We start from the raw sequence: 144,179 nt of genomic DNA, 5'->3' as shown, positions 1-144,179 counted from the left end.
CTACTTTAAATATAAAAGGCACAGATAGATTAAAAGTAAATGGATGGAGAAGAAATTGGAACCCTGGTGCCTTGCTGGTGGGAAGGCAAAATAATGCAGCTGTTACGGAAATCAGTTTGGCAGATCCTCAAAAATTTAAGCATACAATTACCATATGATCCAGCAATTCCACTTCAAGGTTTATACCCAAAAGAATTGAAAGCAGGGACTCAAACAGATACTTGTACACCAATGTTCATAGCAGCGTTATTCACAATAGCCAAAAGGTAGAAACAACCCAGATGTCCATCAACAGATAAACGGATAAACAAAATGTGGTTTTGAAATATTATTCAGTGTTAAAAATGGAATAAAATTCTGATACATGTTACAACATGGATGAAACTTGAAAATGTTATGCTAAGTGAAAAAAGTCAGAGACAAAAGGACAAATATTGTACAATTCCACTTACATAAGGTACTTAGAATTGGTAAATTCATAGAGACAGAAAGTGGAATAGAGGCTACCAGTTGGGGAGGGAGGAATAGAAGTTATTGTTAAATGGGTACAGAGCTTCTGTTTCCAAGTTTGGGAAATGAATAGTCATGATAGTTGCACAACATTGTGAATGTACTTAATGTCACTAAATTGTACACATAAAAAGGGTTAAAGTGGTAAATTTTATGTTATGTATATTTTACCACAATAAAAAAATATTTTTTAAGAAACAGGTTAGAGAAAGACATATCATGCTACCACTAATCAAAAGAAAACTGGGGTAGCTATATTACTTTCAAAGAAAGCAGACTTGAGAGCAAGGAAAATTATCAGGGATAAAGAGGAGCATTATGTAATGATAAAGAGGTCAATTCTCCAAGAAGACATAACAGTTCTTAATGTGTATGTGCCTAAAACAGAGCATCAAAATACATGAGGCAAAACCCGATAGAAGGGCAAAGAGAAATAGAAGAATCCACTGTTATAGTTGGAGACTTCAACATCCCTCTACCAGAAATGGTCAGATGCAGCAGGCAGAAAATCAGTGAGGACGTAGTTAAACTGAACAGCCCCACCAATCAACAGGATCTAATTAACATTTATAGACTACCTCATCCAACAACAGCAGAACATACATTCTTCTCAAGCTCGCACAGAATATTGACCAAGATAGACCATATTCTGGGTCAAGGAAAGACATCATACAAAGTATGCTCTCAGATCACAATGGAATTAACCTAGAAATCAACAAGATAGCTGGAAAATCCCCAAATAATTGGAGATTAAACAATACATTCCTAAATAATATGAGTCAAAGAAGAAGTCAAAAGAAAAATTTAAAAATGTCTTGAAGAAAATGAAAATACAATCTATCAAAATTTGTAGGGTGCAGTGAAAGAAGTGCTTAGAGGCAAATTTTTAGCGTTGAATGCATATATTTAAAAGAAAGATTTAAAATCAATGATCTAAGTTTCCACCTTAGAAAACTAGAAAAAGAAGAGCAAATTAAATTCAAAGTAAGCAGAGGAAAAGAAATAATAAAAATCAGAGCAGAAATCAATGAAATTAGAAACAGAAAAACAATAGGTAAAATCAATGAAATCAAAAGCTGGTTCTTCGAAGAGATCAATAAAATTGATAAACCCCTACTCAGGCTAACCAAGAAAAACAGAGAAAAGACACAAATTACTAGTATAAGAAACGAAAGAGAGAACATCACTACAGATCCCATGGACATTAAAAAAGGTAATAAAGGAATATTATGGATAACTCTATACCCACAAATTTGATAACTTAGAAAAAATGGACTAATTGCTTTAAAGACACAATCTACCAAAACTTACACAAGAAGAAATAGACAATCTGAATAGGCCTATATCTATTACAGAAATTGAATTAATAATTAATAACTTTCCAAAACAGAAAGCACCAGGCCCAGAGAGTTTCACTGGTGAATTTTACCAAACTGTTAAGGAGTAAATCATACCAATTATCTACCATCTGTTCTAGAAAACAGGAGCAGAGGGAACAGTTTCTAACTCATTCTATGAGCATTCTCCTAATACCAAAACCAGACAAGGACATTACAAGAAAAGAAAACTATAGACCAATATCTCTCATGAGCATAGATGCAAAAATCCTCGATGAAATATTTGCAAATTGAATCCAACAATGTACAAAAAGAATTATACACCACAACCAACTGGAATTGATTCCAGGTATGCAAGTTTGGTTCAACATTTGAAAATCAATTAATATATTCCATCTCATCAACAGGCTAAAGATATATATATATATCTTTATATATAATATGTTTCATATATATATCTTAAAATCTTTATATGTAATATATATATTATAATATTATATATATTTTTTAATAAAGGGCTGTCACCACAGAGGGAAAAAACCAAATAATTCAGTAGAGGTGAGAAAGGCATCACAGAGACAGTGACATGAACTGGGTCTTGAAAGATGAGTAGAATTTCTCCAGGGAAGGGCATTTAGGTAGAAGAGGCAGCTGACCAAAGATACCAGGGCAGAAAAGTAACCAGTCAGGTGTGGCCAGTGTGTGATGTGGACAAGCTCTGGAATCCTTTGTTCCCCATATCTGTCTATTCTACCCACCTGCAAAGCCCAGATTCCTCCAAGAAGCATTCCTTAGCAACCTTTCCTACACACCCCACATCCTGCCAGGGTCAAGCACAAAGTCTAAGGAATCTTGATAAACCTAACAATGCCTAGCACAACACCTCCCTCACAGAAGGGCCTTAACATATCTGGCTCCATTTATGGAATGGTAAATATCATTGGTCTTTATTCGTCAAACAGCTGGAAATTTTACTCACCTCCTCCTGCCCTGGTAGCTAGTTAATGGTTAGTTTCTAATCGCTGCCTCATGCTGTGTGATGGGAGGTTCCGTGTGACTCAGGGCTTTATTGACATTCCAGGAGGTCACAGGAGAGACGCTCCCCCAAAACGTGACCCCAGGCACGCAGGCCATGAGCTCGGCAAGAGGAGAGAATACCCTCTCCCCTCTAAGAAGTGTCCAGATAGCAACCAAGTTTCCAAAAAAGAAAAGAAAAAAGGGAAACACGACACTTGCTGCTTATCCAAATGATTTATAGTCTGATGCAAAGGGAAAAATAAAATCTGTTCAGCCCACTTTTATAAGAGCAGATGCCATTTTCCAAGGATGATATAAACCATTGAACAGCTGCACAGAAAAGAACATTTCAATCCTTCCAACTGTCTAAAAATATGCATATGTGTGTTAGATATTTAACCATTAGTGTTCGTAAGGTAACATCATAATGTTAAGCAAGAATTGTCATTTAAAAAAGAAGGAACTTAAGATATTTAAAACGTTCGCATATACATAAACACGAAATTTAAATATGCATAAATATCGACTATACAACGATATGTCTTCATATGAAGGATAAAAGCATTTCAGAATACAAGCGATAAAAAGTTATTAGCTATTACATCATTATGATCTTATGTAGATCCCGGATTTACTTACAAATAGTAGTAATAACAACTGAAATTTATTGAGCAATTACTGTGTAACAGAGACTGGGCTAAGAGCTTCATGCGTTTCCTCATTTAATCCTCACAACATCCTGACAATAGCTGTCTTGTTATTATCCCATTCTGCGGATGAAGAATAGAGGTCTGCATTAGATCAGCCATGAGGTGATAAAGTCAGGCATCGAGTTCTAGTTGCCTGAGTCTAAATCTTTGATTTTAACTACCCCACCATACTGTATCCATGAAATGGCTGCTATACATTTATCCATTCACTAAACAAGCATTTATTAATCAACAGTGTACAAACTCTATGCCAAGTACTAGTGCATAAAAATGTCTATGAAATGCAGTCTGCCCTCAGCAAACCTTTGGTCGAGTAGATGGTATCATTTGTTAGCTCTAAAATGACTATGTAGATAGCAGCTTTATTTATAATAGCCCCAAAACAGGAAACAACTCAATGTCCTTCAGTGGATGAATGGTTAAATAAACTGTGGCACATCCATATCATGGAATACCATTCATCAATAAAAAAGAAAGAATTATTAGTACATGCAACACCTTGGATGGATCTCAAAGGAACTATGCCTAGTGAAAAATGTCAACCAAAAGGTTACATACTGTATGATTCCATGTATGTAACATTCATGAAATAACAAAATTATAGAGATGGAGAACGGGTAGTGGTTGCCAGGGGTTAGGGATGAGATGGGGAAGGAGGATGCGGCTGTGAAGGGGTAGCATGAGGAAGCCTTGTGATGATGGAACTGTTCTGTGTCTTGATTTTGGTGGTAGGTATAAGAATCTACACATGTGGTAATGTTGCATAGAACTATTCACACACACACATACACACACACACATGCACACAAATGCATATAAATCAGGAAATCTGGATAAGCTCTGTGAACTCATGTCAATGCCCTGGTGGAGATATTGTACTATAGTTACGCAAGATGTTACCATTGGGGGAAACTGGGTGAAGAGTACAAGGACTTCTCTGTGTACTTTTTTTTTTGCAATTTACTTGAATTTATAATTATCTCAAAAATTAAAAAAAAAAATTGTAACTATTATGCAACTAGTCTCTTTTTTGGGAGACTATTTAACCCCACTAGCAGCTGCAATATCTCTGCTTTGCCCTGAGGCCATTGCCCTGAAAAAGCAAAGATTTCGTTGGTCCTTGGCAAAACTCAGATGGAGGTTATCATAGCTGATGGTTAATCAAGTCAGCAGTTAACATGCAACTATCCTGACAGCAGCCAAATTATAGTCTCATATACAGAGTTTTTTTTTTTTTCTAAAGCACGGTCCTTTTATTAAATAGATCTACAAACACACATGTTGCACTTTTATACATTTTCTAAATTATGATCTAAAATATATTTATGACCCATACATACAAATAAATAAGAACCCCATGTCATGCTTCTTTTTTGAAGAATTTTTCCATTTGTTATCTTATCTATAAAATCTGCCACCCATGAACCTGATTCAAAGGCCAAAAATCCCACAAAATACAGGTAGCATTTGGCTGATGGCCCACTCTAAGTGACCATGACCTTCTCTAGGGTCAGCAGAAGCTTTGGTCCTGTTTTTACCCAAATCCTCTAATTCCCTGTCCTCTAATCCTCTAATTCTCTCTTTATGCACCCTATTTTGTCAAATACAAGACATCAGGAATTGTAAGACACACCCTGATTTCAAAGTTATTCAAGCGTGAAAAAGGTGTGTCTTAGAATGGATGGAATACTGTAATATTCCATCCAAATACCTCCAAATTGAGATAATGTAACCTTTGCATCTATTTGAAGAACAGGATCCTCCCATACGCTATAAAGAGAATGTTTCCATTTGTGGTGAAATAATCCCTCCATTCAAAACACAAGACCCAAACAAAGGTTTCCTTTTCGTGAGATAAGAACCTGTGTGGGAAAGGGGTATGAGTGGTTACATGCGTTAACTAGATAAGCTCACGTGAAACTTCCAGGAGAGACTAGAGTCCAGAGACAGCGTGTGTGCGTGGAGACCAGCTGACTGGAGGGCCATGACTCATGGACAGCTGGCTCCACCACAAGGGTGGGAATGGAGTTCCTGGGATAGATAATCAACTGCTTCCTGCCTGTGAGGGACCCCGGGAAGGGTTCAGCTGAGTCACACAGCAGTGACCTGGGTGGCTTTGTCAGAGGAACTGACTCGCGCCTCCTTCTCAATACACGTCCTTTGCTGAGTCACAGACCAGCCCTACAGAGAAATCTTCAGGAGCAGCAGCAATGCTCTGGTGCCTTCAACTTAGAAGGGAGCAATTTCCAGAAACCAAATAGGCCCGCCACCATGACTACAGAGAGGACCTGAGAAGAGGATGGTGTGGCCATGACCAGCAGCTCCTGGCACCAAGTCCCCAAGGCCCAAGCTAGAGGATTAGTAGGACCCAAACAAGGAGCCAGAGACATCAGCCTCAGAGTGGAACCAATTCAGAGTCACCCAATCACAGATCTCAAAAGGCCCCTAGACATCATCCAGTTCAGGAGTGGATAGACTTCAGGAAGGTACACTTGTATGAAAAAAAAAATCCTTGGGCCGGCCCAGTGGCTTAGCGGCTAAGTGCGCGTGCTCCACTACTGGCGGCCCCGGTTCGGATCCCGGGCGCGCACCGACGCACCGCTTCTCCGGCCATGCTGAGGCCGCATCCCACATACAGCAACTAGAAGGATGTGCAACTATGACATACAACCATCTACTGGGGCTTTGGGAGGAAAAAAAAAGGAGGAGGATTGACAATAGATGTTAGCTAAGAGCCGGTCTTCCTCAGCAAAAAAAAGAGGAGGATTAGCACAGATGTTAGCTCAGGTCTGATCTTCCTCACAAAAACAAAAACAAAAACAAAAGAAAAACAAATCCTTGCCTCCGATAACCAACAACAGATATTTAGCATTTTAACTATGAATGTAGGCAACACACCACATCAGCAGCATCTGTGTCTGCCACCAATAAAAAATCATAATATGTTTGTGTCACATTATGGTTGATACAGATATCTTGAAATATCATTCACCCTTCATCTCTCCTTGGAACTGACAGTTGTTTTAGACTTGCCACTACATCCTGCTATGTAACCCATTATTAAAGTAATGCATATGTTACTTTATCAGAAATGTTTACATTTGGTTATTTTGATAACTGTATTTCAAGAAATGTTTTTTCATTTGTAATCTGATGTATTTATTTTTTACATTTAAGCATTATTCTGAGAAGGAGTCCAGGGTCAACCCTAGACTGCCAAGGAGGTCCATGGCACAAAAAGTCTTAAGGACATTGTATTAGTTTGCTAGGGTCACCATGACAAAAGACCACAGATTGGGTGGCTTAAACAACAGAAACTTATAGTTCTGGAGGTTGGAAGTCTGAGATCAAGGTGTCGGGAGGGTTGGTTCCTTCTGAGGCCTCTCTCCTTGGCATGCAGATGGCCACCTTTTCCTTATGTCTTTTCATGTCGTCTTCCCTCTATGTATGTCTCTGTGTACAAATGTCTCCTTTTTATAAGGACACCAGTCATATTGGATTAGAGCCCACATGAATGATCTCATTTTAACTTCATTACCTCTGCAAAGACCCCATCTCCAAATAAGGTCACATTCTGAGGTACTGAGGCTTAGGACTGCAATATATCTTTTTTGGAGGGGACGCGATGCAACCCGTAACAGACACTCGCTCTAGCAATTTCCACGTTTTCCTCATGAGGAATCTCAGGCCCAGAGCAGCGGAGTGATTCACAGGATTACTAATAGAACACAGCTTCTCCTGACACCTAGTTCAGGATTTAAAGTGCTTTATAAACTATAAGGGCCACACAGTTGTAGAGTAAATGGCAGCTGGAACCTGTTGGAGAGCAGGGAGCAATCCTCTCTGTATACAGATGCTCTCAGAATCCTGAGAGGCCCAATCAGAATGCAAAGCTTTTCTACCCTCTAGGCAGCCAGCTCTTTGGCTCTCAGAAGAGCAGCAGGGAAGACTTCTGGTATAATTCCTTTACTTTCGGTTGGCAGCTGCTTCCAGTCTCGTCTTTAATTTTTATAACAGTTATGATCATCCGCATCACGCATGTAAGGTGGCAGGCGATGGGGCACAGGGTGTCCACTTGTGACCTCCAAGAAAAGGGCTGCAGCCTTGATGGCACTTCCTATGACAAAGACATTTGAACACTTTAGGAAAATGGGAAATGTTTTCTTGCCATTTCTTTTCTCTCTGAGAATCTCTCTGATAAATCTTGACTTCAGGCCTATTATCCAAATCTGAAATCCTGTCCCCTCCCCTGACCTTGTTCTCAAGAGAGCTGAAGTGAATCTTTCCACACAGCTGCTAGCACGTACAAATCGAGGACGTAGAAGAAGTCTGATGGAAACAAGTCTATGCACAGAGTTTCTGGGGTCCTGATAGACCTAATTCAATATGTTGGTCAGCGCCCATAAATCTGATGTGTCAGTCAGGGTTAGTTAAGAAACCCAGCACCTCCATGTCCTAATGGGGCAATCAGAATGATCACCTCCTCTAGACAGCTTGAGGTCAAAGGAGGGAACAGGGGAAACTATGACCTGCAAATCCTAAACTGACATCAGGGACATTTATCATCTCTGAACAGCCGCCCCCACTGGCCATTCACAAAGGCAAACCAGCCTGGTTATAGCCCCCATGTCACATGAATTTGCACTTCTTCACAACATACAAAATACATACACAATGGTAATCAAGCACGTAATTACTGCTTCCCATCTGTCCTCCCCGCTAGGTCATAAGCAATAAGAGGGCAGGGGCCATTGCGTATCTTGCCCACCACCATATTCCCAGTGCTAAGCACAGATTGCCACACGGGGCAGACACTGGTCAATATTTCCTCAGCAGATCAATGAATGCCTCTCCCACCTCCACACCCACCTCTCCGATAGCCTATTGTCCTTTTGCAACACTTCCTCCCCTTCGAGGTTACCCTCGTTCATTTAAATTTAGCTTTAAAAAGATAAAAGCATGCCCAGAGTGTGGGGGCAGAAAGCACACTGCAACCTGCATTGCAGACCCCACCCACCCACCAGAGGAGGCCCTGTGGCTGTTTCGGGTAACAGCAACCCAACAGCCTTCACAGAACATTCACTTGCTACCAAGGGTTGCATGTACACTGCCTCATTTATTCTGCACAATGACCTTATTTTAGACACTCATAGATTAAGGGGTTGAAAGTCTTGTGCAAGGTCAGACAGCTAGCGGGTATTTGTGGCATAATAAGAAACATATTATGGTCTTTGTCTCCATTCCTGGCACTGAGCTCCTAAAACCCTTGGAATTTCCTGAGTGATAGGAGTGTCTTGTTGTTGATCACCTCTGAGTTTATGCTAATGAACCTAGGCCCCTAGACAGCCCCAGGAGGGGGCTGGTCACCAGAAAGACCAAGTGATTAGAGGGTTGGAACTTTCAGCCCCACTCACCAACCTCCGGAAAGGGAAGTAAGGGCTGCAGATTAAGGTCGATAAAACTCTGGAACAGTGAGATTTGATGAGCTTCTGGGTTGGTGAACACGTGGAGGTGCTGGGAGGGTGGCTCACCCAGAGAGGGCAAGGAAGGTCCACGCCCCTTCCCACAGACCTTGCCCTGTGCATCTCCTCCATCTAGGTGTTCTTGAGTTGTACCCTTTATACTAAAAGGGTAATAGCCGGTAAACTGTTTTCTTTGAGTTTTGTGAGCCATTTTAGCAAATTATCGAACCTGAGGAGGCAGACTCCCCCAACTTTTTAGCCAGTGGGCTAGAAGTACAAGTAACAACCTGGACTTGCACGTGGCCTCTGAAGTGGGGTCAGTCTTGTGCGACTGTGCCCTTAACCTGGGGGTCTGCACTAACCCCAGGTAGATTGTATCAGAATCGAATTGAATCATGGGACACTCAGCTGATATCAGAGAATGGGCTGATGTGGGGAAAAAACCCACACATTTGGTGTCGGAAGTGTGCTGTGGGTAGAAACAGATCAGCAATGAACCAGGGTTGGAGCTCCGAGATGGCTGATTCAAACACAGAGCTTAATCAGCTTGTTGAGCAAATGGCCTGGAAGTGGCTTCATTGCTTTCAGAGAATTTCTGGCTTCCCAGCCCTCCTCTGAGCACCATTACCATGCTGTTCACCCTGCCATTCTATAGCCACGTCTGAAGTTTGACTTCTTGTCTCTTGGCTCCCATGCAGGCTGCCTTCAGAGTCCATCAGTGGCTAAAGAGCTTCTCAGGCTGTCACATATGCACCAGGAAATAAACTAAAAGGCAAAACTTTTGTCCAGTTCTCAGTCCTACCTTATCTGAGGTTTTAGAGACAATGCTGACACTTAGAGAACACTAGCACCAGAGGCAACAACAATCAGAACTAGTCTATCTGTTCAGTCAGCTGATTAGCAAGTGGCAGGAGAGGTCTCCTCATTTCCCGAAAATACCACTTATCCTTTCTTCCCTTGGTAGATCCACACAGCAATGCCTGCAGTTAAAAACAAAAACAAAAAAAGAAAAAATGCGAACAAATAGAGAAGAGAGATTTGTCATCCACACAGCCTGGCTTGGATATTTCAGCAATTGCATTGCCACTGGTGTTTCCAGAATCAGTTGAAATTCTAAACACATTTTCTCTTGGCACTTGAGACCAGGTTCCAGACGGTGGAACTGGTTGAATACTAATTACTTGTAGCCAAGGACATTTGAGGACCATCTTTCACTTTTTTCACAATTTAAATCATCTGTTACTAGTTCTTGCCCCAACCCACTTTTCAGAAAACAAGTTAATAAACTGGCAAAATCTATAGTTAGGATGAGATTAACGTGATTTCTTGCCTTCCTTCATTTCTCTGACAAATCTTTATTGGGTGCTTACCATCCCCAGGCAGCGGGCTAGAGGCTGGGGAGAGAGTGGTGGGAAAATGGCACAGGTTCTACCCCCGGGGCTTACATCTAGTGAGAGAGGAGGTAGGAAGCAAATAATTACACCAATAAGTGGAAAACTACAACTCTGGGAATCCTGCAGGAGAGGGGCACACGGTCCAATGAGTGCCTTTCACAGGATTCGAGCCAGTCGTGAGGTTGGGAAGACTCTCTGAGGACAGGACACTAGATGCATCAGGAGCTAACTGGGCAGGAGGCAAGGGGGTCACTGACTAACTAGAGGCAACAGCGAGTACAAAAGCCTTACAAGAGAAGGGAGCATGGCAAGTTCAAGGGAGCTATGGAAAGTCAGAAAGTCTGTATGATTGGAGGAGTGGGGTCTAAGATGAGGCTGGTGAGGCAGGCAAGGACCAGGCCACCCAGTACATAGTGAGCTGTGCTTGCGGGATTTGTCATTCAGCCCGAGAACAATTGGAAACCATTGAAGGGCTTTATTCCTTGGGACGACACAAAATTACCTCAAAAACATTCCTCCAGTTTCACGGTAATATAATGAGTAGTATCAGCTAGATTGCACTTTTCATATGAAATAAGAAAAAGGAGGAATTATTATTTACATTTGAGATGACAATATTGGCATGTAGAGAAGTAAAGCCTTTTGCCCAGGTCATAGTGTACCAAAGGCCAAAGCACAGGACTCTTGTGTCCCCCATGTCCCCAAGACTTTAAACATTCATTTTCAAAAAAATAAATAAATAAATTGTCAGATATTTACATTGGATGAGCCTCTTTTTTTATGCATTCTGACATGCTGACTTTTAAAAGGTACAAAGGACTCAGCCAGTGGCCAGAAATACAAGCCCCCTAATCTTTACCCCTAGGAATTGTTAAGCCTTACTACCTCCTCTCTCCACACATGAAACCTATTTCTCCTCCCATTTCTCCACACTTAGTCCCTCCCAACTTCTTACCTGCAATGTCTTGCCTATGTCAAAGGCTATGTTCACTTCACTTTCAGCATGACCCTATCACCACAGACACTAGCATCTTGAAAAGAGAAAGAAAATGGTATGTATTACTCCCTAAGACAAAGTCTAAATCATCCTAGACAATTGAGTCTGTAATTCAGCCTTATATTTGTTTAGGGAAAGTCATTTATGCTAAGTTTCAGTATCTTCATCCACAAAATGGAAGTAATAAGACTTCCACTCCCAATAACAGAGAACAGGTAATTCCAACCAAAAATTTTGCTAAGAACAATTAGAACAGCTGGAAAAAGGTAAAAGACATCTACTTGGACATTTCAGGAAGAGAAAAATACAGTGAAGAATTGCCATCGGGGGAAGATGAAGACTGAGGGAGATGAGCCCATGCATGTTCAGAACTACTTTTCTCCTGGAGGTGTTTGATCATTCTAGAAAGCTTGGCCAAGAGGCTGAGCAGTGATTCTGATAGCCTCATCTGGCTAAGGAGGTTGGGGACTGGAGTCCAGGGACAGAAATAGGAGCGGGACATGGTGAATGTCCCTCTCTTTGGATTGGAATCTCACAGGTCTACACAATAAAAGTAAAGGTAACCATACAGAGCTGCCACTCGATTTCCAATAAGCTCAATCACTGAAACCAGATTGAAGGAATCACAGATGTTAGTGCCCTCAGGCACGTGGTAGAAGAAAATGTAAATCTTTTCTGGAGGAAGATGGCATCATATGAATTATTTCTACAAATAATTTTATAAGAATAATGTCCTGCACACAACCAAAAGTAACAAGACACATGAGGAGACAAAACCACATAATTGAAAATCTGCAGAAACAATAAACAGTAGAAATAGACTCAGGGGCTCCAGTTAACAAGCACAAACTGTTAAATGCTTAATATATTCCAGGAGATGAAAGATAAGACTAACAATTTCAGCAGAGAAATTGAAATTATTTCTTTTAGAAAGAACCAATGGAAATTTTATAACTGAAAATACAATAACCAAAATTAAGAATTCTATGGGCAGGTTTAAGAGAATATTAGTAAACTAGAATATAAATGGCAAAAATAAAGCATGGAGCAACATAAAATGGAAAATACAACAGAGCAGGTAACAGAAATAAAGTGTACACTGAGAATGTCTAACATATACGAAATTCTAGACAGAGAGAATGAGGGGAAATGCAATATTTAAGAAATATTGGCTGAGAAATTTCCAAAAATGATGAAGAACATCAAACCTAAAATTCAAGAAACTCTAAGAACTCTAGCAGGATAAACACAGAAAGAAATTCTCCCCTAGGCACGTCATAAAAAAACCACTGAAAATCAAAGACACAGGTAATATCTTGACTACAGCAAGACAAAAAAGGCCTAAAAAGACCTAAAATAAAATGACAGCTGATTTTTCAACAGAAAATAATAGAATGTTATCTTTAAAGTGCTGAGAGAGAGACAGCATTTATAAACAATGTCAGGAATTAAAAAGAAATAGCACTGCAAATTCTACAAAATTCTGTAAACTAAAAATATACTAAGAAGGTATTATGAACAGCTCTATGAAAATTTAGATGAATGATCAAATTACCAGAGAAATAAAACTTACCAAAACTGGCACAATAAAAATAGAAAATATAGTGATATAATTATTATGGTAGTTGAGTCCATAATTTAAAACTTCCCAAAAAGAAAGCTCCTGGTCCAGATGGATTCACTGGGAATTCTACCAAACACTCAGAGGAGAAATAACGCTTCTTTTATACCAACTCCTTCCAAGAAGGAAAAAGAGGCAATCTCCCACTTGGTTTTTTGAGGCCAGCCTAACCATGATCCAAAACCTCTTAAGAACATTACAAGAATGGAAAGTTTCAGACCAATCTTATTCATGAACACAGACACAAAAATCCTAAACATAGTAAAATAAGGGTAAGCCAAATCCAACAATATATAAAGAAGTTAAATACATCCCAGCCAAGTTACGCTCATTCTAGAAATGCCAGGTTTGCTTAACATTCAAAACTCAATGTCAGAATCACATGACATCTCAGAAGATGCAGAAAAGGCCTTTGATAAACTTCAAAATATATTCAGCATTTGAAAAAAACACTCCTAGAAGACTAGGAATCGAAGATAACTCCTTGCTTTTACAAAAAACCATCTCCAAAAAACCCATAATATTATTGGTGGAAAAGTTAAATGCTTTCTTTCTGAGATCGAAAGTGAGAAGAATGTCCACTCTCACCATTTCTATTCAACATTGTACTGGAGGGCCTAACAGCAATAAAACAAGAAAAATGGATAAAGAGTAAGAATTGGAGAGGAAGAAATAAAACTGTCATCACTCTCTGACCACCTAATTGGTTTATGTAAAGAGTCAAAAATAAAAAAAAAAACTACAGATAAACTATTAGAGCTATTATTAGAGCTATTAAGTAAATATAATATGGTCCCAAGATATAAGGAAATTTTTTAAAAAGCAATTGCTATTTCTACATAACATCAATAAATAATTAGAAAATTAAATTTTTAATGATATCTTTAACCTCTTTATGTTTGACCTTGAATGTACTAATGTATTATCTAGTCCAAAAAAAAATGTTTGTGATTAAACAGTCTTTTGTTGTGGAAAAAAAGAAAAAAAAAGATAATTTTTATGATATCATCAAAAAAGTTCCTAGTCTGAGGGATGACAGTAGCCACTTGAATTCAAAGCTTTCCACATAATCTCCAAAAAACAAAAGCCCAAGATTATCAAGGAGAGAAAATACACCACACATCCCTTCAGCATCACCAGGGCATAGAGGAGCTTCAAATTATGCAGAGAAATATGCACCTAATTGCAGCAGATCTATGGCTGGAGCTCTGCTGTGGCTTCAAGAACTTGGGAGTAAAGAGTTGGGAGGAGACTGTTAAGAAAATCTTTGAAAAATAAGAGACCTGTGAACTATTTAGTCACACAGGGGCCTGTGCTCAGAAGGACTCTGCGCTTGGTTTAACTTTCTGTTAAATTGAAAAACACAAACGGCCAAAAACGGTAGAATGGAAAATAAATTGTAGTATATTCATAGAATAAAATACTATGCAGGGAAGAAAATTGGCTACAACTAGTGCAACAATAAGTATGAATCCTAAGAATTTAATGTTGAGTTCAAAAAAAACCAAAGTCACCAAAGAAAACACACAATATGATTTATGCAAAGTTTTTAAAAAAAAACAGGCAGTACCAACTATAGTGTTCAGCGATGCATACTTAGATGGTAGAACTATAAAGAAAAGCAGAAGTCATTATCGTATATATCAGGATGGTAGTTACTTCTAGGAGGTAAAGAAGGGATGGCAATTAAAAGGGGGCATGAAGAGGACTTCTGGGTGCCGGCAATGTTCTGTTTTTTACCTCGTTATGTATGTCTTTGCCTTTTGATACATTATAGAACCATACTTTATTTTTTGTGCACTTTTCTTTATGTATGTTGTATCTCACAATAAAAAAGATTAAAATGTAGATAATAATACACACTTCTTAGGATCATTGTAGGGATTAAATGAAATAGTGTGTGTAGATGGCTTTGCAAAGCATAAGATGTATAATAAGCATTCAGTACATGGTAGTTATTGTTATCTGGATTAGTACTACTGAAAGACGAAAGTAACCAAGAGCACTGGGCTTGGAGAAAACAAACTCTAACAAGAAGCAGTTGGAGGGCCTAAAATGGTTTCTAAAAATACTGAAGACTGTAGGTAGAGGGTGGAGGTGAGTTTTAAGTACAGGCTACAGATACATGCCAGGAGACAAGGAATAGTGCAAGCCACAATGCCTGGCTCATGAGAGTCTCTCAATAATTATTAGAAAGATGGATGGATAGATGGATGGATGGATGGATGGATGGATGGATGGATGGATGGATGGATGGATGGATGGATGGATGATTGAATAGGTGGGTGGATGGATAGATGGATAGGTGGATGGATGGATTGATGGATGAATGGGTGGGTGGATGGATGGGTGGATGGGTGGGTGGACAGATGGACAGGTGGACAGATGGATGGGTGGTTAAATTGAAACAAGAATTAGTCTAATGCAAATCTTGCAGGTCCAAGAGTGTAGAGACTTCCTCCATACATAAGTTCTCTTTGCCCAGAGCTTAACACAGCAAAGTACACAACATTAAGGTTTCAGGCTTTGTGATAACAGGGAAGTTGGTGACCATTCTTGCAGAACTTTTCATGGTCCTTCCTCGCTGTTTCTGGCCAGGGGAAGAGATTATATCAATCTGGATCTATAATATCTGCCATCAAGTGGGTAATTTATTTTACCTACAAATTAAGCATTCTGCCCAGGCTACCAATCTAGGCTGAAGGCAGAGTATGAGAGTAGTTTTTCCACCCAGATAGTCTTCCACAGGGAGCAGAGGCTAAACTAACATCCCATGGACAGGGATTCAAGCATGAAGAGGAGGCACTAGGCAAAAAACAGCTTAAAATGACAACCAGGCATCTGGAATGGAGACCACTGAAGCCACAATTTCCAGTCAGTATTGCGTGTAATTGTAGACTTCAAAGTTTTGTTCATTGCACAGAAACACCACTATATTCACCAAGCAGTCATATGCTCCTTTCACTCAGTGAGGCCTGTCTGGTTCTTAGAACTGCAGACCGAGAAGCCCTTTGACTACAGAGGCATATGCTAGAGTCACATGGCAGAAGCCTTGTACATTGCGTTATTTTTTAATCCTATTATAAAGCATAATATGCTTGCTGATAAACTCTGAATGTCTCCACCTACCCCTCCACCCTTCTTCCCCAAACCCAATCCCTCCTGTGGTAACACAATTAACAGTTGGGTCTGTTTCTTTCCAGACTTTTTCTTTACGTGCATACAGATATATACACACATTTCTGTTTATTTGGAAAAACGATATCAAACTATATATGTATAATATAATAAGCAATAGCCAGCCTTGGTGGTCTAGTGCTTAAGATTCAACACTCTCACCACCACGGCCAGGGTCCATGCCCTGGTTAGAGAATCATACCACTTGTCAGTTGTCATACTGTGGTGGCTGTGTGTTGCTGGGATGCTGAAAGCTCTGCCACTGGTATTTCAAATACCAGCAAGGTCATCCATAGTGGACAGGTTTCAGCGGAGCTTCCAGACTAAGACAGACTAGGAAGAAGGACCTACCCACTAACTTCTGAAAAAATTGGCCACAAAAACCCTATGAATAGCAGTGGAGCATTGTCTGATACAGCATCAGAAGGTGAGAGGATGGCACAAAAAGACTAGACAGGGTTCCACTCTGCTGTGCACATTGTTGCTAGGAGTCGGAATCCACTCAGTGGCACTAACAAATAATCAGCAATATATTTGGTCTTTCTCACTGGTTCGTGGCACAGAGCTAATACCTTTGGAACTTCCTGAGTAATAGGAATATCTTTTTTTATTCATGAGGGAACCTCTTGAACCCTTTGGTCATAGCTGAGTTTATGCTAATGAGGTGATATAAGTGGGGCCCCTAGATAGCCTCAGGATGGGGCTGGTCACCAGGAAGATCAAATGATTAGAAGGTTGGAACTTGCAGCTCCATCCTCTGACCTAGGGGAAGGAAGCAGTAGGACTGGAGATTAAGCTCTATAGAAACTCTCCAACAATGAGATTTGATGAGCTTCTAGGCTGGTGAACACATGGTGGTGCTGGGAGGGTGGCTCACCCAGAAAGGGCATGGAAGCTCTGCACCCCTTCCCACAGACCTTAGACTTTGCCCTATGTGCCTCTTCCATTTGGCTCTTCCTGAGCTGTATCCTTTGTAATAAACCTGTAAACATAAGTAAGATGACTTCCTGAGCCCTGTGAACCATTCTAGCAAATTACTCAACCTGAAGAGGGGATCCTGAGAACCCTGTTTCTAGTCAGTCAGCCAGAGTACAAGTGGCAATCTGGGATCTGCGACCAGCATCTGAATTGGGGGCAGTCTTATGGAACTGAGCCCTTTAACTTGTGGGATCTGATGCTAACTCCAGGTAGTCAATGTCAGAACTATATTGAATCATTGAATCATTCTCCAGCTGGCGTCAAAGAATTGATTGGCATCAGGAAGCACCCCAAGATATGTTACCTGGTAACTTGCTTTTTTTGCTCGGTGCTTATCATAAATAACTTTCAGAGGAAGGACTTCGCAGTCTACTTCATTCTTTTTGATAGTTGCATAGTAAAGCAGACACTCTAACCGGAACCCTCCAATTCCTTCACCATTCCAGTGTGTGTCAATCACCCAGCTGATGTGTGCTTGTCTTTAGCCACCTGCATCTGCAACTCTCTTCTGCGGCTTGCCCTTGGGCTTCTGGAGCCACTTTGCCTGAAAGCACCGAGAACTAGGAGGGTCTGCCCGATTATGGAAGCCCAGCTCCTTGCCTCCAGTTGTACAATTTATACTCCAGAGTTCCTCCAAAGGGATCAGACGAGTGCTAGGACTTTATCTGAAATCACTCTCTGACTTGGTTTCTTTCTCTTCCCCACTCCTGCCCCCCCACTCCGTTCCCAGATTGTCTAGGGACACTTCTGTAATAAATCACACGCAAATGAATCCTCATCGCAGGGTGTGTCTGGGGAAGATGACACAATATTCCATGGTGTAGGATGTGCCATAACCTACCTAACCAGTCTCCCATTAATGGATTTTATATTATTTCTAACTTTTCCTATCCCAGACCATGCTAGACACATATTTACACACTAGTACTACAACAGACTCCTAATCACCCCCTACCTGGCTACTCTTATAAGTTCCTTTGGTGGTCAAGTCAGCTGTCTGGTCTCTTGCTGTCATAGTTTAAAAATAAGAATGTAAACATGACTGCAAGGAACCCACTACCTTTATTAGCAACCATGAAGATAAATGACTCAGCGTGCTTGTTTATTTTTCCTGGAGTTAAGTTAGGATCAAAAAGTTCAGCCCACACAACTTCCTGAACTGCCCTGCTCTCAGATTCCTAAGTAATCAATGGTTATTATCACACTCCCTCCCCAGAGGCTGGGTCCTGAGACGTATTTTCAGATCAATGACTCAGAAGGAGTCCTTTGTCTGAGAAATTATGAGGTCTTATATTTCAGGGTCTAACCTCTTCCCAACTCCTTGGATGGTCCCAAATGAAGAAGATGAAATCTTAACCATGGAGAGACTTCATTTGTGATGCTACTGTGAAATTCTCTGGGAATTTCTGGAAGGAAAGAGCTCCAAGTGGGCTGTATATTTCTTTTTGAAATGAGCAGCTGGGACATATGGAAATCTATTTGGAGCCCTTTTGTTTAGGAAACCTCTAAAAATAAGCTAAACTATCTTACTCTCTAAAGAATCACCAGAGTAGAGACTTCCACACAGTTCTCTTGGCACAGAACCTAACACAGCAATAATTTGATTCCTTCTTTTTTCCCTCCTCGTGGGCGAATTTGATCTATCAATATCTGAAAGCCCCTCTCATCTCTGTCTACAGATGTCCACTCACTGAATTGTTCCAAATGAAGTTACAAAATGACAATCTCTATCACATTAAATATACCTGGTAGTAGACCCACCTCGTTCTTAAAGCTTTCCAGGGCAATTAATGAAGTCAGTCCACTTACAACATACAGCCATCATGTGAAGAAAGAGTTGTGGCAGTTGCAATCTCCAACTTGCAAGACATCTTAGCTGCGAGACGGAATATGAGAAGGCATTGCAGACATAATCGCGTTACCACAACCCTAGGACCAGCTGGTACAGACATAGCTGCCTCTGTTATCATTCACATCCTAGCAAGGATAGACGCTATCTATTTTTTTCATCAAGGATGACAAACTTAAAACAGGTTGACTCACCTGCACCTCTCATGATCTCCTAATGACCTACTTCTTACTATTCTGAAAAAAAAATCTTCAATTCCTGTCCTCTGGTTTGAGGACTACTGGATCAAACCATCCAAGAAGAAGAAAATTTAATCTTCTCGGGGAAAGCATCTCCGTCTTGATGCTGCGAACAAAAGACAAAGCAAGTTCTGAGGGCACAGGCCCTGAGACCTTAGAGGTAGAAGGGAACCCAGAGATCAGACTATGATGGGGCGGCAGACAAAAATAACAATTTTTCAGATTTGAAGTGGCTTCCACTGAAACAGCTCATTAGTGGCAAGTCAGAGATTGCAGCCTGCTTTCCTAGCTCCTGGCCTGGGGCTCTTTCCACTAAAACATATTGTTAATGTTGTTAGAAGCAAAAAGAGCTCAGGAGAGAACAGAAGCAGTGTCAAGGCCTCTCTGACCACTTGCCAACACTTTCTTTTTATTATTACTATTACTATGATTATTACTGTATTATTATTACAGAATGCTTTTGTCACATTTTTTTCACACATAGTGAAGCGAAGGCCCAGAAGGGGAAGTAGCAGATCTACTTTTCCATCAGCTTTAGCATCACACCTACCCAAGCCGCCCCTCTGGGCCTAGAACTTGGAGCATTACCAGCCAGACTGATGTCATTCAGAAAGCAGAACCTTCACCCCATGAAATTCACACAGGCAAACTGGCTCTCGCAAAGCCTGCCCATCGAGCACCATTGTTGGTTGACCTGACAGAGTTCTACATACTAAACAAAACTAAACCAAGAGAAATTACTCTTTATTTCTTTCAAGTTTACACAGTCAGATAATGGAGACACCTGTTGAAATAAGCTTATCCAGAAAAAATATATCTTGCATTTTTGCATTAAAATTGATTGATTTTTTTAAAGGTTGATTAAATTTTCTTTCATTTACATGGGGATTAGAAAGAAATAGAAATAGATGTAAATCCCTACCGTAATTCTATAAATGTGGCCCAAGAGAGCTAACGGCAAAAAATGCTGGGTTGTGTTACAGCAAGGTTAATGGAAAACAGTCATTTTCAATTGGTCTGTACTGACACAAAAACACAGAAGTAAAGACACTAAACCTTATATTTTATGCAACTGACACTGATCTGAGAAAATGCCCAAATGACCACAGAACAAGAAAACCTTCTCTTTGTGGCTCATCTTTGTCTCTGGTTAATGTGGTTCTTTCAACCAGGTGTCGTTAGGAGCCACTTTCAAGAGAACCAGAGACATGAAGAAGCAGGAAAAACAGCAGTCTGGGCTCCAGGATGCTGGGAGCGAGTCTCAACTCTGCGCCTGGATGCCGGTCACCCCTCCAGGTATCCACGTACTGCCCTCCTAGTCAGGCAGATGGACAGGGGAACCGAGGTCCCTTCCAGCAACTCCATTCTTTAACTCCTAAATAGGAAGGAGCACATTGTGGGTTGATTGGCTTGAGTGGAAAATCAGAAGGGGATAAAGAGGGAAAACTAACCATCATGAATTAAAAGACACCCTTCCTTGTGTCAAGTGAAACATGTCACTTTCTAATAAAGGTGGTCTAAAGACTGTGCTCTTTCTTTTGTTTTGGTGGAGCATCACCTGCCCTCCCTTCTCCCCCCGTCCCCAACACCAGGCTGTGGCAACACCTTTTCTTTCTCTTCTCTAGGCCAGCGACCAAGGTAGAAGAATGTTGGAACCAAGGACGGGGGCTCTCCTTCTGAGCTAACAACTCACGTCACAGAACACACCTCACCCACCTGGCTGTTGGATGATGGTATCGTCATCCTCACCTGGAACAAATCCATCTGCATTAGAGAATCACATCCTGCCACCCACGGCCATCGATCTCAACAGAACTTGCTAGCAATCTCATCGGGTAGCCAGTTCACCTCAAAGCAATTGCCCGATTAGTTAAATTTTATGATACCACTTTCGATTTCTAGAAGAGAGGGTAATTTTGTTTTCCTCTTTCAATAGGCAGCCAAGCTTTAAGAGAAGGCACGTAAGAATAAAACTAAAAGTCAAAAGACTTTTTAAAAGGAGCAGTTAAGATTTTCTTATTTTTAATTACATATGTAGCAGATGTTAATGTTCTCATTGTAAAAGATCCAAGTATACACGTTTACAGTATAAAACATGAAGATCCCACTTCATCATCCCCACCCACAACACCTCCAAAACTAACTTACCTCTGTTAGCAGTTTGATATGTATCCTTCTAGCCTTTTTTCTATGCATTGGCACATGATATATATGAATGGCATATATACATATAAGCAGGGACATAAATGGTATCATACTATAAAATAATATGTATTAGAGATATTTTCAAATCTGTACATATATGTTTATCTCCTTATTTTTAATTGTTGCATACTTTTCCCTAATATGACCATATCATAATTTTTTGAACCAATTCCGTACAGATGGCCATTTAAGTTGTTTCAGATGTTTTTATAATCATGTATACAGGATTTTATATATGTACATCACATATATCATTCCTGTAATACATTTCAACCATTTCTAAATTTATCATTATTATAAATAACTTCCTATACAAATCTTTGTCTGCATTGATATCTTAGGACAGATTTCTAGAAGCTGAATCATGAATCAGAAGAGACAAACTTTTTGTGTGTGTGTGGGGAAGATTAGCCCTCAGCTAACATCCGTTGTCAGTCCTCCTCTTTTTGCTGAGGAAGATTGGCCCTGGGCTAACATCCATTTCCACCCTCCTCTACTTTATATGGGACACCTCCACAGCATGGCTTGACAAGCAGTGCATCGGTCCACTCCCGGGATCCGAACCTGCAAACGCCTGGCCTCCAAAGCAGAGCACGCGAGCTTAACCGCTACACCACGGGGCCGGCTCCAGAGACAAACTTTTTAAAACAAAAGTCTTGCATGCTTAATTATCCAGTGACCAATCAGAAAGTATGTACTACTGTAAATCATCAAAAAAAAAAAAATCACAAAGGAAATTTACAAAGAATGTTCTGGTCATCTATTACTAATTATACCCTGAGTTTTGGCATGAGTTTTCTGAACCATCTCATTCACTCTCAGACAAAGTGAAGCTGAATGTAGGAATCCCAAGAGCAGAAAACATATCCCACAAATACAACTTAAGCGAAAGAGTATTATCTCTATCTTAGCCATTCAGCAGGGGCAGTTGCTTGTTGTGGCCAATTACACAGAAGATATAGACTAAAGAGTTCAGGCTTTGGAGTTAGACATGAATTTGAATCTATCCCTACAACTTGAAGCTCACTGTCTCATAATCTCCCTCTTGTTCATCAACTTCTGTTTTAGTCTTACAATGCCCTCCCTTCTGCCCCTATCCTGGCTCTCCTATTAACTCATCCTGACTTTGCCATCAGATTAATCTTCCCATCCATCAATTTGCATCCATCCTTTTGCAGGAACTCCCAATGCCTAAGAGAGAGAGTTACACTTCCCATTGGAATGTAGAAGATTGTAACAGACCATCACACCCACCCACCCCAACAGGAGAAAAAGAAAACTAGGCAAACTAACAAATATATATTTTTTAAAAAGCTATTAGGAACTCTGGATTCAAAGTCTAAAGGAACTAAATTGTAGAGAGAGCAAGGCCCTCTTCCCTGTGAATGGTGATGGCACTTTGTTCCAGAGGCAATGACTGAATTAGGGATGGATGGGTGGATGGATGGGTATGCGATTGACTGAGGGAAAGTGATGTAAAATCCTGTGAAGATTAACTGAGACAAAATCTATAAACCTGGTGGTTTCCTCTCACCCCAACCCCTGCCCTCTGAACATCCAAGGTCTAGTCACATCGATTTAGACTTACACAATTGGAGAGGTGTAAAAGATAGTTAGGTTATTCTAGTTCAATGGTTCTCAACCTTGGCTGCATGTTAGAACCAACTAGGGAACTTCTAAAAATATCCTGGGGGTGGAGGGCAAGAGGAACCCAGACCAATTAAAACAGACAATCTGTGGGGAAGGCCCAGACCTCAGCACTTTTTAAAGTTCACAAGGTGACTCTGGTATGCTGCCAAAATTAAGAAGCACTGGCTTAATTCAACCCGCTCATATCATCCCTTATACTTTAGGTTATATTTTTATGTGTTAAACTATTTTATCTCCTTCCTGCATCTGGAGCTCAGGCTACTTCTAGGTCATGTTTGTATCTTTCACAGTACCCATCATAGTGCTTACATGTAGGAAGTATTCAATAAATGTTCACGAGGTGATTGATTAAATGCACTCCACAAGAGTTATTCTTTAGGAACTCAATATCAGGAACAAAGTGCATTTTCTAAAACTACAAATTTAACACTTCAAATACAGCAGAGAGAACAGCACTTCCAAGCCATAAAAATTCACACCTTACCCTTTTATATTGGCCCGGGGAAATGGAAGTGAATACATTTCCAAAGAAATCACATCAATAAAAATGAAATAGGATGTTAGCTCAGGGCTGATATTCCTCACAAAAAAAAAAAAAAGAAATAAAAATCTTTTTTCCATCCCAAAAGATTTTTTCCACAAGATTTCTTCTCTTTCTGGAAACTCACTGACATTTCTCCAATCAAGATGGATTCAGCAAAACAAAGACATTATCTTCATGGCCACTTGGTAACCGTGGTTACCTGGTTTGATTCCCCCTCTATCCATGACCTTCTGTGTGATCAGGGCAAATTATTTAACCTCTGAGCCTGGGTTTTCTCATATATATTGTTAAAGGACAAACTGAGGCCTATTAAAGTTTTCAAGAGTTTATTTGAGAAAAAACCAATTCAGATCAGGCAGCATCTACTCCAGCAGATAGATAGGTGCTCCAAGGAGCAGTACAAAATGAAAGACTTTTATAAGCAGAAAGGAGGGGGAGCAAGGATGTTACACTAGGAAAAAAAGCGGGTTGGCCAGAAATCAATCCTGAAAGCACAGAAATTTGTAACCTAAAAGACAGAGAATTCAAAATAGCTATTGTAAAAAAGCTCAATGAATTACAAGAAAGTACAGATAGACAATTCTATGAAATCAGGAACTTCTTCGCCAAAGAGATTGAAACTGTAAAGAAAACCCAATCAGATATGTTGGAGATGAAAAACACAATGGAGGATATAAAGAAAAATCTGGAATCTTTAAAGAACAGAGCTGACAATATAGAGGAAAGAATTAGCAATATTGAGGATAAGAATGCAGAAATGCTCCAGATGGAGGATCAGAGAAAACTAAGACTAAAAAGAAATGAAGACATTCTCTGAGAAATATCCAACTCAATTAGGAAGTGAAACATAAGGATTATAGATATTCCAGAGGGAGAAGAGAGGGAAAAAAGGAGCATAGAGCTTGTTCAAAGAAATAATAGCTGATAACTTCCCAAACCTGGGGAAGGAACTGGAAATACAAGTGAATGAAGTCAATAGATCTCCTAAATATATCAACGTAAAAAGACCCTCTCCAAGGCATATAGTAGTAAAGCTGGCAAAATTCAATGACAAAGAAAAAATATTAAGGGCAGCAAGACAAAAAAAAATAGCATACAAAGGAATTCCTATCAGGCTCTAAGCCAATTTGTCGGAAGAAACTTTACAGGCTAGGAGAGAGTGGAATGATATATTCAAAATTCTGAAAGACAAAAACTTTCAGCCAAGAATACTCTATCCAGCAAAAATATCCTTCAGATACAATGGAAAAATAATAACTATCCCAAATAAACAAAAGCTAAGGAAGTTCATTGCCACAAGACCCCCACTACAAGAAATGCTCAAGAAGGCCCTCATGCCAGAAAAAAAAAAAGAGAGAGAGAGAGAAAGGGAATACAAAGCTCTGAGCAAGGAGAAAAATAGGTAGACAAAATCAGAAAAATTCAGCTTTCTATCAGAATATGTTAGCAAACACTTAATTATATCATTTAAGATTAAGGGAAGGAAAACACCAAAAATAAATATAACCTCATCACTTTAAACACAAACTCACAACACAAGATGGAATAAGTTGTGATAATAATAACTTAAAAGGCAAAGAGGAAAGGGATGGAATCAACTTAGTCTAAGGAAATAAGAGGCCATCAGAAAATGGACTACCTCATCCACAAGATTTTTTATACAAACTTCATAGTAACCACTAAACAAATAATCAGAGCACAGACACATACAATAAATAAAGAGAAAACTAAGAAAACCACCATACAGAACTACCAAACTGAACTGGTAGTCCAAAACACATGGGACAAGAAACAAAGGAAATGCAAAAGAACCAGAAAATCAGGGATAAAATAGCAACATTAAGCCCTCGTATGTCAATAATCACTCTAAATGTAAATAGATTGAATTCTCCAATCAAAAGACACAGAGTGGCAGGATGGATTAAAAAACAAGACCCAACAATATGCTGCCTCCAGGAAACACATCTCAGGTCTAAAGACAAACACAGGCTCAGAGTGAAAGGATAGAAGACAATACTCCAAGCTAATGGCAAACAAAAGAAAGCAGGTGTTGCCATACTTATATCAGACAAAGTAGACTTCAGTATAAAACAGGTAATGAGAGGCAAAGAGGGGCAATATATAATGATAAAAGGGACACTCCACCAAGAAGACATATCACTTATAAATATATATGCACCCAACACAGGAGCACCAAAGTACATAAAGCAACTATTAACAAACCTAAAAGGAGATATTAACAACAACGCAATAATAGTAGGGCATCTTAACACCCCACTTACATCAATGGATAGATCATCCAGACAGAAAGTCAACAAGGAAAGACTGGGCTTAAATGAAAAACTAGACGAGATGGACTTAATAGATGTATAGAGAGCACTCCATCCAAACACAGCAGATTACACACTCTTCTCAAGCACATGTGCAACGTTCTCATGGATAGACCATATGTTGGGAAACAAGGCAAGCCTATATAAATTTAAGAAGATTGAAATCACAACAAGCATCTTTTCCGACCATAATTCTATGAAACTAGAAATCAACTAGAAGAAAAAAACTGGGAAAGTGACAAAGATGTGGAGACTAAACAACATGCTAATGAACAACCAATGGATCATTGAAGAAATTAAAGGAGAAATCAAAAAATATCTGGAGACAAATGAAAATAAAAATACACCATGCCAACTCATATGGGATGCAGCAAAAGCGGTCCTGAGAGGGAAATGCATAGCCATACAGGCCCACCTTAACAAACAAGAAAAAGCCCAAATAAGCAACCTTAAACTACACCTAACAGAATTAGAAAAAGAAGAAGAAACAAAGCCCAAAGTCAGCAGAAGGAGGGAAATAATAAAAAGTAGAGCAGAAATAAATGAAATTGAAACCAAAAAAACAGTAGAAAGGATCAATGAAACAAAGAGCTGGTTCTTTGAGAAGATAAACAAAATTGACAGACCCTTAGCAAGACTCAGTAGGAAAAAAAGAGAGAAGTCTCAAATAAATAAAATTAGAAATGAAAGAGGAGAAATTACAATGGATACCACAGAAATACAAAGGATTATAAGAGAATAATATGAAAGACTACATGCCAACTAATTGGACAATCTAGAAGAAATGGATGAATTCTTAGATTCAAACAACCTTACAAAACTGAATCAAGAAAAAATATAGAATCTGAATAGACTAATCACTAGTAAAGAGATTGAAACATTAATCAAAAACCTCCCAAAAAATAAAAGTCCAGGACCAGATGGCTTCTCTGGAGAATTTTACCAAACGTTCAAAGAAGATTTAATACCTATCCTTCTCAAACTATTTCAAAAAATAGAGGAAGATGAAACATTTCCTAACACATTTTATGAGGCCAATATCACCCTGATACCAAAGCCAGACAAGGACAATACAAAGAAGGAAAATTACAGGCCAATATCGCTGATGAATATAGATGCAAAAATCCTCAACAAAATATTGTCAAACAGAATACAGCAATACATTAAAAAGATCATACACCATGATCAAGTGGGATTTATACCAGGGACACAGGGGTGGTTCAACATCTGCAAATCAATCAATGTGATACACGATACACATTTGTGTATCACATTGACAAATGAGGAATAAAAAACAAGGAATAAAAACCTCATAACCATCTCAATAGATGCGGAGAAAGCATTTGACAAGACCCAACATCCATTTATGATAAAAACTCTCGACAAAATGGCTATAGAAGGAAAGTACCTTAACATAATAAAGGCCATATATGACAAACCCACAGCCAACATCATACTCAATGGGGAAAAACTGAAAGCCATTCCTCTGAGAACAGGAACAAGACAAGGGTGCCCACTCTCACCACTCTTATTCAACATAGTACTGGAGGTTTTGGCCACAGCAATTAGGCAAGAAAAAGGAATAAAAGGAATCCAAGTAGGCAATGAAGAAGTGAAACTCTCGCTGTTTGCAGACGAAATGATTTTACATATAGAAAACCCTAAAGAATCCATAGGAAAACTATTAGAAATAATCAACAACTACAGCAAAGTTGCAGGGTACAAAATCAGCTTACAAAAATCCGTTGCATTTCTATACTCTAATAACTAACAGAAAGAGAACTCAAGAAGACAATCCCATTGACAATCGCAACAAAAAGAATAAAATATCTAGGAATAAATTTAACCAAGGAGGTGAAAGACCTATACAATGAAAACTATAAGACATTATTGAAAGAAATCGATGATGACATAAAGAAATGGAAAAATATCCTATGCACATAGATTGGAAGAATAAACATAGTTAAAATGTCCATACTATCTAAAGCAATCTACAGATTCAATGCAATCTCAATCAGAATCCCAATGACATTCTTCACAGAAATAGAACAAAGAATCCTAAAATTCATATGAGGCAACAAAAGACCCCAAATAGCTAAAGCGATCCGGAGAAAAAAGAACAAAGCCGGAGGCAGCATAATCCCTGACTTCAAAACATACAACAAAGCCATAGTAATCAAAACAGCATGGTACTGCAAGATAAATCAACACAGGGACAGAGACAACTGTTTAGTGGTTACCTGGGGCAAAGGGGGTGAGGGGGTGAGCACAAGGAGCAAAGGGATGCATTTATATGGTGACTGACAAACAATAATGTACAACAAAAATTTCACAATAAAGAAAGAAAAAACATCATAGTACTGGTACAGAAACAGACACACAGATCAATGGAACAGAATTGAAAGTCCAGAAACAAAACCACACATCTACAGACAGCTAATCTTCGACAAAGGAGCTAACAACATACAATAGAGAAAGGAAAGTCTCTTCAATAAATGGTGCTGGGAAAACTGGACAGCCACATGCAAAAGAAGGAAAGTAGGCCATTTTCTTTTGCCATACACAAAAATTAACTCCAAATGGATCAAAGACTTGATGGTAAGCCCTGAAACTATAAAACTCCTGGAAGAAAATGTAGGCAGTATACTTTTTGACATTGGTCGTAGAGGGATCTTTTCAAACACCATGTCTACATGGACAAGGGAAACAAAAGAGAAAATAAACAGGTGGGACTTCATCAGACTAAAGAGCTTTGGCAAGGCAAATGCAACCAGGATCAAAATGAAAAGACAACCCATCAGCAAAAATTAGAAAATATTTGCTAATCATATGTCTGACAAGGGGTCAATCTCCATGATATATAAATAACTCACACAACTGAACAACAAAAAAGCAAATAAAAAATGGGCAGAGGATGTGAACAGACATTTTTCCAAGGAAGATATACAGATGGCCAATAGGCACATGAAAAGATGTTCAGCATCACTAATCATCAGGGAAACGCAAATCTAAACTACACTAACATATCAACTTATACCCATGAGAATGGCTATAATCACCAAGACAAAAAATGACAAATGCTGGAGAGGTTGTGGAGAAATGGGAACCCTCATTCACTGCTGGTGGGAATGCAAACTACTGCAGCCTCTATGGAAAACAGTATGGAGATTCCTCAAAAAATTAAAAATAGAAATATCTTATGATCCAGCTATCCCACTACTGAGTATTTATCCAAAGAACCTGAAATCAACAATCCAAAAAGGCTTATGCACCCTTACGTTCATTGCAGCATTATTCACTATAGCCAAGAAGTGGAAGCAACCCAAGTGCCCCTCAACTGATGAGTGGATCAAGAATATGTGGTATATATATATACAATGGAATACTACTCAGCCATAAAAAAGACAAAATCGTCCCATTTGCAACAACATTGGTAGACCTTGAGGGTGTTATGTTAAGCAAAATAAGCCAGACAGAGAAAGACAAACACCACATGTTTTCACTCATATGTGGAAGATAAACTGACACACGGACAAAGAGAACAGATTTGTGGTCACCAAAGGGAAAGGGGGTTGGGGAGTGGGCACAAGGGATGAAGGGGCACATTTATATGGTGACTGACAAACAATAATGTACAACTAAAATTTCACAATGTTATAAACTATTATGACATCAGTAAAAAACAGCGGGTTGGTTACTGCAAGGTCAGTGTCCTTTAGAGGATGGCAGAGGTCTATCAGGTAGGTTACCTAACCAGTGCTGATCAGGCGATTCCTGACCGACTGGTTTAAGTTTCCATTTCTGGGAGACCTGAAATGGTAACTAAGTCTTGGTTTGGTGTCATGGGACTTAGCATAAGTGACTCCATTTGGGACCTGTTGTCTTATTTTTAACAACATAAAATGGAAAAAAAATGTAACTAGCTTATAAAGTTGGGAAGATTCAATGCAACGTTCTAGACTAAACATCTAGCCCACGGTGGGCGTTCAGATATGACTTTTGTGTATTCTTTGGGACCATTTCTTCATATATTTTCTGGTAAGAAAATCAAGTTAAGTTCTTGCCTCTAGTCTGGATTCCCAGAACCCTTCTAACACCATAAGTGACCACTGAAAAGATATGATATTCCCTCTCAACACTAGAAAGGGTTCAACTAAGAGGGTCTGGGAGATTAAACATCCCAACAGTGGAATGGGAACAGAGATCTGGCTTGGCCAGGGAGAAGAAAGACGAGTCTTTCTCTTGATGGAGGGAGAGCTGAACTCTTGAACCAGCTGGACGTGTTTTCCTGTGTTTTCCTTCTCCTGGACCAGCCAGAAGCAGTGGGCGGATGGATGTCACTGCCTATTTCCTCTCGATTGTTTTCACAGACCTACATTTTGAGAGGGCTAATTGTGGGAGTCCTCTTATTTACTCCCCACAAGAATAGAGCTTTGTTCAACAATTAAATCAGGCTGTCTGAGATGCAGAGTCTTTCCATTTTAGATGAAGGTTTTGCCCCCAAAATAAAAGAAACATTGCCTCTTTTTCATTTAGCTGACAACGTTTGCTCCCTCAGAGACTGAACTGGAGTTTTCCACCCAACGGAAATACTGACCTCCCAAAAAGGTACACAAATGTTTAAATACCAGGAAGTAAGACCTCTGCTAGCAAAGCAGAGCATGAAGACAATGATTAGACATCTTGTTTCTACTTCCAGTGAGTAAACACAAGCAAAGATTGCCTTTGGTTTGTCTACACGCTGGCCCCAGCCCTCTCTCTTGCTTTGCTTGGACTTACTGTATTTCAGACTCAGAGAAAGATAACCCCTCCAGCTGCTGGGATAGTTGCTGCTACCTCAGGAGGTTTCTTTGGCCCCCAACTTTGCAAAACTGATATATTTTTCTCTGATGTTCTAGAGCCCCTGAAAACTTCCCATCATTGATTGATGACGCAATCAGTCAGCAGTGATTGCCTGCTCTGAGATTAAAGGACCATATTCTATGGTTTTCATCTGAGTGTAAACTGTGTCAGTCCTTTCTTGGTGCAGGTCATGTGGCAAATTCACCCTTTAAACAGGAGGCTCTAAGGAGCTTGGGTCTGGTGGGGTAGACAGCCAGCACCGAAAAGCCACCCATGAGAACCCTGGGGCTGAAGGGAGGAAGCAGGAGGCTGAGGGATCCCGTGGAGAGTCTTGGAGAAGCGGGAAGAGGAGTCCGCTTTCAGGAGAGGAAGGAAATTGTCTTCTTAGCAGTTAGTAGTACAGCCATGCGTCACTGAACACCGGAGATACGTTCTGAGAAACACGTCGTTAGGTGATTCTGTCGTTGTGCGAACATCATAGCGTGTACTTACACTAACCTAATGGTACAGCCTACTACACACCTAAGCTCTATGCTACTGACTTAGGAGACCACCGTCGTATATGTGATCCATCATTGACCCAAAGTGTTGTTATGCTGCACATGACTGTAGTTGGCTGCATCCGGCAGCTTAGAGCTCTTCCCTTAATGCCACATGGAGCTTCTGACACATCCTGTGGCACTGTTTTCTCTCTCACTCCTTCCAGGAAAGGAACTCCCACTGAAAAAAGAGCTCGATCAGGAGTCAAGTGGGTTTAGTCCCAGCTGCTATTAGGCCTGAAATCCCTTTCCATCTGGGAGCCTCAGTTTCCTCATCTGTCAAGTGGTAGAGTTGAACTACAGGACCTTGACGATCCCAGCTCTAGCGATCTAGGCTTCTAAGACCAAAAAGCTCATAGTATGATATGTTTATGCTTCTCTTTGATGGGAACAATGTTTTTCTCATTCATCTCCCATAAAAGTTCCTCCTAGCATTTAGCACAGACTTGGACCATAATAGGAACTCCATAAACTCTAAATGAATAAATGAATGAATGAGCCTGATTGAACCCAGCTCTTCTCACTTCCACATGGCACCATCTCTGAGTAGTGAGGCCGCCAAATAGTAATGCAATATGCTTGTGTCCTTAACTGCCCTTGGCAGCTTCTCATTCCAGCCTAATCCTTTGTGAGCTGTGGTTTTAAAAGACCAAGAATTACTTGTCCAGATATAACCTGCTTTCCACAGAGCTAACTTAGGCTTGTGTAAGAAAACCCAGATTCTTGACCCAGCTAAGGTGTGCTTTAGGGTGCAATTGACCCAGACTGGTTGCTGACAACAGCTTTTCCTGGGGACCATGCCCACACTCAGGCCTGGGCTGCACTGGAATATAATTAGTGTCTTTCTAAAACAGGTGAGCAACCAGACTGCTCCAGAAATGCCCTTCCACTTTAATTAAGCTCGTCTTCCCGTGGCCTGTGGTGGTTCAGCTACCTTGGGGAACTGAACCTGATCTTCACTAAACGCACTTCATGTAGTCTCCCTGTGTATGGTGCCTTCTGAGTCCTGGTAAGTGATTTGGTATCATGCTCTTCATTTGACCCCTGAGGCCCAGAAAGGCCCAAACAGCTGAGCCGAGGCCACGCTGTCCCCTCGGATGAGCTGAAGAAACAAAGAGCTGACATGTTTAAGCACAAAGCCCTGAAGTTATAAAATGACGAATGACCATTTGCCTCACACCTTCTTACCCACTCCATTTGAGGAGATGCTAAGCGAATTAGGAAAAGAGAACAGGCCCCTAGGAAAACCCCAGCCCCATGGGGGAGCAGCCCAGGGAAATGGCTGCCTTCGCGGCTCAGCTGTGCAAATAAGATCAGAGAGACAGTATCCGAAGGCCAGCCTGTTCAGAGTGGCGGCGTCCTTGCTCCCGTTCGGGGGGAAGGGAGGGTTTCTCTGAAGCTGTCACAGTGGGTTTACTTCTCCTTTCTTATTCCTCTCTCTGTCCTTGTCATTCCTCACTAACTTCATCCACTGACGCATTCTGGGATTTCAGAACAAAGTAAAGACGTCTTGGATTGAGTTTCCCTCGAATTTTGGAGCTGGACAAAAGATGCTAAGTTTGTTGTCCTGGGAGCAGCAGCTGCTCCCTTTCCAATCATTACAATGTGGTTTTAAAGGAATCTCTCTCTTTTTTTCTTTAATGAGATGCTCTGAAGCTGCTTTCTTCTCTACACAGCTACGTTGGCTGTCTTGGAACTTTACGGACCTGCCCAGCCACAGTGAATCAATTAGATTGCTGGCTCCGAGAGGGTGCTGCCAAGTCTTACAACATTTTCCATCTCTAACACTTAGAACAATGACTCGCCTAGAACAGGCATTCAGCAGACACTTGTTGGTAGGGATAACCCCTTCCAAGTCATATTGTAAAAGCCTCATTAAAATGAACCCCCTTAGGCTGGACAGTAATTGAATCGAACCCCTTTAGGCTGGACAGTAATTGAATCGGCTGTTAAAAAACAAACAAAAACTGTTTTCAGGGTATTGCAGTAAGAACACTTTCACCCTGCAGGCTTGACCCGAACACCTGAGAGAAATATTCCATGCTAGTTAAGGCACATGAGGAAAATGTGAGTGAGGAGGATGCTGACTTGAAGGTCAGGGTGGAAACAGAGGTAACTGCTTGGTCTCCATCAGGAATACTAAGTGCTAAATACTCTGGGTAGTGGGAGGCAAGTCGTTCACGGAAATCAAAGATTTGCAGAGCTGGTGAGAAATTTAAAAACCCATCTACGAAGGACTATCCGTGAGTTCACAGTGATATAAATAAATGATTGAATAAGTAAATGAATGGAAAGAAGGGACAAGTCTTCCTTACAGAAGAATTGCAAAAAGTAAACGTAAAACGTTCATCAGAACACCACGGTAATAACTACCGTGAGGAAAATATACTAAGGAATGCTAGAATCAGAGGGCGAAACTTTAAGGAGAAACAGGACATCTGTACATCCTCAAAGTACCTCTCCCAATATACTGTATTGGTTCATTCCTGTGGTGGTTTTAACATCTGTCTGCAAGTTCTTTGATACTCCTCCTTCAGGAGATGGAGCGAAATACATTAAATAATTTTTTTTTTAATTTTGCATCTTCCTCTTCAAATTTCAAAGCCACATAAATGAGAGCTCTTTGGAGGCTTTAATAACTTTTAAGAGTGCAAAGTAATCTTGAGACCAAAAAGTTGCACTGCTGCACTAATATTCCTTCAATTGTTCTAGATTCAAAACGTTCCCATCTTTAACAGAAAGAGAGGGCAGGAAAGAAATCCCTGGGGGTTTACAGTGCCGGGTTCATCACTAAAGGAGGCTTCTCTTTGTCGGGTGCCCTGGAGGCATTTCCACTCTGGGGGCAATGCCCTGCAGTGGGGGCTTTCGGGGTAGGTGGGGAGTTTGCCTTTTGTTTGCAAAGCAGAGAAAGACTATTGGGAATGTCAGCAAACTTCTCAGGCTGCTTTAGAAAGGGTGAATGGGGAAGCTGAGGGTCTGGAAACACATTCGCCTAAAACTGTCTATGCAGAGCCGGCCCCGTGGCTTAGCGGTTAAGTGCGCGCGCTCCGCTGCTGGCCGCCCAGGTTCGGATCCCGGGCGCGCACCGACCCACTGCTTCTCCGGCCATGCTGAGGCTGCGTCCCACGTGCAGCAACTAGAAGGATGTGCAGCTATGACATACAGCTATCTACTGGGGCTTTGGGGAGAAAAAAATAAATAAAAATAAAAATAAAAAATAAAACTATCTATGCAGGTGTACCCCAGCAATGCAGGTGTACCCCTGGGAAAGGCTTCATGTACCCCATGAAGAGGGCACCCCAAAATATGCTGGTCTTGAGGCCCTGTTTGGGTGGAGGGAAGGGGAACAATAGAATATTTGTGACTGAATATCTGGTCTCTAAGGTTCTGTGAGCATCCTGAATCACGAACCTTAAAGAAAACCTGCTATTCAATTGGACACAGACAGATCTCTCCATAGGCCCAGGGACACAAAGGCCTGGTTGCTAAGTAACATGCGACTCAGTCCGATCCCTGTAGTTGTTGATTCATCCAGGAGGGCAGTGCTCAGCAGTGCGGTTCTTAGGCTGTGGGATCTGGCAGCCTGACAGACCTGGGGCTGACCCCCAACTATGGCTGGGCCAAAATCAAGCAGGATCCTTACGTTCTCCTGGCCTCAGTTACACATCCATAAAGTGCAGATAACAATATCAACCTTGCATTTAAAGCACACAGCAGACACCGTTAAATGAATAACTACCATTTCGGTGCTTGCTCTGTGCTAGGAACTGTCCAGGGCTCTTCATTTATAAGATTTAGTCCTCACAGAAAGCCTGAAAAGTAACTATGGTATTTCTTCACTTCTAAGGAGAATTTTTGTCTCCATGTAACACATCCACAACGGAATTTTGTCTTGCATTGGATGTGCATATGGCTTGTTCTGTTTTGTATGAGAAGTTAATAAATTGAGGATGCCTCTTATAATAAAAAATATGGTATGAATTTCCCCCTTTTATGAATGGGGAACAAATTTAAAAACATGAAGTACCTTGTCCAAGTCCACACATCTGGAATATGAACCTGGGACCGTCCACCTCCACAGCCCGGGGTTGCCTCATTGCTTCATTGCAGGGGGCTGGCCACCTCCCCTCTCCCCAGCCCCTTGATTCCTTGATTCCACTACACAGCTAGCACTCAAGGAAATGAACAAGGTCCCACTCAGGCCTCAAGTGCCTCCTCTGCCCCTTTGTTCACCAAATGCAGTGCCCAGAATGTCCAGGTGTAACATCTTCTGTTCAGTTAACGCAATACATCCGAGGTAGTCACTCTAATGACTGCAGCTGAAGTTTAGGCCCCAAGGAACTGAAAATGGATGGCTTACCTGTACCACTACTATCCTCCAGCACTGAGCATTTATTGACAATGCAATGTTACATAGTATTTTATATATGGGGAGCACTTCTCCACTGTGCCCACCCTCATCCCCACCACCGTTAGGTAGTCTACCAACCCAGCCTGCCCCTAATCTTCATATCACCCTGTACATTGATTCTCATGTGGCTAATGATCCCTGCGTGTGAGGAGATGAGGCATCCAACATCAATGCCCACAATATTAAATACATCCCAAGACTTCTCCCACGGTCCTCTTTAGTCCTAAGGGGCTGAAGTACTGTGTTCGAGGTTGCTTCTGTTGTCTTTTGGGGGTTCTCTTTTCGTATGGTCTTAGGAATACGTCAGAACCTGTAGGTTGAAACCAGTGCCTTTACAGATCACCTAGGCCATTGATGCATTGACTATAAAAACCTGCTCAAACGCCGAGAAAAACTTGCTCCAAATGCACTCACGCTGTGCATTTGGAATGTGAATGTTCACATTCCAAAAATGTGAACTCAAAATGAAGCTTACAAAACAACCTTTGGAACGTAACTCCACCAAACTTTAGCTGCTCCATCTTTAGTCTTTAAAAGTTTGCAAAGGTTTGTGGTGAGGATAAGGTAAAAGGCTTTGTCCAGGTGTTGAGAAAAGTCTCCCTGTTTTTCTTATTGCCGTGGCTGTTTCCAACTCATATTTTAGGATAATTTAGGGGTCAAATTTGTTGCAAATATTTTTCCAGCATGTTGTTTTCCTTTTGCTTACGATGGTTTTTGATGACCTGGAACTTAGAATTTTAATATTTCTTTTGCAGTTTCTTTTATTGTTTTTCAGCTTGGTCTTTTCCCACTCCAAAATTAGACATTCACCCATATTTTCTTCTCCTTCTTCGATTTTTTTTAAACAATTAGGTCGATATGGAGGGTGCAACACTGTGATCTAATTAGCTTTTTCCTCCCAGATAGTTGACCAACTCCCCCAGGACTGTATACTAAGTAATTCCAAGTTAACATATTCTCAACCACACCGTGAGAAAAGTGGAAGGTGAGCCGAGGGCAAAGTGAGATGAGAATCAATCTGGCTGGAAGCTCCTCCTGGCCGCCCCGGCCTGCAGGTGGGGAGCTCGTGGCAGGAAGAGTGCAGGCACAGCCCGGCCCCAATTCCGGGCCACCAATTCCATCTTCTCCAAGGTCATTTCACTGCAGAAACACTTCCTGAGCATCCCCTTGGTCACACCCACCTCCCACTCCCCACCCACGCTTTAGCTACAGCGCTCTTCTTGGCCTCTCAGCAGTGCTAGTAAAATTCTTGATGTGAGAAACTATTGCCACGACAGACTTGGGCTCTTACCTGGGGATTTCCAAATCTGGGTCAGAGCTCCCAGTTTCTTGTGATGGGCTGCTTATGACTTCCCTGAAGACCCTGACCATCGGACCACCAGCTGGGCACCTCGGGGAGCATGATGGGAGGGGCAGCCCAACCTCCTGGTCCAGCAGGCAAGCAGCTTAGAGCTGACCTGATCTCTTGCCCGTTCCACCACTAACTCACATTAGCTGTGAAAAAACTCACACTAGTGCTCTGGAAGGACCGAGAATAGACAGAGGTGGGATTTCATAACGGATAAAGCCACAAATCTTAGAGTCCCAGATATCTGGATTTGAATCCCTGAAATTTACCTGCCAAGCAGCTCTGGGTAAATTACTTATGTTCTGTGAGTCTCAAATTTTCCATCCGTAAAATGGGCGTGACAATAACAGCCTTACCTCGCAGGGCACTCATAAGGGTCACATAAGATCACTAACTAAGTCCTTAGCATCGTAGCTGTTAGTATTCGGCATAATGACTTTTTCTGCTACAGGGGAATTCCTAGTCCGGTTTTCAAGGTACCAAAACCACAGAGTGTCTGGCTCATATTTGGGACCTCAGTGATGAATGAATTTCTTTCTGGCATTCACCTTCACGAAGCTCTCTGTGCCTCTGCTCCGCTGACTCATCCAGTTGGTCACTCATTCAATATTTATTCAATAATTATAGCCCTCGCCCAAGGTCACACAGAGACCTATCTCAGGTCATGGAACTGATGCAGATTCCCATCACCCCGCAGGCCCAGGACTTTAAAGTATGTACACCTCCTCTCTCAGGGCAGACTTCTAATTTCCTTGGTAGATAACCTGAAAGACTGGCCCTGATCTGGGGGCAAAGACTCATGTCTGTGAAGACCACCTCCCTTACCACTGCACCCAACATGTAATGAGCATTCAAATGTAGGCTCAGAACTCGGGGGGCTGGCCTGAAGCATGGGTCAGCCCGGCGGGCAGTGGGTTGTTTGCACTCTGCTCGCCAGGCCAGGCTCTTCGTCACAACCCTCTGCCCCATCACACAGCTGACGCCTGTCCTCTTCACAGCTGGGGTTGGGAGAGCCCGTAAGGGATGCACAAAGACTAATTTGGGTGTAAGGGCTATTTTGGAGTGTAGCAGTGGGGGCTATGTAAAAAAAATTGAGACCCAGTGCGAGCTCTGCAGGTCATAAATACTTTACCTGAAGGAAATGCTCTGGCTGCCTTATACCACATGAATGTTCTCTTTCAGCCCTCGGCCCTGCCTGTAAATAGCGTCCTCATCTGTAGTGATGAAGATACTGAAGCTCAGAAGTGAAATAACTTGCTCAAATTGTGGCTAAATAGTCCTAGAAGTTCAATAAAGTTTTTTCCCAGTGGAACCGTGAAAGGGGCCATGAGGGGCTGGAGGAAGGGTGGGGAAATGAAAGGAACGAAGAACCTAAAACAACAGGCTTCCTGTAATCCTGCCCAGGGCCCCGTCATCTTCCGCAACACTTCTATGAGAACTGCTGCCCTCTGAAAGGGGGCAGCGGAGAAAGGGTATGGCAGGAAGGGAGGAGAAATGGATGGGGCACTCTATACCCTGTAATAGTAGATACTTATCAGTGGCATTTGTCAAAACCCATAGAAACGTACAACACAGAGTGAACCCTAGTGCAAACTATGGATTCTAGTTAATAATAACATATCAATATTGGCTCATCACTTGTAACAAATGCATCACACCAATGTGTGCGGGGCCAGAGGAGGCCTATGGAAATTCTCTGTACTATTTGCTCTGTTCTGTAAACCTAAAACAGCTCTAAAAGATAAAGTCTATTTCTTTCAGGTTGACACAGCTTATTGTTTCCCAAATGCAGGCACCAGGCAGTTGGCATCTGCATGTGCTGTTTAGAGGAAGGCAATGGAGTGCAGCCAAGAGCTGAATGGTAGAAACTTGACACATGGCCACAAGTGTCAATTAAAGATGTTTCCCCCCCAAAAAAGGCCCAGAAGTGCACTTCGTCGGTGTATTTCAATCAGATATTTTATTGGTCTGGCAACTGCAAAATATACAAATTTCTGAAAGGCATCCCCTGTTTGAAAGCTGGCACAGCTTCATCCCGCGTAATTAATTCAGACAAATGTACAGAACACAGAGAAGTCATGTGTCACACAGAAAAGGCCCCCAAACCAATGAACAACTAAACCTCATCTATACAGCTTTCTATTTTCAGGCTCCCTTATACATATTAAATAAATAAATAGCACATCTGCTATCAAAATAATAAAAAAATAAATTTCAAGTATTACAAACAAAAACGTCATTGGTGTGGTTCGAACAGTTTTTCTTCTCCTCCCCCAATGAAGAGCTTCGCCCCCCGTCTCAGGACAGAATAAGGAGAGGGTGAGCCCACCCAAACACAAATAGGCAGAGTTAAAAAAATTGGTCCCAGATATTTTCCGGGCATCGGGGGGTGAGAGCCAATAGTCGGGGCAGCAGAGGATCCGGGATTACAGCTCCAACACACCCTCCGTCCGGTGCGCCTCCAGAGTCAGCTCGCTGGGTTTCAATCAAGCAGCCTTCTGCTCTCTCCAGGGTCTCCCTTCCTCGGCCATATTTCTGTTCTATCTCCCCATCTAGGCCCTTACAACCTAAAGTCCTGCATTAGGCAAAGCCTCCTTCATGCACAGACTGATGTCAGGGAGCCAGAGGCAAGGGGGGAGCATCTTCGCAGAGCCCCACTTGCATCAGCCTCGAGAGTCGAGATTCCGAGTCAGCTCTGACAGCCAGAAAGAGGAGGCGGCCAGAGTGTGAGACATAAGGCCACTCTCAGGAGCAGAGCTGCCGGCCCCTCTGTCTAAAAATACCACCAACCTACCAACACAGGCCCGTGTGCACACACTCACACACACAGGTCTGAAGAGACTCGAGATGGAGGGAAAGAGGGAAAAGAGCCCAGTCTTCGGCCGCACAGGAGCGTAGACATGGACATCCTCGCAGGCAGACTGCCACAGGGGGTTGGGGGATCTGAATGGTTTGGTGTGAAGACCACCAACCTGATTGTCCGGTATCTGACACGTGTCCCCGTGTCCCACTTAATCCCAACAGGAGAAACGTGCATTCTCTAACAGCTGCTCTCCAACAAAACAAAAACAGCCCTTCCCTCCACTCCCAGGTCCAGATGTCGAGGCCCCCCTCGCCCCATCCCAGGAACGATTTCGTAAGCTAGGAGGGGCAAGAATGTCAGGCTCAAAGGCAGAGGGCAGGAAAGGAAGGTGACCTTTGGCACCAGCTTTGAGAGATCCTTACAAGGGTCACTTGGACGAGCTCTACTGCTGCGTCTCCAAATGGTTTCTTCTGGGCCTCAAGACGCCGCCTCCTCCCCCAGGACTTGGAGGCAACAAGGAGAAACCAGCAGGCAGAAACTACAGGTATTGAGAACCACATGTCCCCCAAGCCCTGCTCTGAACCCTCCCAAAAAACGCCACAGGTGCCATGCAGGCAAGCAAGGACACTCTCTTCTTCGGAATCCCCCAAGGAGCCCAGCACCACGCTGGGCATACAGTAGATGCTTGACAGGAACGCGCGGAGTTGCGCTGAATCCTCCCGGGAGACCACGGACAGCCCCTTGGAGGAAGCGGCCTCGAGCGAGGCCTGGCTTGGGCCACTGTCCCCACCTGGGAAACACAGGAGGTGATGAACGTCCTGAAGGAAGGAAGCCGGATCCTTGTTCTTCTCCACACCGTCTCCCAGGGTCGGTCTTGCAATGATCCCAGTGCTCGCTCCCCGGCCGGTTTACCGAGGTCCCTCTGAGCTCTCCATCTCATGGGCGTGCCCGACTCCCCACCTTCTTTCGGGGCTCCAACCTCCAAGGGCACAAACCCAAACATCTAAGTTCCTGAAGAGAAGGTGCAGCCTTCAGGCCACACTTTCTGCCATTAACAAAGTGCAAAAGCAAGCAGTTCCTGGAGGGCCAGCTCTCAGATGCCCCTGGATCCAGGCAGGAGAGCGCAGGGACCACAGAGCGCCGTGGGCGGGTGCGGCCCGGGGCTATTTCAGCAAAGCACTTCCTCGCGCCTAGACAGCCAGACCGTCCTTCACCATCTTTAGAGGCAGAACACGACCCGGGGAGGTGTGTGGACACGCTGGAGGGCCGCTGCTCAGCTGACCAAGTCTAGCTCGGAGACTTCTCTCTCCACCGCTGGGACTGGCTCTCCCGGTGGCCAAGATGCACAACGGAGCCTCGTGAAAGTTTTCAACATCCCTTAACCTTCAGCAGCTGGGATCTGGGCCCCCTTTAATCTAGCGTTCAGAACAGTGTCATCTCCCCAGCTGGGGACCTACCAGGCCCAGATCACAGAAAGGAAACAAAACAGCACGGAGGCACCCAACGTCTCCCCTCAGGGCCTTCTCACCTATTCCGCTGCCCATCGTCCTCACCAAGCCTCGTGGAGGGTCAGGGAGGCCACACAGCCCTGCAAGGCCAGGCAGGGCAGAGGGCAGAGGGCAGGGTGGCCTGCCGCTTGAGGCAGAAGCGACGGGTTCTGCACACAGGCAAGGCCACCCTGATGCTGTTGGGGGTACAGGTTCTCTTCGACCAGCAGAACCTCTTCTACACCACCCCACCCCGTTCTGGGAGCAGTCCTTGGGATCATCTGGCCTCGGGGAGAAGGAAGGGTGCTAGCTAGGTGCAGAAATGGAGATGGAATGGGACCGATGGGTCTGCCTCAGTATGTCCTGGATGAGTCGACGCTGCTCTGGGAGCCCTTCATGTTCTGTTCAGGAGAGAAGAGGGAGGTGAAGGGGAATTACTGTTTACCGTTGACTCAGTTTCTAAAGCAAGACTCACAGACATGCAATTGAGACTTCTCCCCCAACAAAGAACCCGACCCCAGAAGAGCATCATCACCAAACGGGTAGAAGAACGCCAGGGAGGCCCCGGGTACGTGGTGGAGGTGAAGCCCAGGGTCACACAGGAGAAGAGGCTGGGCGCAAGGCCGGGAGGGGCCCTTGGAGCAGAGAGGCCTGTCATGTGCCTGGAGGAGGTAGGGAGGGGAGAGGGGAGAGGGGAGAGCCGGCAGCTCCCATGGGTCAGAGGTGTTCTGTGACTAAGGGACCCTCCTGCTCATGGCCCTTTAGAGCCTGGTGGCTGCTCCCTGGCCCCACCCAGGGAACTCTCGCTGGCCACAGCCAGACAGAGGATGCACCAGGGTTCCTCCAAAGAAGCATAAGGACTCTCCTCCCAACTTGGCTCAAGCAGAGCCACACACCCTAGCCGCTGGGATCCAGATTCTAGGAACACCGGCTCAGTAGCTAGGACACAGGTGACACTGGATGTGGTGGGGAAGGACCCAGGCAGAGAAGGCCTGTGTCCCTAATGCTCTCTTCCCTCGAATAAAAGCGATCCTAGCTGGAAGCCCCACCCCTAGGAGCTGGCCAGTGTCAAAACCCCCTTAAAAAAATGTTTTCCGATCAGCCGGGGGGACAGATGACGGTTGCCACCCCACAGCAGAGGTCTCTCTACCTAACCTCCTTAATCCACCCCGCAAAAAAGGAAACACAATTTTTAAAAGTATTCTCTCCCATCCTGAGTGTCTCCACCAAGGCTGTCTTAAAGGGAGGAGCGGGGAGTGGAGACCAACAGACAACTATGCAAGGACCCCCGAGGCCCACTCCCCTCCCACGGTGGAGAAATCTCTAGAAGAGAAAATCGCAGGGCTGGGAGCCCTGAAGCCAGCGCCCAGATCTGAGGCTGCTCTCAGCCGGACTCAGGAGCCCAGGCAACTCGAGCCTCCAACCATGAGTCCATCGGACAGCCTCTGTGAGTTGGGGGGAGGCAGAGGGGCTCGCCTAGGGAGGGCCCTGTAGCCTTGCAGCCACCTGTGGGCTGCGAGGGCACTGTGCTGCCACATCCTTCTGCAGCTGCTGGCTCCAACCCGCCCCCGGACATCTCCAGCCCAAGGCTTCGAGCACCCACGAATGACGGCAATGCAACGACACTTGGACCGCAGGCACGGGCTATGTCCACATCATTCACTCATGGTGCCCCTGGCTCAGGACACGTGGAGGGAAAGGAGGAAACGAGAGAGAGAGGACCTCGAGACGATGGCGCTGCTCTTAGGAAACACAAGTTCCCTGGCACTCCGGCACGGGGTGTATGAGTCACAAACTTCACAATGGCCAGTCATCACACAGACCAAGATGCCCTGACGGGCTGGGATGCCATGACTCAGAGAGATGTGGAGGGGACAAGGGGGCATGCACCAAGCCATTTACCTTTCCAAGGTTAGTAAGGAGAAAACTTTGAGAAAATGTGACAGACAGTTCGTCTTTCAAGCATGGGGGGAAAGGAAGAAACATGTTGGAAAAGAAAAACAAAACAAACATCTTTAGTAGTGTTTTCTTTTCAGTGTGCATTTGAAAGTTAAAAATCAAGGATGCATTGTGAATGCCAGAGGGTCTGTCGGCCCTGAGGAGCCAGTGCAGCCCCGGGGGTAGGACGGCAGGGCGCTGCACCCATCCGGGCTGGCGAGCCCGTTTTACCAGGAAACCAGGATCTCATCCATGGCTCCCAGACTCCCCAGTCTCTTGGTGCTCTTGCTGCCCGTGAGAAGAAATCCCACTGGCTTGGAGCAGGAGGAGCAGGAGGGCACCCAAATGCACAGTGGTGTGGCCCAAACCAGAGAGCCCGGGATGCATCACCAAAGCACAGGGCACCATCTCTCCATGACAAGGCGGCCATCCACCGGGCACTGACTGTGTGCCAGATACTTGCTAAGTGCCACATCTATATTCTCATTATCAAAACACCTCAGGACGTTCCTCTCCCCGTTGCACAGATGAGGAGGCTGAAGTCTAAGAATTGCACTAGCTTGCCTAGAGCTGCAAAGAGAGAGGGTAGCAGAACCAAGACCCAAACCCAGCTCGCTTTGACTTTAATAATAAACTTTGGTCTCTTACTATCCCAGACATGGGCTTGTACTCCCAGACTGGGTTGGATGCTGGGACCCCAGAGTGGAATGCAGGTGTGATGGGTCCAGAGAAAACATTTTTGCTGAGCTGGAGGGATTCTAGCCAAAGGTGCTATTAGCCTTGGAGACGGGCAAGTTCAGCCTCGGAAGGTGGGCGGATGTGCCCAAATGGCCCCTTCCCACTAGGACGGCTTCTTTTCTGGCAGCATCAGGCCATGGGTCAAAACCAACAGGACATGCACAGATGCAAAACCATAAGGCTCCAAATCCAAAGGGGAGTTTTCACACAAGGAGAACCTTGATCCTGACACATTCTGAGTACAACGCCTGGCTTCAGGGGCTAACAGACACGGGACTGTTCCTCTCCAAGACTGAATTTAATGGACAGGCCCACCATTAAATAAACACAACCGAGCCACGGGAAGCAGGCTTCGAGGGAGGGGCTGTAAGAGCTAAAGAGGAAATCTAACGGCTCCAGGCAGTGGCCCGCAGGCGGCAGGCGGCAGGTGCCGGGGACAGCGGTAGATGAACAGTATCTTGGCTGTTCCAGAAACCGGCAGAGAGAAAGCAGCCAGCCTTCAGAACTGGGAGACCCATTCATGCCCTGATTCTGCTGCTGACTAGCTGGACGACCATTGGCGAGTGGCTTACCCGCTGTCCCCATCTGGTAGACAGGGATGGTAACTGCCCTGCTGACCTCCTGGGGTTACATTAAGGACCAGAGACATGGAATGTGTGCAAACACATTATCCATGAGCTATACAGCATGACAGGACACATTCACTACAGATGGTGCCACCTAATCGAAGCACAATGCCAAACAACTCTCATTTTCCAAGAACACGCCATGCTTTTAAGCTTTCAGGCTGCACTCTGTAAGCCAGTTCAGTTTCTGCATGAATTAGAAAAGGTGATCTAATCAGCAAAGGGAACACGGGGAGATGGGACTTGTGGGGTTGCGGAGGGTGATATTTCATGGTAGTGGTTACTAAAATTCTGCCATATAAAGGCCTCGGTTCCTTCTGCGGGTGGGGACCATCAGAGCAGTGGAAAGGCTGGATTATCCAGCAACCGCTCTACCTGATGCTTAACCAGAAACTTTCCACAGAGAGATCTGGCTGAAGGAAGGGGACAACCCGGTGGGTCTGATTCGAAAGCTGCACCCAGCTCTGAACTGTTAAGGCTGAACAGGTTCCTGTTCAGGACAACCCGATCTGGAAGAACGGTTTCCAAAGAGACCTCTCCAGAGCATGGGAGTCCTTGGAGCCCCTGTGGGGGGCAGAGTCGGGGGCAGTCCCTGCCAGGACAGGGAGGGAGAGGCTGCAGGGCTCCACTCCCCACCAGTCCTGCTCAAGGTATTCTGCAGATTAGGCTCTGGGTAAATTTTCCTTTCAAAATGAAAGGGCTCTCCTACGGGAGGCAGAGGACTTACAAGAATGGCCGCAGGCACAGACCTAGCCTGCCACCAAAATCAAACTCGAAGAGGGAAAAACTGGATTTACGTCAAGCCACAGACCATTGCAAGTACCGAGTCACCCAGGCCCCTGAGAGGGAGCGAGGAGAAGCCAGCTGCAGCAGTGGCAGCGTCAGGACGCACTGAAAACAGCTGGGCCGTAATCACCTCTTGCACCCTTTGCTAAAAATTCACAAATGCCCTCCTCTCTCCTCCCACGCCCATCTTCCTCCTTCAGACTTCACAAAAACCGTCATGGTCCTCAACACGTTAACACGCAGGAGGCCAAACTGGCAAGCAAGAAAGAGGTGCAAGCAGCAAAATCATTCAGAGAAAAATACTTACAAACAGGCTTTCCCTAGCAAAGGCTGCAGAGAGAAAAGGTCGAGAGAGAGAAGTTAGTAGGGGGACAGGGAGAGGGGCCCGAGGCATTGAATCCAGGACATCCTCTGCTGGGATGAAGCTCTGTCAATTCTCCCACTCCTGGCCCAGCCAGTGGCTTCCAGACCCCCCGAGGATTCAGCTCAGCAACCCTGGGGACCCCCAGCCACGCATCCTCTGTGACCTGGGCAACGCAGCCCCACACACCACCCACCCCCAGCCCAGGCCAGTCCCCCAACGTGCCTGTGACAGTGGCCTCTGAACTTCCAACTAGGACCCCACAGTTTACTCCAAAACAGAATGTCATAGAGACACCACTTCAGTTCTCATTAAAAAACACCTCTGATTTTAGACCTGAAAGGAGTGTTAATTAGACATCTCCCAGTCCTACTCTCATTTTACAAGATAAGGAGACTGAAGGCCAGGGAGGTGATGTAACCTGACAATAAAATCCTACAGCTGGTGGCAGAGCCACGACCGGAAGCCAGGTCTCCAGGCTCTGGTTAAGCATCATCTAACCCTACGGAGCCCTTAGTGAGCGCCAGACCCCGTGTGAGACGCCGAATTATCTCCTTTGGTCCGCCTCCTGCAGTAGATGCTATCTCCCATTCCACAGATGGGAAAACTGAGGCCTGAACAGGTTTCAATGACCTACCCGAGGCCACGCAGCTCTCTCCCCTACATCACATTTCCAGACACCACCAAGTTTAAATCAGCTTCAGGGGAAATACAGGAAGAGTTTTCGGGCCTCAGCTCCGACCTCCCAAACAAACCTAAGTCAAAATTCAGCCTGTGATTTACTGCAAGAGACCAGGCGTGGTGGGTAGAGGGCAGGGAGACCCCTGGGTGGGACCTAAATTTGTGCCCAGGGATTTCAATGTCTCACATTGTGGCAAAGGTTCTTGGCTGTCTTTGAGGGAAAAGACTGATTTTCTGAAAACAAATCTTAATGCCCAATCGCCAGTCTCCCAGCCTTTTAACCTTCATAGTGAACGCAATCAGGGAAGTCTAGTTGTTCTTTGCTTTTTGGTTTTTTTACTACGTGCTGAAGTAACTAGTTATGGGAGAAAGTGGCTACTTCCAGGCCATCCAGCCCGGAGAGTCAGGCTCCCCGAGTTCTAACCGGGCCAGGCCGGCCGCAGGCGAGGACCCGCTCCACGGGCCCCGCCTGTAACAGGGAGCGATGGCGAAGGAGGATGGTAAGGAAAAATAGCTACGGGCCTCGGACAGAAAAGACACCCTCAGAGCCCACGGAAGCTGAAAGCCCAGAGCTGAATGGAGACTCTGAACTGGGGCTCTGCCGTCAACTTTGTTCTAGAAAAAACTATTCATGAATGTGAACAGGACACTTCACTACTTCTTCCGCTCTGCCTGGTTCTGGCCACAAAGATCACCTTCTCAGAAAGGAGGCGTGCACACTCACTGCCACCGCCAGCAAGGAAGGACCCCCAGGTGTCACAAACTTCAGAGTGTCCCCATGTTCCCTCCCTCCACCACCCACAGGCGCAGGCCCGGGGCCAAGGCCACGGCCACACCCACCCAGACACGCGACAGGACGGCGAGGGAGGGAAAGGGGTGAACGCACTTGTCCGGGCAGCTGCGTGGGCACCTCCGGGGGCAGGCAGTTGGGCAGGGCAGCGGAGGTGGAGGCCACATGCTCCTCAAAGCTGTTGATGCGAGGCTTTTTGGTGGGCTCGGGGCTGGCTAGTGGGGTGACACTATTGCGTCTCATGAGCGGGTTAGGTCCCTTCTTTGCATCCTAAGCGAGACAAAGACAAAAGAGAGAAGGCGACAGTTACAAGGAGGGGGGAGGTAGATAAGCCAAAAAACCCCAAACCAAACCAAACCAATTTCTCTGCTTCTGGGTGTTACGGATACGTCAAGACCAACCACGATGAGCGGCCCTGGGACCTCGGGGTGGCCGTTCTGTCCTGTGTCTCCCGGTCGGTAAGAACAAGGGACGATCCCCTCCGGAGCCCCTTCCCCAGATCTTTCCAAGACACTCGCCTGGACAAACGCAATGTTTGCAAAGCAGGTGAGGAAAGGACAGCGGGACCAGTTCTGCACAGTTATCCAATTATAGCAGAGAGAAAAGAACTTTGCTGCCAGCCTCCAAGAGAGCCGAAGGAGGGGAGGAGAGGAGAGAGGCCTGGGTGTGAGGCTCAGGGAGCCACGGAGGGGACAGCAGGAGGGGCAGGGATGAGAAGGTGTCGGTGCTGGACTCCCTCCCACTGATCATAAGCCAGATCTGCAGAGCAGACCCCATAACCATACCCGGCTTAGGACAGGAAACGCAGGCCTCAACCCCAGCCAGGAGACTCAAGACGCAGAAAACCTGAGGGAGGCATTAACGGCCAGCCAGGGCCAAACACTAGCCCTCTGACTGAATGACAAGGAGGTTGGAGCGGGGACCTCTGAAGTCCCACGGCCCGTCGCTCTGCAGCTCAAGGCCCAGGAGCCACGCTGAGAGGCAGCAGCAGCCTCGGGCTGCTCCTCGGAGAGCGAAAGGAAATGCAGCATCCCACTCCCGAGTTCAGAAGGGGGCCCGGTACGGAGCCCAGGGAAGCCGTCCTCCCTCCTTTCTGTCGACCAGCTGGGCCACTGCCAGTGGAAGCTGGGATTTTAACACCAAAATCTCCTGGCCAAGCCCTTGGGAACAGGGAAGCCACCTGCACGGACGGAATGTCACACTGGGTGTACAAGAAAGGGTCGGACGGATGCTGGCAAAGCATTGCATTTCGACAGCCAGTTTAAAGTAAATTCCAACTTGCTTTCACAACGTACGCCTGGGCAGGAATCTGCTCTGCCCTTGGGAGATCAACCAGACCAACCGCCAAATTTCAGACCTCCCATGGTGGAAGTCGGGGTCTCCTGGAAACGCTTTCCATCTGCCATCCCTCGTGTCTCTAATCCCCAAATCATGTCTTCTTCTCCAGTCCCACTGCCTTTTTCATTGCCATCGTCTTCTGGGTAATTCTGTACCTAAGTGCATACAGGTGACTCAGCAGATGTGCTGATCCTGTTTTAACCAGTTAACTCTGGAACTTGCAAGTAGTTTGGGCAGCCCCAAAGGAAAGGGCAGCAAGACCTGTGCTGTGGTTATGTCTGAAGGATCAGAATGCATCCTCCTCTAACACTCACTGCTCGGGTCAAATAGACACGGGGCAAGAAAGCATGGAAAGGAAGAAAACGAAGAGGATGCCCAGAAGCCACAGGAGAGACAGGGATGCTGAGAAAAGGGAGGGGAGAGTCACCCAGGCCGCCAAGTTCCAACCAACTCCTCCAGCAAGAACCCACTGAAAGACACAGGTCAGCATTTACAGGCAATGCAGGTGGGGACTTGCCACCGCTGGTCCCATCACTGGACAGTCCTTCTGGCGATGGGGGATGGGATGCGGGTGCAGAAGGGCCAGAGGCACGGAGCTCACACTCACCTCTGACCTCTCCCGGTGTGTATTCACCGACTCCACATTCAGGTAGATGGATTCTACACGGCAACCTAGGCGAGGGCGGGGAGGGAGGTTGGCTTCCTGTTAAAGGGGACGGCAGCTCACAGCCCCATAGCCATCAGGAGCCGCCACCCCGAGAGAGCAGGTCTCGGCAGGGTCCACATCACCACACTCACCATAAGCAATGGGTGTCAGCTTCAGGACGGTGTGGAGCGGGCATTTCAGGTAAGGCATCTCCTCTGAAAAAAAGAGAAGGGGCCCCACAGTTAGATCTGAGACTTGAGGACAGACATCTGCAGGCCTCCAGTGACAGCTCCTGCCTCATCGGCGCCCTCAAAAGCCACCCCCTGACCCCTCACACGGGCCCAAGGCAGGCAGCCCTAGAAAAGACATCTAGCCACAAGAACAAAATCGAAACAAACCCCCAACCCACCCTCACACAATGAGTTAGAGGAAAAAAGTTTGGGGTAGCTGTGGACCACGTCCTCCAGAAAAGAAAAAGTCTCTCATTTCCCCAACAATTTAGGTATGTTGAGATTCAGCTGAACCTTGGGCAAACACAGACTTAAATTTTAAGAGGATCATGAGAGCGTTCTGGGCTGTTTGTTCCTTAGAGGTGGGCTGAAGGGAAGAGCTGTCCCTCGCCTCCTGAGCCAAAGCCCCTTAAAGGCTGTTCTATGAAGCTATTAAGTGCACTGCACATCACACTGTGCTCTGAAGAGTTTTCCAGGGGCCGCAGGGAGGTGCTGGGCCGAGAAGGCCCCTCGGCAGCTGGGAGGCCCTTCCTGACACCGGGCAGCACAATGGGCAGCACAATAGACAACCGTGTGGGCTGGGAAAGGAAGGGCGTGCCCACAGCTGCCCCAGAGGTTGGTTTCTGCCCCACCCCCACCGGGGATGCTCTGAGGACAGCGCACCTGCACTCTTATCCAGGAAGTAGGCCAGGAGGCATCGCAGGACGGCCTGGTGGCAGATGACCAGCACGTTCTCCTGCCGCTCCAGCTCCATGATCACGGGCTCCAGGCGCTGGACCAGGTCCTGGTAGGACTGCAAGACAGAGGGACGGAGACGCAGTGTTGGAGGAGAAGCGCACGAGGGGAAGGGTGGGAACTTGGCCACCACGGCCACACCTCTCTGTCATGACAAACCAGAGAGCATGCGATCCGTCAAGAGCAGTGATGTTTTCGTGCTGCATCCCCTGTGGGCATTGGGCGACCTGCCTCGACTGGCTTCCTAAAAAAGGAAATCGTCTGTGTCGATATGGATTTGGAGAAGTAATCCCAAGAGAAACATGAACCTGCCACCCTCTCTCTCCGCTCCTTCCTTTCCTCCCCTCTGCACGGGGAGTGAGGGAACAAAGTCCTGACACACACTACAACGTGGATGAACCCTGAAAACATCACACTAAGTGAAAGAAGCCAGACACAAAAGACCACAGTGTCTGATTCCATTTATGTGAATATCCAGAAAAGGCAAATCCACAGAGACGGAAAGTAGATTCGTAGTTGCCACGGGCTAGGGGTAGGGGGAATTGGGACTGACTGCTAACAGGCTGGGGTCTCTTTTTGGAGTGATGGAATGTTCTAGAATTACTAGTGACGGTTGCACAGTATTGTGAATATACTAAAAACCACTGAATTTTATACTTTAAAATGGTTAAAATGGTGAATCTTATATTATGTGAATTTTATCTCAACAAAAATAAATTGAAAGAGAAGGGGTAGGCTCCCATGCACACCGGCCCCTCTCCTTATTAACCAGGTCCCAGGGAATGAGAGCCGTGGTGGGATAAGAGGACAGTGCCCTGAGCACAAGGGCGCTGAGATATGACAAATGCTGAGACAAGCCAAGACAGCAAGGACCCCGCTAGGTGACCCCACGAAGGCTGCAGCAGACCCCCAAGCATTCTGGACTCTCCTTCCAGGGCTCCAAGCAGCTGCTCACTCAGCCAAAGTGGGCCATACACATGGTGGGGAATGCCCTCCACCAGTGTCACCTCAGGCAGCACAAGGGACATGAGATGACGTGTCTGCCACCTCGCCTGCGGTCAAGGGGAAACCTTCATGTCCCGTGAACCATCAGCCACGATCATCATTCTCTCCTGCATCATTATGCGTGTCGTTAGACAAACACCTGGCTCACTGCTGCTCATAGGAAAATACAGCTGTGCTTCCCCTGGAGCTGTTGACAGGCTCAACTTAGGAAGACTCAACTATGGGCCGACCCTGTGGAGCAGCGGTTAAGTGCGCACGCTCTGCTGCAGCGGCCCGGGGTTTGCAGGTTCGGATCCCGGGCGCACACCAATGCACCGCTTGTCAAGCCATGCTGTGGCGGCGTCCCATCTAAAGTAGAGGAAGATGGGCACAGATGTTAGCCCAGCGCCAATCTTCCTCGGCAAAAAGAGGAGGATTGGCAACGGATATTAGCTCAGGGCTGATCTTCCTCACAAAAAAAAATAATAAAAACAAAAAAAAGGAAGACTCGACTCTAAAGTAAGAGTGCTGAGAACAAGCATGGGAACCGATTAGGAGGCTGGATGTATGAGCCCGTCTTGCCTGGTGTCCACAGCTCGCTGTGCACGGCTAGTTACCAGTAACGGGTCCGTCTGGGTCCCAGCAGCCCTCTCTTGGCCTAGCCCCACACCCTTGACCTCAGAAGGGCCATCATGAGTTCCTCCATGCCCAGCACCCACCACCTACACCTGACCACTGTCCACTGAGCGGACGGATGACCAGAGACAGAAGGGAGGGCAGGCACGTACCTCCCCGGTGGGGTAGCGGTAGTAGTACTTGTCCTGCTCGCGCAGAGCGTACTCCTCAGGGTAGGTGTCCTTGATCTCCTCGTAGGTCATCTCCTCACAGACACCCTGCAGGAAACACCCAGAGGTCATTTAGGGAACACGCCCCAAACGGCCACCTCGAGTTGGTCAACGCAGCACGTGCAGGTCTGAAAGAGCTCTCAAGATCTCTGGCAGATCTGGCAGAAAGAGGCCTCCATGCCCTCTCTTTCGTGCCCCCACGGCCCGGCCAGACCCGGGACTCACAGCATCAATTTCATTGAGCGCCTTCCACTGCTCGTAGGGGAGCCGAAGGGCTTCCGCCGTCTGGATGGTGCTTTTCAGCTGGCTGGTCCACACCTTAAGGTCCTTCAGGTTCTGCTCCTCCACAAACTTGCTCAGGGCGTTGGCAAACTGAGGGGGATGAGAGGGACACACACTGGACTCCAGGCTCCGCCCCTCCCAGGGAAGCAGCACCCAACCACCCCAACCTCAGCAGGGGAGCTCACTCTGCTGTCATTAGAACGTGAGAAGGAGCCTGGGGGACCTGAGGAGCAGCTCCTGCGCGCACACCCCCCCCAAGGCCCCGGGAGACCCCGCCCTTCCCACACACACACACACACACACGTCCACACACGCGCACCCCATGCCCCAGCTTCCCCTTGCCCCCTGCTCCCCTCCTACCTTCCTGCCCCTGCTGGACAGGCCTGAGTCTCCTCCAATCTTCCCCTGGAGGTTGTGCTCGCTCTCGCCATGGCGACACAGGTAGATGGTGCGAGGCTGCACGTGGATGTTCATCAGATAGTACACAATTCGGCTCTGGATGTGGTCCTGCACTCTGTTCACCAGGAACCGCCGGCCCACATCGATCACCTTGATCAGGGACAGGTCCCTGCACAGGAAGGTGACCGGCGGGTCAGAACATCCCAACAGCACACCACAGCACAGCTGGCCCAGGTGCAAATCCCCGGCCCCAGGCCAACCGCAGAGACTCAGCCCTAACAAGGCTCCAGTGGCTGGCTGTCAGCTCCCTGAGGGCATGAATCTACTTTCTCTGAGAGTCAGAGGGCGTGAGCGGGCAGCACCCACAGCAGAGCGTGTGGTCGGGAGGCTGGCTGGCCTCCCAGAAGAGGAAGAGAGAAAAGCAAGAGGATGGGAACAAAAATGAAGGAGATCTCCAGGGGATAGTAGCAAGCCTGGGCTCAAATACTCACTTTCCAGACTTCCACACAGTGTCTAAAATATTCACACTGAATATGGAATCAGGAATTTTTTAAAAGATATTTTAAAAGAGTTTATGAAAGTATGGAGGAGCAGATGCTCTGTAGGAACGAGAAAACACTGAAAGCCCTAAAGCAGGTGATTCGGAGACGGTCAGCTCTTAGGAACTACCTGTCACATTTGTCGGGGTCGAGGGGCTGGTAGCTGGCTTCGTAGCAGCTGATTCTCTTCATGAAGTCGTCCATCGCTTCTGCTGAGTTGCAGTCTCGGTAATCCGGGCTGGAGATTTTCACTTCCTGTAACACCACAAAGAGGCAGCTGATGAATCACGCTGGAAGGATTTCTGCTTAGATGAAGTAGGATTTGGGGCTTGCAAACGGGGAAAGCACATACAGGCTCAGAATAATGATGATCCTACCCAGTGTTTAAGAGAAAAAAAGAAACGCTGGGGGTGAGTCATAACCCAATGATTACATGGGAAAGGCACCCACAGCAGACAGAGAATCGATGCCTGAAAGGATGGAGACAGGAAACCCACGAGGATTGTAATGAACACCTCGGAACGGGCCACGATTCAGGATCAATCCAGCAACCGAGTCACCCCAGACAGCCCGGCCCTCAACCCCCGAGTTCTGCATTAGCATCTGCGATGTTTCCCACACAAAGAGTAGGTTGTCAACTAGCAAAGCTGCACTCTCAAGTTGCTAGAGATGCCCTGGCCCTGAGTGCCAGGCAGGACTCTCTGCACCTCCCACAGACTTGTCACTGGTCCCCGATGAATGCTTCTCTACCTGGACCACATACTCAACCCTTTGCAAAGTTTGCTGTCGTGGGAAGGAGATGGAGGAAAAACGACCCTCAGGCCTGCCATCTCCTGTAACTGAACACTAGGTCTGAGAAACCTGGCAGATTTCGGGGGAACTCAGATTTTTTTAATGCACACGCTCTTTTCCTTCTCAACAACTCCCACAGCCGTGAAAGAGAGGCAGCCACTCCTCAAAAATCCAGGCTCCCTGGGGAAGTTAGTGTTTCGTGGGTGCAGAGTTTCAGTCTAGGAAGATGACAAAGTTCTGGAGATGGATGGTGGTGGTGGTTGCACAACAACGTGAACGTGCCAAATGCCAGGGAATTAACACTTAAAAACAGTTAGGATGGTAAATTCTATGTTATGTGTACTTCACCACAATAAAAAAAACATCTAGGTTTGCAAATCCCTAGCACAGCCACCCACATAAGGAGCAGTGGAAAGGCCGAAGCTGCAAAGTTGCTTTGAGGCTTTACCCAGAGAAAGAGACTTCTGAACACGGAGGGTCAGGGTGAATGACTAAACGTGTTAATGGGGTACAAGATAAACGGTGAGCTCCAGCCAAGCACGTGGCGACTGCTCCCTGGGGAAATGACTCTGCAGCTGCAGCTGGCTTCACTACCAAGTAGGACTGGTAAAACCAAATCAAAGAAATACAGCAAAACCCTTTGTTTAGATTATGGCAACTTCTGTTTTCTCATACTTTGAGCCTCTTCCTTTGGACTGCTGAAACGAATCGGGATTGATTTTCCACAATTTGAATAGCCCTTCCTGAAACATGAACTCATGTCTTAGAAATGAGTGTAAATATTCCCACTGGCTTGGAGAGAAGGCCCAAGAGCAGACGCTAAATGCTCAGCATCCCTGTAAAGATGCCCACTTGTATGAAGCAACACCACGGCGTTCCCTATGGAAGGAACGCCTGCTTTCCTTACAGATATGTCTTATTCTGATGCATTTCAGCTGGATAGAAAACGATCTACAACACGAGAAGCTGACTTGTGGTAAGGCCTTCATAGTAACCGTTTCTGTTTATGATCTATTGCTACCAAGTAATAAAATATAAAATTAACCAAATTAAGCTGCCAATTATCCTCAATTTATTGGGGCAACCTCTCCTTGGCATGGGGAGAGCAAGAGGGTATGTTGTAGAAACATCAGCAGGAAGATAGTTTTACCACCCCCATTCTTCCCAAACTTGGGGATTCTGCCTTGAGTCTGCTGAGTCCTATGGGCTTTTGTCAATATACAACCATTCTTACCTACCACGGACCTTAACGGCAAAAGGGACCAACCAGCTGCCTCCTTCCCCAAATGGAGGGGTGAGTTGCCCTTTGCCCCAAGTTGCCCCACCACCACCCCACTGCCAAGCTACTGCCACCCACAGAAACTGTTCCTGGTCCCCCACATTATCGCTTATGTCCCACAAAGACTGCTTTCTGCTGACTGACTGAAAGGACCCCATAAAGCCAGTCCAGGTCACAGAACATGCTTCTAGGTTAATTACTACTTCTGTACTTCTGACCTCCCCAGATCCCACCTCTCAGACAAAATCAACAACAAGCTGGACAAGCCAGCTCGTTCTCAGGCTCTAGTTACTTCTCCAGGCCTGACCTGGTTTCCCACTTTTCTCAGATTACCACAGTAGAGTGGGGGGGTCCTACGTTGTCTTACCATGATGTTGGAGGCTACAACCGTAGGGTCATCACACACAGACTCGATGAAAAACACCTGGGAGGAGGCAAGACAGAAACGTTAGGAAATAACAAATGTGGCAACACAAAGGGCCAACTTTGGTATCACCGTGATGTTCTCGCCACATTCGAGGAGAAAGGACCCCATTCATAAATCTCCAAATACATAAAAAAAAGAACCACCCACTCAATCCTGAGTCCTTTGCCCTCCCCAACAGAGGGGTGCTCCTCATCCCCAGTCACGGTAACCCCTAAGAGGCCCCACCAGGAAGGCCCAATCTGTAGACAGCAAAACAAGGGCAGCGGGAGGTGAAGGACCAAGCATGGAGCAGAGGTGCTCCAGACACAGGAATCAGCCGATCCCTGATAGGTTTTCCTTGCTCCTGAGCCTTCTGGGGCAAGACAAGAAATTTCGCTCACCTTGAAATCATTTTCTTTGGCAAAATGAAGGATCATGTGTCTCCTCTCTCTAGTAGTATTGGTGGCATCGAAAACCTGATAGGGCCAAAGGCGGGCAGTGAAGAGAACCCAAGTTTGAGTTTAACAGTATTTACTAAACCACCGAGTAGGTCAGGCCTGTCACTTCTAGGTATAAGCCAAAAATCTCCCTCCCCTCTCCCACCGCCTCCAGCACTCAGGGAGGGTAAGGGAGGGTGGGAACACTCCTTAAAGCAAACAGACAACAGAAATGTGCAGGGGAGGGTGTACTGGAAGGGACCCTGGCTACTACGGCCGCAGCCGTCCCGGGTCCAGTCTGCCTTGGAGGGTGGTGCCCGATGGCACACAGAGGATGGGTGAGCAGAGCACAGCAGCTGGCTGTGCCCCAAGTCCACCCCCCCCCCAACCACCTTTCTGGGCTCCTGTGCTGCTCTGACCATCTGCTTCCCTCAACTCTCAGGCCAGAGGCCCTTATCCCTATTTAAGGTGTCCCCACATGGCTCTCGGCACTGCTCGGGCCAGTGTCTACATTCTTCTCTCTCCAGAGCACCATCCCACTACGGGATGGGAGACAGAGCTGGCATGTTCCCAGACTTACTGCAATTTGGCCGCCTTCCTTCGTCAGGTAGCTTTTGACGTCTCTCAAGGCAGCCAGAGCGCACTGCCTACAACACACAGGAAGGGAAGGCGCATCAGAGCTGGCGCGTCCGCCCGGGGCAGCCCCAGCAACCCCGCTCAACCCGACAAGCAGAGTGACCGCTATCTATTGCTGAACCGCTCCGCTGGCCAGGGCGGCCAGGCCCAGAGGCACCCAACCAGAGCCCCACACAGAAGGTGGCAGTCACCCTCGGAAAGTGATGCTCACGGCTGGCTGCACACTGAGATCCCCTGGGAGCTTTTAAAAGGTGACACCCAGGTCCTGCCCTGAGAGTCTCCCTGCACTGATCTAGGCCGGGCTAGCATGGGGATCTGTCCAAGCTCCCAGGAGATTTTAAAGTGCAGCCAGGGTTGAACCTATCGCACTTGGGTTTCATGATCCCCCTGGGCTTAAAAAAATCCTTTTCAAATATAAACAGATGATTTTCCATGAAAACCCTTTTGTTCATTTTTAATGAGCCGTTGTGGTTGATCTGTATCACATCAGCTGAATTAGACCATCTGGGAGCAGATGAGAGCAGCAAGCCGCAAAGAGACTTGTCCACCCCACACGGAGTGGGGGCCAGAGCTGACGGCCACACCGCAGGCTAGCTTCCTCTTTCTGTCAGAAAAGCTGGCTTTAAAGAGCAAAGCAAACCCAAACCCACAGTCTCCCACGGCAGCTCAGGCCTTACTTCCGCACTCTCATGGCCTCCTCGTTGTCGGGGCGAAAGAAGTTGTAGGAGCTGTACTGCTTCACGGCCTCCCGGCGGTACTCCCCAACATTGAACACTGCGGGCGGAGAGAGAGGACAGACCCTCAAATGACCCCAGGAAGGAGGGGCCACTCACAGCTAGGAACACTCGCCCCAAAAAAGGAACCCAAGCCAACACACCAACGCCGATTTGAATGAGATTCTGATCAGTCATGGAAACCAGAGAGTGCAGCCCACGCCCAGGCTAAACATCCACCAAGAAGGCAGCCCGGCTTCCCCAGACCAAACACCGCTCACAGCGGCCTGCCTTTCTGGAGGTTGTCTCCCACAGCCCAGTCTCCAGTCCAGCCTCGGGCTTGAGGCTGAGACTGTGAGAACAGGTGGCAGGCACATGTCTAGCAAAAATAGGGCAATGCTTTCTGCCAATGGTGTCCGAGAGAGAGTGGGGTCTCACACACACACAGGTCCAAACCAGCCATTCTTCTGCTGATGCAGCAGCCTGCGCCCAGGGGACACACTGAATACTTACTGGGTACCACACAGTGGGGCACAGTAAACCTAAACATTAGTCCCCATCCTCAAGACACTGCCCACGCAGTTGGGAAGACCGGGCAAAGATTCATGAAAATATAATCAACGGTATAGAGCACATTATGACAGTCAGTAGAGGAATGTCACAACGGAGTGCCATGGGAATTTAAAGGAAAAAGATCCGCGTTGACTCTGGGGGCCAGACGAGGCTTCCTAAGGAGGTGAGGCAGAGCTGGGCAGGATTTGGGGCAGTGGGACAAAGAGCGAGGCCAGCGAGAAAGACCCCAACACAAAGTCAGGGTGTGTATACAGCATGGTGGGTGACACAGCCAGAAAGGGTCCCCCGCCCCCCCTGCTACAGGGGACAGACTAGCCCAAGAGTAGCCCCATAAGGGAGCTCCAGTGGCTGGAGATGAAAGGGCCATTTTTTTTTGGATGCAGGGGGTTGGCGAGTCACTCAGCGTGACCACCCCAGCCCTGGAACCCAGCCTCACCTTTTGTGGGGACACCAATCCAGTTGAGGTAGCGAGTCAGCTTCTTGGAGATGTAGGTCTTACCCCGGGCAGGGAGGCCCACCATGACGATCACCGTCGGGGAGTTGGTGAGCTTCGGCCCACAGGCTGGGAAAAGGAACAGAGGTGTCATCATGAGGTGGCCTGTAGTGACGAACAAATTCCTGTACCCCACAACATACTTTAAAGGATTCCTGTTTCGTTCCCACCTCAAAGACCCGGACATTTTACCATCCAGCGGGACTGGGTCCCCTGGTGGCCAGAGCCCCTTCGTCACACCCTGCTGCACCATCTTGTTTTCAGGGAATGCGAGGCAGGGACCGTCCCCAACCCCAAATTCCAAACCTGATACCGGAGGGCCCTAAACCCAGGCAGGGAACCGGTTACTAAGCCCAGAGCAGAAAGCACCCCTCGGGGGTGTAAGCAAGAGACTCCCCAACACCAGTGAGGGTGAGGTTAACACTAGGAGACGTTTCCAAATGCAACATAACATGTAAATCCGGGTGGCAGGTGGCAGCGGGACAGGGGTCCCCACAGCAGCCAAAATACAGAAAAGCCAATCGTCGATTTCCCAACCTCCACACAGCAGGTCTGGGTGGCCTTCCTAAAAAAATAACTCTTAAAAGAAGACATTTTTAAAACGTAAGAGTTTATCAAATGAAAGTACGTCAGGGACCCAGAATGCTGGCCCCCAGAAAGGGTGACAGATAAACTCCTCTGTCCCTGAGACCCTCCTGCCCCTTCCTGCTCCTCCCCTTCCAAGTTCTGACTGATGCCAGGGCCCTGCTGAAGGGTTGGCAGGTCACAGGGCCTCAGACGCCCCACGTCACTATGCCCCAGGCAGGGCCCCAGGAAACCCACAGGGTCTTGCTTGTGAATCTCCTCTGGCTTCGCTGCTGAACCACTGTCCCATGTTCCTAGGAATCTCAACAAGCCAAATGCGAGGGAGAGAGGTTTTCACTGGGTTTTAAAGAAGCAGCCCAAAAACCCTATTCTGGACATTTAAGGCGCTGTATTTCCCTGGCTGGCATCTTGCCCCTGAGACTCTCAGGTGACTCCAGCATCCCAGTGACAAGAGTGCTCGTTGGGAGCAAGACACCGGCCACCTGCCCACTCCCAGCCCAGCAGCGCTGCCAGCTCTTCTCATTAGCCACGCAGCATCACTTCCTGCACTGGCCACACGGGTGCAGGCAAAGCGATTCAGGCTGCACCACAATCTAAGCAGCAGTCAGACTTAGACAGGGCTCTGCCTGTCTCTAAGCAGGCGAAGGCCAGATAGGGGAGGAGGAAGGGTCACCAGACCACTGGCAGGCACAGCCTTGAAGGAAGGCGCCTCCACTTAAGCTGGACGCCCCAATGTGGTCCCACACTCAGCCTGGTGACCAAACTAAGGTCACGCGTCCTTAGCGCTATTCTAGGATCTGCCTCCTGGACCTGTGGGCTGGAGGCAAGGAGGAAGCCAGCACAACACACAGAGGCTGTTTCTTCTTCCATGTTTTCACACCATCAGCGACCTTCTCCACGCAGAGAGAGGAGGAAGAAAGGCCATCAGGAGGCCAGGAGACATTCCGGAGCCACAAAAGCCCTTGGCTGGGATTCCTCAGCTCCCAGCGGCTGGGAACAAACCAGTTCCTGGAAACCGGGGCATCACCCTGCCCGGTGTGAGCGCACGAGGAGAGCAAAGCACCACCAGTGGGCTTGAGTCCCAAGGGGCAAGCAGAGAAAGGTGACAGCCTCCCGGAAAACCATGGGGACACAAGACACACCCTACTGTATGCTTTGTGGCAGCCGCAGGTGACACATGAGAAAAGTGTTGAAGTGTTCTCACTGGTTCCTGGAAACAGTACTCACTCTACTAATGCTTCCCCCAAGCCAGTGGTTTTCCCCAGTCTTATCTGATGTCCCCACAGTGCCACTGCTCCCAAGGGCATCTGAACATGCACACAACAGATGGACACACACTCTCTCTCTCTCAGCCGTGCACGGGCCTGGAACACTTGTGCTGGCCTCATGCCAAGGAAGCGGAGACAGCGGTTGACCGATTTATCAAATAGGGGATTAGTTCTCCCATCCACTCGTCATATGCACAGGTCTCCTCCGGCAATAATCCTTTGGGAGGGAAAAAACCATAATGACAAGGCAGAGTGAATCTCTTCAGCCAAAATTGCAGGTTGAATCTCAAACTGAAATAAACCATCACTCCCTTATTTGGAAAAGCAGAAGTCATTCTCCCCGCTCCTTTGGCTTCCTGCATACGAGTCGAAGGCTGCAGGAGGGGCCACCAAAGGTGGCTGCAGCCGTCCCTCCACCCAGCCGTCGTGGGTCTCCAGCAGAGAAGGAGAGCCACACAACCTTTTGACTAAACCTTTGAGTCCTACTCTCCTTCATCCCTCTCCCCCCTCTTTTTTAAACTCACAGCACATCTCAAGTGCATTCATGGTCCGATAATCACCTGCCCCAGCTGCCTCAGTTCCCCCCAGACCCTCAGCTTCTTCTTCTCTGTGGACCCTTTTGACCCATGGGAAGAGAGCCCCCTCCCGCCTCTCATACCATCTTCCCTGGAGCTCTGCCGTTTCCTCCTCTTCCCCAACAGCACACAGATTAGGGAAGAGAAGTATGGAGTTTAACACAAGATATTCCAAACAGTACTGGTGTGTTATTTCATCTCATACAACTGTTTAATATTTTAATTTCCTTTTCACCAAAATAAAAGTTTTTATACTGAAATGTACTTAGATAGTGTATAAGGGGATACACGGATGTTCACTATGTTTAAGGCATAAAGAAGCAATAGCAGTTTGGGGGTGCTCAGGCTAAAAGTGTCACCCATGGTTAAGGCCATCACTCGAGTGAGAGCTCTCGGAAAGTCACCGAGGTCCGGGAGCTCACTCTCCTCTCTCTAACGTCATCACATGCACTCATTCAGGGACACACGTGCTGGGTGCCCTGTGAGCACCGAGCATACGTGGATGCAATCGCTGTACTGAGAAGCATCTGGTCTTGGGCAGGGGACAGACAATATAGAAGCAAAGAAATGCACAAGTTCATTTAGGGGAGTGACAATTGCTACGATGACAGTAGAGCAGATGTCGTATAGAGAGCGCTGGCCCTGGGGCCGGCGTGGCCGTGGGAGTGGGCTTGAATTGGGTAGCTAGGGTCAGCGTCCACAGTAGCACCTAAGTTAGGACCTGACCGCCTCGTGTGATTATGATGTAATGTGCTAGTTTGCTGCTCCTCAGTGGATACAGGAAAGCAAGTGATAACCAGGAGGCCAGCTGTCGATCAGCAGCCTATGGGGACCTGAGTAGCCAATCCTGCAAGTGGTCAGCCAGACGACTCAGGGTAAAGTCCCACACCCTGGACGGAGGCTACATTCTCGGGCTCTGAGTCCAGCCCCACTCCCTGGATTAAGCCGCTGACCTCTCTCATAATGTGTAATTCACTGACATAGACAGGCACTTGACAGGTGTCCTCACCCCCCCATACTGATACCTGCAACTCATGCTCAGAAAATAAAATAAACCACTGGAAGGCACTTTGCTGTTGCTCCCGGACCTCCTGCAAGCTTTCTTCTACCCAGAGGCGCTCCACAATGGTAACCTCAAAAGATGCCAAGTCTTTTCTGCAAGTAGGCAAGCTACGCTTCAGTGACGAGTTCCACGGGAACCAGTGGACGGGGGTGCTGAAAACAGGCAACAAGCTACAGCGGCAGGCGGGGTCAGGCCCCAGAAACGCCTGATGGGATTTCAATCCAGACCTACTCCCACCAGGCCAGGCAAACCAGATGCTGCACAGAAAGACCTGCCGGGACCTTACACCACCACCCGAGAGGGGCTCTCTGGGAAACAGTTTTCACGTGCTTGGCCCTAGAAGAATGGAATGCAGGCCCAGAAAGCAATGACGGACACTTGACTGTTGTCCACTGGACACGAACTTTCTCCTGGGATCACATCAGCCCAGGGTCTGCTTAGTTAATGTTAAGAATCAACATCTGAGTGAGCTTGGCCCAGGGGGGTGGGCTAAGGATTTGCAGGGTGGGGAGAACCCAGCTAAGCAAAACCTCTTTTTTTTTTTTGCAGGGGAAGATTCACCCTAAGCTAACATCTATTGCCAGTCTTCCTCTCTTTTCCCCACAAATCCCCAATACATAGTTGTATACAGTTGTAAGTTCTTCTACATGAGCCGCCGCCACAGCATGGCTACTGACAGACAAGTGGTGTGGTTCTGCGCCCGGGAACCGAACCCAGGCCACCAAAGCAGAGCGTGCTGAACTTTAACCGCTAGGCCATCAGGGCTGGCTCCAAAACCTCTTTCAAAAGCCCTACTGTACTATTTGATGGATACTGTACCCATTCATTACTTTGCCTGAACATTTTAACTCATGCCTAACTAATCTTTGCCCAATGAATGGCCCTCCCAACGTGAGATGGACTCTGCCAGCAATAGGGAGGGACTGGGCATTTTAGTGAATCATTTGACAACCTGGGAAGCAATACAATATTATAGTGGCTTAGCGGTCAGGGCCTGGAGTCAAACAGAGTTCAAAGCAGGGCCCACCACCTCCTTGGACCTTGGACAAATTACTTGATCTCTTGGTGTCTTAGTTTCCTTTTCTGTGAAATGGAAGGATGCTTCAAAAAGGTTCTCGGGAAAATTAACTACAATACGTGTGAAATCCTTCCAACGTGGCCTCCAATAGTATCAGCCATACGGCTTTCATCCCTCTAGACACAAGGAAACAAGGACCCACAAGTAAAGAGGGGTCTCACAGGACGAGTGGTAAGGGACAGAACTGGGGCTCACAGGTCCTTCTCACCTGAAATCTTTCAAGCGTTCTTTCCTAAACTAGTGGTTCTCAACCAGCAGCTGAACGTAAGGAGCTTTTAAAAACTAGGATGCCCAGAGTGCACCTGCAGGGATTCTAACTTGGTTCGGGGTACCAGTATGGATTTTTTTTTTTTCAAATCTCCCCCGAATGATTCTAATGTGCAGCCAGGGCCGAAAATCACTGCTATAAACTGTAGTGGCCACCCAAGGACAAGGCAGAGATTTCTCTTGAACATCCCCCTCTCTTCTTTCTTTAAGTTAGAACACCATCAGTGGGTTCCTGTTCCTATTGAGATGAAAATCTTGCTCTCCGTGGACAGGATGTAACCTACTTTATAGATGAAGAAACTGAGGTTCTGAGTGGACAAATAACTCGCCCAAATGAGTAGAGACTGGCATGCAGAGGCTCTCAACTTTCAGGGAAGATAAACAGAAAAGAGAGCCAGCTCTTGCCAGTGAATAATTTACTTCCTTGTGGATCAAGCTGATTCACCGATTCAGTAAGCCTCCCTGAGTTACGGTCTGCATTTGAAGGAAGCTGCAGGTTTTGCAAAGAGTATTTACCATAATGTGGGTGTAGCAAGAGGGCACCCAATTGACCTGCTTTGGAGGCAGAAAATCATCCAACAAATCAACCTGGGGCTTTCTGTTGTTTTCCTATTCCTGGTACGTGAACAGTAAGGTCCCTCACACCCTGTTTTAGTTAATAAACCTCAGGGGAACCTGCTGTAGATCCCCCATTAGGACCCCACTTAGAAAGACGGAAACAGGTTTAGGAGGAAGAAAATCCATCCGATGTTCCAACTTGTTCCAAACGCCATTAAAGGGGAGAGGGTGGCAGGAAAATCAGGAAAAATGCTGAAAAAAAAAAAATACCCTCTTTTCTCCATTCTGATGAGAGACAAATGTGACTATATAAACTGAGACAGACACTGCTACTCAAAATAAGCACATGTAATAAATATCCAGCTGCAGATATTTTTATAAGGCAGACCGTGCGGGCGACTACACCCCAGAACCACACACAGGGATTCCAGGAGTGGGCGGGGACAAGACTTAATCCATCAGCTTTAGCAAAGCCCCCCCCACTGCGCCGAGCTCTGAATGCTTCTGACAGGGGTTTTTAGGCAAATCTCTCATCTGCGTGTGAGACGTGCAGACTGATAGAGTGTAATGGATGGGTCTCTGCAGCATGGGGGAAGGAAGCATTCTGCACACTTGCGTCTCAGAATCACACGCCTGAGTGAGTACCAGCCAATCTCAGCGGCCTCTGCACCGAACTGCACGGTCATTGCTCCCAGATGTCACCCTACCACCATGAACCTCAGGGGCCTACTAAATGTGTGTGTGTACACACATACATACAGATGCATGCATTTACATATATGTAGAGAACCAACTATATTTGCATGACCAATTAGTTTACAAAGTGCTGCATAAATATCTTTTATTCAAAAGTCAAAAAGGACCGGGTTGTTTCTGCATCTTGCCAAGGCCAAATCTCCCTCAGGATTTAAGGCGCTGCTTAAAAAAAGCCCCCAGCCTTGGCTACCTTGCAAAGAAACCTAGACCTCCTTAAGGCTTCTGTGGCCCCCAGAACCCTCAGGTCCAGTAGAGTTGACAAGCTGGTGGAGGAGCGGATCCCAGTGCAAGGGAGCGCCTTGCCAGGTCCCCGTCACCAGGATGACCTAGGAGCACCATCGGCCAGCTCTCCCCACCTTCCTGGGGCAGGTCCAGGGGCAGGAGGTGGTGATTCAAACCTGCGCAAAGCCTGAGGCAGAGAGCTGTCTCCGTGGCCTGGGTGACCATCCCCTGAGAAACGTGGCAGCAGAGAAGGCCAGCAGGCCACCTCGCACTCAGGCGCCACCGATGCCTAGAAGCCACCTCGGATCCTCCGTTTACCTCCTAGACAAGCTGACCTGGCCTGGAGCTCAACACTATCCACCTCGACCCTATGCACCTGATGGGCAGGTCAGGTGGGGGAGCGGCGCCACCTTCAAACCACTGGAATCACTCTTTTAAGAGGTGGCTCTCTCTGTAGCTAGGGACAGAGCCCAAGGTAAACCTTTCCAAAGCATTCGTGGCCAGCGACAGGCGGGGAGGTGAACTGCCAGCAAATTCCGAGCACCGAGGAGTGTGTGTGTGCATGTGAAACGCTGCCAAGTGTGCCGTCACCGAGCCACAGACCCTCCCCAAAACCGGGGGCAAATGCTTGGTTCCAGACAGCTCTCTCATGGCCCCTAGCACAGGAGCTGGAGGTGGGAGCGGGGAGAGGGAGGGAGAGGAAAAGGAGAAGAAATATAACGAAGGAGAGAGAGAAAATGGAGACAAGTAAAAACAGAGAAAATAGAAATATAAAGAGAAGTAGAGAGAGGAGATTAGAAAGGAGAAGGAAACAGAAGGTGGAAATAGAGAAGAGAAATACACAGTAAGGTGGACTGAGGTGGTGGAAATATACCGAAGGAGCGAGAAGAGGAGGGAGAGTGGGAAAGAGCGAGGCAGAGAAACGGGTGGGGAGACCCGAGGAGGTGCGGCGCGTGCGAGCGGCCGCGTCCCTTGGCTGTACCCGGCCGGCGGGCGCCCGGGCTGGGGACACGCGAGCGCCCCTTCCCAAGCTTCCTCGAAGCAAAGGCTTTCTGCAGCGCCCTGCGCTTCCCGCCGCGGGCGCTCGGGAGCGCTGGCCCGGGCGCGAGCCGAGCACAGCTCCGCGGGGCAGCGGGCCGGGCCACAGCGCCCCCGACGCCGGCCAGAGGAGGCGCAGCGCCCGCGCCCGGCCCGCACCGGAGCCCGTGCCGTCACCGCGGACCCCGCCCCGCCGCGAGGGTGGCGGGACCCGGCCGCGCGCCGGGGAGGAGCGGGGACGCCGGGCCCCGGGCCGGGGGACAGCCGTGGAGGGCGGCGCCCGGCTCCGCACGAGAGCGCGGAGGAGGGGAGCTGGCACAAAAGCGCCCCGCCGGGGCCCGGCCACACAATGGCCTCGCTCTCCACGCGGCGCGCCCCTCCCCTGCAGCCCGCTCACAACTGCACTCACATCTGGGCAGCGAGGGGCGGTGGTCGACGGGGATCCAGATCTTCTGCACCCGGCTCTGAGTCAGTTCCAGGGGCATCTTCACAGCCCAGCCTCGGCGGCCCTCCGCCCCTCGCGAAGAATTCAGACTTGGGGAGGAGAGCAGCCTGTCGACGCCCGAAACAAAGGGGAAGAGGGGGTGCGTACTCGGGAGCGCGGCCCGGGCGCTCTCCCTAGCGCTGCTTTTTGGAAACGTGCTTTGTGCTAAATCACGAACGCTCGCCCGGGGCGTGAGGCTCCACGAGCGCTGCGAGAGGGGCAGGGGGCTGGGGCTGCACCCGCAGTTCCCGCAAGGCCGGCTCGTCCACTCAGGAAGCCCCCGGGGTGCTCGGAGCGCAGTGACAGCCGCGGTCCCCGTGCGCCAGCTAGAGTTCGTCGCCCTCTCCTCCCGCTCGCCTCCTCTCCAGCTCTGCTAGGATGCCCGGCGCTCCGCCCGTGCTTTTAAGAGTCGCGGCCCGCAGCGACGCAGCCGCACACGTCAGCCTCGGGGCGGGGACGCATTCCTCGGGTTTCAGCCCCCTTGCACGTGGGGAGAGGGGGTGGGCAAGCCAGGAGGTGGCCTGGGGGCGCCCCCTGCAGGCCGGCGACAGCAGCGCGCCCTGCTCCTGCAGTCCCTCTGATGACGCCCTAAACCTAGCCCTTGCTGAAGGTCTCCGTGAGCCTCTTCCTGTCACCCCCTAGAGACGACGGGCACAGCTTCCCAGAATAATCATCTCAACCGTGCTGGGAGGAGAGGGGCGGCGCCGTCCAGCGTGGTCCGTGGATCCCCGCAGCTGAATCACCTGAGATGCTGGTTAAAATGGTCCTCCTGACTCAGCCTCTCTGGAGTGGGACTCCAATACTCTGCATTCTTAACACGCGCTCCGGGTCAGACACAGACAGGTTGAAGACCCGGGCTTAGGGCTAAAGGTTGGAGGGAGGTTAGCGGGTACGGAGAGGGGGCGTCTCTGCTACCCTAGAGGGAAGCTGGAGGGAGGATGCTGAGAGCGCCTGTGGGGCACTGCTCTCCAGGTGCCTCCTTGCCATAGCTGCTCTCTAAAAATACCGGTGAGTCTCACCCACCACGACCCCCGCCACCCGCGGAGAGGGGGCTTCCCTGGTCCTTCGTCCTCACCCCGCCCACTTTCCTGAAGCCCTTAGAAACCTTCACTTGTGCTGAACATCGCTCCCCCAACACCCAGCCCCAAGACATGCAACCCTGGCTCCGCGACCAGCTGCTGAGGGGCCTGCGGTGCTGGGTTCGAGGAGGGGGCGGGAAAGCCCCGGAGGCCGGACCGAAATGTAAATGGTCACCATTTACAATATTTTCAATATACCTTTATCTCTCTGAGTAGAAGAGTAAATAAAACTAAATCCTATTCCGACCTGCAATTCATTACTTGACTACAAACCCCGGGATAACTATTGGGAGGCGGCACCTTGATTATGAAAACCCCTAAAATTCATGACAGCTATCTGGCACAGCCCCACTGCATCTCTTCCTCGCCAATTTTTGGTGAGTATGTGTCCTTTCTGCCCCCTTCCCCCGGTCATCGCAGTTTTGCATCAGCTCTCGATATGTGACAGTCGTGTAGTCAAGCCAGTGGGCGCCCTGTAAAGATCTGAGGTGCTTTTGGTGGGGACCGCAGCCTGCACAGTGGCATTACACAGATGTGACTTGAGCACGCGATACATCAGCACAGAAGCGCTGCCCTGCCTTGCAGAGGTGCATACCTCACGCTGAGGTTGCGCTGTGATTGCAAGGAAGAAGGCGGCGCTCCCTGAAACCCACCCTGCGCCGGAGTAGGCTGCGCAGAGGCTGCCACACGTCCCTCACGTCCCGCATGGCTCTGCTGGGACGGCGCCGGCTCCCTGGCTGCCGGCGCGGCTGCTCGCGCCCCGCCCGCCCGCCTCGCCCAGACCTACCCCCTTCCCTGCGCCCCAGCCAGCGCAGAGGCCGGGAGCGCCCAGGTCGCCCACCGGGCTGGTGCTCCTACCCACTCCCCTCCGACCCGCACTCCGGGCACCCCAGCCCGCCCAGGGGCGCGGGCGCCTAGCATCGCCCACCCCGCGGGCGCCACCTCCCCCGCCACGACCCCCACTCCCGGCACCCCGCCCAATCCGGGCATCCCCCCTTCCCCGCACCCCAGCCCGCCCAGAGAGGCCCAGAGTGCCGAGCATCGCCCACCAGGCGGGTACCCTCGACACCCGGCCCCGTGCCCCGCCCCCTCTCCGGGCACCTCTCCTGCCCCCGCCCTCCCCGGAGTCCCTACTCTCTCTCCAACAGCTTTGCTGACTGTCTGATTTCAGCGCTCGGGCAGCTGTTCAGAAACCCGAGTGCATTGCATTTGGACTTGTTTTTCTGCAGTGGGAGCAAATGCCAGACATGACACCCTATAACGCCCCAGGGAGAGACCCACTCCACTCCTGAAATAAGAACAGGCTGATCCAAAGGGAAAAAGAGCAGCAAGCGAGCGCCTGCGCCGCCGGGAAAGTTGCCGCCCGGGGTGGCTGGGGTCGGGGAGGGGTGCCGGCGGTGCATGTGAGGGCGGCTGCACCCCTACATTGCTTGCAAACTTGCCTTTCCGGGAAGAACCAGTGTACCTGCGTGCCTGCTACTTTCCCACCGGGTTTTTTTGCACACACAGGCAGAGCAAGCCTCTAAGCTTGCAAACAACTGTAGGGTTCAGCTCAGGGGGAGAGAGGTCCACACCAGCTGAGGCACCGCTTTAATCTCCGGGCCCAGATAACGGGTCTGACCTGAGTCCAGCTCTGAGGGCCCGAGGCAGCTGACGTTCCTCAGAGATCCCCGCTAAGCATTCACCCTCGCCACGCAGAGCCGGCCTTTGCACGTCCCTTGTCCTCGGGCTGCCATAGCTGCCCAGCAAAGACTAAGTTCTCCCTCATCATCTCCTGCACCAGATAGGGGGGCAGACAAACGAAGATCACTTAATTCCCCTCCACCTCTGATATCTAAGTGCAAACAAACTGGGAATGCGTGGGAGACAAGGACAAATCCACACTTTAAAATAAAGAGAAGGGGCAGCTGGAATTTGTGCCCTGCTTGCAGCCCTCAAGCACATTAGAATAGCATCCTTACAAGACGATGAAACTGCCTCACTGCAGAACCGTTTGTAAACAACCCACCTGCCCCCGAATTCCAAGAGCGTACTGGTTCAGAATTGACTGGTTTAGACATCCCCCTCTTTCCCTAGTTCTGCTAATGGCCCCATCTTCATCCAACCATCTAGGGCTCTTACCAAAGCCCTGTCCCCATTCTGGCCATCAGGAACGCAGTCCTTCAGAAAAGGCTTCAGAGAATGTAAAAATATCTCTCATTCAATGATCTTCTTACAAACAGCGTGGCTCCAAGTAGTAGAGGAGATTCTATGATCCATGTCCTAGGCACTATTGAGGCTGGCAGGGACATTCCAGATAATCCAGTCATCCGCTTGTTTTAAGTGAGTAAAGGGAAGTTTAGAGATTAGAGAGGTTAAGGAACTAGGTCAGAGGTCAAGGAACACAGCCAGTTAGGAACTTTTTTCCCCTACTTGACACAGCAGATAATTTCCCAGTAGACTCCTGATGGCAGAGCTTAACCCCAGGGTGCTGAGTGCGGTCCTGATGAAGGGGGAGACCACAAGATGATTCAGACCATCTCACCCAGAACGGTTGAGCTGTTTGGCAGAAAAGAGCAGAGAAAGAACTTCTTGTGCGGCAGTATCTGGCGGAGGTGCTCCTAGAGGAGAAGTCTTGAGCTAGGTCTAGACTCAGAGAAAGGATGGTGGAAGAGGTTTTCTCCACGACCTTTTCTGTTCCCAGTTCCCTCTCTGGCCAATGTCTCTAACCCTTACCCCTGCTCCCTGGTACTATAACAGCAGAAAGCAACCCCATTTCCATGAGCCCGTGCCAGCTAGGCAGATTTAAACATTTAAACCACGCTCGGACCCAGCGAGAGAATGAGAGGGAGAACAGGCCGTGGCAGGCTGTGAGCAATCAGAAGATGCTAATTAGACACCAAGTGTCATCATTTGCTCCCGTGAACAATCCCATGTCTGAGAGAGTGAAGTGAGACTCCAAACGAAAGACTGAAATAAACCCTTACCTCACCACCCATCCAAAGAGAGGGGAGAGGGCGATTTTTTTTTTTCATAAAATGTTTGTCACTCATACCTGAATGGGAACACAATGCCGTATCGCCGGGCTGAGAACCCAATTCAAAACCTGCACATGGAGGTTTAGAGCAGCTCCATTCACTATCACCAAAACACGGAAGCAGCTGAGACGTCCTTCAGTAGACAGATGGATAAATGAACTGTGGTCCATCCAGACAATGGGATATTATTCAGCGCTAAAAAGAAATGAGCCATCAACCCATAAAAAGACATGGGGAAACAAGTGCATATTACTAAGTGAAATAAGCCAGTCTGAAAAGGCTACCTATTGTATGATTCCAACTTTATGACATTCAGGAAAAGACACAATTTTGGAGATGGTAAAAAGATCAGTGGTTGCCAGGGGTTAGCAAGGAGGGAGGGATGAACAGGTGAACATAGAGGAGTTTTAGGGCAGTGAAACTACTCTGTATGATACTACAATGGTGGATACATGTCATTGTACATTTGTCCAAACCCATAGACTGTACGACAGCAAGAGTGAACCCTAATATGAACAATGGACTCTGGGTGATAATGATGTGTCAATGTGGGTTCATCAATTGTTACAGAGGTACCATTCTGGTAATGTTGATAATGGGGGAGGTTATGAATGTGTGGGGGCAGAGGTATACGGGAATTCTATGTTTTCCTCTCAATTTTGCTGTGAACCTAAAACTGCTCTAAAAGATGAAGTCTATTAAAAAGATCATTATTTTCCTACAAGTGTCATATACACTTTTCTCCAATCAAGTGGACCCAGATGTCTCATTATGAGGGTATGAGGGCAGCTCCTCCGTGGCCACAGCCTGGCTCTGGGTGAATAGACACAACTGTGCAACTGAAGCCCCACTGAACTTCCCAGCAAGTCTCCATTTCCCTCTGCCCATGTTACTCCACTTCCAACAGGACTTTCCTTCTCTTAGGGCACACCCCTGAGCGTGGGACCATGCTCTTCAAACCACCCGCTGGGGTTTCCTATCCAGCATCACACCTGGCTACAGCTTTGAGAATACACTCCTTGCCAGCCACCTCACCCAATATCAAGACATATATTATTTGTGTTTAAAAGTATTATTTTATGACAAAAAAATATGTGTGCTTTTTAAAATCAGATGTCCTGCGGTCTAGTTAACGGTATTGTACCAATGTCAATTTCCCGGTTTGGGTATTTTACTACAGTCATCTAAGATGTCACCATGAGAGGAAGCCGAGTGAAGGGTTCATGGGACTCTATGTACTATTTTGTAACTTTTTGTGTTTCAAAATAAAAAGTAAAAAAACAAAAAATTTAAAATCAGTGATAGCTCAATTTGCTCAAATTCTGAAAGAAAATGCAGAGATGGTGTAGATCCAGGCACTGAGGGAGAAGGGAATTGGCAGAAAGGCACTCAAGAACTCTGGTGATTTGCATGTGTTCCTAACACCTTTGCTTCTTGCAAACAGAACTTGCATGATTCCTGCACCTGTGGGAAAATGGGCTCACACTCAAGCTGCGTTTTAATTTGGGGTGGGGGGGGGTATGATTCTGCTTATGGGCTTTGTGTAGGTCTTTGGGAGAAGGTCAGTGGGTCTTTAGTCTTTGTCACCAATTTGCACGCTTAAAACATAAAAGAGAGATAATCACGCAGAGTTTAGTTGAGGATGCCAAGAGGAGAAAGAAGGCACGAAGATGGGTAACTACTTCAGAAGCTCCCTGTCCATCTTCTCTGGTGCCTAGCATTCATTCGACGCTCGCAAGCAGTAGATGTGTGTCAGACACTGCAAGGAACAAGCTGCATTGGGCCCTCAGTGATCTTGGGTCCTGCCATCGAAGAGAAGTAGGTGACCATGTAGCTGTCATCATGGTGTTCTGCCAAGCCTCACACTGAGTATTGCAAATAAATAGCTCCCATGTCCAAGAGCTTGTCATTTAAGACCACAGGGGAAAATGTACAGAATGTATTAGAATAAAAGTTGGGAACTAAGAGAAAAGTGTTAGGTAGGATAAGAATAGGCCAAATGCAGGCTAAGTCCATATTGGGATAGAAAGAAAAGTTTGAACATAATTGGGGGCAGATCAACTGGTAATTTCACATCAAGTTCTTCAGTTTTTCTCTGCTGAGTCCAGGAGGACCCATGGAGCTAGAAGTCAAGATCTCTCACTTCTTCCTACATTCAACAAGTATTCAAGGCTCAGAAATATGGAATCACTTATCTGTGATCACATAGCTAATAAGCCAAGGAATAAAAAAACCCAAGATCTTTAACTAGCCTGGTGTTCTTTCAAGTTTCTCCCAATTAAATTACTTTCCAACTAGAACGCTCAGTTTCCTTCCCAGTAACAATGCCAACAGCAAACTTTTGGATCCAAGTGGTTTTGATGACAATCTCTAAATTACTTAGTATTTGGTTATAATGTGGAAATACGAATAAGAATCATCTTAAGAAACTATTATGAAGATTAATAACTAAAAACCTTCAAATGACCCTACGATGTAAAGTGATACTTAACATATGAAAACAGAGCCAGCCTCCCAAAGATTCACAATCCTTTATGTTTTAGCATCACACCTGGAGAGCCTTCCACCCTCTGATGTAGAAAAGGCGCATGGTGTCTACTACAGTGGAGCCAATTTAAAAAGAAATCACAGTTTTTATGGAATGAAACTCAATCAGCATTAAAAAAGACAAAAAGATGTGGAGGAGGCCTTGGGCTTTTTTTAAGGTTTTAAGATGTCCTAATTTGTTAGTAAAGGGAAAAAAGAAAGGAACAAATACTCCTATATCTCCATCATTCAAATTATTAGATAAATCTCAAATTTCTATTGCTAATAATACATTTTTACAGCACAGCAGCCTTACCCAGATTTTCAATAGCATAACATCTCTATGAGCTTCAGGCAGCACTGTCCTATAGGAGCTACAATCATAGCTTAAGATTCTCTGGTAGTTAGGCCAGCCCAGTGGGGTAGTGATTAAGTTCAGTGTGCTCCGCTTCGGCAGCCCAGGGTTTGCAGGTTTGGATCCCGGGAACAGACCTACACACTGCTCATCAAGCCATACTGTGGTGACATCCCACATACAAAATAGAGGAACTTTGGCACAGATGTTAGCTCAGGGACAATCTTCCTCAAGCAAAAAGAGGAAGACTGGCAACAGATGTTAGCTAAGGGCCAATCTTCCTCACCAGAAAGAAAAAAAAAAAAGATTCTCTAGTAGTAAAAAGAAACAGGTAAAACTAATATCAATAACATATTTTAGTTAACCTCACCTATCCAAAATACTGTCATTTCAGCATGTTATGCTATAACAAATAATTGAGATATTTTACATTCCATTTTTTATCCTACATTGTCAATCACCCTTCCAGATATGTGGAGGAAGGGCCGTCCAGTAGAGTAAATAGGAACAAGGGCCCTGGAGTGGGGTCCTGATTCAGGGAAGAGCCAGGATAGGTGGAACAGAGGGGGCTGGAGAATGAGGTGGGAGGGGCTGCACCACGTAGCACGCTGTGGACCATCAGGAAGACTGGCTCCTCTTCTAAGAAAGACGAAGCCACCAAAGGACACTAAGAAGAACGAGCAATAGAATGGACGACCCGCCAGGGCAGGGAGGGGCCTTCCTCACATTGGCTGATGTATCCATCCCAAGCGCCTGGAACAGAGTCATGGCACTGGTGGTCGACACCCAGTAAACATGGGTGGACTGCATGAGAACTTGTTTAGAGTGGCCTCTGGTGGCTGTGCTAAGAACAGATCCTAATAGGACCCCGAAATCCTATAAGGTCCAGGATCTCGGGTCTGCGTGTGTAAAGAAGCTCCAGAGGTAGGCCCCCCGCACGGAGACGTGTTTCAAACGACTTGGCTCTCCATCTCTCTTCCATCCCTCCCCCAAATAGCATTTATCCTCACGAAACTGAAAGAGCAGGGTGAGCCAGAAACTTTTATTCTGGAAAATTCTTCTTAGAGGCTTGAAAACAAGAGGTGGGAGTAGGGCAGAAGAAGAGCCGGATGTTCGAACCCGTAACCGTGTTATTAAGCAGTTAGGGGCCCTCATATCCTGAAAAAAGTTACCATCTGTAGTGAGAGTAATTAATGGGTAATTTATTGAGAAACGGATGGATCAGGCTGCCTTGGCTCTGTGAGAGTAGACATTACAGTAACTCACATTCTCCTTTCTCTGTTCCATCACGCACAGCAGCCTTCTAATTACCGCTTACCTTCTCACAGCGAGAATCACCTCTTACCTTCTCTGACAGAGAATCCACTGGTGAGCCGACCTGAATGTTCTATTCTACCACCAGTGTGATCCTCCTAAAAATGTATCGAGTGGGCATTCTAGTTTATTTACTGTTCTCTTACCAGTTGGGTTTGGGACTTGGTCTCCCTAAGCTAGATGATCTCTGGATGCACTGCCAAAATCCAGCTTCTAAAGAGGAAAATCAGAGGCCCAGACACTGTGCCACAGTGACCCCCCCCCCTCCACAGATAGGGCCAGCCACCCGAGCAGGCATGGCAAGGGGCCAGTTCAGTTTTCCCTCTGACATCCTGTCTTGCTTCTTTTCATTGTAAGCGGTGAATATGCCCTAGAACATTTGTGGCTTTGTTTCCTGCCAGAAAAGTTTCCCAATGACAATATTTAATAGACAGACACAAAACAGAAAGAGTTGGAAGAAAAATCCAGAAGTGTTGTAAGACCCAGATTAACCAAGGTAACAGCTCTGGGTAGACCCACTGTGGAGTAGGCAGAAACCGCAGCTACTGCTAATCCCTAAATTCCCCCAGATGTCTCCATATAAGGGTCTACTCTGACCCTCATGACGCTTTCTCCAAAATCACAGATAGAAAAGAAACAGGAACAGAAGACTCACCTCTGCCCTAAGAAGAGTACTACCTGACTCTCAGCAGGGGCCAGGTTTTCAGAGGGCATCACTGGATAAACTGTACATAGGTCTGTTGAAGGGGGATAAGTTAGACGATTCCTGGCATTATTGTCAGGGCCATTTCCTCGTCAGTTAGAAGAACTACGACTCAGCTGTCAGTCTTAGTAGATAAAGAGGTCAGACAGATGCCAAGGACAGACTGCAGCCCACTGGACAGCGATAAAGCCTGTCGGAGACTCAACAGCCCAGCAGCCCTTCACCGCCCCATGGCAAGCTCGCTACACACAGCTCTTCACCAAATATCCATGTGCCAGCTTGAGGAGGGGCACCGGTGCCAGCACCACTCTGATACGGAAGGCTGGTCTGTGAATCTGCATCCAGCCACTTACCATTGCTGTCTGGGGACGGTGTACACCCACATCCTCACTGGGCCTCCCCTCCCATCCATGCCCCAACACCAGTGACCTCTTGATGTAAACAGATGGTGGGTGTAGCAGCATTCTTCACAACAGCCAAAAGTCTAAGTGTGCATCAACAGGTGGATGGATAAACAAAATGTGGCCTGTCCATACAATGGAATATTAGTCAGCCACGCAAAGGAATGAAGTTCTGATACCTGCTGCAACACAGATAAACCTTGAAAACATTCCTGTTATGGGCTGCACTGTTTTCTCCCAAAATTCATATGTTGAAGCTGTAACCCTAGTGCCTCAGAATGTAACTGTATTTGAACTTAAGGTTTTTAAAGAAGTAATTAAGTTAAAATGAGGTCATTAGGGTGGGCCCTAATCCAATCTGACCGGTGTCTCTATGAGAAGAGGAAATTTGGACACACAGAGAGAGGCCAGGGATGCGCCCACAGAGGAAAGGCCGTGTGAGGACACAGCAAGAAGGCAACCGTCTGCAAGCCAAGGAGGGAGGCCTCAGGAGAAATCAACTCCGATCTGAGACTTCCAGCCTCCGGAACTGTGAGAAAATAAATTTCCTGTTGTTTAAGCCTTCCTGTCTGTGGTACTTTGTTATGGCAGCCTGAGCAGACTAATACCATTATGCTAAGTGAAAGAAACCAGACACGAGAGCTCATATATTGTATGAGTCCACTGTTTTGAAATATCCAGAACAGGTGAATCCAGTGGAGACAGAGAGCAGATTAGTTATCACCAGGGGCTAGGGGAGGGGAAGATGAGGAGTGACTGCTGAATGGGGATGAGGTTTCCTTTTGGGGTGATGAGAATATTTTGGAGCTAGAGAGAAGTGATTTACAATATTATAAATGTACTAAATGCCACTGAATTGTGCACTTTAGTTAATTTTATGTTATGTGAATTTCACTTCAATTTAAACAAAGCAGAGAAAAAGGATGAGGAGACACAGAAAGCTATCTGAAAATGAAGCTATTAAACCTGTTACAGTTAAGACAGGGCAATTTCCTAGACAAGGAGAAGAGGGGCTGGAAAGAGGGGGAAGAAGCAAGTCCAAGAGACTTGAGATAATTGGAAAAGATGCAGTCAGCCCAGACTTCTTCCTCCACCACCTGCTCTGGCATCTGTAGACTGCCGGACTTCCCCACCGGAGGCCCCTCGGCATCAGTAACATGAGAGCGGGGGAAGGAAGAGAGAGAGGAGTCTTAAGACTGAACAAATCACTTCACTTCAGCAGGTCTGACCCGCTGTACTATAGTGAGTTTCCTCAACTATCAAATGGAGGTCATACCTACCTATAAAATAGGAGTTTTGTATGAAAAGTGCATGGCAGAGGACCTGGCATATAGTATGCTCAATCTTTGGTAGCCAAGAGCTTGGTCCAAACCAAGTCTTCAGCTTTCTCCAGAATCCGTCTCCCCCTGAAGTCTAAACCAGGTGGTGGCATCCGAGCTAGAAAATGGGGGGCTTCCCGGATCCCTCCCCATCCTCCACCTTTCCCATTCCATCCAACTCAGCGAAATCAATCAGACACTTGGGAGGTTCTAGTTACTTCCCGTATTACTCAGGGTTCTCCAGATACAGATATATATACAGATATATATGTATGTATAAGAGGAGATTTATTATAGGAATTGGCTCATGCGGTTGTGGAGGTCAAGAAGTCCCACCATCTGCCATCTGTGAGCTGGAGACCCAGGAGCGCCTGTGATGTAATTTGGTCCAAGTCCAAAGGCCTGAGAATCCAAAGACTGACGGTTTAAGTTTGGCTGAGTCCAAAAGCCTGAGAACCAGGAGCACCGACGTGCAAGAGCAGAAGACGAGGGACGTCCCAGCTCAACAGAGAGCAAATTCAGTCTTATTCTGCCTCTTTGTTCTATTCCAGCCCTAAATGGAATGGACGGCCCATCAGCATTGGTGAGGGAGATCTTCCTTACTCGGTTCAAAGGCCAACCTCTTCTGGAAATGCCCTCACAGACACACCCAGAAATAATGCTTTACCAGCTATCTGCACATCTCTTGGCCCAGCCTGGTTGACACATAAAATTAATCATCACATTTCCCACTAGCCACTCTCCCCGTCTTCCTTCGCAGGAGCACCCCCGTTTTTAGCTGCCCAGCTAAGCGACCTTTTTCACACTTGCAGGTTAGACGTGACCAAGCTGTTCAGTGGGGCTGGAGAAGAAGCTTCCAAGCTCCAAACCCCTCCACTTGCTCTCGCCTGGGCATCTTCTTCTGCAGCTGGAACAGCTTCTCAGTGAGGACCAGCATCTGTGAGGTGTTCCCAACAGTGAGCTCACCTCGCTCCTCTGACCACATCCTTCAGCCCTTGGATGCCCCCCAGTCTAGAAACCTCTCTCTGGCAGCCCTCCCTGTAGCCTCAGCCTGGACTTGTGGCTTCAGGCTGTTTGTTCCAATATTAGACAGGGCCACTGGCCAGAAAGACATTTCTTACACTGAGCCGAACATATCATGCTGTAACTTTCCCCGTTGGTTCTCATTTTGTTCCTGGTTACATAATAAGCCTGTGCCCTCTTGCAGAAACAGATGCGTGCCCTCGAACATTTGTGAGCAGCTATCATGTTCCCATTAAGACATACAATCTTCCCGCTAAGAAGCCCACTCCTGGACTTTAAAACAGCGTAAACACAGTTTGCACCTGGCACACAGCAAAGCCGACTGAAGAGTGAACTTGCCTCATGACATTAAGAGAACTGGGTTCTGTGAGTGACACCATTAGACCTATGGTAAATACCAAAATGAGCCAGGCATTCCAAATTACTATGACAAAAAGCAATTCTAGAGAACCTACAGAAAATCTAAGTTTAGATTCTCAACTACTGAGAACGAGTCTTGGCTGATCTGCAAAGTTTATCCAGTAGGACTAGGGGGCACGGAACAGACAGTACAGTGTGGGGAAGGGGCCGTGGGCTGGGAGCTGGGAGCTGGGACTCCGCTTCTGACCCTGTCTACGCCAGGTTACAGGACTTCCCTCACTGCACCCCACTTCCCTCATCTGCTGATGGTCTCTCGGCATCTCTTCTGCTTCTCCAGTGATTCCAGTTGTTCTCAGTGAGATATAAATAGAAACTTGATAGCAATTACAGACCATAAGCAACTTAAAACAGAGACAGCTGTTCATCTTTGTCTCACCAGAGCTAACCCCAGTGTCAGGCATGTGGGAGATGTTCAATATGTTTGTTTGATGAAGAATGGTTATATTTGCAATGTCTCAGCTAATCAACAAACAATCCCGAGTAGGAACAAGTATGGCCCACGCTGTGGGCTGGAAGGAGCCTTCATAACTGCTCCAGGAACCGCAGGGCAGGGAGGTGGACAGAGAGCTACTCACTATGGCCATCAGTTGGTTCATCTGTGAAATGAGGATAATAGTGGCCCCGTCTACCTCAAGAGGTGGTTATGAGGATCAGATCAGCTACGGATAAAAGCATCTTGGAAACACTGTAAAGTACTCGACAAGTGTATGAAAATTAGCATTTCTGAATTGCCCAGGCCCCCTCGAGGTGGGTGACAGAGATGTCTGACTTCTCTAATCTTGACGGTGGTTTGATCTCCATCCCTTGGTTTCCTCAACAGGTCAACTACAGCTCCCCAACACACACAGGAGGGTAAGGGAGGAGCCCAAGTGAAAACAACTGAGGTTCCTGACCCAGGACTTTGGTGGGAACAGAAACTGACAACCAGACCACCTTCTGCTGAGTATGGGAAGCGCACTGCGGCGATGGCAGAGGGACCCCGCGGTTGAGAAAGTGGGGAATGGGTGCTATGTTGCAAGGCCTGCTTATGCTTGCACCCGGGTGGAGTGGCGCAACTCCAGGATTGGCACATCAGAATTGGCACCCTTTCCCTTCTCTGTTCCCCCCCATGCTTCTTCTGTCTCCCAGTGGAAAACATTCTAAAAATAAGGCCAAATCAAGCCAAAAAAAATTTTTTAAGTGCAGGTTTTGGAAAACAATGCTGCGTAGATGTTGGAAAACCTACCACAGCTGGGCTGTATTAATGCGTAGTGTTCAAATGAGAGGATGGGTGGTCTGTAATGGCCTGTGGCGACACCACACTGCGGTACTGCGTTCAGTACCGGGTGACACCTTTTAAGGGGGATGTTAACAAACTCATATGCCTCCAGAGAAAGGCAGTCGGGTGTTCGAGACATCTGGAAGCCATGCTCGGTGAGGAATAGCTAAAGAACTAAATGTGAGATGAGGAACAAAACTGTCAGATACAATGATAACCACTGACAAATGCAGGAGAAGCAGACTTGCACTGTGTTGCTCCCATGAGCAGAAACGGGATTGCTGGCTGGAAAATACAATGGAGACACCTCCCAGCCCACAACAATGGGACAGAAAGACAGCCAGGGCCTGCCCCATTATGATTCCCAGCAGCAGTCAGACGCCTATCTGTCAAAACCTTTGTAAAAGGGTTCCCACAAGAGCTGGCGATCCAACTAGTGGCCTCTGGCTTGCCCTGCAGATGGGGCATCCTATCATTCTGCGGGGGCCTGAGCCCCAGTCGCAGCTCACCCACTCGGTGACTTTGAGCAGGACACTTCTCTGCACTTCAGGTGTGGAAAGATCTCCTGATCTCAATAGCCCTTTCTGCTGTCCAGTCTTCAAGTCTAGAACTGCAAGATTTAGCGAACCTGGGTATAAAGCTGCTAACCTAGCATTCGGTCGTACGTTTGATCACCTTGGGTAGTCAAGGGGCCAGAGCCGTAGGTTGGGTGAGACATTCCTTGGACAAGGCCCTTGGAATGCAAGAGCTCTTGAGTGATCCCCGTGGGCCTTGCAACGTGAGCTGTGCCACTCATGCTTTCCATTCATACCTTGGCATCTCAACCAAATCAAAGACTCTAGCTTAAAACTCCAGCCTAGAAAGAAGTCCAACATCTAGACCACAATTCCCTATCTAGGGATTACTGAAACCTCAGGGACTCACAAAAGTGTGATATGGGGTTCATGCCCCAAGTAAAAATAGTTCTGTTTCAATTTCTAATCTTTTTTTTTTTTTCGGTGAGGAAGATCAGCCCTGTGCTAACATCTGCCAATCCTCCTCTTTTTTTGCTGAGGAAGACCGGCCCTGGGCTAACATCTGTGCCCATCTTCCTCCACTTTATATGGGACGCCGCCAAATGTAATCCTTAAATATGTTTCCTGTGGCAGCCTTAGAAGTGTGCCACTCCGATCGCCCTTTATGGCAGTTACAGTTAAGAGAGCCTCCAGCTGCGGCACCTTGGGATCCGAAGCAGCATCTGAGCTGAGGCCGTGCTCTTCCTGGCAGCTCCCAGGCGATGACTGAGCACAGCAGGGTACTGGGGCCTGGCCATTTCTGGCCAACGTGGGGCTCCTCTCCAGACGAGCTCTGCACTGGAGCTGCCCACAGGGCTGGCTGAGACTCCTCAGAGCTGCCCTGCAGTGTGAGGCTCTTCCTTGCCCCTCACCTCTCACAGGTGTCAGAGCTGCAACCCTCTCCTGTATGTTCACAGGCATTACCCCAATAAATCTTCCGCACGTGCAACTCATCTTAATGCCTGCTTCCCAGAGCACCCAACCAACACATATGCCTTTACAACAAAATAGGTTGAGAACATCCAGGTGTGTATCGAGTGTGCAGAAGTTAGGGTGCAAGATGAGTGTACTCCAGACATTCAGCTGTCTTATCTCTCAGATGAATCATCACCAGCGATTGTGATGGGTTTGGACATTGTACGGCTTTAAGTGGATTTAATCTTAGTTATTTAGTATTGAATTTATACCAGTAACTCACTGTTTAAAGACAGGAAGCTCAGGAAACTCTGATATTGAAATACGAGTTAATGAGAAAATGATGAGACACCAGAGCCCACTTTAAGGGGTTCGCACCGGCCAGATCTGCTACTATCTGAGCAACAAAACGAATAATGACAGTAATAGATTATAACCCATAGACAAATGAGAATCCCGAATCCATTCAAATATAAATAAAATGAATGAATGAATGAATGAGTGCAGGAGGTGAGACTGCTCTTCCTTACAGTAGAATGCCAACAAATAAATGTAGAAGGAACGAGGGAATTCTTAAGTCACCATTCGGTAAGCATTGCAGTAATAATTATTTCAAACAAGAATCAACAGGTGAAAGTTTGACAAGAAACACAGTCCCCAAAATACTTATTAATCTCCCCACAAAATACTTATTAATTAAAAAAGGAGGAATAGTAACCTTACAGTAGAGAAAACTGGCAGACGCCACCCTAAGCTAGGGATCAAAGTTAACCTCACAGGTAATGGGACAAAGTTATAGCATGTATCTCCTGATAGGATGTACTGAGGACACTACTACTTGTCAGGTACTCCTGCCCGAGATGCAGAACCTGAATCTAACTGTAAAGAAGCAACAGACACACCCAAATTAAGGGATATGCTACAGGACAAATGGTCTGGATCTCAAGGAGATATTTGCATATCCATATTCATTACAGCATTATTCACAGTAGCCAAGAGGTGGAAGCAACCCAAACGTCCATCCACAGATGAATGGATGAACAAAATGTGGTCTATACATACAATGGAATATTATTCAGCCATAAAAAGGAAGGAAATCCTGTCACATGCTACAGCGTGGATGAACCTTGAGGACATTATGCTAAGTGAAATAAGCCAGTCACAAAAAGGCAAATACTGTATCATTCCACTTATATGAGGAATCTAAAGTAGTTAAATTCATAGAAACAAAAAGTCCAACAGTGGTTACCAGGGGAGGGGGTAACGAAGAGTCGTTTAATGGGTATAAAGTGTCAGATTTACAAGATGAAAAAGTTCTAGAGATCTGTGGCACAACAATGTAAATATACTTAAGACTACCAAACTGTACACTTAAAAATGGTTAAAATGTGTTTTTTTCACCATCATTAAAAATAAAATAAAAAATAAAAAAATTTTAAATGGTCAAGATCGCAAATTTTACGTGTTTTTACCACGATTAAAAAATTTTTTAATTGTTTAAAAACAAATAATGAGTGCCTGGACTCTTCAACAATACCAAGGCCACAAGAGGAGACTCAGGAAAAATAATGACTAACTGCAACATGTGAGCTGGATTAAACCCCGAGTCAGTAAAAATTGTGTTCTTTCTTTTGCTAGAAATGAAGGACACTAGTGGGAAAACTGAGACTTAAAGTCTGCATATTAGATAATAGAACTGTATCCATGTTAATTTCCTGATTTTGATCATTGTGCTGTCCTTGTTGTGAGGAAATACACTCTCAGGTATTTAGGGGCAAAGGGATGTCATGTCTGCACCTAACTCTCAAATGGTTCAGAAGAAAAAAGTGTATTTGTCTCTCTCTCTTATACACACACACACATCCCTATATATCTCTACACATATATGTTCTGTTCCCCTCTTTGTCTCTACAGATGAGACAGAGATAGATAGGTAGATAGATGGATAGATAGAGAGACAGACAGATAGACGGACAAGCAGTGAGGGACAGAGGGAAGGAGAGAGAAAGAGAATGATAAAGCAAAAAATAGGGTAAATGTTGACATTTGCACAATCTGGGTGAAAGCTGTCCGGGAATGCTTTGCGCTATTTTTGCAACTTCCCTTTAAGTCTGAAATTATTTCAAAACAAAAAATAAACTCAAAAATTTTTTTTAAGTTCCTAAGGCACATAAAATAGTAATAATTCTGCACATTCACCCCAAAAGGATCTTCCTCAGATTTGGACGCTGCATACATCTAATCTAAGTTCTCATGCAAAGAATCAAGACATCGCTAATCTTTCGAAAACTAATGTTGAAAGATAAAGTATAATGGCAGTTACGTTGAATTTGACATTTCGTTTGTTGACAACAAAAGACCTTCCACACGTGAAACTGTGAAACGGGTAACTCTCAGAGGAGCAGCCCAGAAGAGTTGCCTAACGCTCCTCTAAAGTCAACGGAGGCCACAGGCTCCCAAAGGTGTGTCCCCAGAACTGGGGCCAAGGTTGAACCATTTACTCTGGACGCTAACGTCTCCGTGCAAAGCGGATGAGGGGAGCTACTTGCAGAAACAGCCCATCCCGGGATGCTTTGTAAACGGATGACGTATTAAACCAGTAGCTATATAATCCTCCCAGACCAACAAGGGATCAGAGGCGGATGTCTGGAAAGGCCTGGAAGTCGTTGTGGGCAGATAAGAGATGTGAGGCAACTTCACCAGGAAGCCCTGTGGAGCCTAATCTGGTCACCTACGTATTTCTTCCACTAGAGCCCTCATCTCAAGCAAAAACTTGGCCTCCTGGGTATTTAAATCAGGATTTTCACTAAGATTAATGAAATTAATAGGTTAATTAATCTTAATACATTATGATCCCAGGCTGATACACTGGATAATCTATGAGGAAAAAAGAGCGAACACACAAAACTGATGACTTACCCTCAACCATGACACAGCTGACTGGTTTTCAACATCAATGGCACACAAGAATCATCCAGAGAACTGTTAAAAAATACCTGACGTGTAAACCCCATGCCAGACGGGTTAAATCAGAAGTGCCGGGTGGAGCTTAGACTTTGCAAATTTTTTAAAGCTTCTCAAGCGATTCCAGTGTCTAGCCATATAAAGATTCCAGTTTTCAGTTTTCACCCTCTAGCCTCAGCGCCAGCTGTGTGCCAGGCTTCAGGCCAGGGCTATGGGAACAGGGAGACACATATGGCCCTGACTACAAATATTTTACACCTTGTTGAGGAAACGAGAGACAGAGGCATGGGAAGCAATTTGTAACCAAATTCTGCCTGTGGAGTTTGGAGGTGTTTTGGAGAGATTCATCAGCAAAAAGTCAAGAGTCTAGAATAAGTGAACCCCTTGGAGCCACTGTTCCTGCTGTGTCTGTAGCCCTTTTGTTCTATGTGGTCTGTGACAAGGCATTTAGAAGCCTTGAAACCTATTTTGTTTGTTTTGTTTTGTTTTGTTTTGGAGAATGAAGAACTGGGTTAATCTTCTGAAAGAAGGATGGATAAATTCTTAGGATACTAAACTACTAGGTAGTTTCCAGAGAAAAATCCCCTTCTGCTTGCTCTCATAGGCTAGAAAAAGTCCCCTGGGAGGTCATTTATCCCTTCACCCAACAGAGACGAGAAGACCCACTGGAAGTCCCCCGGCGAGAGCAGCAGGTGTGGCATATGAGGACTAAGTTACCTGGCGATGGGGTTGGGTGTGTGTGTGTGCGTGTGTGTACATGTGCGCAGTCAGGGCTCTGGTGCTCCAGATCCTGCTGGACTCAGCCACGCCCACTTTCTGAGCCTGAGGCCAACAGGATGGGTCTGTGGGGATGGGCAACCATTCCCGTTGACCCTGCTGTGAAGCAAGTGGGGACCCTGGGGCATTGGCAAAGGCATTGCACTGTCTGGCAGAGACTCCGCCTTCTGCCCTCTGGGCCCAGTCCCCGGACCCCGGACTGGACGACAAATTTCACCCACATTTGGGCATCGTCCAGCAGAGACAGAACACGAGGCAGTCTCGCCTCCCTCCGCCATGGGCTCCCACTGGCCCCACAACCAAGGCTCCATACCCTCAGCATGGAAGGAAGGAAGGAGGGCTGTGCAAGTCGGCGTGGACCCCCAGTTTCACAGACAGGCCTGAAGCAATCGGACACGAGGAAAACCCGGGCCTGAACAAATGTGGCTCTCCCTGACAGTCAGTGTCGCTGATTTTACAGTCCTTCAATTCCCCATTACTAAAAATCAAATCAGTCTGCGGCTTCATCGGGTACCTTGGCCTCTCCCATATTTAGTGTCTTCACACCAGCTCCCAATGCAGCAACCACCCTCAGACACCCACCCTCACATCCACCCTCCCAGGTGGCCGAAGCTCTCAGCGATGTACTCCACCTCACAGGAGTTTTCCATGCTCCCAAACCCATCCCCCTCCATCCCTGCACCAAAACCTTCCCATTAACTCCATTTTATTGAACTCTATTAAGTGTAGGGGGGAAAAAATCTGATACAAGAGGAATTCACACTAAGATGTGAATGGCTGCATTTCAGTCATCAGGGAGCTTCTGAATTTTTGTTCTGTTCACTAGAAGGAAAATCGAAGAAGTCAGTGAAGCCCTGTCCTGTTAGAGTTTACTGTAGAGCTCAAACATTTGCCACAGGAAGCCATTAGAGAACAATGAAGTGCTGAAGTAGCCCCACGTAGGCTGAGTGCTAGAACCCCAGAGTCGCAGGATCCCAGAGTTGGCTGGGCCCTCGTTGGTTGCCTCCAGGTGCAGGAAGCCCAGCTCCACGGTCGGGCGTGAGGTCAGGATGCCCCTGCCTGCTTCCTGGAGCCCTGGCCGTCAGCAGCTGCGTCTGCTATCGTGATTTCATCGCAACCCACTTAATCTGTGTCACATATTTAGATTTCAGGTAAGTTCTGACTGAAGAGACGGTTCTGTGGCTATGACAGATTTGCAGACCACAAGCTAGTCCAAGCCATCATTTTACAGAAAACTGGATCCAGAGAGAGGCTCTTGCTTGAGGCACGCGCAGATCAGTGGCAGCTACAACTAGAGCCAGGCTTCCTGTCACCCAGCTCATTTTTTAAAGAAACATATTATTGAAGGGAAACATACATACAAAAACGCACAGCTCGATAAACACTCAAAGTGAACGCACTTGCATAACCACCGCCCAGCTCAAGAACGAGGTCACTCCTGGGTTAAGTTCAGTGAGCTCCGCTACGGCGGGCCTGGTTTGTGGGTTCGGATCCCACACGCAGACCTACACCACTCATCAAGCCATGCTGTGGCAACAACCCACATACAAAAGAGAGGAAGATGGGCACAGCTGTTAGCTCAGGGCCACTCTTCCTCAAGCAAAAAGAGCAAGATTGGCCACAGGTTTTAGCTCGGGGCCACTCTTCCTCACCAAAGGAAAAAAAAAAATGAGCAAAGGATTTGGATAGACATGTCTCCAAAGACGACGTGCAAATGGCCAATACGCACACTAAAGGATGCTTAACATCATCAGCCACCAGGAAAACACAATCAAAACCACAATGAGAAACCACTTCACTCGCACCAGGATGGCAAAAATAAAAAAGACAGACAATAACAAACGTTGGTGAGGATATGAAGAAATTGGAACTCTTATACTTGCCTGTAGGATTGTAAAATAGTGTGAAACTGGAAAACAGTCTGGCACTCCCTCAAAACGTTAAACATGGAGTTACCATATGACTCAGCAATTCCCCTCCTAGGTTTATAACCCAAGAGAATTGAAAACATATGTCCCCCCCAAAATACTGTACACAAACGTTCATACTAGCATTATTAATAAACAAACTGAAAACGGAAACAAACAAAAAGAACGAGGTCACTCCTGGAACCCAAGAAGCCCCCGTGCCCCCTCCCAGTCACCCCCGAGGTAGCCAGTGTCTTGACTTGTAACAACATGGATGCGTTTGTGTGGTTTGAACTTTATATCAGTGGAATCGCACATAGGTATTCTGTTGGGTCTGGCTTTATTCAGTCAACATTTTGTCCACAAGATTCGTTCACGTTGGGCCGGCCCTGTGGCTTAGCGGTTAAGTGAGCACGCTCTGCTACTGGCGGCCTGGGTTCCGATCCCGGGTGCGCACTGACGCACCGCTTGTCTGGCCATGCTGAGGCCGCGTCCCACATACGGCAACTAGAAGGATGTGCAACTATGACGTACAACCATCTCCTGGGGCTTTGGGAAAAAAAAAAAAAAGGAGGAGGATTGGCAATAGATGTTAGCTCAGAGCCGGTCTTCCTCAGCAAAAAGAGGAGGATTAGCATGGATGTTAGCTCAGGGCTGATCTTCCTCACACAAAAAAAAAAAAAAAGATTCGTTCATGTTGCTTCTTACAGCTGTGGTTCGTTCATAACTGTTCTAGAGTATTCCATTGCATGATATACCACAATTTATTTATCCACATTGAAGGAACACTGAATTGTTCCCACTTTGGGGCTATCGCAAGTAATGCTGCTAGAACACTCTTGTCCGTGTCTTTAGTGCACACATATGGGCATTTTTGCTGCGTCTACACCAAGGAGTGGAACCACCAGATCAGTGTATGTGTACATTCAGCTTTAGTCAATACTGCCAATAGTTTTCCAAGACGATTATACCAATTTTCCCTCCCACAGGAGAGTTCCTGTTCCTCCAAAGTCTCACCAATACTTGGTCTTTTTCTTTCCAGCCATTCTGGCTAAAATGGGTGTAACGCAGTATCTGATTATGGCTTAAATTTGTATTTCCAAGATGATTAAGGAGGTGGAGTAGCTTTTCATTGCCTACTAGCCATTTGGAGATCTTTCATGAACACCATAAAAGTCTGTGTTTCCATGTTAAGCTATTTTTGGTTTGCTTGGTTTTTTTTTTCCCTTTCTCCAGTGACTTTTGTGGTTCTACACACATATAAGAACAAAGCCGTCTCCTGGGTAAGGGCTCTGGAGCCAGACTGCCTTGGTCATGGTCCAGCTCTGGAAGAGACTAGTTGTCACTCTGGGCTCGTCAGTTCCTCTCCACGCCCCAGCTAAGCCATCCGTTAAATGGGGAGGAGGATAATAGGACCTTACTCCGTAAGCTGGAATGAGCAAATGCACACAGACGTCTAGAAAAATGCTTGGCACATCTTAAGCGCTCAATACGTTGGGATTTTCGCTGTTATACCTAGCATTCTGCAGCTGAAAGTGCCCGAAAGCGCCAAGAAAGGAGAGGGCACCAAGCAAGACTGAACGATGAAATCTCACAATTTGCTGGTAATTTATCACCACTTAAACAGCAACCTCATCTTTCTCTCTACTAAAAAGAGATACTTCCCGTGGGCATGGGAACCAAATAAGAGGTGACACAGTGAGGAGAGAAGCTGGGGCCAGTTCATCTCAATTGAAAAGAAACAAAACAGAAGCTGTGAGGCTCATAAGCACCACACGGCCCGATATCACCCTCGAAGGCTGCAGAAGAGGATCACTGAGCCCACCAGCCTAGGAGACCCCCACAGACCTGAGCATCAAGCTCGGGCTCGACCCCACCCTTCCTCTTGTCTCGTGAGAAGCTCACAACCGAAGGAGCCATGAAAGGAAGAGGAAGCACTTCATTCTGGGCTCACCCCCTCCCACCCAAGCACTAGCTCTCGCTCTGCCGCTCAGCCAGGCTCTGCAGTCCAGTGTCAGCAAGCTGGCTCCACCGAGACAGAAGTCCTCCTGACAAGTGGGCCTCGGGTCTCGGCTTCCTTGGCCGGGGGACGGCAGACAATTCCAGGCAGCAGGCCCAGGAAGTTGGCCCAGGTGTGGAAGCCCTCACTCCGCAGAACTTGAGCTGTCCACTGGGAGTGCCCGGCCCAGAGGGCGGGTGACGTGGCCAGAGCAGGTGCTGGGGGCACTGTGACTTTTCTAAGAACCTCGACACTGGATTGAAAAGTAGGTTATGTGGCCAGATGGGGAGAGGCCAGAGAGGCCTCGGTTTGTTCTGGTAAACAGGCCTGGGTCAGCGAAAGGATGTAAACAGCAGGTCTGTGCCAGGAGACCAAGTCTAAGATGGGATCAGAATGAGTCAGAGATCCAATCCCCTTATTTTGCAGATGAGGAAACCGAGGCTCAGAGAGGTTAGTAGACAAGCGTGGGCTTTGGAGGAAGGCCCACCTGGTGATCACCGATTCCTCCTTTTACTGTAACTTGCTGCTTCAAGTCCCTCCAATCCTCCTAGCTAATTAGTCACCAAATCCCGTCTTACGTAACGTTTCTCATATACGTAATCTGTGCTGTTCTCACTCCTACTGTCTCCACTCAGATTTAAGCCCTAAAACCCTAGCCCAGACCATAGGTCATCGCTTCCTGTCTCCCTCCATCCAGCCTCTCCTATCCATCATGCACACCACTGACAGATTCGTTTCCTAAAACAACACTTTGGTTCTGTGCTTCCCCTGCTCAGAAACTATCGCTGGCTCCCCACTTCCTCTGAGACCACTTTCAACCCCTTCAGTCTTTGGCGCCTCTGCAGGGGGCTCTCAAGCAGGCTTTCTCCCCTCTGTCCCCTCCACTCCGGCCACTGGATCTGCTTCTTCCCCCTAAACACAGCTTCCTGTCGCCCATCTCTGCTTTTCCAGAGAACTCCACCACAAATCCCTTTTCCTCCTTTCCATCTAATCCCTCCCCGTCCTCCGTGTCTATTAGCATCTCTCCCTTGCTGCACCGTGGTTATTTCCGAGACTACACCAAAGACGCATGTGTAGACGCACTTTTCCCCTCTGCCCATTAGCATCACGAAAAGTGCAGACGCGCTTTTCCTGTGAGTCGATGTATGTTGTGTGTGTTCCCACGCACACTCCAGACTTCTTCAGAGCATCAACATTCTTCTCCGTGTCCAACCCCACACGCAGCACAACCCCTAACAGAATGCGGGTGCTAAAAATATACGTTGATTGACTAGACCACAAAAGAGGCCGACAATACAGACAGCTTCTTAACAAGCTCTCCTCCAGTTTAGAAGTGCATGCTCGGCACCAGGAACACAGAGGTTACAGAACAACCACCTCCACCTTTCATGGGTCCACCAGACGGGGACATGAACGCAAGCAATGACAGCAATGGCACAGCCGCTGGTATAGAAGCGCATAAGGGCCTCAAGGAAGTACCCAGAATAACGCCCAGCTCTGCCAAGAGGAGTCAGGGAAGGCTTCATGGAGGAAGTGGTGTGCGGTGAGTTCTGAAGTGGGCAAGAGGGCAGGAGTGGGGAGGGCAGGGGTGAGAGAGGGGGACATCCCATGCAGGAGTACATGGGCTACGGCATGAAGACAGAGCAGAGATCACGTGAGGGAAGGACTGGGGAGAAACGAGTGACTGCCGTGGGTGATGCTAATGGGCAATAAAGCGAGGCCTAAAAGGTTGTAAAGAAAAAGGATTGTCACAGAGAGGCCTCTTTCAGGGACAGACAGGGCAGGTGTGCCCCAGCATCTCAGGCAGAGGCGGAAGATGGAGTTCTCTTCCTTCTTCCCAGACAAGCTGTCGGCCTTGGGCAAGCCTGTAAATTGCTCTGGTCCTCATCTTTAAGATGGATAATTGATCCTGTTCCCCACTGACCACCGGGGTGACGGCGAAAGAATCCACCTGTGCCTCAGGAAAACCACGTCTGAAGAAGCGATCCGTCACCCTGCCAGGCGCCCCCGTCCTCAGAACCCTGAGACTTCAGCTCCAACTTAAGGCACGGAAACCGGGCCTCTCTGGCTCCCGAGCAGGAAGGAGCCCATTCCTGCTGACCACTGGGTCTCGTTGGTCAGTGGAGAACTCAGTGGTTGACTGCGAGGTCACTGAGCAGTGACCGGGCGCATCACCAGGGCATTCGGATGTTACCTGGACAATGGCCTTCCATTTGGATGGAGTGGACACAGAAGAGGACGTCCACCCTTCCCACAGCCAGGGCCAACCTCTTCTGCTGCAGCACGTGCCAAACACGGCCTGGCCATTACATTTCGGCATTGAGGTAAGAGGTCAGATTTTTCTGATGCTATGTCAGGGCTGCCCCTCACCCCTAGACCACAGGGTCTACACTGAGATAGCGTCCTTTATACAAGCAAACCCCTTCTGTAAACTGATGAGCTCTTCATCACTGTAAGCTGTCATCAAGAGGCCAGTGGGCTTCTGCAGGCCAGAAAGGGATTAGAGGGAAAGGCTGGAGGGCCGACATGGTGGGCCGTGGGCCATGGGTGTGAGGGCAGGGAGAGTGGCTCCTACACCCACCCTGTTCCCAAGGTCACTGACGCTGACTGATGCTCACCGATGACCGAGGTAATGTTTAGAGTGAGCAGGCCAAACTCAAATCCAGATTCTAGCTCAGATTGGCAGAACAACCCCGCCTCTTTGTTCCCCTGAGAAGAATGAGGGAGGGGGAGCAGGGCCCCAGGTTCCTCATTTGCAAAGTGGTAAAAAGAATACTGGCCTCGTGGAGCTGTCGTGTTCAGGCGGCAGTGTTTACACGTGCTTTACCCATGTTCGTTAACACTGGAGGCAGCAGGTACTGTATTACCTGTGTTACAGGGAGCCGAGACTGAGGCAGGGAAGTCAAGCAACCAAGTCCACCTGGCACAGAACGGCAGGAGGAGACACCCCCCATGAGAGTGTCCGCCCACCTCCTTCTCTGCAGTACAGAGGACTCGGCTTTTCTCTGGCTGCACCCAGCACCTTCCCCCCTTCCTGTGAAGTGGGCTCCCTCAGCCATCGGGCAAATCAAATCGAGGCGGCAAATCAACATCACACGAAACATCTCTGATGGGAACGGATGCCTGCGAGCTCCCTGATGACCCGCCTCGAGGGGACTTCCTCGCAGGGTCAAGGCTAAGGTCAGCGCATCTATTCCTGCCCCCTGGTGACTTTCAGGTTTCCCTCTGACTAAGACACCCAATGGAATACTGCGGCAAAAAGGGGAAAAACACCATCGCGCTCCTTCTGAGTCAGCCTTCCCATCGCAGAATTTTGGGCTTCAGCCCAGACTTACTGGATACAAACTTGCATTTTAACGAGACCTCCAGTGAGTCATTGCTGGCTGGAGTTTGAGAAGCATTGGTTCTCTCTCTGCTCTGTCATCATTTCTCGGAGCAGCAGCATCCAGACGTTCTGATCACAAACTACTACCCCCAATAAGATATTTCCTTAGTTATAAATTACGTACATGTGCTACTGAACCAATCTATTACGTACATTAAAAAACTTACTTAAACATTAGAAATTAAAAAGAATGAGTTGAAAATAAGGAGAAAGAAGTAGTATTTTCTTCCTGCACCCAAAATAATGTTTTAGGGGCCAAGGAGAGACATGAGGCCGGCCCCGCCTTTCCCAACTACTGGATTACAGGGCAAGTTCTTGGTGCCGAGTTCCGGGGTCCTGGTACTGGTAATCGGTTCTGCCTTTTCAGCAAGTTCTCGCTCCTCTATAAACCCCACCCCACCCCCTATCCCTCCACTCTTGTTCTTAATCTTCCCCTTTGTACCATCCATGGCCCTAGGAATTTTTGTGGCTGAACGTTTCTGGTCCCATTTTTTTTATTTATTTTTTTGTGTGAGGAAGATCAGCCCTGAGCTAACATCCCTGCTAATCCTCCTCTTTCTGCTGAGAAAGATCGGCTCTGAGCTAACATCTATTGCCAATCCTCCTCCGTTTTTTTCCTTCCCAAAGCCCCAGTAGATAGCTGTATGTCATAGTCGCACACTCTTCTAGTTGCTGTATGTGGGACGCGGCCTCAGCATGGCGGGAGAAGCGGTGCGTCGGTGCGCCCCCGGGATCCGAACCCAGGCCACCAGTAGTGGAGCGGCCACACTCAACCGCTAAGCCACAGGGCCGGCCCCTCTAGTCCCATTTAAATTTTTTTTTTTTTTTTGGTGAGGAAGACTAGCCCTGAGGTAACATCCGATGCCAATCCTTTTTTTTTTTTTTTTTTTGCTGAGAAGATTGGCCCTGGGCTAACATCCATGCCCATCTTCCTCTACTTTATATGGGACACCGCCACAACATGGCTTGACAAGCGGTGCATCAGTGCGTGCCCGGGATCCAAACCTGCAAACCCCAGGCCACCAAAGCAGAGCATGGGCACTTAACCCCTAGTCCCATTTAAATTTATGTCTTCTGACTTTCATCTGTTAGAGGAACACGAAAGAAAGCATAAACGAGGGGTGGAGAGGATGGGAGTGAGTGTGGAAGGTAGATTTCTTTTTTTATGTTAAAGCAATTAGTCTTCTTTCTCATTTCTCAATCACCGAACCATCCAAGAAGTCACTCAAGATAAGGTGACAGTCAAGCCACAGAGGTTTTAAATTGCTTCTAGGCACACTCCGCCTCCTGGCTTGGGACAAGTGTCTATTTCTGGAGCTCTGGTTGGAGGTAAACATGGTTCTGCTTGAAAGCAAAACCGTGGTTTCCTGATCAGGGAACCAGAGGCTGGGCCCCCCAAGCATGCCCCCCCACTTCAAAATAACCACAGACAGAAGTCCAGGAAATTCAAGCCAAATAAGATTCCCAAAATGTTACTATTTAACGGTTATGCAAATGGGAAATAGAAAAAGTCAAGTCTTCCCAGAGAGCAAGCCATATACCACCAATGAACATCTCAATCTTCTCAGCCTCTAGACCCAGAACCGCAAAGAAGCTGGAAAAGATTTAAGGAAATGCACATCCATGAAATAAAAACGTAACACTGGGCGTAGGGCAGGGCCAGTCTTCCCTCGGGTCTCTGATCCTTGTGGATAATTTTGTACACAGAGCTTCACAACCGGGATTTCGCCCTGGGGCACACAAATTTTCAAGATGCTAAATTTTTTAGAAGGATGTTTAAAGATTCTGCACACTTGTAAACCTCTCTCTAGACCTCAGCAAACAATGCCCTCTCTCCCCATTCCTCACTGCCCCCACCCACCCCCCCACCCACCCCACCAATCAGCAGGGGCAACCTCACCCCTGACAAGACAGTCTCAGATATGGAGGTGTATGGGGTTGCTATTCTAGTTCAAAACTTTTTTTGCTTGAACTAAAGAAGCCTGACTTATGGCTCATCAAACACATTGTACATCTGCTTTAACCATTAAAGAGTGCATTAAACATTATCTCAAAGTAAAAGAATGCACTCTTAAGATAAGAATGCACACTTCCCCTCCTAAGACATGGGTATCACACCAATACCGTAATGCCTGTATTAGAACTCCTGAAGATAAGTTCCCTTTCCCAGACATCAGGGTCATGCTGACCTGCTAATTTGCAACTGAATACCTCTTTGACACTTTGATGAATATATATCCCCGGCGTGTTTAATGTATGTTCTTTGTTCTAAAAAGATATGACTGTCCTGAAAACCAAGCTTCTCCAGAACACTTTCTTCCTTTGTAGAAATGGCCTTCCGGGTTACTAATCCTCACCCTGACTCAAGTAAGACTTGTTTTCCCTCTCTTACCTAAAGAATGGTTATTGGTTATTTTGTGTCAACACCCCCAAGGCGGCCTGAGGAACAGACACAAAGGCCCAAGATCAACATGGACAGTCCCGAGGGAAGATGGGTCTGCTCTATCCCTACTGATGATGCCCATCTCCTGCCCCTTCCCGACAACTCCAAGGACTGTGGCCCAGTTCCGAGCCACCTTCGTTCCTCCTTTCACTAAAATTAAGATCTGCTTGAGCCATCAGAGACCCCATTACAGTCCTACAGAGAGAAGAGTGAGAAAGAAGGGGAAAACTTCTCTTCCCCAGGTGCGTGGACCACCCAAGCAGCTGCACTGCGGCAAGAAAGTACGAGAGGGGACGGTGTTGGAGAACTCTGGGGAGGATAGGAAGGAGAGGCGTTCAGCTAAGGACCACTTCAGAGGCACTGTCTTGGGCAGCTGGATCATTAGGAAGTTTCCTGGACACAGTCAGAGCACTGCGGACTGCCTGGTTCCCGCAGGGCAGGTCTGGAAGACCAGGTGGCCCTTGGGGCTGGGGGCAGCTGCTGTGCTGACCGCCATCCTTGAGTCTTCCAGCCCATTTAAGCTCACACAGAAGCGGGTGGTGGCAGCATCCACGGAGCTGTCATCGCTGGACTGATGGCTCCTTCAAGACAGGAATCAACAGCCACCGTGTATGGAGCACCACGCACGTGCCAAACCGTATTTGGAGTGCTTTGTGCTTAATCCTCCCAACCACCTCACGCAGTTGGCAGGTGAGCAAACTGAGGCACACAGAGATTAAGGGACTTCTCCAAAGTCACACAGCTACTAAGTGATGGAGCTGGTGTCTGAACCCAGGAAGTCTGACTCCTCTCTCTCTTGCATTCCCAGCCTCCAGCCCAGAGCATGGGAGTTTGATCTTCTAGAACGAATCCCTGCCCCCTTATAAATAAATACACAGATGGCCGGAGTGGGTGACCAGGGCCTTGGCTCCGTAAGTGGAGGATCTCACTATGAGCCTTCCAAAGCACTCATCACCGCAACCTCCATAAGCCTCCCTCCACCTCCACGCCACCGTCCCTGAGCTGCCCTCTAGGATGAGAATGCTGGGGTGGGGAGGGAAAGAAGAACAGTGTGAGTTGCCCTCTGCCCCCACCCTAACCCTATGTTGTTTATACCCTAAAGTCCATCATTAGGACACCATCTCTTGGGGCCGGCCCCCTAGCGTAGCAGTTAAGTGTACCTGTGCGCGCGCTCCCCTGCTGGCGGCCCAGGTTCGGGGCCCAGGTTCGGATCCCAGGCATGCACCGATGCACCGCTTGTCAGGCCATGCTGTGGCGGCGTCCCACATAAAGTGGAGGAAGATGGGCACGGATGTTAGCTCAGGGCTGATCTTCCTCACAAAAAAAAAAAAAAAAGGATACTGTCTCTTGAGTTAAAGATCTTTGAGATCAGTTAAAATGCAAACTGAGCTACTGTAACTTAAGGATGATGCCAGTGAAGGATCTGAGGATTCGACAGGAGGAGAGCAGCGCAGGAGAGTACTTGAGACCCAGGGACTAAAGTAGGGGAGAAAGGCACCAGAGGAAGCAAGCCCACAGAAACACTGCACCTTCTCTACAGCGTTGCTTAGGGCTGGCTGGGCTACCTGGGATATCTCCAATGCCTTGTTACCCTGGAGGCAGAGAAGCGAAGACCCTGGCGGTTAAGGAAGAATAATCAGGAGACTTACTGAAAGGAAGGAAAGTGGACCTTCTGTTAGAGACCCAAGAAAAACCAGATACTGCCTCTTTATACCCATTCCATATCCCCACCTTCCTCCCAGGGATGCAGAAATGTGTTATATCTGACAATTTAATACACGTAGTGGAGACAAAAATAGACTCCTAAAGTGCTCTGGTCTTTTCACAAAGTATGAAGCTATTAATTCACAAAATGAATCCACCCTTGGGGAAGGTTACTTCCTTTATGCATCTTCCCTACAGTAGGCTTAAAGTCTGAAATATCAGAGGGCCACAGAGCAAATCAGACCAGTCCAGGGGCTTCCCTCCTGACTTTTCAGGGCACTGTATCTGGTGTTGCCTGCAGGGCTGAAACAGCCTCAGGTCAAAGAAACCCACTCCTCCAGTCCTCAGCTCTTAGTGCACTGGAACCACTTTTAGCCTGGTCTAGGCAGACAGGGTGGACAAGGGAAGAAGCATTAGATATGGAACAAAAAGGGCTGGGAGGCAGTAAGAAAGGTGAATGACAGTCAGATTGTGACCACATTTGTTAAACTCAAGGTCAAGGTTATTGTTTTAACAAGTGCAAGAGCCCTTGTAGGGACAATGGGTCAGAGACGTGCCCTGCTGGAAAATGTGACTTGCTGGTGAGATAGGAGGCCTCCGCCATCTCAAGTTGCCCTGGCACCCTTGTCTGCCCAGGACAATCTCCCTCTTCATTCAAGGTAGAGAGTCAGCCATGAATCCTCTAGTCCAGTGCATTCAATCAATGCAGAAACCTTTGACACTATCATAACTCCCAAAGTAACCCATTCCCTTAAAAACAGAGCATTATGTAAAGGCCAAGGCTTTGGTGTCTGGCAGATGAGAACTTGAATCTGAGCTCCACCATTTTCTTACTGATTTACGTACACCAGCTGTACCTGGTTCCTGGAGAGAACGCCATAAACGTTCATTCCTACCCGCTCACTGTAATTGACCTGAAATTCACCTCCTGTAACATCTCTGTTCTGTCCCCTCAGGCAGCGCGGGACCAGGCTAATCTCTTGTTCACATGAGTGTTTCAAATAGTTGCGGACCACTAAACATCCCGTTCTTCAACCACGCCTCGTATGACTTGGTTTCCTGACCTTCACTAGCTGAGTCACTCCCCGCAAGTTAACCCAGGCCCTCTCAAGGAAGAGGGGGATGTAGCCAACGTCTCAATTCATTCTAGGCCTGGGGGGAGGGGGCTGTCCTCAGCTCGCGGTTTGGGACAGTTTGCATCCAGGAGGCGGGGGCCCTGGACCCTCCGGAGGCGTCTTCCTGCAGCGCCTGCGCGGGCTGTTGCAAGATGCTACACGGAACACCGCGTCCACGACCGACGGGTTTGGTACATCTCTCTGCCAAGCAGGAAAAAGCAGCGAGGGGCACTTAGACTACTGACTCCCTGCTCAAAGATAAAGACACTGCGCTCTTACGCAATCGCCCACGTTCAGAACTGTTTTCAGGGCCTCCCCGTATCTCCTTCCTCTTCTGCAGCGTGCACGCCCGCCCCGGCCCCGCCCAGCTCGGGTTGCGCCGACCACCTGCCGGCCTGTTTCCTCTGGGGCGCTTACAAAGCCCCGCCGCTCCCAGGCCTTCCTGGAAAAACCTCTGTGCCGGGAAGACGAAAACAAGGCGCTGGAACCGGAAGCGCGGAGCCTCCACGAGGCGCCCGGCTGCGCAGGGGACACGCCGCGCCCACGTGTCTGACCCGCGGCGCGGGGCAGGCTGGGGCGGCGCCACGTGAACGCGGCGTGCTGGCCGGCGGGGCGGGGCGTGGCGCGCGCTGACCGGCCCGTGCGCCGCGCCTACAGCCAATCCGCGCGCCCGGCCCCGCCCACCGCCCAGGCCCCGCCCCTGCCTACCCCGCCCGGCCGGGGCCGCTGTCCCCGGGTGACCTCGCCCGGGCCAGCCGGCGTCCGCGGCGGATGGCCGCCCGAGCGAGGGACGGGCGGGCCGTCTGGGCGCCCCCAGCTGCGAGGCGGCGCCTGCCCCACGCCGCCGTCTGCGACAGGCGACCCCTGGTACGGGGACCCACCAGAAGGCTGGCGCGGGCTGGCCACTGTCCCCAAGCGGCTTTCTGGGGCAGAGGCTGGAGCACCGGCGGCTCCTCCCTGACCCCCCCAGCTGGGGAGAGCCCTGCCCTGGGCCTGCCCCCCTCATCACTCCGTCCCTGACCATCTCTGTCCCCACCACGCCTGGCTCCCAGGGGGTGTATCCAAGGGGAGCAGAATGTGCACCCCAAACACACCTGTTTGGCATAAAGATTATTTTGAGCTTTTTATTTTTGAGAAACTGCAGACACAGGAGAAGCTCTGAAAACAGAGGAGTGAGTTACCCTTTTGTAAGGGAAATTTACATGAGAAAGGGGGCCTATACCAGAAAGAGGGCTACTACCAGAGATCACTTCCCCACTGAGCCTCATCCGCAGGCTGGACACCCTTGGTTGATCCTGCATTTCGTCCTCCCACGTTCCTGTGGATTGCCTTCCTCCCCTTTGAAGCCCAGACTCCCATCCCTTTCCTTAGCTCAGGATGGTATATAAACCTCAACTGCCTGGCAGCCTTTTGAGTCGCCTATCTTCGTGGGGCTCCCTTATTCCCTCCAGATTAATTAGGATTAGGGTGTGTTTGTATGTATGTTCCTAATTAAAATTGTTTTTTTTTCCTCCTGTTAATCTGGAAGGAATAAACGGGAAATTTTGGTTTTATACCTCCTATTAATCGTTTCACAAGGCGGGGGTGGGACCAGCCAAGAACCTAGAAGGGTAGAGGGGAAATTATTTTTCCTCCCCTGAAATACGTACACCTGAGTATTGACATCTACTCTATATAAGGTTTTTTTGGCCCTCTTCTCTCTTCCCTTTGCCACCTTCCGTTTTGGGATTATCTGGGATTTTAGTTATATTTAGTTATAAATATTTAAAAATTATGCGTCGAGTTATTTAAACCTAATGTGGGTTTTCTACTTCATTTACTGACCACTGTTTCTTTTATCTTACATATGATTTATTTTCTTTGTGCTTCACACAATTCTTTCAGATACTTTCATTATTCCCCTCCAGAGGGCAGGGAGGTGGTAACTTTTCTGACTCTTTGCAATCCTAAATACATCTTTATTTTGCTCTCTTATTTCCCTGATAGTTAATATACTAAGTATAGGATTCTGAGAAAAAATTTTTTTCCTTCATTTTCTTCTGATGTCTAGTTTTGCCAGTGAGAGCTCAAATGCTAAAAGAGACCACCTCAACTGAGGCTTTTAACTCACTCATTTTTTTTTCAATTCAGTTGAATCTAGTTCTGCTTTTCCGCCCACCCATCATTTTTTTTTTCCGATAATCTAAATTTCAAATGCCAAGCCCTCCAGCTCAGTGCTCCAGTAACGTCACTGGGCATGCAAGTCACCTGCGGCTCTTCTAAAACTACGGGTTCTGTTTTAGTCATTCTGGGGTGAGGCCTGACATTCTGCATTTCTGACAAGCTCCAGGTCATGGTGAAGTGGACCCCACTTTGAGAAGCAAGGCTCTGGCTGCTACCTCCTCATGATGTCATGTCCTGTCTAATCATTCTGAAGATAGTGATCATGAATCTGACTTGTCTTCCTGTGTCCTCTGCTAACTGTTTCTGGAGTGTTAATACTGGTATTTGTTAAGCTTGTGATTTCTCTCTTCTGGTGTTGGTTTTCCTCAAACGTTCTTCTTTTCTTTTCCTTTCTCTTTTTTAACTTCTGGGTCGTCAGAGCTACCTATTACTTATCTGGTCCCATGACTGTGGGCAAGGAGAAGGCCTGCTGTTCAGAGGAGTGCACAGTAGGTGTGGGGGTTCTACACCCAGCCCCCTTAACTTTTGACTTAACAATTCCTATTTGTTATCTGTTGTTTAAAAAGTAATATACATTCATTGTGAGATGATTGGAAAATATAGAAAGAACATAAAATATTCCTGCTTATGTTTCCTTCCAGACTCTCCTGTCTGTGCAAATATTTTTTAAAGCCCCAGGAGGCTTGGTATTAGCCCTTACGTGTGCACTGAATTTATGATCTCCTACGCAATGTCATCGCTCATGGGGAATTAGACAGTAATCACGAGGAATCTTATTTGCCAAATGAATAATATCTGGAGTAAAAGAGATTCAAGATTTAAAAAAATTCCCAGGGAAAATATAAAAAGCAAATGGAAGATGTAAATATGGAATAGGGGGAGGAGAGGAGGGACTCTCTGGTATTGAACTGGAATAAGAAATAGCAGTATGAATTTATGATTTCTAAAAATATCAATTTCCTGGCTCTGTCCATGGAAAAGGCCCTAGAAACAATGGTACCTCAGTAGCAAGAAGCAAACCAGAGCCCAGATCGTGGTTTCCTTGTGTGTGTGTGTGTGAGGAAGACCACCCCTGAGCTAACATCCGATGCCAGTCCTCCTCTTTTTGCTGAGGAAGATTGGCCCTGGCCTAACATCCATGCCCATCTTTCCTCTGCTTTATATGGGATGCCTCCACAGCATGGCTTGACAAGTGCTGTGTTGGTGTGTGCCCGGGATCCAAACCTGCAAACCCCGGGCTACCCAAGCGGAGCACGCGCACTTAACCGCTGCACCAGCAGGCGGCCCCCAGCTCGTGGTTTCTAACTACAATTCTCCACCAAAAGTAACCAGGTCCCGTTGGAGAAGTGGCTGATCCCACAGCTGAGTCTGGGAAGTAGAGACATACCTGGAACATCTGGTTGTGCCAGAAAATAAGGAAGACACAGCAAAAGACAGGGCTTGAAAAAGCTCTTAGCCAAATCTGGGACAGTTTGAGCATCAAAATGAATAGTGTCAGGAATGGATTATAACACTTGCAATAATAATTTTAAAAATCCCTGAGTCTGTACTGATAATTTAAGAGAATGTTCTTGGGAGAAACACGCTTAAGTATTTAGAGGTGAAGTGTCATGTTGTCTGCAACTGATTTTCCAATGGTTCTACACCAATAAAACAAGTTGAGAAAATAATATATGGTAAAATGCAACAACTGGTGAGTCTAGGTTATATAAATTGTTCATTGTGCCATTCCTACAACTTTTCTGAAGCCTTGACGTTTTTTAAAGTAAAAAGAGAGACAAACAGAAATGGAAAACTTCCCCAGGCAACAAGTGTCCCTGGGTGTGTCACACACTTTTATTTTCCTAACATGCATGATTAACACTCAGTGGACCAGAAAACTATTTCTGAGTCATCACACATATATAAGTCAAAGACAGTATGTTTGTGTAGACACAAATAAAATACATAAGAAATTAAAGGGACAAGTCTGGCAAGTGAGTCACTAAGTCCCAGATGGTTTATGCAGTGTTCAGTGCAGAAAACTATTTCCCATCTGCTTAGAGGCCATTCCTCCTGAGCAGAACGGCCTCTCCCTGTCTAGGTGGTCAGGTCATAGGAGAGTCAAATGGCTCAGAAAGGGGGGCCATTTTAGTAACTGACTTTGAGAAGGAGTGCAGATTCTGAAAATTCTGTTTCAAATCAAAGAACAATGTGGATGTTGATTATTAGGAGGCACGGGGGGTCAGGGGGAAGGTCTCTTGAAATCTAGGCCTCCCACTGGCCGGTTTTGCTGTGACAAATTTCTACTGTCACTTAAGCACGTAAGGTCTCCTTTTGTTACGTGAAGCAAGCAAGGCCTGTCTCATCCATTCATTCAACAGACATCTGCAGAGGTTCTCAAACCTTCCAGAAGAGACCCATTAGCAGCTGAACTTTGTTACCATGCGTCGTTCAGGGCAGTCCTCTAAGAGGTTCTGACTCATTTTTCATGTCCACCCAGACACCCTGGGAGATCGTGATGAGGGTATTCCCACTTGGAATAACTTAGGACCCAATCTGAGCAGCTTGGAAAAAGCAGCGTGTAATCAAAACTGGTCTCTTTCTGAAAAATAAGCGTTTGACTTGTTAGAAGGGAAAGGAAGAAAGGAAAGGTACAATGGAGAATAAAGCAAAAGGAAACACCCCAAAAGAAGTCATCAGAACTGTTTTGTATGCTTAACCACACACGGAGGCCTCTGGGCTGGGAGTTCCAAGAGCCGGTCAGCTGCAGAGTCCAATGACTGTGGACAAGTTCAAGCTTTCTAGGCTTTTGTTGCTTCTCCAGAGATCAGGCTCCCCTTCCCACACCTTACATATGATCATTGTAAGGGACTAGTATAAGATTCCAAGGCACTTTAAAATTTTAATCAAGAATAAAGAAATAATCCCACTACTGAGTATCTATCCAACGAACCTGAAATCAACAATCCCAAGAGGTTTATGCACCCTTATGCTCATTGCAGCATTATTCACCATAGCCAAGAAGTGGAAGCAACCCAAGTGTCCCTCAACTGATGACTGGATAAAGATGTGGTATATATATACAATGGAATACTACTCAGCCACAAAAAAAGGCAAAATCGTCCCATTTGCAACAACATGGATGGACCTGGAGGGTTAAGCGAAATAAGACAGAGAAAGAAAGACAAACACCGCATGATTTCACTCGTAGGTGGAAGATAAACCAACACACGGACAGAGAGAACATTTTGATGGTTACCAGGCGGAAGGGGGTTGGGGGTGGGAACAAGGGGTGAAGGGGCACACTTACATGGTGACTGACAATAATGTACAACTGGAATCTCACAATGTTATAAACTATTAAGACATCAATTAAAAAAAAAGAATAAAGACATAACCTCAAGTCAGAGAAGGACATTCTTTGAGGCCTCTTATGTGCTCTGAAGTATTTATGTTCCCATTAATTAATTAACTCAATATACAGTTATCAACCCCCTACCAGGCACCGGGCTAGACAGTGGGGAGATGGAATGAGCACAGATTATAGCACAAGAACCACAATTACCTCCAGCTTTCAGACTTGAAGGCATTCCATGCTTTAAGTTGGGCTTTGAAGAGTGGGGCACACACAGGTCCAAGGAAAGAGCTGATGAGAAACAGCAGAGCTAGGAAAGTGAGGGGTGTGTGCAAGGAAAGTGCAATGAAATTGGAAGAAATGCAAAGAATCGTAAAACTTAATGTTTCAGGAGCAAAGGTAGAGTAAGGAAGATGTGAGGAAAAACGTCTTCAGAAGGCAAATTTTCCTAAGGAAGATGGCGTCTTTCCTCTAGATCAGATGGACAATACAATCTCTAATTTATGAAGGAGAAACTCATCTACAGCAAGGGGGTTTAGGAGCTAAACCTCTATCTCCATTACAACCCACAGAAATGAGTGTTTTTACCCACCCAAAGACAAGAACAAATAGAATGTTCATGGCAGCTTTGGGCTTAATAACTTCAAACCAGAAACAATCCAAATGTCCACCAACAACAGAAAGGTCAAATTGTAGTCTATTCCCATCATGGAATACTGCATAGCAATGAGCATGAAGTAAATACTTCTACACACAACAACACGGAAAAATCTCACAGTGAGAATGTTTAGTGAAAGAAGCCACATTCAAAAGATACAGGATGTATAATTCCATCTATGTGAGGTTCAAGAACAAACAATATTTATAAGAAGAGAAGTCAGAATAGTGGTTACTGCTGGGAAGATTTCTGAATGGCAAGGGCACCAGGAGCCTTCTGGGGTTCTGGAAACGTTCTCTAGCTTGATGCAGGTGGTGGTCACAGGGATGTATACATATGTAAAAACTGATTAGATTTGTACGCTTACTATATCTATGTTATACCTCAGCTTAAAAAAATGTAAAATGTAAGCCAATAACAAAAACAGTGACTTAGGTGTTGCTCTGAATTGATTTTTTGAAATCAAGAAAGAGGTAAGGTGCACTGACCCCAGACTAGAGTAGAGACATGCCATTTTATATATGAAGTAGGAGACTGGCCTGTGATGATTTGTTCAAGTTGGCATCTACGTATGCTCTTCCCAGGGTTCAGTTTGACGCATGCTTTGTAGAGGGGAGGAAGAAGAGCTATTAATTAAAACTAATTTTTTAAAGACCTTCATGATACCCACTGAGATAACTAAAACACTCTATGTATCACAAATCAAACTTAAGAATCATTACGGTAGCCCTCTGGGGGCTAAAAATCAAATGTATATTTAAGAAGCCAATCATAGCACGAGAGATGAAAGAGAATCACTAGAGTCATCGAATGTAATTGTGGGAAGAGATAACCCAGTTAACACTTTCATTTTATAGATGGGAGAAGGACCAGAGAGGTGAAGGGACCAATCAGAAGGCACACGGCGAGTAGAAACATCACAGGACTAGACCACAGGTCTCTCCTGCCTGCCCAGCATACTCTCTCATACTCTGAGGTCTCCGTGCTGCTTCTGGGGCAGCTCCCAGGTCAAGGACCACCATCATCACTGCCCCAAAGCTGGCCCCCACGGAAGAAGGACAAGAACAGAAGGAGAGAATTCGAGATGGCGCCTGGAACCCAGGTCCCAGCCTGAGCCGTTCCTCCTGGTCATCCATCACCTTGACAAGGTCTCTAAAATCTGTATCTTTCTCCAGAAAGTGGAGACAAAAACCTTGCTTTTCAAAGGCTGAGAAATGAGCCCCTATGGAGGATGATGAATTCTTTCTGTTTTTGGAATAGCTTATAATTCATTTAAAACTATGCAATTCAATGTTGTTTAGTATATCAACGGACTTGTGCAAACATCACAGTTTTAGAACCTTTCCATCACCCCAAATGAAAGCTTTGGCTGTCACACCTCCATTTCCCTCCTCCTTCAACCTCTAGACAACCATGAAGCTGCTTCCTGTCTCCATAGATTTGCCCTTTCTGGACATTAAATATAAGTGAAATCATGCAATCTTTTGTGAATAGCTTTTTCACTCAGCATGTCTTCCAAGGCTCATCTGTGTCGTAGCATATTTCATTCCTTTTTATTGCTGAGTGATATTTCATTGTACGGATACACCACATTTTATTGATCCATCAGTTGATGGACATTGGGTTGTTTCGACTTTGCAGGTGTTGTGAGTAAGGCTGCTACGGAAATTCACATATATCTTTTTGTGTGGACCTGTTTCATTTCTCTTGGGTGTATTCCTAGGAATAGAAGTGCTGGGTCATACAGTCGATGAATCCTTTGTATAAAAAGTGCCCTTGCCTGCACCCTCAGAAATGGTGGGGTGAGGCGAGCCAAGAAGAGAGTGATGGGGCGGTGTGGGGGCTCTTACATGGATGGTCGGAGAAGGCCTCTCTGAGCAGCTGAGAATGCAGCTAATGCTTTGCAGGAAGCAGCCATGCGAAGCTTTGAGGGAGGAATATTCCAGGCAGGTGAACAGTACTCACAAAGGCCCCAACCATGAGCCTGGGGCACTGGAGGACAGAGGATGGGGCAAAAGGAACCAGGGGACGGGGTGAAGCAATCAGGCTGGAGAGGGGACCACGCACCTCTCAGTTCTGTTTTCTCATCTTGACACAATTTATCAAACTTACAGATAAATTTCAAAGTAGCACAAAGAATTCCCAGAGTCACCAATTGTTAACTTTTTGCCACACTTGCTTTATTATTTTCTCTATATATGTTATTACATTTTAAATATATATAAAATGTAATATATATATTACACATATATATTGTATATATACAAAATAGTACATATACAGTATTCTTAAAAAATTTTTAAATATTCATACATATTTTTGTCTGAACCATGAAGATAAAATTTGCCCCATTTCTCCTTAAAATTTCAAGTGTATTACCTAAAAGCAAAGATGCTCTCCTATGTGCATGACCATAGTATAATGATCAAAAGCAGGAAATCAACACAGAATGGGATATAGACTCCAAATGGATTTTGCCGGCTGTCAAGAACATGCCCAGCTTCCCGCCTAGGATCACAGACTGCATCTACAGTCCCCTCTCCCCTCTCTAATCTGGGTCCCCACCTTTAAGGACCTAATACTTCAAAGTATCCACTGCTTGAAATGAACTCTCCAAATGATTTCATTTCTCTGTTAAAACTTAAATATAAGTGGTAACAATAGAAACAAGAATTTAAAATTTAAACACAATTTTACGTTCTATTTCAATGAAGTGCAACGTTCAGTCTTAGGTTTACGGTACTCTTGTTGCTGAGTGTCTGCTTCATTCAGAAAATCGTCATCACTGTAGTCACAAACGGCAATCAAACTGCCTTAAAACTATTTTATAAACCATGAACGCTTCCATCTTTGGAACTGCTGATCTCTTTAACAAGTAGGAGGGAAAATGCTTCTTCATTCTTTCTTGATTTGGGGCCTCGGGTGTAGAGAATTGGATTAATCGTAATCATTGGTTCATCTCATGCGCTCATCACTGATGCTTGAACGGCCCTCTCCTATATTTGTTTGTTCAAATGATATAATGGACAACCAGGAATCCATCAGTCAGTTGAGATCTGAGTTTCTGACTTTGTTACATCTACCTGTATGCTCCCCATCCTCTGCTCCTGCCTCCCTCCAAAGAGAAGTAACCACTATCCTGAATCTCATAAAAGAAATATTGTTTTATTACATATGTATTCCTTAACAACATATTATTTAGTTTGAGGTGTTTTTACTGTATCTAATGTTTTGTTTTTTGTGGTTTTCTTTGGTGAGGAAGAGTGGCCCTGAGCCAACATCTGTTGCCAATCCTCCTCTTTTGGTTTGAGGAAGATTGTCCCTGAGCTAACATCCATGCCCATCTTCCTCTATTTTTTGTATGTGGGACGCCTCCACAGCAGGGCTTGACGAGCGGTGTGTAGGTCCGCACCCGGGATCCAGGCCCACAAACCACAGGCTGCCAAAGCCGAGCACGGGAACCTAACCACTACGCCACTGGGCCAGCCTCAGTTTGGGGATTTTTTTTAACAGTCATTGACAATATTGAATAGAGCTGTCTACCAGAGTCTCGTTCATTCAGACTGCTATACAAGACCCCGTTATGTGACTCCACCAAGAATTCATTCACTCTTCTCCTGTCCGTGTGTATTTGGTAGTTTCAGGGTCTTGCTATGAGAATGCTGCTGGGAACGGCACCTGAGCAGAAGTTTCTCTCAGCGACACACCTAGCAGTGACACACCCGGTTACAGGGTGTGTGAATTTCAACTTCACAAGATAATTCCAAACCGTTTCCAAGGCATCTGTACCATTTTCCACGCCCACCATGATGTATCAGAGACCCTTCTGATCCACATTCTCTCCAACACTTAATACTGTCAGACTTCATTTCTGCCAACCACATAGGGGTAAAACTGTGTCTCCCATTGTGGCCTCCATCTGCATTTTCCTGGTCACCAAGGAAGTTAAATTTCTCTATTTCCTTATCTTATGTTTACACATTGCCTGACTTTTATAAGGTTTTACCAGTCATTCGGTTATTTCTAACAGAAGCCAGAGAAAGGAGCACAGCCACAGAGAAAAAAGGACTATCTCCTTGCTCAGTACAGTGGGTTCTTCTATAGCGTGAATTATGATTTCACTGTGCTGCCCCGTATTACTTATTGGTATGCATTCCAAAATGAGTTTTTTAAAGTTTTATAAGGTTAAGAAATCAATTTCCTATAAAGCAGTAGTGACAACATGACCTTTTGCCTCATTCGTATGACTTTAAATAAAAAGCTTTTTTGTAACCCAGGATTTGCATAAAACATGATTTCAGCTTGAAGTGGATTCCATTTTTTGTTCTCCATTTATATCTGGGAAATGATGTAACAACAGCAAACATGAGTCATTGTAAAGTGGATGCTAACTGACTCATTTTTTTAATAAAGGGATGACATTCATGGTTTAGATTTTTCACGCAGAAACCAGGCAATTTGCAGATTCAGATCCCTTTACTGTTATTATGAGACAGCAAATTGATGATAAAATTCTGATTTTGGTTTTCTCACACACCTGTTGGCAGAACTGTTTTGAAACATATCTTCCATAGTTTCAACTGTGTAGCCGAGGGACATAAAATTAACTTGGATTCTTCCTTTTTGTTGTTCAAACATAAATGAGGTTTTAAAATCTATTTCTCTAAAATGAGGCTATCTAGCTGTCATCGAGCCTATGGCACTGGGGTTGGCTGGAAGAGGGAGCCCAACCGTCCTGGTTTGCCTGGGACTAAGGAGGTTGCCGAAACAGGGAAATCCTTGGCGAAAGAGATGGAGTTACTCACCCTCTCTGGAGGCTAACTTAGCCAGCTGGTGGCTGGGCTGAGTTTGCTCAGGAAGCCTTCCTAGAGTGGCGTCCTCCCCTCTCCCCCCGAAACAACTGAGCCTGTCTCAGTTTAACGAAACTGAGCAACAGACAGAAATTTCACTGATAATTGGGTACCACCAACATGGAAACCTTGGCAACATGGAAAACCCACCAAATGCTTCCCTACCAGCTTGGAAAATACCCGGGCTCTGATTTTGAAAGCCGGTTTCTCCTTAAAAGAAGCGTCTGTCTGGCAACTGGCCCAGAGCATGATGGATCCTTCTGGAAGGCTGCTTGCCGAGTCCCAATCCTTTTGAACCATGTACAGAAACTGAACCGCCACTCGGGGAGGTCTGCTGCCCCACACAGTTCCAGAGCTCCAGTGACCTCACAGTAACCTCCGCCTCTGCTGGTGGCGCGGCTGTTCAAAACACCACCCATGCTCTCCGCATCTCCACCTACCCGCCAGAAGGCAGCTGTGGGACTCACCCGAGATTCCTCTTGCTCTCACCCACATCCAATCCTTCGACAAATCCTACCTCTCTCTCTCCTAAATACAGTCAGAATTCAGCCACTTACAACCCCCTGCCCCTCCGACACCCTGACCCACGCCCACATCACCGCTCACCAACAGATTCCTACCTGCTCTCCCTGATTCGTCCTCATCACCCTACAATCTGCTCTCAGGAGGGCAGCCACGAACTGTATATGTGGTTTATAATATAAAGTTAATTCATGCCATGCCTCCACTACAACCCTCCCAGGCTTCCCATCCCACTCAGAGCAAGAGGCCAAGGCCTTACTCAGCCTTGATCTACATGATCCGCCCAGCAACCTTTCCCATACTCACTCTGCTCCAGCCTCTCTGGCCTCCAGATGTTCCTCCAACACTCAGCCCGCTGAGGCCACAGGGCCTTTGCACCTACTCCCCCCCCATGACTGCTCTCCTAAGATGTCGCAGGGTCCACTCCTCGCTCCCCTCAGTCTCCACCCAAATGTCACCTCTCAGCGACCATCCTATTTAAAGCAGCAACCCCCTCCCCCACCCTCACTCTCCCTCCTCTTTCCCCACCTTATTTTTCTCCACCCATTTCTTACACCCATTGTGCATGCTCTGTATTTACTCACTCCTCGGTTCATTGTCTGTGCCCATCGGAATGTAAGCCCCCGAGGGCAGGCGTTTTGTCTGTTTTGTTCGCTGCTGCACTCTCAGCACTTCACGCACCCCAGGTGTACCAGGCCTTGAACAGACATTGGCCACATGACTGAAGAGCCAATGGAAGCAACTAAAGTAACAGCACAGGCCAGGCAGGGACCAGTGGGCAGAGGCGGTCCGCTGGCTTCCAGTTGTGTTTTTTTTTTACCATTTCTACTTAATTTCCTCAGCCACCAAGTCTATAAGCCTCCCTTTCTCAGTGTTCCCAAAATGTTTGTTTTGTGAATGTCCCCAGAGAAATGTGGCCCTTGCAGACAGATGGCTGGTTCTTGAGGGGCCTCCATCCTTTTATCCAGACTCACTGCTTCCTCCCACGGCTGCCTGGCTCAGAAAGCCCCCAAGGAGAGCTCAGACCCTCCACAGCAGTGCCTGCTAGCAGAAGCCCCAAAGCAGGACCACCCAGATCTTGCTGGAGACCCTAAACCCCACGCAGAACCCTCGCTGCAAGGGAGTCTGGGAAATGCAGTTTCGGGCTTCCCAGCCTCTGCAGGACGTGCTGTCACACTGGAACAGCATTCTCAAGATTGTGGTTATTCCTCATTAGTGATCTTGAAATCAATTTACTGAAACCAGATCAGAATCTTTTTTTTTTTTTTTGAGGAAGATTGACCCCGCACTAACGTCTGTTGCCAATCTTCCCCTTTTTTCTTTTTTCTCCCCAAAGCCCCAGTACATAGTTGAGTATCACAGTTGTAGAGTTGTAACTCTTCTGTATGGGACCCTGCCTCAGCATGGCTTGATGAGCGGTGAGTAGGTCCGCACCCAGAATCCGAACCAGCGAACCCAGGGCCGCCGAAGCGGAGCACACAAACTCAACCACTACGCCACCGGGCTGGCCCCCAGAATCTTTTTTTTTTTTTTTTTTTTGTGAGGAGATCAGCCCTGAGCTAACATCCGCCAATCCTCCTCCTTTTTTTTTTGCTGAGGAAGACGGCCCTGGGCTAACATCGGTGCCTATCTTCCTCCACTTTATATGGGACGCCGCCACAGCATGGCTTACCAAGCAGTGCGTCGGTGCGCGCCCGGGATCCGAACCAGCGAACCCCGGGCCGCCGCAGCGGAGCGCGCGCACTTAACCGCTTGCGCCACCGGGCCGGCCCCCCCAGAATCTTTTTTAATGAAATGGAATAGACTAGAAGATATCAGAGTGTACAGTATACTCTAAGGATAAGTACTGTTTCATGAAAATTTCTGTCCAGGCATCAACCCAGAACTATTAAATCAGAATCTCTGGCGCATCAGACTTTTTTAAAAGCTCCCCAGTTAGTGCGAATGTGTGCCAGGAATCAGAGCCACGGGGATCTGGTTTTGTTCTCAGAGAAACGATGCTTCTAGTACCCATTGCTCCCGGCAAGCATCTGGCCCCCCCAGCAGTCACGTGGCCACGGTGCTGAGGGCCAGGCTTCCCCTAGAGTGCGTCAAAATGCATCTTCCTCGTGGCCAGGATCTCCCTCTTTCTCTCCTCCCGCTTCAAAGCCCACACTTCCCGGGGGCACCTCTCTGGGCTGTCTGCCACCCCTGACTGATGAAACCTTGCTCTTCCTGTGCCTGGGCTGGCCTGTGTCCCCACGTCCTGGATGTCCTCAGCAGCCTCAGGGGAGGGCTTCCTGAACCCACCGCTGGGGTTCAGTATGTCAAGCAGACGGTCAAAATGCCAAAGCAACGCGGCCCTAAGAAAGAACACAGTTGTTTCCTCAAAACCATCGGCGCAGCTCAGCATCTCTCATCAAGGGAGGAAAGCCAGGGCAGGGGGCTGCCCCTCTGGAGAAGCTGCCGAGGTCAGTGGGACGCGGGAGGCTCTGTTGCTGACAAGCTGTTAACACCCAGGCCAGGGAAGTGTGCTTGCTGAACTGTCATGTCAGGCGCCTTCCGGAGCAACATCTGGAGAGGATGCTCGTCGACGGGGCGGGACAGCCACAAACCTGTCCGTGCCTCAGACCTCCCCCGCTGGCCGCTGACCAGGGCTCCGGACATCCCTGGGGCCAGGCCCCCCGGCTCAGTCCCGGGACACAAGATGCAACCAGGAGCCACACGCGCCATCTGGGGCCAATGGGAAGGGGGGCCGCCCCTCTCTGGGTCCCCCACTGTCCTAATCACCAGGAGGAAATGGTGGAACTACTCCTCTGCAGGTCAAGAAATGATGAGCACTTTTTGTGTTCTTCTTTATATTTTTCTGCATTTCTCAAGTTGCTTACAATTGAACATCTATGGAAAACTCTAGGGCTTCCGATTTGTGAAATAAGTTAATTAAATCTCTTCCCCTGACCCTCTGTGAAAGTGCATGTCACAGTCACTCTTTCCTGAAGCTCCACACGGAGGACCTGCTACTAATGATTACTGTAGACTCGGGGAAGAGGAGCAAAGCGTTCTTGGCCCTGGGGCTCCCTGAAGGATCCGCAGATGCGTGACTATGACGGTCTGACATCAGAGACAGAGAGTTCCAGACCGGCTTAATAGGGCAGAAAGAGATAATGTGCACCCACGGAAGCTGGACTCCGACACCGACTTCCTTTTGGCACCAATTTCGGTCCTGAAGTCGAAACCGAAGGAGCACAGAGACCAGAGAAGGCAGGGCCGTGACTTCATTTGTCACTCGTCTGAAAACTTAGCCTCTCACCTGGAGACGCTGGGAAAGACAGGCCAGGGGGCCCAGGACAAAGTCTTTGGAGGACAAAGGCACAGAGGACTCCCTTCTGCCTCCTGCCACCAGCTTAGCCAAGAGACTTGGGGGAGTGGAGACGAGGTGCATGTGTGACAAGCGATCAGGAAGGGAGGGAGGGAATCTCAGTTCACCCCCTTCTTTTACAGAGGGGTAAACTGAGGCCAAGCACTCTTCAGTGGCTTCCTTGACATCCCCCAGCCAGTTACAGACACAGGTGGACCTGTCACTACCTGGTCTCCGGGCTCCCAGGCCAGTGTTTCTCCCCGCTGCCATGGCAGCTCGTACACATTCAATCCTCAACGACACTCCTCAGATGCCTCATCCAGCTTCCCAGGTCACCACATCCACCGCCCGGGGGTACCCGCCAGAGCCGCTCTCAGAAGTGTCCCGACAAATGATTACAAATGCTTAGAAACTGAGCCATAAACATGGCCACATTCCTGCAGGAGTGGTCTCACTATAGAGTCACCTGGGAGCCATCGCGTCGGGACCGGCAGATGTTATAAAGGACCCGGGGCTCTTAACTTACATCTGCCCACAGTTCAGAACAGCGGGCAAGGGGGAGGGTGGGGCACACCTCCCCTCCCCCCTTCCTTCTCCCCTCCCCCACTGCCTGTGCCCCTCCTGCTGCCCTTCCCGTGTTTCTCCTGTGACGCTGTGACTTCTTTCCCGTGTTCCCTTTTATCCAGCTTTCATCTGAAAACAACATCGGGAAGGGCAGGAAGACTGGCCTTCCTTACCCCCCAAGGGACTGCTTCCCACACCTCCCGGGGGTCTGCTGCAGACATGGAGGAAACAGAAAGGCCACCAGGTGTGTGCCGGGTGCCGGGTGCCGGGACAGAGATGAAGATGCAGCCCTGCCCTCGGGAAAGTCCCAGGCCTGTGAAGTTAAAGGAGACTCACAGTTCGCCGCAGGGGATCAAGAATGTGATGGATGCTTGAACACTTTGAAGAGCTACAATCCCTGAGCGCTTATGAGCACCTGGTATTTTTAGCTCTCTGCAGGTGGAAAGCTACCTGCATCAGACCCAGGTCCGAACCAACCAACATACAGACTATGCTCACGCTCGCAGCACCAGTTGCTGTTGTTATTGTTGTTTAGAACTTGATATTTCCCCAAAAGTACCAAAATGGTGACTATAGTAAAAATCAGCAATGTGTCTGCCTTGCTTACATTTATGTTGGTCTTGTCTTTACTTTAAATCACATTGACCATAATCTTTCAGTGATTCACGTTTCTGATAGTCTTTATTGGGCTCTGCAGATACCCATTCCAGAAGAAACTGGAGTTTTTGACAAATTAACCAATAACAAGAATTTACAAAGCACTTGCTACCCCCTGGCCCTACAGAAGCATGAGATATGGACGCTCCCCCAGAGAGCTGACAAACGAACATCCAGGAAGCATCCAAGGACAAGCAAGTTGGATGCTCTGGTTCTGGGACAGGACGTACCTGCAAGAGCCCATCTGCATAGAGTCGATGGGAAAGGGGGCAGAGAGGACTTGAACTTAAGCAGGGCCCTAAGGAATGACCAGAAGCACACACGTGCATGACTGTGTGTGCGTGTGTACGTGTATGTGGTAGCGTGAAGGATGGCAGGCCCTTGGGAAGGTGTGGCGGGGTCCAAGGAGAGGAGAGCATGCAGGAGGGAAGCAGCAGGTGCAAGAGCCCGGGGTGACGCTGGGCTCGTCACTCCTGGACACTGAGGAACACACCTCACCACAGCAGAGAATGCGCCTTCAGGAGCCACGGGATATGTCGAAAAGGTGCAGCTTGGTGAAAAAAAAGCCTGCAAAGACACTGTCAGCAGAGAATTCGCACAATGAACCACAGAGGGGACACCTGCAGACAGAAGGCTCCTGATGGGACGCTGAGCTGGCTCAGCCAGGTTGGCAGGTGCTTCCCAGAGCCAACGTCCCTCGGTCCCCTTCCTTGGGAAACATGCTGCAGTTACATTGAGAGCAGAGCTCTGAAATGGCCAGGGATCCCTGTTCTCATCCATCAAGCTGCTAGACGCCAAGAGAGGAGAGAGAGCCCCAGAGCAGAGGGTGGGGCCCAGCACAGCAGAGGAGCTCAGGAAAGGAATGAAAGAACCGAGGACCAGGCCAGCTCCTCCTGGAGAGAGTCTTCTCAGGATCTGCTCTGTGCACTCCCACTGGGGAGAGAAAAGGAGGGGTCCCAGGTTTGGGGTCCACAAATGCTGACCTATCTGCGACTGAGTGCCCGTTGCAGGCAGCTGACCTACAGGAATTCCAAAGGTGCTGCTCCCCTTGTGATGGCGTGACTTGTTTTTCCCTTTGTTCTCTCAGCATCCCTGGAACCTCTGTGCCCAGCAGGGGACTGACCAGCTCACTGTGCAGCTGTGGCCCAACATCTGGCAGGCCTATCAACTCCACGACACCCGACCAGGGTTACGAGATCAGCACCTGAAAGCAGTGCCCTCAGGGCCACCCGAAAAAGGCAGAAGGACACCGGCTGTTTTCACATGTAGGTCCTTCTGCTTCCGGACGAGTCAGGCATCTAAGTCTACTTGGTTCTGATGTGAAAGAAGTTGCTGGTTCGTGATGGCAGATATCATACCATATGGTTTCTGCCAGATATACCTCATATCATACATCATATCATATATCACATCATACCATATCATATCACATATCATACACCACACATCATATATCACACATATCATATCATACATCATATCATAAAACACATCATATCATATCACATCATATCATGCATCATATATCACATCATATATCACATCATAACATATATCACATCATAATGTACATCATATCAGATAATACATCACATCACATCATATCATACATCATATTTATCATGTGTCATATCATATATAACCTATCCTATCATCGTGGTCCGTGCTGGAAAGGCAGAACACAGAGGTCTAGGTCCCAGCTCTGTTGGGCACACAATGTGCTGAGGGAACTTAGACAGATTCCTCTCTAAGCCTCACTTCCTTTATCTTTACAACGGAAATAAGAATACCACACACCTCAGAGGGGAGTCATGACGATAAACCCACGTAAACACTTAGCACCGCACCTAGGACTTGGAAGATGCTCAGTAAGTGTTAGTTTGGTTTTTTATTGTTATTTATTATTAGAACCTCCACCCCCTCTTCCCCGTACCTTTTGAATACTTGAGGCAGCAGTGTGTGATGACATTTTTATAGGCTTCTCGATCCGAAAGGAACCTCGAGAATTTAGTCTCCAGGCAGAGCCACACCTAAGTCACTTGAAAAATCGCCATCTCTCCTATTTGTAAAGCTCTCCAGAGGAAGAGCTCAGCCTCCCTCCTAGGTGGTCTCCAGCTTTAATCACTCAGTCATGACCTTCTTCCTGGGGTCTTATCCTAAGTTTTTCCTGCCCCCTTTTGTTCTCATGAATTTCCTTCATGTTTCATGTCAGGACGTTTCCTTCTCCCTATCAAACCAATCTCAAAACCTCCTTCTACAGACCTTCTTCTACAGCAGCTCGGCCGAGGATCCCACTCTGTTCCCCACCACGGCACCATCACCCTGGAACCGGCCAAGAAGAGACAAGAGCATGAATGCAGGGCTCGCATTTCATCCCCGCCTGCCGGGGCCAATCTCAGCCACCACCATTCACTCCATTTATGCGACATGGTTTCTGCCTGACATTGTCACAGCACTGTGGACCTTGCTGGAGAGGCAGCAGGGTCTAACTACACGGAGGGAATTGCCAAGCCTGTCTTATTCACCTAGCACCTCATGCGTGCCTGGCACAGAGCAGGCACTCAATCTACAGAATGAATGAATGAATGAGTGAATGAATGACGTGGCTGCAATCACTAAACCTGCCCTAATCAAATTCAATGGACATCAATTCCATTCCTCTCAAATTCGAGGCACAGGACCAGTACCTAAGACCCTGGACCAGTCATCGTCTGTCTCACCAGATCCACTCTCCACAAAAGGCAAATCCACCCAGCTCTGCAGCCCAGCAGGCTAACCTGCATGCATATCAGCGGCTCCTGGCCTTCTGGCAGCCAATGCCATGAGGTCAGACGGAGAGCTATTGTTGATGCTCCCAGTTTGCTCTCTGAGGGGCTATAAGCTGCCTGCCTCCTCCAGGGGGGATCAGCTCCCATGAGGCCGCAGGCTCCACTGACCGCTCAGCCCCTCCACCTTTCAGGCCTGGGGTGATAATGCCCAGGGTTCTGCACCATCCCTTGTGGTTTTCCTATACCCGACCCATACCTTTGTAACAGTCCCTTCATTAAACTAGTCTCAGCTTGCCCAATACCAGCGAGCGAGCCATGCACTTCCTGCCAGGCCCCTTCCTGCCAGGCTCCCAAAGTCTTACTTGTTGAGACACAGAAACCCAGCACAGGAAGGGAATTAGCAGTCAACCAACTTTCCAGAAGGTTAGCTAGAAGGAGGTCCTCCATCTGGCTTCTCTTTGTTTTGGCGAGAGAGCAGCAATATCTTTTCACTTCCTACTTTTTTAATTACTTTTTTGAATAGTTAATACATTCAGATGGTTCAAAATTCAAAAAAATATAAAAGCGTATATACACCGAAATCTCCACCATCCGACAGTTCCAGCCTGGGGTGACCGGCTCCCCTCACCTCCACGCAACTCCACGTGAGGTCTCATCACGCTATCAACCACAGCCCATCTCCCTGGAATTTCCACTTGCTGTGTTTACTTCTAAATAGGAGATCACAACTCAATAAAGTGGGAAGTTCTGCCTTAGACTCGAGGCTCTCCAGAGTCCCTGCCCTGGCTGACACCGAAGCCTCCGGAAAACCTAATAATGACTGTTTCTCACACCCTGGGACCTTCAGGAATGAGTAGTCACAGAATGGAGGGACAGTATTTCCTTTCCATGCAGCAATGTTCTCTTCAGATTAAAAAAAAAAAGCTTAACATGGTTGGCAGTGTGCAAATGTTTTGTCCTGTGTGATCTAATAATGCCCTAAACTATGCTACCACAAAGTGAAATTTTCACACATAAAAAAATCATTCAGCAGCCCAGTTATTTAATCCTTGCTGCATAAGGCTCCCTCGCCTGAGTGCTGTGACAAGTAAACAGATGTCTTTGCCTTGTAGGAGTTTGCCACCAGAGACCACAAGGACACAAGTGGGCAGTGGAAGTGATAAACCTGGCAGATCAATGACTGTTCACTGCAGTTCAACAACGTGGGTGGGGCTCGAAGAGAACCTCCAGTGACAAGGTGGCCATATTATATATGCAATAATGCAGACACTGAGGATGGGGACCTGGGACTAAACAGGACTGAGGACCGGACAGAACTCATAGCCCTGTTCTTAGCTGTCAGCTTCCTCTCACCATCCCCAACAGGACAGGGAGTGCCAACCACTTCCCTTCACAACCAGGAGCTCATACTGGCATCTTAGCAAACTCTGTTCAAGGGACAAAGACCAACAGGACATTACTGGCCCTGCAGCATTAACCTGACAGTCAATATGAATTACAAGAGAAGGGGAGACTGGGCCAGAGAGGTGGGTGGAGGGAGGAGAGAAAGCTCACAGCATAGTCCCAGGTCCCTCAGAGCATGGTCCCAGGTCCCTTTCAGCATGGTCCCAGGTCCCTCACAGCATGGTCCCAGGTCCCTCTCAGCATGGTCCCAGGTCCCTCAGAGCATGGTCCCAGGTCCCTCAGAGCATGGTCCCAGGTCCCTCTCAGTATGGTCCCAGGTCCCTCTCAGCACGGTCCCAGGTCCCTCTCAGCACGGTCCCAGGTCCCTCACAGCACGGTCCCAGGTCCCTCTCAGCACGGTCCCAGGTCCCTCACAGCACGGTCCCAGGTCCCTCACAGCACGGTCCCAGGTCTCTCACAGCATGGTCCCAGGTCCCTCTCAGCATGGTCCCAGGTTCCAGGTCCCCTGCAGTCAAGGCTTCCTCTCAGTTAGTTCTCCTCTGGTTCATTGTACCCAGGTAGGAGTGGGGAAGCCTTGGGTCTAGAGTGACAATGGGTCACCAGAGCCCAAGCCTCCCCCAACACAAAGAGAAGAAGGGGAGAAGTCAGACAGCCCTGACTGGAAAATAAAAGTGCGTCTCCGACTATATCCTAGGCTCCCACCTGAGGGTGCCCTAGGGTCCCAGCCCAGCTTTACCTTGGGAGCTGCAGGGCCTCCATCGCCCTGCGTGTAAAATGGGGCCAAACAGAAGTGGCTACCCCCTTTCCCGGCAGGGGGCCACAGAAGCATCTGGGACTGGCAGGCCGTGCGCACCCACCACTCCATACAGAGAAAGCCCCAGGAATCGAGCCTAAATGCCAGGCGTCCTCGCCTAGGGAAGGGCCTGCAGGGGGCCAGGCTCACGGAGGAAGGTCTTGCCAGAGGGCACCTGCCTAGGCCGGCCGTCTTTCCTCGCGTGTGTGTCCCCTTTTCGGCGCCCTGGCTCACCAGTCCCCCACACAGCCGTCCCTATCCAGGCGCTCAATGAAGACACGGCGGCTCCAGGAGGGGAAATGACTTCCCAAGGGTCAGAAGGCAGAAAAGGCCGTAGACAGGACTGGCACTCAGATCCGCCTTCCACCCGCCCCGTCCCCCTCCTAGACTCAGACTGCAATCGGGGTGTGCAGCCGGGATCCAACAAAGCTCCCCACCGGAGAATCCCCAAGTCGCCAGTGCGCCGGGAGAACCCTGTTCCACCCGCATCTGGGAACTGGAAGGCAGCGCGATCGGGAGATCCGTTCAAAGTGCGGCTCTGCGCGCCGCCCCCCGCAGCCCGCGCTGCGCACCGGCTCGGCACGTGGCGTCGGCCGCCGAGTGGCCGGAGGGCGGCGCGGGCGCAGGGGCGGCAGGGGGCAGTGCGAGGTCGGAGGGCGCGATGGTGGGGCAGAGGGGCGATGGGGGCCGCGGGGGCAGTGCTGGCCCGGAGGGGCGATGCGGGGCCCGAGAGACCATGCGGGGCAGGAGGGGACAACGCAGAGCTGGGGGCGGAGGGGGTCAGTGAGTGCGGGGCCCAGGGGAGCGGTGGGGACTCAGGGGGGGCGATGGAGGCCGGGCGGAGGGGGTAGTTCAGGGCCAGAGAGGGGCGGTGCGGGGCCAGAGAGGACCACGCGGCGCCGGCCGCCCCCCCCGCCGCCGGCCAGCCGCGCGGCCGCATCCCCAGGCGCGCGGGCTCCGCACCTGGCGCGCAGGTCCCCCGGCCCGCGGCGCGCTGGCCCCGGCGGGCCCGCCTACCTTTCCTGAAGGACATCGCGGAGGAGCGCTCCCGGCGGGCGGGCCCGGGACACCGCGGCCGGGCGACGTCCGAGTGCCAGCCCCGCGGCTCGGGGGCGCCTGCGGGCGCCGGGCCGGGCGAGGGAGGGGGAGAGGGACATATTTGGGCAAAGGCGGGGCGCGTCACGGGCGGAGGGAGGAACCGCGGCGGGGCGGGAAGCGCAGGCGGCTGGGCGGGCCGCGCGGAAACGCTTAACCCCTGCGCTCCCGGCCGGGCGCGGCCACGCTCCCCGCCCGCGCCTGGGGGTCTGCGGGCCGGAGCCCGTCTCTCCGGTGGCGCCTGGACCGAAAGAAGCCCCTTCTGATGAGGAACAAAATCACCTCACTCATCAGCTCCTTCGGGCGGTCCGGGGACACCATCCCTGGAAGCATTTGGAGGACTTCATCCCATTTTTATCTTTGTGTCCTCCAGGCACACGGGACAGGCACAGGGGACTGCGCAAATGGCCGGTTGGCTTGAACTGAGATTAAATGAGGGCTGGAGGGAGTGACCCCCGAAATTACGTCTCTGATAGCCTTCCCGGCCACCCTCATTCAAACCCTCCCTACTCCCTCCGCTCCTGCCCCGCTTTTTTTTCCTGCACAGCACTTATCGCCTCTGACAGGCTTTCTATTTTGGTCTTTTGTTCGCTGCTGCTTCCCCACAACCTAGAACAGCACCTCACACACAGCTCAATAAATATGTCAAAAAATTATGGTAATAATAGCGAGACTTAAGGTCCTGTAACCTGAGAAATGGGGAGGAGATCGTGCCTCACCCGGTTACTACTTGCTCTGCGTCTGTAGAGGCCAGCGTCTGAGAAAATGCTTTGTTATTCGGTGGGCTCAAAGGTCTCCAAGGCAGGCCATCTTTCTGGTCAGGTGAGAGTTCATGCCTGTGAAAGTGCTATTTTATACGGCAATTGGAGGAAATGGTGTTAGAACAGTCTCCTGATCTAGTATTTAAAGCACCCATGCAAATAGCAATTGGCCCAGTTCTAAGTGGTGAAAAAAACCATCCAGGTGATCTGGAAAGCCCAAGCCAGTAGGGGTTTTTGTTTTTCTTGATCAGAATCAGTTTTTTAGCCTGCTATCTTTTATGGGTATTAGTCCAGACTCCTTCCCCCTTTCAAAGGGAGAGGACGCCAGGGAGAAGGAAGTAATCATTTGGGTCAGATATTGTCAGTTGGCTTCGGAACACCACCTTGGTGGAGCCTTCTGGAAAGACACTGTTGCACGGGCCTGGCTGGATATGGGGATCTTGAGCGCTCAGACTTCGGCTCCTGTGCCCCAGCCCTTGTGAGTGTGGGTGTCCCTCTGTGTGAGAGGAGCTGGAAGTGGGGGACGTTGGGGGAGTCCCAGATTCAATGCTGTGAGTGGCCGTCTGCTCCCTCTGCCCTTTCCCCTGCCGTAACTGTGACGCCTGGTGGACGTGCACTCTATGGACTTAGTTGCCACGGGAGGCGTATTTTATCTAAGGCCAGATAAAGTGCACAGGACTGCACATCTCAGACTTGCCTGACTGTGACATAGTGAAGCCAGAGGACATGCACTGTGAGATGAACGGGCCTTTCTTCCTTCTAGCTGGCACCTTTACTGCCCTGTGGACTTCGGTGGCTGATTGTGATACAGTAAGAAATATATATTCGGTCTTTGTCCCCAGTTCCTGGAACACAGCTCCTAAAACCCTTGGAATCTCTGGGGTGATAAGAATGTCTTTCGTATGCTAATGAGATGACTGGTGGCTGGGGGCCCCTAGATGGGATGGGGGCTGGTGGCCGGAAAGACCAAGGGTGATGAGAGGGTTGGAACTTTCAGCCCCACCCCCACCCCACCTCCCAGAAGGGGAGAAGAGCTGGAGATTGAGCTCTGTCACAAATGGCCAATGATTTAATCAGTCATACCTATGTAATGGTACAAATCGGTAAAAATCCCTAAATGATGGGGTTCGGAGAGGTTCCGGGTTGGTGAACACATACAGGTGCTGGGAGGGTGGCACCCTCAGAGAGGGCGTGGAGGATCCACGCACATCTCCACTCTTACCTTGCTCTCTGCATCTCTCCTGTTGGCTGTTTCTGAGTTGTATTCCCTGTAATAAATTGGAAATAACAAGTAAAGCACTTTCCTGAGTTCTGTGAGCCATTCTAGCAAAGTATGGAACCTGAAACAGAGGGGGGTGTGGGAACCCCTGACTGTGTAGCCAAGTTGGATGGAAGAGTGGGTACCCTGGACACCCAATACTTGGGACTGGCATCTGAAGCGGGGACAGTCTTGTGGGACTGAGGGATCTGCACTCACTCTGGGTAGTCAGTGTGGGAACTGAATTGAATCACGGGACACCTAACGGGTGTCTGGAGAGCTAGAGAACTGGTTGGTGTGGAAAACTCACACACTTGGTATCAGAAGTGTTGCGAGTAAAAACAGCTCAGACTCCCGTAGCCCGATGGCCCCACTTTGAGTCTAGTCCCGTGTAGGAAAGATAACGTGGGTCTCATTACTGTCTTGTCTCCATTCCATGTTCAGAGAACGGCCGTCTCAGATTTTTGTTTTTTTTTGTTTAATAACCGTGGGAACATTTGTGCATTCACTACCAGTCAGAATCAGCCGACAAGAACTGATGTCAACGGTGAATAACTCAGAGTGTTTCTGCTTGTCCCTTGGAGAAGGGAGGAAACAGCCCGGGCAAGTTCTCACAAGAGATAAGAGTGGCGTGGACGACTGGATTTGCTGAAGCACGAGCTCACTGCAGCCAGTGCCAATTGGGGAATGTGGGGACACGGCCCTCTGGTTTTCAGATGTGGAGGAAAGATTTGAAGCAATTTTAAATTGAGAAGATATTCCTGGGCCCTGTCAACAGTATAGTATGAGTCACAGAACCAAGTAATTTCATCATTTTTCACCAAACTCGATTGCATCTGCTGGCATTTCTGCTCTCAGTCTAATGGACTATTGATTTCACACTGCTCTTCTCCTAAGCAGCTGTTAGCACATCGAAGTGGTGTTTTTAAAATCTAGTCTAATTGCTAGAATCGTGAGGAAATGACAAGGGTTGTCTGGCCAGGCTCAAGTCTTCCTCCTCCCCATTTATCATCATTTTAGAATGGTCTCCATCAGTGGCGTAATCGGGTCGTCTGAGGTCCTGAGGATGGAGGTGCTCAAACTTGCAGGCGGGAGAGCAAGGTGAGGGCTGGTTAAACAGATGACTGGGCCTCAGCCCCAGTTTCTGATCCAGTAAGTATAAGGTGGGGTCCAAGAATTTGCATTTCTAGCAAAGTGCCCAGATGATAAGGATGTTGCTGGTTCTCCTAGTTCCAGACCGCACTTGGAGACCCAAAGAGGAAAGCGGAACTCAGCTGTGAGCTGAGGGTCCTGAGGGCCTAGGTCAGACTCTTAGGCTCCTTTTATCCAGGGCCTGAGCCGCTCGTCTCTCCTGGCACTGGTGCCCGGCCGCGTGCCTCCCAGCCCAGGCTCTTGGGGCAGAGAGTGCCAGGGCCACAGCCTCTGGTGTTCTCACTGCAGGAGGAAAAGGGCCACCTTCCCAGATTTATTTTCCAGCTCATAGACCAAAGTCTTTCATGCTGTCTCCAAAGGGAGGGTAACACTCAAATATGAAGAGATCAAACGCCTTTATCCTCGGAAACTCATCCCTTCCACCGCCTTTCCTAAGCCCGTTATTTGCGTTTCCAAGCCTTTCCTCTCTAACTGTAAGATGTAAGGCTTTGTCTCCAGTGAAGGAACTTGGGCCCTTGGAAGCGGGCTGGGAATCTTTTGATGCATGTCAGGGAACAGTGATAAAAAGGTGTGTGAAGGTGGAAAGAAGGAACGGGGGTGCCTGGGGGTCGGGACCTGCAGGACCCGTAAAGTACTTGAGAGCCCCACCCTGCCTCTGCCAGACTCCCCAGTGTGGAGAGTCCATGGCTGTGCCCCCTGCCTGGCCATCCCCCCACTCTATGCTTCTCGGCGTGGTGTGGTCCCTGCGTTTAAAGCTCCTGCTCTCTTAAGCTTGCCAGTTCTCGAGTGTTTACAAGAAGGCAGACCTCCAGCCAGCTGTAGAGCAGAGTGTATGCAAAGAGCTGGGGTCAGGAGGAGATTGGGTGAGAATCCCTGTGGTGTCGCCTCCTGTGCCATGTGACATACCCTCTGGGCCTCAGTATTTTATCTATAAAATGGGAATAACGCCTTCTTCTTCGTGGATTGCTGTAAGAATTCAATGAAATCATGTTTGCCTGGAGCACAAGTCCTCGACAAAAGGTAGCTGCCATTATTATTATTAATAGTAATGTTATTAGAGCAGGAAGCAGGGAGAGGCTACTTTCAGGGTCCCCAGTTAGTGCGTGGGAAGGGTCTCAGAAGAGAGGAGATGGATAGCAGAGCCTGAGAGGGAGGGAGCTCGTGGGCTAGGCGAAGGAAACATTGGGGCTGAGGTGCAGTGGAGTCGAGTGGGGCAAGAGAAATCCCGCTGCCAGGGGATGAGCTCCTCGACTCTGTCCTTTACCAAAATGTGATTCTCTGTGTGTGTGTGTGTGTACACACAAGTATGTGACTATGAAAGGATTAATGATCCACTGCACTGGAGAAAACTACAAACATTGAGAGTAGTTATATGGACACATCAAACTCACAGATCTGGGTTTCTAAATACCATTCTCTGATTAAAGGAACCAGGAGACCTTAGAGAGTTGGAGCAGGAAAGTACAAGATGAGCCTGGAACATCTTGTGGTGCCAGAAAATAAGTAACCGTTTTGCTAAGATGCCAACAAATGATGGGGACACGTCCAAAAGACACAGGGGCCAACCTGAAAGGGCTTCTCTGGGACAATTTGAGCAACAAAATAAATCATGATAGTCATGGATTGTGACCCATAGAATAAAGTGAGAACCCATGAGGCCGTACTGACATAAATAAACAGACGAATAAATAAATAGAGGAGGAGGGAAAGCTCTTCCTCACAAGTTCTGGAATTTATAGAAATTATTAGAATTCTAGCTAATAGATGTAGAAGGAATCAAGGAACTAGAAAAGTCACCATTTGGCAGATACCACAGTAATTGTTGTTTCACAGAAGAATTGTCAGTGGATGCTAAAATTAGTGAGCAAAAATACAAGGAGAAACAGGATATAAACAGTCTCAAAGTATCTCCCACAAGGTAATTATTAACTACAAAGGGGAAAATGGTAACTTTACAGTGGAGAAATCTGGAAGCCACCTTAACCAAGTGATCAAACTTTACCTCAATCAACATCGTGTGCCTCTTGATATAACGCACCGAGAAGGACACAACATCACATCTGTAGTATTCTTGCCAAAAATGCATAACATGTATTTAATCATGAGACACCTAAAATAAGGGACATTCTACAAAATGGCTAGCAAGTACTTATTCAAAAATGTCAAAATCATGAAAGACAAAGAAAGACTAAGGAAGTGTGATCCTGGATTGCATCCTGAACCACAAAACGGACATTAGTAGGGCAGTTGGTGAAATTTGAATAGCATTGTACCAATAATAATGTCCAGATTTTCATAATTGTGCTGTGGTTATATAACCTTTGGGGGATTGGGGTGAAGGGTATATGAGAATTCTTTGCACTCTTTGCAACGTTTTTGTAAGTCTGAAATTAATTCACAACGAAAACTTTAAAAAAATTAAAAGGTAATTATAGACACCGGAGAACTCAGTAAATGAGAAGAGAAAGCTCCCAAATTGATTTGGCTGTGTAATCAGCTACTAATTACCATTAATGATGGGGACTGCCTAATTTCCAGGCAGCACAATGAGGAGCATTAACACAAATTTAGTGGCTTAAAATACTTCCCATTTGTTAGCTCTAATTCTGTAAATCAGAAGTCACACAGCGAGGCTGAGTTCTCTGCTCGGGGTCTCATGAGGCTGAAATCAAGGTGTCGGCCTGGCTGAGTTCCCATCAGGAGACTGGAGAAAAACCCACTTCCAAGCTCATTCTCCATGGCAGAATTCAGTTCCTGTGGTTGTAGGAATAAGGTCCCCATTTCCTTGTTGGCTGTCAGGGGGACACTCTCAGCTCCCAGAGGCTGCCTGCATTCCTTGCCACGTGGCCCCTCCATCTTGAAGTCTGCCAGGGTGGGCTGAGTCCCTGTCGTGCTTTGAACTCTGACATCTTCTGGGACCAACCTGAGAAAACTCTGCCTTAAAGGACTCAGGCCCACCCGATAATCTCCCTATCTTAAGATCAACTGATTTGGGACCTTCATTACATCTGCAAATTCCCTTCACTGCAGCACCTAGATTAGTGTTTCAATAATTGAGGAAAGGTAGGTGTACACCAGGCCCAGAATCTTGGGGGCCATCTGAGAATCCTGCCTACCACAGAGAGTAATTTCTTTTTTTTCTGAGATCAGCCCAGTGTTAACATCTGCCAATCTTCCTCTTTTTTTTGCTGAGGAAGACTGGCCCTCGGCTAACATCCGTGCCCATCTTCCTGCACTTTATATGGGACGCTGCCACAGCATGGCTTGCCAAGCCGTCGGTGCGCGCCCGGATCCAAACAGGCAAACCCCGGGCTGCCGCAGTGGAGCACGCGTGCTTAACCCCTTGCGCCACCGGGCCGGCCTCCACAGAGAGTAATTTCTTACACCAAATAGGTGGATGTGAATTGGCCACAGGCTTACAGGTGGAGGAAATGGGCTACCTGCAATTAGGGTGTGGGCTCCCCAGTGCCCCCTAGGTCAGTCTGGCCTGGCTCAGCTAAGGCATGATTCTCAGAAAGGGCCTCCTTTCCCTCCTAATAGTGCTCCTGTTTAAACTCTTCTCCTATGTACAGCCCTGACCCTTGGAATGTGGTTAATCGTCCTCTCTCCTCTCAGGTGAATCTTCAGAAGTCAGGATTTAGTCTCTTAAGGGACAGATTCTTTTCAAATCCTTGGTTAATGTCTCTGATGGAGAGTACCACTATGTTGATGGTACAGCTGTCCTTGTGTCTTCCTTAAGCTCCAAGGAGTGACAGCCGAGGCAGCTGGGCGTGTATGCCCGAGGGTGACCAGCTCCCTGCCAGGCGGGGACCGTGGCCCCTGTCTTCGGAAGGAAAGAGTAGCTGAGGGGAGTCTCTAGGCAGTGGGGGCCTCAGTGGGCTGTTTACAGGGTTTACCACGGGCCTTTGATGCCCGCTGAGCCCAAGGATAGGGCTGCGTTGAGGACAGAGCCATTGAAACCATCAGAGCCTAAAGGACCCTGAAGTGTGACCAGTCTGCTCTTATGAAGCCCACTCCCGTGTCAGTATATAACCAGGCTTTTTTTTTTTTTTTTTTTTTTTTTATCTTATGGAGAGCTGTCATCTATTTTTATCAGAACACCCGGAATTTTTGAGTGCTTGACTCAAATTTGACTTAAATGTTTGAGTTAAGCAGAGGCAAGCATTCAGCCCATTTTGGTGATGACAAAGCTGGCCTCAGCTAGGGGAAGTGGCTTGCCCGGGTTGCTCGGCCAGACCAGGGCAGAGAGAGCCCTAAACCTAGGCCTCCTGACCGGCGGTGCTCTGCCTCCAGGGAGCTGTGCCCTCTCCTCCCGTCATTGTCCTGAGGACGACGGGCCAGCATGGTCCTCGGAGCGTTAGCTCAGCTGGGAACTGAGGGCCATTCAGTCTCAGTGTATTTAGTCTTAATAACCTATTTACGGCTGAGGAGCCAGGCTGCCTCCTTCCCAGAAATCAGGCTGCACTTCCCTGGCCAAGTGGTAGCTTTCCACCCCATTGTGGTCCTAGAACATGATGCTGAAGAGGAAGACGAGGAGTCACAGAGATTTCAAATGAGTCACATAATCGCCTCTGCGGATAAAGGGTGATTCTTCGTTACGGGGTTTCGCTTCACCTTTAATGAGGACACTTTAGAGGCCAACCAAACAGCAGACGAGCCAGGCCGGTGGGGACAGGGCGGGGGACACGTGACCAGGTCCAGCTCTGGCTCTTGTTCTGCCTGCTGGGGCCTCCGCTCCGGCCGCTTCTTCCTTCCTCTGCTTCTGTTTCCCCACCTGAAAAACGCAGAGAATACTAGTCGTTGGCCGAATGTAAGGAGCAAAAGACTGCTTAAAAAAAGAGAAACGTTGAATTTCTAACATTAGACAAACATATATTTTTACTGTAATTGAAGGTGGCTTTTAGATATACTAAAAGCTGCCTGCAAATGTTTTATTTTTAAGTTAATATTCATTTTATTCAAATTCAAAATTTTAGGTTTTCATTAAGCTTTTAAGTTTAACTTAAAACTGCATTATTCTACTTATAACTTTATTTCATGAAATATAGAAAATTTAACAGTCATTGTTGAGGGAAACTTTGATGACTGGCCCCCTTCAGAAATTTAGTTATTTAAACTACCTTAATAATTTTAAACAGCATTTATAAAATTAATACTTTATACTTTAGAATACTTCAGTTTCCTAACAAGCCTTCCCCAGTTCTTACCCAACTAAATATGGTGAATCTTAAGTTCTCTTAAATGTTCCCATTCTGCTTACCATCTTGGTAAAATTGTATTGCACCTTTTAGCTTAAATGACAAGTTTATATCAATTAACTCAGTTACGTATTTTAAACTGGAATCACAATGTCAGTCCACTGGATACTCGAATATGCCACATTCTCTTAAAATTACAAGTTCTTAAAATGCCAAATAAATATATATATAGCACCTAAACAACCCCAAAATGCCGAAAGTCTGAGTTTAATTTACTTCACATTCCTCTGCTTAAATAGAAACTTTTCCAGGGTTAAAACTTATTCAATAAAGAAACAACTACGGCATCACCAGCAAGCCGGGGCTCCTGTCCCAAGGCACTGCAGTTACTCATAGACCAGAAAGACCCTGTTAGGATGGCAACAATTACACAGCACAAAAATGTTCTTCCAGACCTTCTGAATTGTGGGTTATATTATTTTGCAATAAAATGTTTAAAACTAAAAAGAAAGCTAATTTATAGATCTGCTGCTGGGGAGTTTCTGGACGGGATTTGAGAAGAGCTTTTAAGCTATTATAATGCCTTTAAGCTATTACAAGGATGGCACCAAGAATGAGCCAGGGAATTAATTTCTAAATGGTGTCATGTTCCTGAGGCATCCAGTGGTTGTGTCTGGGGCCTCACTGGGCCACTTTGGCACAGGACAGCTCAGATGGAAGGACAGCTAATGACCGTAGAGAAGGATGGGCCTGAGGACCGTGAAAGGAAAATTGAGTCAAAATCCAGTCCCCTGTGGGTAAAGGTGCTTCCCTAGTGCCACTGAAGTAATCAGAGCTCTTGGTTCTGAAGGACAGAGACCTAGCTCAAAGGAGCTTAGACAAAAGGGCAACTTTCTGGAAGAATGCTGAGATCACTCAGGATGAAAGGCAGAACATCCAAACCAAGGAAAAGAAGCCAATCTGCTCTGGGCACAACTGGACATAGCCAGGAGCCCGCCCTGTGTCCCATCCTCTCATTCTCTCTCTCATGGCACACTGGCCTCCTCGTATGGTGGGAACACCACCAATGGCAGATGGCAGGGTTTCTTGGGGCCCCACGCCCCCATCACCAAGGTCTTAAGAATGAGGCAGCTCCCACTGGAACCCACCTTCCAAGCTGGGGGAGAGCGATTCCCAAAGGAAGGAGCTGTTATTCCAGAAGGAAATGGGCTGTGCAGAGGGATCAAACACGGTTCAGAAGAGCCGCTTGAGCCCCTGGGCTTCAGCAAGGCAGAACCAGTGGCAGTTTTATCGGAAGGGCCAGGAATCAGGAGCCGTAGATTCTGGTGCCGACTGCTGTCATCAACTAACTTGCTGGCTTTGGACAAACCCCTTCCTCTCTCTGGGCCTCAGGTACCTCAACTCTCAAGTGACCGAAAGCCCTCGAAGAGGCCTTCCCACCCCTGACATTACAGTTCTCAGAATTAGGGGCAGAAAGGCAGATCGGGGAGCAAAGGAGAGGGGATAAGGGCACTGGGCAGAGGATGGAGCTGTGGGTATTTACTACACAGCAGGCACCCTAAAGGAAACAGGGGTTCAGAGGGACGCTGGCCTGCGACAGTTGCTTGGCCAGACACGAAACGAGCAAGAGGGAGAAAGGCTGGTAGCCCAAGTTGCACCAGAGCGCCTGGTCACCCCACAGGGAGAGCGCCCCAACCATCCATGCTGGAGCACTGAAATGCCTCCAGCCAGGTTCCCCCACCCCTCATTTTATTCCTCCCTGAATCCAACTTCTGGCAGCTATGATACTGTTCAAAAGTGGAGTGATTTCGTAATACTGAGCTTGCCTGGTACTTAGCGGGTCCTCAATGAACATTTATTGGATGGATGAAGGATGGATGATTGGAAGATTGTGCTAAAAGCTTAGAGCAGCGACATTCATCTTTGTATCTTTAGCTGCAAGAGCCTGGCTCACTGTAGATGCATAATAATCATTTTTTAAATGAATGAGTCAGCCGACCACAAAGCCACCTTTGCTGCTGAATATGGATTCCTATTTCTGCAAGGCTTGGACTCCAAATACGTCTTGTCCCTCTTCGTGTCACCGGTCTTGCACGATGCCTGGAGTGCAGAAAATGCTCAGTAAATATTTGTTAAAATGCAATTAAGTAAACAATACTTCCTAAGCTCTGTATTAAAGAAACCCCAGTCTATTGTGACTTAAGCAAGAAAGGGCTTAAGAAGTCCAGATGTCAGCAGTCCAGGGCTGGCGCGATGAATCTAGAGTGTCTGTTCCACCAACCGTGACGAGTGGGCTCATGGCCCACAGTCCGACTCCTGCTGTGTCTCCAGGCGTCAGGTCCACATCATTCGAGGTTGAACTTGACAAAGACTAGCACCAACTCATCTTTCCCTTTTACCAGGAGAGCAAAAGCTTTCCCTGAAAGATCTCAGATATTTCTATTTTCATCTCATTAGGCAGAATTATAACTTGGGTGCTGGGAAGCAGAAAATGTGTTTCCTGTAATAGGGGCAGTGGGAAATGAAGGGGTGGGGATGGTGAGTGACCACGGTGCTCCTGTGGAGAGGAGGGGGTCTGAGGGCCTTTCAGTCCTGCTCAACGTGACCCAGCGTGGTCAGGAGAAGCACACTCTGTGGGATAGTTAAGGTTCTTCGCAGCCCAGGCCTTAAAACTTATTCAAAGCAAATGTTTTAGACAAGCACCAATCTTGGACTAAAGATTCTAAAACATTTTACTAAATGAACTATTTCAGATTCTTAAGATGCATTTGAAGTTCACAATCGACACGCTGTCTTGTAGGTGAGTCCAGTGTCTCAGTGTTGCCGTCTGACGGAGGGTGCTTAGTGGCCCGTCTCTGGCGGGCTGGACCGAGCACTGAAAACTGATGAGGACTCAGAGCCGAAAGCTTCGTCCACCTCTGGCTGGGTAGGATGAGACTACTGGCCTTTGAAGGAAAGCTGTATGAGCCAGTAAGCATCTAAAGCTTTAGTGTGGATGAGAATGTTCAGTGGCTTCAGTAAAGGGTTCATGCTTTGGAATTTTTTGTTTTAATGTGGCTCTAAGAGCCAGAAAAAAGGAAAAAAAAATATTTTCTCCAAGTTCTGAACATGTTTTTCAGGCCATTTATAACTTCACCTGTTTACTAGCATTATTGTTTACATATTTTTGAATCACATTTGTGCCCATATTTTCAACAGGATGTAGGGACATCTGATCGATATATATATTTATTTTATCATAGTGCCTAAAAGAATGGTAAGCATTTAATAACTACTTCTTCAATGGCTAACTGGTATAAAAATATATAATTTCCCTGGATTTTTTTCAACCTACCCCAGTCAAGAAATAAATTGCACAATTTGTCTTAAATGATTATGTAGATAAGCAGAGAGATGGTATCTTTTAACATTGGAAAAAGCCAATTATATCACTATCCCCCCTCCCCCAATATTTCCAAATTGACTTGTTTCAAAAAGAAGTTCAACATCTTACTCCAGCCTCTTCTTCCCCTTAGCCCCGGGAAGATGAAATATTTCAACACGAATAAGCTTGCTAAGGGCAATCATACAGCACAGGGGATCTGATGACACCACCCAGAGGGAAATGTTATTTCAGTCTTTGGAAACAACTTCTGGGTCTGCCCAAATGGTTTGACATTAGCGGGAAGGGACTAGCTCTTCAGAATGAGGGGTTGTGTGGGTGAGTGGTGGGAAAGGACATGTGAGGAGGAAGGTTTATTTATGTCAGAAAATATGCATTTGTCTAATCACGTAGAGGAAAAGAGTTGCCTTTATTCCTGCATAGTCATTGTGATAAAAATAACACAATTGGTGCGATGTAGCAAAATGTGGAAATTATATATCACCCTTATTGCTGAGGTGAATGCATTCATGAGTTTTATAAGCAATGTCCATTACGAAGTCTATGGAGAATCTGAGAGTCTTTATTAAGTGAAAATTATTAGTTTTTATTTTCTCAAGGAAAAGGAAGGATTCTTTGGTTAGAAGCTCTGAAGCAAAGGCCATCCTACACCATGCCCTGCCGTTTGGAGTGTACCACAGTCCGGGGTAAGGAATATACCAGAAGACAGAGGGAAGAACACATTCCTTCAGGCAAAGGACACAACAGTCACAGGAGCCCTACCTGCCTCTTGCACTGTTTCTGTCCACTTGTCCCGATTCTCATCCCTCCCTTGCCCACCCCCAAGTTCTGGACTTGAGCTGAGAAATGACTAAGCCTTCCTACTGGGGAGTCCCTTGACAAGGCACGAGGATATATGGTAATTGGTGGGCCAGTGACAACTGTTCATGCTATTAAGGCTAAAGAGAAGAGAGAAAGGTGAAGAAAAACGTGAGACAGGAACAGGATCTTTGATCTTTGGAGATAGGAAGCCCCCTCAGCAGGCACGTTAAGAATAGGCAGGCAGAGAAATAAGCAAAGTGAGTCAGAGACATGAGTCAAAGTGAAGATGATGACTCGCTGGACCAGGGGAGATGCGAGGCGACGGGAAGTGAGAAAATTCTCCTCCTCCATCCTTGTCCAGTCTCCTTAAGACTTCCTACGGGTGCTAAACGTTTTATTTTTAGGGAATATGATGTCTTCACCAAAAAAGCTCTTCCCTTTTGTTTTCTCTGATAACCCCCAGACTTCTTAGATCGAGGCAGAAACCCTAACTCTTTTCAGACCTTTGGATGGTTAATAAATAATAAATAGGAAGGGACATGAAGGAGAACACATTTGGAAAGAGACTGGCACAGAGAAGACCCTGTGACACCTGCGTGCAGGAAAGTGAGGGGCACCAACCTCTAGGAACTGAGGGAATCTTGGGCAGGTTATGGGAGGCTGGGGCTTAGCTATATGGTTATACTTGCAAAGAGTAGCCGTTAAGCATCATACCTTCCCCTGAGCTTCTAAAGTAATGCAGCAGCTCTGAATTTCATTTAAAAAGTCAGTTCAGGAGTTCCTCAGGCATCTCTGACTCCTACAAATATAGATCACTTTTTAAGAGAAAATATTATCAATACATTTAGAAGATCATTTAACAAGCACAGTAACTTTTGGAAATTTATTTAAGAAACTACTTTTTATACTTGTCGTGGGGAAATAAGGCAAGCCGCCCTGACTGTGGAAGATTTCTGGTTGCCCAGCTAATATCCATTCACCCACTTTCCCTCAGAAAGAGGACTTCCACGTGTTAGCAGGACATCTGAAAAAAGACTATATCCCAGCCTCATTTGCGGCTAGCCACACATTTGACAAAGTTCTGTCCAATGCGATGTAAGGAGAAATACTGTATTGCAGTGTTAAAGAGCAGCTGGCATGCGCCTCCTAAACTCTTCTTTCTCTCCTCTTTCTCCTTCTTGCTGGTGGAAGGCAGATATGATGGATGGAACTTAAGCAGCCTTCACAGATTAAGAAGTGGAAGGCACATGCTAAGGATGGCAGAGCACTCTGGCTTCCCAATACCTTCACCTGGCCACATCTGGACTGCTTATCTTGGAACTTTACTGGGAAAGACGAACATGCTCTCTTATTTAAGCTACTGTACTGGGTTGAATAGCGTTCCCCCAACATTTATGTCCTTTCTGGAACCTCAGAATATGACCTTATTTGGAAATAGTGTCTTTACAGATGTCATTAGTCAAGATGAGGTCCCACTGGAGTAGGGTGGGCCCTAAATCCCATGAGATTGGTGTCCTTATGAGAAAAGAGACACCAAGAGAGAATGCCATGTGATGACAATTGGAGTGATACGTCTGTAAGCCAGACAATGCCGAGGATGGCCAGCAACCAGCAGAAGCCAGAAGAGATAAGGAAGGCTCCTCCCCTACAGCCTTCAGAACTATGATGCCAACACCTTGATTTCAACTCGTAGCTTCCAGAACTGTGAGAGAATCAATTTTGTTTCTTTAAGCCACCTGGTTTGTGGTAATTTGCTATGGCAGCCCCAAGAAACTGATACAGCTACTGTTATATTTTGTGGTCTTTGTTATATGAGCCCTGGTATACTAATCATGCAGAACACACTGCATTTTCCATTGGACTCTAATGTCGTTGTTCACTCAGGAACTGGGAATTTTGCTGGCAAATGGCTGATGAGTTTCACTGATTTATGGGAGATAAAGACAGTTTTATTACCAGCTTCTCTCTAACTCTGCCCAGAACCTTCCTCTCTGCACCTCCCACTGAGGTTCAGCAATGTTCTCTGTGACCACCTTTCTTCACCATTTGATTAAAAATGCATGAGGTAAGGAGGGCAGAGTAGGAAAATGGACTAATTAATAAGATTACTCAGAGCTTCCTTTCTATTACACAGGTTCTCTTTCATTCTTGTTCCATCTTCACGCTTCTCCTCTCTCTACCTCTTGACCCATCCAATCTGGGCAAGGAACCTTTGGGCCATCCCAGAGTGCTAAGTGGCCAGTCTATTTTAGATCCACCTAAAGCAGCTATAGTAACTGGCCTTCTCCACTCCCAAATTTAAGATATAGAACTGTATTAACTCAAAAAGAAAACAACGACAGCCAGGGTTTTAGTTGGATAATTGCCACGTCAAGTTAACTAGGTAAGAGGTGCTTTCAATGCAACCAGCAAGATCATTGCCCTTTGCTTCTTCTCGTGATGTAAAGGCCAAGTGACAACCTGAAAAGCAAACACAGCCTTTGCTGACAGGCTAGTCCATCAGCACCTCCCGGTTGCAGCAACAATGAACCAATGAGAACATGCACATCAAGTTTCTCCTTCTCCGACACTGTACGACTCCACTCGTCTCTCAATTTTCAACTACATTAAAGCCTCAGGTGAATCACTGCCACACTTCAAGGGTCCCCCTAGGTATAGAAACCCATTTTTACTGATGGCAGAAGTTAGAAGAGAGACTGCAAAAATTAAAAAAAAAAAAAAATCAAACGATTCCTTTGAATTCATTAATACATATAATTAATTCCCTTAAAACATCACAAAACTTTAACTTGCTGTTAAAAAAAGAGTGGATGATTATTTGTCCAAAAGTGTTCAGAGCTCAAAGAAGTTGTCATTCATTCATTAAACAGATATTAGAGAGCCTATTATGTGTCAGCTAATCCTGGGCATACTGGCAGTGTGGACACTTTCTGCACTTGTGAGTTTTTTTTTTTTTTTTTTTTTGGTGAGGAAGACTGGCCCTGAGCTAACATCTGTGCCCATCTTCCTCTATTTTTGCATATGGGACGCCGCGACAGCATGGCTTGATGAGCGGTGCACCGGTCCACACCCAGGATTTGAACCTGAGAACCCCGGGCCGCCAAAGCAGAGCACACGAACTTAGCCACTAGGCCACCGGCCGGCCCCTGCACTTGTGCCTTTCATGGTCTGGAGGGGGTACAGACTTGCAGCCACACTACTCCACAGCATGACAAGTGCTATGATAGAGGTTTGACAGAGGGTGTAATGGGAGTGGAGTCCACACCTAGAGTTCATTGTGGCCACCACAGAGCAGGTATATGGGGGGTGGATGGTGGGAGGGGGGGATGGCGAATACACAGGCATGCGATCAGGGGCTTTCTCGGGCATATGAAGGAAAATCAGGTCGGCTCTGGGCTTGAGGACACCGACTCGACCGGGGGTCAGGTCTGTGCCTCAGGCTGAAATCAGAGAGTAAAAAAAAAAAAAAGTTTTCTGAATTAAATAGGGGTTACCTCCTCCCAGAACACTAGCTGGGGAATGTAGCCTTTTTTTGGACAGCTTGTGTCCAGCTGAGACTTGGAAGTCTCTTTCTAAGGAAAAGGAGTGTGAGTGGATATTAGGGTAGGCAACCAGCAATCTTCCACAGTTAGGGTGGCTTGTCTTATTATTTTGTTGCTGTTTATCTTGTCCACATGTATATTTCAAGTGCTTAGACAACTGTCTGTACATAGAGGCTGCTCAATACATATTTGTTGAAATAATGAAACAAAAAAAACTCATTAATACCCTCACAGAGATAAAGAAAGTATAGGAAAAAAAAGGAAGGACCAAGATGCTATGTTAAAGAGAGAGAGAGAGAGAAAGGGAGAAAGGAAGAAAGGAAGGAAGAATATATCAAAATCACATTTCAACAGGAATTTAAGTTCCAATATTTGATTAATTGGAGTTTCAGAAAAAGAGAACAGAAAACTAAATGATGTTGCAATAAGAATATGTAAGAATACATAACACAAGATTAATTTCCCAGACCTTAAAGACACGAGTCTAGATTGAAAGGGCCAACCACATCATGATGTTTCTGAACATTGGGAATAAAGAAAGGATCCTAAAAGTTTCCAGAGAGAAAAAGACATGTCACATTTAAAGAAAAATCAGAATAGCACTAGACTTCTCAACATCAACCATAGAAACTAAAATAAAATGGAGTAATATCTTGCAAGTCTGAGGGAAAACAGTTTAAAACCAGCCACATATATGAGTATAAAAATCGAAGGTGGGGGTAGAATAAAGGCATTTTCAGACACACAAAAAGTGACAAAACTCTCATGAAGTTCCTGGGGGGATGTATTCTGTTAAAGCAAGAATGTAGAAGATAGGAATCTCTAAATATAAGGGACCCAACACCAAAACACAGCCAAGGGAAGTCTCAAGATGGCAATGTACAGCAGACCTAGAAGTAACCAGTTCGGAGTGGGGCAGAAGGCCAGAGGACATGGGGGGAGAGTTCTCCAGGAAAAATACAAAACTGATGTTAATCGATACAGCTGACCTGGGGAAAAATATTGAATGGCAGATAAAAACCAATGGAAGAAGTTGGAAAAAACTTAAAATAAGTACTTACACTAAACACTTTTTTAAACCAGGCAATTATTATTAACTTTAGGAAAACCCAAAAGTTATATAAGAAAATAATCATAATATACTACCTGGATCATAAATGAATCATATTCATGTACTAGTAAGTGAGTAGTGACTCTTGCTTTAACACAAAATTTTTATATAAACATATTAGAAGAACTGAGGAGGAGAAATGAGACATGAGAGCTGCGTTAAGAGACCTAAATCCTCCTCTTTCTAACAGAAAATAATTAGAAAAATGTCTAAAAATAATAAATCAAGAAATAGCATTATAAGCAAATGAGTTAGAAATAGGGAAATAAATGCCATAAACAGACAGTTACAAGAGTTGAATGTGTCTTCCTTTGGGGAACAGGACTGGTGGGGCAGAGGGCTGTTCTAGTTTGCTACGAGCCTTGAGCATTTGATTTTATAATTCCATGCATATACTATTTTGACAAAAATTAAAATTAAAAACTGAAAATAGGAATAATAGCCCTGAACTTACTTTCCAACCCAAATTTTGGTGATAACTATGGAAAATTCAGTTCAGAATGACTCAATACAGCTGGCCCCTCATCAAATACCATATCCACACTCATCTAGGATGGTTTGTTGACTTGCCAGCAATTTACTTCCGAAGTGATGCAGCATCAGCATGATTTTGTTTCTTAGCTCTAGATTTTGACCCTAAGAACAGTATTGCAGGTAACTGCAAAATGTGTCTTTGCTAGTTTAAGATTTTTTGCCAATGATCAGACTTTGATTGCATTTGTTCTTTCTGTTTTTCCAAGATAACTCAGTAATATAATTCCTTAGCAACTCCATTCTGTAGACCCATTTCCTCCCCTCTTGGAAGCTCTGGTTTCAGCAAGCCACAGCCCCACCCCACAGGCTCTGTTACAAACCCATCCACGGGCACAGTGCCTTAGCTTATCAGAAACTTCGAAAACTTCATACATTCACTGCTTGGACAGGACACTTCAGCTGTGGGAGAAAAGCACAACTGGAAGAGGATAATAGAAGAGATGTAATAAAAGCTATTTTTAATACCGTGTGACAGTGCCGAGGAGGGAAAAAAGGTGGTTGCTAAAGAAAAAGACCCAGCTGTTACCAAACCTGGAAGTCACTGGTAATCCTGAAACGTATTTAAAAATATCTGCAGACCACATAACTTTTAAAGGGACAGTAATGTAACAACACTGTCCTTCTCTGTTATCATAGCTGTATGAACCCAAGGCATTCTACATGTAAAATATTTCCCTAATCCTTCACTTTTTCACACTTAAAAAAAAAACTTTTAGGTTACTCTTAAAAAATTAAGTCCATTTTGTGAATGTCTAGCTGATAACCAACATAAAGGAAACTTACTAAACAGCATTTCACAGATAGGGTCTGTGTGTTGCTCTTCATTTAGCAAATAATATCTGTATCTTAATAACTGAGTACTGAGTAAGAGGAATGTACCAGTGGAAGGAAATTGCTAATGTTCCCATACTGTCAATATATGTGCATTTATATAAAATGCCATTATTAAATTCATTGTTCTTCAAAAGATCAGAAAATATTTAGAATATCTCACTTTAAAGAAATAAAGCAACACAGGCAACTCCATAATTTAGATTTATCTAGACTCTTAAGGCTCTGATCCACGACTCAACCACTTGTATATCTGATTGCCTCAGATCAGAGGTCAGCCATTAAAAGAGAAAAGATAGAAAGACCAATCCAGACACAGACTGACTAATAAAAGCGCCAGAAAGAGGTAAAATGAAGGAAGGGGAGAAAATTATGAAAGAAATATTACACTAAAAATTTCCAAGATAATAATTCAAAGGACATGAATTTCCAGAGTGAAAGGATCCATTCCAAATGCCCAGCATTATGAATGAAGAGATGCACACCAAGGCACATAATCATGACAGTTGAGAACAGTGGCTCCAAAACCTTCCAGAGAGAAGAAAAACAGATCATAAAGGATTATATTGACTTTCTCAACAGCAATATAGGAAGAAGACAGTGTAGCAATGCCTTCAAAATTCTGAGGGGAAATGGATTTTAACCAAGAACTCCATATTTAGTCAAATTATCAATTAAGTACGACGACAGACTTAAGATAATTTTCAGATGCAAAGCCAAAAAATGTATGTCCCATGTCTCTTTTTCTCAAGAAACTACTAGGGGATAAGGTCCACCAAAAAGAGAGAGGAAATCAAGAAAACAAAGACGTAGGATCCAGCACAGAGGATCCAACCTGGGAGAGACAAAGAGAATTTTAATAATCCCCTGACTTCCTAAAAAATGGAAGAGTTTAGCATTCGAACACCCCTTGCTACCCCTCTCTATTCATACTTTCAAATTAGTGATGAAGCAACATTAAAAAACAAATCAGTAATCAGTATTTATATTATTACAAGATTTTGTGTATTATTCTCAGCTGAGCTGGTTGTATACCATGATTAATTTTCATATTATACAATGTTTCTGGGAATTAATTGAGTCAAGTTTTTCCTAGAATTGAGTCAGAGTATGTAATAAATTGATTCCATTCTCCCCCTTGGAGACCTCCTTCTGAGAGCCCTCATCTTCCTGCTCCCATACAGCCTGAGTGTTCTAGGCCTTCTGCACAGCTACTGGACCAAGACTTCCTTTCACCATCATCTTGGGAATTTCTTTTCCCTCTTTCCTGTGTTGGGTCCCCTATTTCCCTGAGTCAATGTCATCTTTTTCTGGATTTACTCCTCGAGTTGTAGTGGGTTGAGGTGTGAATGGAAATTAAGGAGGTGGAGACTGAGTTCAGACTATTCTTCTTAGACACCTGCTTAGGAAGAGAAGGATGAAGAATGGGAGCAGGGGAGGGAGGGGGAAATTAGCCTTATGAGGCTGTATATAGAAATGCGGAGGCAGAGACCAGAGGCGACCCAGCTAAAACAGTTAAAAGTAGTTACCACTGGGCACATACAGGGCAGAGGACTGTTGTTTTCCATTATAAGGCTTGTGCTGTGAATAAACCTTGCATGAATAGCAGTTCACTAGGTGCAAGAGAAATGTTGGAAGAGTAGGGAGAAAAGGCCAATTCTCTAGGCAGAGGAAAGAACGTGAGCAAAAAAACCTGCCAAGTTTCTACCTGCTGGAACATAAGGTGAAGGTGTGGTGGGATAAGAACAAGCACAAGGGTGGGGGAGAACTCCCCAGCTTACTCGCTTACGGAGTCTAGACTTGGCTAGGGAGATTCTGTTTAACTTTTATATAACTTGAATAGCTGAGGCATTACTTTGGCAGATTAGGAGTGCAAGATCAGAGCAGGGAGATGAGTTGGAGACCACGGTCTGTTCTAGGCAAGAGATGATGAGGGTCTGAAATGAAGGAACTCCTCTGGGTTACTGTGAAAGACGGAAAAGAAACAGAATCAACAGGTCTCAATGACAGACTGGGTTGGGATATAAGGGAGAGGGAGGAACGAATCTAGGATGAATCCTAGGTTTCTGACCTAGGAGATGATTTTCCCAAATTAGAGAGTTTAGCAGGAGGTTTGAAAGGGCAAGAGTGAGTGAAGTTTGGGATGTGTGTTTGAGGCGGGAAGGGGACGTCTAGTAGGCAGTTGGACACAGATCTGAAGTCTTGTAACGAAGACTGGCTGAGACACAGAAAGACGTGTTAGTCACGGCAGAAACTGAAGGCCAGGAGAGCAGACACAACCACCAGAAAGAGGCTGAAGGGTGAGCATAAAAGGAAACACTAACAGGAAGAGTGGTCACAGGCCTCAAGAAGGGAGGGGTTAACAGTGTCAAATGCCATAAAAGGCCAGGAAAGAGAACTCAAGAGATCCCATCAGATGTGGGTCACAGTGATCTTTAACAGAGCATTCCAGGAAGCGTGGTAGAAGCAGAGGTCTAACTTGTAATCAATCACAATGCCCATCCCTTAAGTGTGGGCTGAATTGAAGGCACGATCAAAAGTAAGGCAGTGGTGGGAGAGTGTAGGGGATTCTTAGAGAAGCCGCTGTGAAAAGAATAGAAGGAACGCTGGGGAGGAGGAGAGTGCGCTAAAAATTCAAGGGTTTGACTTTTTCCCCTAAAGGGAGAGATTTGAGAATTTTTATATGCTTCAGAAAAGTAGGCAGTACAGGGAGAGTTTGAAATTATGGGAGAGGCAAAACAGTCTTACCATACAATCCAGCAATCACACGCGTCGATATTTACCCAACTAATGTACAAATTTATGTCCACAAAAAACCCGTACACGAATGTTCATGGCAGTTTTATTCATAATTGCCAAAAACCAGAAGTGACCAAGATGTCCTTCAGTAGAGGATGGATAAACAAACTGTGGTACACCCAGATAACGGAATATTAGTCTGATTAAAAAAACGAGCTATCAAGCCACAAAAAGATGTGGATGGATCTAAAACGCACAGTGCTAAGTGAAGGAAGCCAGTCTGAAAAGGCAGCATACTGAATGATTCCAATTATATGACATTCTGGAAAAGGCAAAATCATGGATATAGTAAACAGAGCAGTAGTTGCCAGGCATGAGGGAGGGGGTGATTTGAAGAGGTGCAGCACAGGGTATGTTTTTCAGGGCAGTGAAACCCTTCTGTACCATGCTCTAATGGCGAATACAAGAAAAAAACATTGTCAAAACCCATAGAACTTCACAGCCCAAAACATAAACCTTAACGTATAGAAATTCTATGCAAAATGTGACAAATCTAAAAGCATTCCAAACGTACGAAACAACCTTACTGAAGGTTGGGTGAGGGAATCAAGTGTTGAGCTAAGTGACTTTGGAAATGAGTGAAGTCTGTAAGACTACAGGCTTGATAAACTGTACATAAGCACTGTGCTTTAGGTGAAAAAGTCGTTTCCCACAAAGGTATGGATTAACAATTCTGAAAGTGCTATCTATATATCCTGGAATTGGACAATTAATGACAGCAAAAAAATAAAGTAATATTGGATTATAACCCAAAGTGTAAGGTAAATATCCATAAGTTCATACTGATATAGATGGTGGAATAAATAAATAAATGGGGGAAGAATAGACAAATCTTCCATGCCAAACTCCACATAATTTATGTACCCACTCCACCCTAAGGAAGTGGAACTTACCTCCCATTCCTTAAGTGTGGGCTGTGCACAGTGACTTTCTTGAGAACAGTAGAGTATGGAAAGGGAGAAAAAAATACTTGACTTCACCGTGGAGAAACCTGACAGACATTACCTCAGTCAGGTGATCAAGGTCAACATCAGAAGTGATAAGTCATGTTGAAGGCGTGTACCCTTGATGTGATGTGATGAGAATGGTACTTCACCTCTGTGGTCTTCCAACCCCCCACAAATTACCCCAGTCTAACCATGAGAAAAACATCAGACAAATCCCAATTGAGGGACATTTTACAAAACACTTGACCAATACTCAAAACTGCCAAGGTCATCAAAAACAGGGAGTCTAGGGCCGGCCCGTGGCTTAGCGGTTAAGTGCGGGCGCTCCGCTGCTGGCGGCCTGGGTTCGGATCCTGGGCGCGCACCGACGCACCGCTTCTCCGGCCATGCTGAGGCCACGTGCCACATACAGCAACTAGAAGGATGTGCAGCTATGACATACAAGTATCTACTGGGGCTTTGGGAGGAAAAAATAACTAAAATAAAATCTTTAAAAAAAGAAAAAAACAGGGAAAGTCTGAGAAACTGTCACGACCAAGAGGAGTCTCAGAAGACAAGACTAACTGTAATGTAGTATCTTGAATGGGAGTCTAAAACAAAAAAAGGACTTTAGGCAAAAAAAGAAAGAAATCTGAATAAAGTACATGAATATTCATATATGTTCTATAAAGTATAACGTGCCAATATCGGTTCATTAACTGTGACGAGTGTACCGTACTAACGTAAGATATTAGTAACAGAGGAAACTGGAGTGTATAAGGGAACGCTGTACTATTGTCACAATAATTCTGTACCTCTAAAATAAAAAGTTGATTTAAAAAAATCTGGGAGAGGAAGAACTAATAGAGCTGGGATCAAATCAGAACTAGCCCAAGGTCAGAAGGCTGCAAGGCAGCAAGAGAGACAGCTGGGGTGCTGCCGTCACTCCTTGTCCTTCCCCCGCAGTTCCCTCCGGAAAGCCCTCCTCTTGCCTTTTCAGCTGGCAACGCTTACTTTCCCTTCAGGACCCAGCACAGATCACCTCTTCTTTATTGCCCTCTGACTTCACCACTCCTAACAGATCTGCTCAGTCGTCTATGATCTCTCGGTGCTTGATGCACAGTCAGCAAACTGGCTGCCCATTTATTGTGTACCAGATACGTGCTAGATGCTGGGACTACAGATAAACACGTCATTAACCCCAAAGAACTCAGTCAAGTGACATCTTATATTAGCACTTTGCACTGCTTTTGCTTTTATCTCTCTGTCTCTGAAATAAACTATGAACTCTTTGGAAGCAAGGATTACTACCTTACTCATTTTTTCATTCCCAGTGCTAAAAAAAAAATACCTATTCATAGCAATTGACAAAAAAAATGCTTGTTGAGACAAAAGAAGAACTGAATTCTCTTTAAGTTTAGGTAGGGACTACTTATAGGAAAAGGAAATTATGAGAAAATACAGTCTGCAAGTTTTACACTAGTAGGTGATTTTTAATTATCGGCACAAAAACTTCCTCCCAGCTTTTGAATATATTACACACATTTTGGGAAGCAGACAGACTCTATCAGCAAGACAGGAATGCGCCTTCAAGCAAAAGGGAAACCACTGAAGAGCAGCTCACGCTGTTTTTCCACTGGGAAGAGCTGCGCCCAGGGTTGCTGCAGCACCCCACTGCCGGGACCCGGCCTTTCCTCCCGCCATCCTTGGCATGTTGGCTGAGCACCTGGAGTTCACTACATGGCTGCCGTGGCTTACTTGGGAAGGTAAAAAGCATTTCTAAGACTACCTAAATGTAAGCTACATTGCCACTTACAGCTCTCTGGCCAGAAATATCACATGGCCGCCCCTAGCTCCAGGTAGAATTTGACTTTTCCAGCCTTTAAAACAGAGGCTTAAGATAGGAAGGAGTTTGGGAGTAGGTATTGGGATATACAGCGCCTGCCACAGTCGACCTTTGGCTTCCC

General features: G+C 47.0%; 1 protein-coding gene across 3 annotated transcripts; it reads right to left on the bottom strand.

Moving 5' to 3' along the window:
* Window positions 1-39,097: 39,097 nt before the first annotated feature.
* On the bottom strand, window positions 39,098-119,920 carry PFKFB3 (6-phosphofructo-2-kinase/fructose-2,6-biphosphatase 3). 3 transcript variants are annotated; one of them, XM_058532370.1, is made up of 15 exons: window positions 119,840-119,920; window positions 58,641-58,766; window positions 57,596-57,692; window positions 56,863-56,929; window positions 56,247-56,321; window positions 55,807-55,863; window positions 53,499-53,623; window positions 52,791-52,998; window positions 52,374-52,520; window positions 52,092-52,196; window positions 50,248-50,377; window positions 49,507-49,569; window positions 49,316-49,380; window positions 47,467-47,640; window positions 39,098-41,851 (listed from the first exon to the last, which is right to left on the bottom strand). In XM_058532370.1, exons 1-15 carry the CDS (start codon window positions 119,853-119,855, stop codon window positions 41,804-41,806), a joined length of 1,503 nt encoding a protein of 500 aa, XP_058388353.1. In that variant the 5' UTR covers window positions 119,856-119,920; the 3' UTR covers window positions 39,098-41,803. The 3 variants fall into 3 exon arrangements, with proteins under 3 accessions (XP_058388353.1, XP_058388355.1, XP_058388354.1); XM_058532372.1 differs by lacking the exon at window positions 119,840-119,920 and adding an exon at window positions 66,517-66,960; XM_058532371.1 differs by lacking the exons at window positions 39,098-41,851; window positions 119,840-119,920 and adding exons at window positions 48,728-48,863; window positions 66,517-66,685 and having other exon boundaries at window positions 47,539-47,640.
* Between the last annotated feature and the right edge of the window lie 24,259 nt (window positions 119,921-144,179).

The sequence above is a fragment of the Diceros bicornis genome, chromosome 36, assembly GCF_020826845.1.
Source record: "Diceros bicornis minor isolate mBicDic1 chromosome 36, mDicBic1.mat.cur, whole genome shotgun sequence".
In the NCBI taxonomy this organism is placed as follows: domain Eukaryota; kingdom Metazoa; phylum Chordata; class Mammalia; order Perissodactyla; family Rhinocerotidae; genus Diceros; species Diceros bicornis.
Note: the sequence above shows the minus strand (reverse complement) of the source record. Positions and strands in the feature narration are given on the sequence as shown.

Excerpts from the sequence above, each read along its gene's own strand:
- PFKFB3 (XM_058532372.1), bottom strand. The coding sequence starts at position 66,592 with ATGCCCCTGGAACTGACTCAGAGCCGGGTGCAGAAGATCTGGATCCCC. Across the intron at positions 52,197-52,373 it reads CGCTCAATGAAATTGATGCT|GGTGTCTGTGAGGAGATGAC; the intron begins GTGAGTCCCGGG and ends TGTTTCCTGCAG. Across the intron at positions 41,852-47,466 it reads CCACGCAGCTGCCCGGACAA|AACATGAAGGGCTCCCAGAG; the intron begins GTGCGTTCACCC and ends TCTCCTGAACAG.